Source organism: Sitophilus oryzae, unplaced genomic scaffold (genome assembly GCF_002938485.1).
Source record: "Sitophilus oryzae breed Bouriz unplaced genomic scaffold, Soryzae_2.0 scaffold_358_pilon_pilon, whole genome shotgun sequence".
Classification (NCBI taxonomy): domain Eukaryota; kingdom Metazoa; phylum Arthropoda; class Insecta; order Coleoptera; family Curculionidae; genus Sitophilus; species Sitophilus oryzae.
This window is the reverse complement of record NW_022146927.1, coordinates 187,455-309,350: the sequence shown is the minus strand read 5'-3', so window position 1 is coordinate 309,350 and position 121,896 is coordinate 187,455. Positions and strand designations below refer to the sequence as shown.

The window sequence follows — 121,896 nt, the reverse complement described above, 5'->3', positions numbered from 1 at the left end:
CGTAATAATGTTAGTACGTAAAATCACATAGAAAAAAAAATTTCGACATTTTTTAACAATCCAGCAACATCGAACGAGAATAAAATTCAAAACCTCCACACGACCGAAAGTGACCAATCACGATCGAGTATTTTTGGCTCTTCGACCCATAAAATAATTAACTAGAAAGAAGTGTCAACTCTGTGTTAAATCGTGGAAACACGATACGCCACCGAAAGCCTTCGTTGTCGTCTGGAGAACTAGCTTTCCAATTGACAGGTTGACATGATGGCTTAATTTTCATTTCCGTTTCCGGTTATTCAATGGCGGGCCCTCTTTCTGTTCAAATGTATTTTGTATTTTTCTTTTCATAAATAAAACCAAAAATAATTTATTCACATATATTTATTTGAAATATGGAACAACGTGACTAAATAAATATAAAAATATAGAGGATTGTATTGTTTCAATACCAATTAGTTAATTATATGCACTTTTAACGTAAATTAGTTAAGGTATAAGCATGACTTACAGTAATTTGTAAATAAACACACGCATTCGCAAACTTCAAGGACAGAAAACGGACACAGGAACATGAAAACGGGAGCCTTATACAAAAACCTGAAAACAGAAAAACAATTTTTTTATACAAAAATTAACAATGTAAAAATATCAATAGGTATAAAATATAAATAAACTGTTTAAAAAAAGCGTCCATTATTCCCAAAGAACCTGGCTTATAAATCAAAAAGATGCAAAAAGAGACTTTTAGTCGGATAACATAATCAGATTATCAGTCCGATTTATTGCTTTATTGACAATAAATCGCACATACTGGAGATAACTAATGTTGGCTATAGTTAAAAATGATCTTACCTTGCTGTAAATTGTTTCCATTTTCAAAAAAATCGCCGATCAAAGAGATTATAACACCATTTTCTTGCATCTAAAAAATGTAAAAACAGTGTTTATTTACTACCTATTTTTGATATACATGGGACATACCTACTACTGCAGAAACGTCATTTTCTCCAGGATTCTTCATGTAATTTATATTTTATATACTTTATTACCTTTATATTTATAAATTTCAGCCGAAATATTAAATTGAACTTCCAAAACGAAACTAAACGGAATGAATTAAAATGGCGTCGAATATTTTCGAATTTGTTCTAGAACAAATCTGAAGTTGTCTCTGAAACTGAAATCTGTCAATTCTAAACTGTGAAGTTAGACAATAGTTAGACAAAAACAATGCTGTCCTTGTCTAGGCGGCCATACTTGTCGTGAGGAGAATGACAGGAATGACACTAATGACTGTTTCCAATTTTCCTATTTCACTGTCACCCCCCTGCTTCGACCCCCCATTTTAATTTTTTTTAATAAACATGGCTGGTTTTTATTAAAATTTCAGTAGAATATGCTTCTTAAATTAATTAAATGATTTGTCTTTATTTGTATTTATTCCCCCAGTATAAAATACCATACAAAACTTATTTTACATTGAAATTATCTGGTACGCACATAATTAGATGAACTATAAAATCATGCATTTCTTTAATATTTTAATAAATTATTAAGAAACAAGTGTTTTTATTCAATAAATATCCCTTAGTTTAATAGGAAACTAATTCTATATAGTTAAATAGTAAGAAATATGAGATAAATTATATAAAAAATAACTTCATAAGTCTTTAAGTTGACTCAACGTTGACAGCTCTTACCGGATGTACGGTACTGTCCAACTTTTGGCGCCAGAATTTTCAAATTTGAAATTTAATTAAGCAGAAAAATCCTTTATTTATTAACAAGTCCCATACACTGGTCCCATAATATTTCTCCTTACCTCTATCAAAGAGTAGATAATTATCTCCTCTTTGCCTCTACACTCCATAATTACGAGTTACGAGCTTGTTACGAGCTATCTCTATATCTCTGGTTCCGAGGCAATTTAATTTAATAACCCTGTGGTGTGGCATAACATAAAAAATGACAAAGGACAGAACGACGAACGACAGAACAATGACAAATGACAGTTGACTAGTTGGTTGGGTGTTTGAAAGTTTGGTTAGTTGAATTTGCGTAAATTAATTTATCAGAAAATAATAAATCTACACATTATATATGCCTTAACATATTCAAAATCAACACAGCCCAACTGGAAATGGCGACAGAAATACTAAAGTCCTTCAATCACCTCCAAAATGAATTGGAGGAAGCGAGAAGTAGCTTAAAAGGTGTCGATGAAAACATTAAACGTCTGATCGGCAGGGATCCCAGCGAAATTCCACCTCGACCCGGTTTAAAAAGACAGTTAAGCGATAAACCTTTTCATCCCGCATCAAAGTTGCCTCGTAGGGCGATAGAAAATGAGGAAATTTTGGGGAAGCGTCGTAACCCAAACTCTGTTTTTAAAAGACTCTCGGAGAAAGTATACGACGAACCTCCAAAAATACAACCAAGAGGAGGACTTATTAGCAAAGTAATCCCTGCCCCAAAAGAGGTTCCAAGCAGGCAAGATGCTTTGGATAAACAAAGCAAAGATGAAAAGTTTAAAGCAAGAAATCGTAGAATGTTTGGTGCTCTTCTAGGCACTTTACAGAAGTTTCAACAGGAGGAAACGAAATTAAAGAAAAAAGTATTTATATAATGCATTAACTGTTGTTATCAACCACTAATTTACTACTATTTTAGGAAGAAAAAAGGAGTCAAATAGAGAAAAAAATTGAAGAACATGAAATGCAAGAGAAGGCAGAAATCAAGAAAGAAAGGCAAGAGCTTTTTTTAAACAGAAAGAAAAAACAGCAAGAAATTAAAATGATTGAGCTTAAAATGTTGCGAATGAAGGAATACACATTATGGGAAGACTCTCAGAAACCCAGAAAGCATTTTATTACTACTAAAACAAAACCTCACATACATTATTTGCCAAGAAGAATGAACGATAAGTCAAAGGAATTACTGGAAAAATCTAGGAAAGAAGTTGAAGGTAAAAAACTAATTTTATTTCTGTTTACTTATTGATTTATTTGTGGTTGTATTGTAGAGCATATTGAGAACAAACGGAAAGCAGTATTCGATGAACTAAATCACATTGAGGAACGTATGAAAAAGAACTTTGAAAGTAAAACTCATACTAAAGAACCAAAAGAAGAACTAAGTGATACCCGACATGATCGCCGTGATAGTGATAATGAATCTGATGATGATATAGACATGAAAATGGATGACAGAGAGGAAGAGAAAGATGAAACAGAACCAACAGAGGAATTGAAGCAAAAGGAATCAAACCAGATTGTTTCAAATGAAGATCAGAGTAAGCCTGAAGAATCCAGTACTGTTGCAGCAGATTCTGAAGAAAAAGAAGGACACAGCATTGAGACACATCAAGAACAAAATGGTAATGAATCAGAAGAAAAACATATTAATATGGAAGTGGAGATAGAAAATATACAGGATGACAATAAAAAAGAAAACTCGGAAAAGGATGTTGAGAGTGAACAGAATAATGTTCATGATAGTGAAAGTGCAAATGTTGACATTAATCAAGTAGAAGAAAGCACAAGTGTGGAAATTGACAGACAAGAAGTTACTGAACAAAGTGAAAATACCAGTATTTGATTTAAACAAAAACAAAACTGTATAGAACCTAGAAATTAGTTTTAGCAACTACTCACTATTCCAAAATGAGTTTTTTAAGATAAAAACTGTCAAAATTCAAAATTGATCTATGAAACATCTAGTTTTCGTAAGGTATGATATTTATTTTGAAGACTTTATACCTGTACAAAATATTGTATAAATAAGAAAGTTTTAAGTAAAATTGTATTTCTGTATAAGTGTTTTTAGAAAAGCCAGAGGTTTGAAGGACTTTGGCTTTGTGAAAGATTTTTTATTACTGACCACGGAAAGACCTTTTCTAATAACTATCATCTAATTTCTAATTGAATAACAGTCATAAATGAAAAGGGTATAGTAAAAAAAAATGTTTTATTGAACATGAAAATCACAGTCTTAAATATAAACATCTTGGCAATTTGTTATTTTATTTACACGGCGCTTTTTGCTGCTGTTAGTACCTTTCTGGAAAGCCTCATTAAGCCAGAAACGGGGTCCCTACCGAAGTACTTAACTTGCAATTCTTGACCGACTTCTAGTCCTAACGCTGAAGGATGTGCAACCTTAAAAAAAAGGATAAAATCTGCTGGCGTTCCTATAATATTGATATAAGAAAAATACGGGGATAGCCTGAAAAGTATCCAATCTCATAACAGACAAGGCAACCTTTATACAATAAAACTGCGCATCTTTTGAAGAACACACGATAAGATTTAAGACATTTCCGATGCTTATCACAAACAAGGACTGTATATTCTAAAGGACTGTTCGATCGCGTTAAATCGCCGCTGTCGTAGTCGCCGTGGAATGCTACGTCACGCGCTGACCAGCGCCCACAGTGCGGCGGATGGTTATTCTAGCGGGACAAAATCTCAAGAGCAATGTTTGGGACTTAAAAATCTAAGAACGTAGCAAATGGTCTAATATATAGCAACTATATAGTTAAATTTATTTATTTATTAACAACTTAATTTATTAATAAATAAATACAAGATAATAAAATTATTCGTACATGACACACAAACACCGTATTGTGAACTATTGCCAAATACATAAAATTTTGATATCAAAAAACTCTTTAGCAGTTTTTTTAAATTAATTTGTAATCTTGTGACACCCTCTATAATTTATTTTAAAAAAATATATTTTATTTTGAAAATAATAAATAAGATAGATATTTTAATTTTAACACAAGGTAATTGTAAATTCATATATAGTAAGTATCTAAGACAATTTTTTAAACTCAGTGCCTTTTGATGGAGTTGTTTTGTTTTTATACTATCCGATTGAAATGAAACTTTTTGGGCATTCACCTGTTAAGCTTGAACTCCCTGTGACTGTGACTACCTGTGTTGGTAACTATTGGTAACTCTAAAGATCTACATCATTTAATATATCGATATTTGAAAAAAAAGTGAAAGTTTGATATCTGCAGAACAAAGGCACGAAGGATTTTAACAAATAATATACGTACAGTAGAAAAGTACATACCTTTGGCAAATCTTCAACATAATTTGGCTTTCTAATAAAATGTATAAGCACTTGTAAATATTTTGTTTTCGTATGATATCTGCCTTGCTGAGCAGAAAACGACCAAATTTGGTTGATAAAAATGTATCGAAATACAAAGAATATTCATGCATTTTTGTATCAATTGGAATGTCTACTATTTATTCTTATCAGTACACATTTTGGCTTATTTCTAACCAAACGCTTTTGTCCCGCTAAATTTATCTTCCAACGCACTGTGCGCTCGTCCGTCAAATGCAAAAATAACTGTCACTGTCTAAAATCTTTAGCGCCAACTTCAACTCGGTTAGTAGATGACGTAAAAAAACTGACAGTGCAGGAAGATAGGAATCGAACTATACTTATCTCTATAGTATCCTTGGTTTTGTGATGCTTATTTGTTGTTTGACAGACAAGTGTCAAATTTATTTTCTTGCTTTAAATAAAAAGATTAAGGAAGTTTTTTAAGATAATTTTTTAAGCATATCAAGAATTTCGATAAAACTCGTAATATTTGTGTTTAGTTTAAAACAAGATATAAAAATAAGATTTCAAATATTAAGAGACTCAAAAGATTTTTCCCAAAACTTTAGTTCTTACTTTTCTTTGATCTAGCTGAGAATTATGGAGTAAGGCGGGTGGCATTCCTGGGTACAGCGTGACCATAACACCAATATCCCTAACCTAAAAAACAAATTATATTATTAAAATACAGTTAGTACAGCTAGAGTCTTATTCTCTACTTCAACAATTGTCGCCTTATAGACGCCCCCAAACTCTAGGTCTGGAACCCTCTCTGTAGTCAGTAGCTTTTGAATTATTTCTTTGGCTTCGTCCATCGCGCTTTGGTTGGGAGCGAAAATCTGAAAGGTCGTATCCTCGACTTGGGATACCTAAAAAGGGAAAATCTCTAATCTAATAACCATAATTTCAACATGAAGTGGACAAGAAAAACTTCGGCGTTTTATTAGGGTTCTCAAATTTTCGACATTTTTAATAAAAGAAAATGTGAATTTTGAGAGGTAAATCAAGTAAAATCCGCAATTATGTTTAGATAAGCAAAAACTGTACAGGGTGGTCGAAATTAATCTGTTTTAACAGAGAAAACATATTTCCTGACTAGATAGAGCAAAACCGACATAGATGTCATGGGCTCAATTTCTGAGATACGTTTAATGGCGTAAACCGCTTGTTGATATTTTCACTGCCAACAGAGATACGGGGTCTTTTTGAATTTTTTACCATTTTGAAAATTGCCCATAACTTTTTTATTTCGCGGAATAATAAAATTCTGTAAAAACGTTCTTAAGGCCCCTTTTTAAGCACAATCCAGTGACGTACTCAGTTTTTTTCTATGCTTGTTCTGTTTGTCAGAAATAATAACAAATATAATTTTTTAAATGGAAATCGTAGTTGGCTATGAACTTAAAAAAATGCTGGCGTTTAACCCTTTCCAACGATATAAGTTATGGGTATCTATTTCTAAGAATAAGGGAAATATGAGGGTTTTTATCTTTATGTCAAAGCGGGCTGTGATTTTATTTTAAATTGACCTATTTGCTTAATACACAGGCACACAGTGGGGTATTTGACACTGATAGTTGATCGAAATTTGTTTATGTAGACCTTATATAAATTATTGCTATTTTCAATTAAAGAGGAAATAATATGAACAAAATAAAGGATAATTCGTCGATTCTAAAAATAGAAAGAAAAATCACTGTTCCAGTGTTTCCACGGCCAGTGCCAGTAGTAATATCGCAACTACTACTACTAATGCTACGACTGATCCGCGAGCAATGCCCATACCACTAAAGTCGCTACTAATGCCAAATTGTGCTATACTGCTAATGTCACTAATGCGATCGCTTTGTACACAACAATGCCATCGCGGTTTACACCTCGCATTAGTATATCACTGATTGGCAAATTAGAGAAACCAAGAATGTTTTTCTCATTTTATCAGCAAAGTCGCAAAAATTCGCAGTATTTTATTTTACTGTATGAAAGCCCAATGTTTACTAAGTAAAACGTATATAGACAATATGCTGAATTCTTCGAAATGCGCAACTAAATCTCTAAGTATAATAAAAATGTCACAAATTTAATCAAATTTTCTGAACGCCTAACTTTTAGTTGCAAAAAAAATCGTTGGTATAGAGAATATCAAAATAAATAATACGTTTTTGTAGAATACATACCTGCAGCTTGCTGAGCCATTTTCAATCAAAACTATAACATAAACGTAAAAAGAGCACAAGAACAACAACAATTTATAATTTTAAACATAAAATTTAGCCATTTACCTCTTATCTGTGAGAAGTAACAACTTTGACGTTTCGTTGAAACAAATGAATGCAACTAAACACACCCATAGCAACGCCATTCATGGCAGAGATGATTTAACTTATCATTTATCTTTTTTTGGGAAATCTTAAACACATTTGCTTTTTCGAATTTCGATCACCTTTTTCATGCTAATACCCCACCGTGAGGCGGTTTACGACATTAAATGTGTCTCAGAAATCGAGCCCATGATATCTATGTCGGTTTTGCTATATCTAGTCAGGAAATAAGTTTTCTCTGTTAAAACAGACCATTAAGAGTGACAAAAATTGACTGATTTTGATAAACGAATCTAGAATCCTTACCTGTACACCAGTTTCGGCAAACAGCTTTTTCAAATTGATACCTCCCAGTCCCAGAAGCTTCGCCCTTTTGTGAGGCTCCACATCGAGTTTTTCCGTTACTGGCCAGTTGTCCTTCTTCGTGGATCTGGGTTTTTTTATACAGTCGTTCATTATTTGCAGTATTTTCCCCTTGGCATCGGAGGCTTTCTGTAACGATTCCATCACTATTTTCAGTGGCAGACCGGCAATTTTGATGTCGGCCTGTATGGCTGTGATACCTTTTTTGGTTCCAGCAACTAAAAAAAAATGTTTATAAAGTAAAAAAATTGTGTGTGGACTATGTGCGTATACCGGGTGGTCCGAATTGTATTCCGGAAACTTCGGCAGCATATTCTGCAGATAAAAATAAGTAAAAAAGTTCGTATAAATCAATGTCCTAAATTGCTTAGTTTCGGAAATACAGGGTGTAGAAGTTTCATTTTTATTTCAATTTTTTCCAAATAATTTATGAAATAACGTCAATATTTGGATGAAAATTGGTGTCTGGAAGTTTTTTGACATGAAAAATTTGATTCTGGTGTCAATATGACTCCTAGTGGTAGAGGGCGCCACCTATATGTATTTTAACTGTTTTGAAGCGTAATAACTTTTTGTCCGTACCTGTATAAAACTACCGAGTGAAAAAATATATATCTCTGTAACTTTTTACGTAAAAAACATCTCTTTCTAAAAATCGCTACGAGCAACCGTTTTTAAAATATTTAGAATGGAAATAGACAATACATGTCATTATTGACGTAAAATAAACACGTTCAGTAGATAGTTATTTCACTGAAATAATAAAATTGGGAAATTTTTATTTTTTTAAATTAATCATAAATTTTTGTACAAAAAATGATGATAAAACAGTTTCTGTTGAACTTTTGGCACAAAAACATTTCAAATTTATGATTTCAGTCTAATAACTACATATTTAGTTAAAGGCCTGTTTACACTACGTGCAATACGGTGCAATGGCAATTTTAGTTGCCCGAACGCATGCGCACCTCACACTTTTCGATCAGCTGATGCAATTTTCATTGCATTGCATGGAATTAATAATTTGATTGCACGTAGCATGCAATTTTTGCTTCTACCAACCAAAAAAATCAAATTTATAATTAAATAATATAGTTTCTGTTTTACAATTCATGTTATAGGTACAAATAATAATAAATTAAGATACAAACTCAAACTACAAAATCTAAAAACCTTTAATAAGACATACACAACGATACCTCGAAGATAAAATAAAAAAATAAATGAAACAGTTGTTATATTCATTTTATTTAGGTTGGCACAATAGATTCTCAAAATTATGGCATGTATTTTATTGCACCTTATGTAAACGGTAAATTGCGCGTGCAACCGTATTGCATGCCATTTTTAAAAATGCATCCAATTGCATCTAGTGTAAACACCGTTTAACGCATGTTTAATTTATTTCAATGACGACAGGTATTGATAATTTCGATTCCAAATATCTCGAAACCATTACTCGTAGCGATTTTCACCAAGAGACCTTTTTCACGTAAAAAATGTCGTAAATGTATATTTTTTTACTCAGTAGTTTTATACAGGTACGGACGAAAAGTTATGACTCTTCAAACTAGTTAAAACACATGTAAGTGGCGCCCCCTACTATTAGGAGTCATATTGACATCAAAATCAAATTTCTCATGTCAAAAAACTCCCAGACACCTATTTTCGTCCAGATATTGTCGTTACTTCAGCAATTATTTGGAAAAAATCGAAATAAAAATGAAACTTCTGCACCCTGTATCTCCGAAACTAAGCATTTTAGCACGTACATTTATACGAACTTTTTTACTTATTTTTATCTGTAGAATATGCTGCCGAAGTTTCCGGAATACAGTTCGGACCACTCTGTATACATATAAGTCAATATACAAGGACTAATCAATAAAATATTAAAATATTGAAAAAAATAGAAATTATCGTAGAGCCAGAAAAGATTGACTGTGAGAGACTGACATTGAGAAATGTAAAACTAAACAACTTTTTCAAAAAAATATTATTAAACATTTTAATAAATAAAGTCACTTTTCAACATTTTTACTAAAAAACGTCAAATTTCAGAGATAAATCAAGTCTCGCAACTATGATAGCATACTTAAATTTTGATTTTAGACAAGCAAAAACTAACTGTAAAATATGTAAAAGTCAATATACAGAGACTAATCAAAATAGTCCAAATATTGACAAAAAATAGAAATTACCGTATAGCGAAGAAAATCTTGAAATATCGATAAAAAACAAAAATTGTAAAATAACAAAAATTAATGGGCAAATAAAAAACGTAAAACTAATCAACTTCTTCAAATATGTTTAACATTTTTTTAATATATATAAGCACTTTTCCGTCAAATTTAACAGAAGTCTTATCTCGCTATGATGTGAGTATACAACAAAGACCGTGGTGCAAAAAAATATGGACTATGGTTATTAAAAGAACAATTTTCAAATAAACTTACTTTTAAAGTCCATATCCCCCAAATAATCTTCAATACCCAATAAATCAGTGAGTATTCTATAGTCACTAATGTTATCGCTGTCATCGTATTGGGTGATTAAACCGATAGCAACGCCCGCAGCGGCCGTATTTACAGGTACCCCAGCGTCCATCAGTGCCAAACTTCCCCCACAAACACTAGCCATCGAACTAGACCCTAACAAATTAATCAGAGGCATTTAAACAGTTTAATAAAATCACTAAATTACCATTAGACTCTAGCACTTCCGATGTCAATCTGATTGTAAAAGGAAAATCGCTTGGAATGATTGGATTTAGTCCTTTTTCGGCCAAGGCCCCATGACCCATTTCTCTGCGGCCTATCGGGCCTATACGGCCCGTTTCCTTCGTGGCAAACGGAGGAAATTCGTAGTGAAGAAAGAAATTCTTTTCTTTAATACCCCTTAAACATCAATAAGTACAAGGTGACGCCTCTCATACGGTGCGGAGAGTGTTTGTACCGAAATGAAATTTTGTGAGCATATATCGGGTGCGTTTCAAAAGGTGTGGCTTACCCCTATATAAAAGAGTAACTTGCTTTAAAAAATGACTAATGTTCAATATTAATTTTGTCTCACCCTGTATAACTTTTCGGGTCAAGTATGGGTGAAGTTTTAAATGTCAAAAATGTAACATTTCAGTCATATATTTCTCTAATAAAACTCACTTTATTTTTTCCTAGAATCTGAAAATCAATTAATGATATGGTTCAATTTTTTTGGAAACACCCTGTAGAACTTTATATATTTTTAAAAAATGCTTTAAATTAATCTACATATGCTAACAAAATCTCATTTCAATACAAACTGTAGTTCTCTTTGAAGCCTCTGCATTTTATTAGAGGCGTCACTCTGTATACAGTATTGGCCAAAAGTGAATGAACCAATACCAATAATTGCGAAGAAAATCAGATTTCAGGTGTTAAATATCAAAATTATTTTATGTACCTTTGTATGTTAAAAGGTTAATACATTCTCACCAAAATACTACAAACAAATAAAAATTCTTCTGTTAGTCTTATGAGTTATAGGTAAGAATTGGCAAATGTTACTTTTTTGTCTTGGACAAAAGTAGATGAACCAAATATTTTTAAAAATCGTTAATTTCATTTGTTCTGCTTTTATGAACAATTGCGATTTAAAAACGTTCGAGCTCTTGTGATATATCATGCCACGTGGAATTAACTTGTCTGCAGATCTTAAGTTGCGAGTAGTGAATGCTTTTAAGGATGGTCTGAAGCAATCGGAAATCGCTAAGCAATTACGCCTTGGAAAATCAGCGGTACATTATATTTTAAAGAGATATAATGAGAGAGGAGATGTCTCTATAAAAAGAAAACCAGGACGGCCTAAAAAAGTTAGTTCCAATGTGATAAAAGCCATAAAACGAATTTCTTCACAAGGTCCATTTTGCCGTCAACGAAGGTAAAAGCAAAACTTAAAGAAATGGGCTATCCACCAGTGAGTACAAGGACTATCCGACGTAAATTAGTTAACCAGAAGTTGTTTTCCCGAAGACCCGCCAAGAACTGGACTGTGGCACAATGGAAAAAAGTTTGTTTTAGCGATGAATCAAAGTTTAATTTGATGTCATCAGATGGAATTCAACATGTAAGAAGACCTCCCAACACACAATTGCTACCAAAGTATACGCGACCCACTGTAAAACATGGTGGGGGCTCAGTCATGGTATGGGGCTGTTTTTCTGGGTATGGGATGGGCCCTCTCCATAAAATTGAGGGCATAATGGATCGGTTTGGCTACAGAGACATTTTACAAAACCTTTTAGTGCCTTATTTGGACGAAAAAATGCCAGTTGTACACTACTTCCAACATGATAACGACCCGAAACATGCCTCACAATTGGTTAAAAGGTTTTTGGAAGATGAAATGGTGACTGTTCTCAAATGGCCATCGCAATCCCCAGACCTGAATCCAATAGAAAATTTATGAGAAATTTTGGATCAACACATTAGGACCAAATTCTACAAAAATAAGCAAGAATTATTTGCTTTGGAAGAGTCTTAGAAAAATATCGAAAGTCTTAGAAAAAAGTCTTATAAAATATATAATTATTTTTCAATAATTGAAAATCTTCTGGGATCTATGCCTAAACGATGTCTGAAAGTAATTAAGAATAAGGATTATTACACTAAGTACTAGTAAATTATAAGTTAATTTTTTATTTTTTGTTAACATAAGATTTTTTTTTATTAAATATATATTTTGTTCATCTATTTTGTCCAATGGTTTTTTCAATTTAAATTTTTTGCCACCTTATTAAAGCAAATTTTAAAAAAACAATGCTATTCATTTTTATAGCACTGACACTAGATTTCAAGTAAATATAGCGCAAATTTTAATTTAAACATATTAGGAAAAATCCATTATTTTAACAAAGTTCATCCACTTATGGCCAATACTGTAGGTACTTAAAAAAATATAGATTAGGTTATAACATACCCTGTTACTATACTTAATGGATCCAACTTCATGGCACTTTCATGTGAATCTAATGTAACTGTACAGAAAACTTGTGTCTGGCCCCTTTGAAACATAGCTGATCCGTGTAGAGGTTTGTACATATCAACTTGACAAGAAATATCTCTAAGTTGGTCCAAGTCTCTGCCGTCACATCTCAAGTCTTTTTCGAAAACCAAATTTCTAAATATCTGCTTTACTAATTTGTTATAACCATCACTCACAATATTTCCATCACTGTCTGGAAACGTTAACCGAATTTGTTCGAGAACATTAGTCCTAACCTCACTCAGCGCGACGTCACGAGCTATTTTATCCAACGAATAGTTTTGTAGAATTTCCCTAAGACGCATTTGGCTTAAAGTCCTCAAAGCCTCACTGATTTCCTCATTAAGCTTGGGTGCCAATTCCAGCACCCTCTTGGGCTTACCAGTTTGTTTTTGTAGGTTTTCTATATCATTTATAATATGCTGGGCTTCTTTGCTACCGACCTTAATAGCTTTTTGTAGGTCTTGGAGAAGAATGTTGTTGGCATTGCCTTCTAACATAACTATCAAGTTCTTTTTTGTTGATGATATTACTAAATTTAAACTAGATGATTGCAATTCTTTTCTGGTAGGGTTTATAAGTACCTCTTCATTGATCAGACCAACTCTCACAGCACCTACAGGTCCGTTCCAGGGAATGTCACTTAAGGCTAGAGCGGCCGAAGCAGCGTTAATAGAAATTATATCTGGGTTATTCACACCATCAACAGCTAACATGTTACATACTACCTACAAGAAATATACTGCACATTTTATAATATAAAAAATATGAAATTACAATCTTAAATACCTGTGTGTCAAAATTGTAGTTTGAGGGAAACAACGGTCGTAAGCTCCTGTCAATTAATCTAGATGTTAATATTTCCCTTTCTGTAGGTCCTAGCTCTCTTCTAAAGAAATTCGTGGGTATGCGACCGGCAGCGGCTGATTTTTGTCGATAATCTACTACTAGGGGTAAGAAATTGCTCGAGCTGGGTTTGGTTTTTGAAACCACAGTTACCATGACCGAGGTGTCTCCTAACGTGCCTACCGCACATCCGTCAGCCAGCCTGGCGTACTGCCCGGTGGATAAAGTCAAGTTACGTCTAAAAACAATCGTATTTTACGTTAATTCTATCCTGTAAACTTTTTGCTAGATCTGGATAACCTAAAAATGTAAATACTTTACCCATTTGAAAAATTCGTTGTTATTTCATGTGAACTTGTACTATGGGTGTGAAAATGATTTCTTTCCAGTTTCCATAAATAAAACAGTCTTCTAAATCTCCTATTTACACGAAAAAATAACATTTTTTCTAAAAAATATGAACATAACCTAAAAAATGTGAACTCTTTTTTTTTATGGCTTTGATGGCTTTTAATCATTTTATTCTATGTCACTCTGTGGCCTGCCTAGTAACCAGGCTAGATGTGATAGAATATCGTATAAATATGAGAATATTACCAGTAGATAATTTATACCGATGATATAAATATGATTTCTCCTTATCTGTTTTTGACCATTCAAAGTAAAAAAATGTATTTTTTGCGTAAGTTAATCAAGGAATCAATGTAAGCAAACTAATTACAAAAATAACAAATCCAACTAATTTAATTAAAAAAAAATTAGAAAAATTTAGCCGTTTATTAATTATATTAACTGTTAAATTTTTGGGGTACTAATTAGTAGACAATTTTTCAAAGATTATTTATTATTTTTAACGTTGTATACCTATTTATCTATCATAGATCATATCGTTTATTATGTATATATGTAAATCAGATGTAAATTATTATATAATCTTGTTGTGGACAAAACTATATTTATAACACAAAAGTGTACAAAAGTAATCAATTAAAATTATGACGAAGATATTTTTCTTGAATTTTATTTAAATATATTTAAAAGAGGGTAAATAAATCTTGCGCGTCTTAAAATAACCGAATAAGGTCTTTAACTATAGTATTCATAAGGGCTAAATTAGATTTTCAGATTTTAAATCATTTTGTTAGGATTCTACGTATTGCTGGTTGTATAATCAGTGCCGGCTCTATCGGAGATCTCGAAAAATAGAAATAAAACAAAATAAAAGAGACACAGTTATAAATACAAAATATGATAAATATTATCAGGAAATCTTTATTTTGTTTACATTGTTTAAATAAAGACTTATTATTTTTCTATAGAGAAGCTTTAAAATTTTATATGTTAAAAATCCACCCAAAGCCAGACACATTGAAACCACCAATATAACGTCTAGCAATAAATATTCGTATAGGGGCATGTCTGCTGCTAAACTTTTTAAGTGCTCTGTTCCATTATGCCTGATGACGTATTCTGACCAATAAACGGCTTTATCCAGACTGCTCATCGGTTCATCTTCAGCGATAAATTTAAGTTTCTGGATCTTCTGAGTGTATCTAAAAATAAAACATTTTTTTATAAAAAATATTTTTATTTTTAATATGTATTCATATGACCTTTTTAAATAGGAAGAATCACGGTCAATCTCTAGACGACATATACTAAAAATTGACATAACACTTGTCAAAATATTAACAATTATAGAAAGATTAAAAAAGGATAGAACGTTTCCAGGCACACAAATCTATTTCCAATAAAATATTTTTGCTCGAATTTTAAACTAAATCATTTAAAAATCATTTTTACACAACATAAAATAAATTACAACCTTCTAAGATCAACTCTGGCGGTAAGCCCCTTTAAAAAAATAAAGAGTACGGATGTCTAGGGCTTGACATCGCCAAAATTATCATTGATAGTCATGCATTTTCGATAGTATGGTCAGTATGGTGCTATTACCAAACAAATAGCTTCATAACTTTTCTCTATATACCTGTTCAATAAAAGTAAACTGTTATAAATTTAAATAAAGTCCATGAACGAATGTCGATTTTGAAAATAGCTATACTGCTCTAAAAGCTACTGTACAGTCTGTCACTAGAAAATTGCCATGGCGACGCCAGCCATCTTGATTGTCATTTTATTGAAAAATCGCTTTTTATTCAAAATCTGAGCCAGATAAGTATAAGGAGACCCTAATATAATTTGAAAGAGCTTTTAAATCTGCTGCGACTTATTTTAAAAATACAGAGGGTTGCATTTGAAATAACGAAGTTTTTATGATAAAAAAATCGGCGTCAGCGATGGCTACGAAATGAAAATCGCTCTCATTTTATATATAAAATTATATGACAGTACTTGTCAATGTGTTCAGTGCAATAAGATAATGTATTTAGTCTTTGAATAAGAAGACTAAGGAAGGAGCATATCAAAAATCTTAGGTCCACCGCGATGGGCCTCAAATATGGCCGACTTAAATTCCGGTTTATCAGTGCCGTTCTAATTTTATTTAAAAAATGTAAAACTATGATGTAGGGTAGACTCAATAATTTTTTTTTTATTTTACGTTGTGAATAAATGTTGGTAGTTTTTAAAATTGTTATAAAAATATAAAATTCTAATAAAAATAGATAAGTTATAATAATTATTTATAACCATAAACATTCGATACGCTACTGAAGCAGGTAAGTCAAATTGGCGTATCTAAATTGTTTGACATCTAATCTTTGACAAGTAGTAAATAAAAGCAAAAATGCAAGAAAAAATATAAAATTAGTTAATTTAAGTTAATTTCATAAATGATCGGTTTAATACACGTATGTATATTATATAGTCACTTACTAGCGAAAAGTTGTTCAATTATTTCACTCGATTTTTGCCGAGATCTACCGCACGCTACACAACCAACTATTTTAGAGTCCTTTTCGATAAATCGCGATAGTGTCACTGTTAATTTAAGTTCTGCCACAATTCCCATCTAGATTTACTACCTTTATACAACTATCAGTAGTAGAATAAATAATAAATAACATAAAATAAGCTCCGCAAAGACTGACAAATCCACAAAATTTCAAATCAAATTCAAATGTGTCAAATGAATCGTCAAACAGAACTGTCAAGGATCCCCACTTTAGAGTCCTTTTTCCGTCCACCATGCATGAATACATGGATAGCATTATGCTCCTTCTTAGTCTTCTTATTCAAAGTATTTAGTCAAAATTAATACTACCGTATGACGATTGATGATATTCCCCATATAATTTACAATATGATACAAAGATGTAGCTGATCGTGTATGTCAAATGTCTTACTTTTGATTCTCAGCCACTTCGATAATGGCATGTTTCAAACTGTCTTTGGTCATGGCCAGAGGTTCAATTTCAATGGCAATGCCCAGGCTTTCTAGAATTTTCACATTCCTATGCTGTTCAGATATAAAAGGCAATCCCACCATAGGTTTCCCTCTCAATATTGCTTCTTCAGAAGACTGCAGACCTCCTTGGAAGACAAATGCTTTTATGTTTGGATGTGCTAAATATAAAAAATGGTTTTATTAAAACATTACGAATGTTTAAGGCAAAACTAACCCAATAGGTCTTGTTGAGGAAACCATTTTCTGGTGATTACGTTTTTTCCCAAACTCGATATGTTTTTACCCTCCCACTTCCACAGCACTGTGTACGGTAGTTCTGAAATAGCTCCTATAATGGCTTTTTGCAAATGCGCGGGTAAATGTGCACTTTTCACGTTGGATCCTAAGCTTAGGTAAATTGCGCCTTGGGTAGAGTTGTCCAGTATTATTGCTAAATCCTATTACAAAAAGAAAAAAAAAAAATAAACTTGATTTTATTAATAAAAAAAATTGCAACATGAATTGCCTGTCACCCCCAGACTTATTTTCGAATATTTCAGTATTCAAACTATTTAAAAACGTAAGTCAGAGAATTCAAGATGTCTTGTTTTTCAAATTAATATTTTTTTAGAAAATATGCGATAATTATTGTTTTGAGTAGTTTATATGCAATAAATTAATTTATTTTAATAATTATTAATTATTACTTTAATAAAAAAGCTCATCTTATTTAAATAGAGATGCAAAAATAATCGAAAGTAGTATTTTTAAAATATTTAAATACTTTACTCGGAAAAGCATGCGAATAGTTCTCCCGCGCTCATGGTCACTGCTGAATAATTTTTGTGTTTAGAGGATGTTTGGTCATTACAATCTGTCTGACTGATTAAATATAACTTTATAATAGCTGCCTTAATAACATGTAAAAATCAAACATGTAAAAATAAGTAAAGTTCATTTATTTTTTGTCGAGCTTTGATAGAGTCTATCTTTATGAAAGATCCACTTTTTGATTTGCTATCGTCTGATAAAAGTTCAGGTCCATGGAAAGTGTCTGATACTTTTGATACTATTTCGGAGCAGGGGCGCATATACGGGAGGGATAATGGGGGTAATTACCCCTCCCAGAAAGAAATTTATTTATTTTAACTATTACTTTCGAAAATCGACAACTATGAACCCTTCCCGGACACAAACGGTACATTGTGAGACAGGAAATTGTAGAGAGAAACAAACCCTATAACATAGGATACAACATTTTAATGAACAGTGCTTTCCATAAAATCAATAAAATGAATAATATAAGAAATAATATACATGTACTGCTTTCTTTCGAAAATCGACAACTATGAAACTATGATCCCTTCCCCGACACAAACGGTACATTGTGAGACAGGAAATTGTAGAGAGAAACAAGCCCTATAACATAGGATACAACATTTTAATGAACAGTGCTTTCCATAAAATCAAAAAAATGAATAATATACGAAATAATATACATGTACTGATTTCTTTCGAAAATCGACAACTATGAAACTATGATCCATTCCCGGACACAAACGGTACATTGTGAGACAGGAAATTGTAGAGAGAAACGAGCCCTATAACGTAGGATACAACATTTTAATGAACAGTTCTTTCCATAAAATCAATAAAATGAAAACTATACGAAATAATATACATGTACTGACTTCTTTCGAAAATCGACAACGATCAAACTATGATCCCTTCCCGGACACAAACGGTACATTGTGAGACAGGAAATTGTAGAGAAAAACAAACCCTATAACATAGGATACAACATTTTAATGAACAGTGCTTTCCATAAAATCAATAAAATGAATAATATACGAAATAATATACATGTACTGACTTCTTTCGAAAATCGACAACTATGAAACTATGATCCATTCCCGGACACAAACGGTACATTGTGAGACAGGAAATTGTAGAGAGAAACGAGCCCTATAACGTAGGATACAATATTTTAATGAACAGTTCTTTCCATAAAATCAATAAAATGAAAACTATACGAAATAATATACATGTACTGACTTCTTTCGAAAATCGACAACGATTAAACTATGATCCCTTCCCGGACACAAACGGTACATAATGAGACAGGAAATTGTAGAGAGAAACGAGCCCTATAACATAGGATACAACATTTTAATGAACAGTTCTTTCCATAAAATCAATAAAATGAAAAATATACGAAATAATATACATGTACTGATTTCTTTCGAAAATCGACAACAATGAAACTATGATCCATTCCCGGACACAAACGGTACATTGTGAGAGAGGAAATTGTAGAGAGAAACAAGCGCTATAACATAGAATACAACATTTTAATGAACAGTGCTTTCCATAAAATCAATAAAATGAATAATATACGAAATAATATACATGTACTGATTTCTTTCGAAAATCGACAACTATGAAACTATGATCCCTTCCCGGACACAAACGGTACATTGTGAGACAGGAAATGGTAGAGAGAAACAATCCCTATACAATTACCGCTCCCAGAAAGAAATTAATTAATAAGATAAAATTTGGTATAAAATAAAATTGTTACAAAAAAGTTAATAATACAAATTAAAACAGAATATCCAAACCAATCCAAGTAGATTTTTTCCACAGTTACAATACCTTCCAGCAAAAATTTAATTCAAATTTAGTACTTTTTTAAATTTTCACACTACCCCCTCAGGCTCAATCTCTAGATGCGCCACTGCTTCGGAGTGATATTCTACAATATTTATACAAAAATCAGCCATACACAAATTTATGTTAAGTAACTCTTATTTTGAGTTTTCTTTCTCACTCTGTATCTGCCAAGGTGTGACAGGGCGAACTCCCCAAACATGCCGGTATTAAAAGCACATGAGAGAACTACTGAAAGCCTAAGGTTTCATTCTTGTGAAAATAAGTTATGTCAGATCGCTCTGGGGTCGTGGATTAATATAAAATAAATAATAACACACGCAAGAAGTTATAACAAACTAGCATAGCAAACTAGTGTGTTATGAATTCCCTATCATATTTTTTATGTTTTTTAATGTTAAGGTAGGAAATATCTTCCAAAGAAAAATCCCCACCCGTTCTATATCTATTGCCTATCTAGACATAAACCTACCTTTGGCAATGGTTTGGGCTGCTTCACGTGCATGAAAGGAATCGGTATAGTCTGCGGCGTCAAGGGTCTGTTAGGATGAAAAAAAGGATTGACACTGATCATGAGCATGCTGGGCTTCCCGAAATCGTGAAACGACTTGAAATGTTTCCCAAAATACTTCGTCACAACCTGATTGACAGCGGGCTTGGCTATAAAATTCTCTAACAATTTGAACCAAATGGTATTGAAAGTGTATCTGATCTTCTTCCATATGGATAACTTCTCGCTGTAATCCATTAGACAGTCAGTGTACAAAGCTGGATGAATCGGGTTTCCTAAACTGGAATGAGTACTCATAGTGGTGTCCACACTCAAAATTCCTATCACTGGAGCATTGAATCTTTTTCCAAAAGAGTATAGTAAGGGCTGGTCCTCAACTATAACCAAATCAAAGTGCTCTTTAGGATTGTCCACTAGTTTTTTTACTTCTTCATTCACCATGACCTCTTCAAACAAGGATATTCCGTAAGCAAACATTGTAGTAATAAATTCCATGTATTTATCGGTTTGTAGTTTGGTCAGAACCGCGACGGGTCGATACAGGTAACTGATGTCGATTTCTGTTAGGTTTGTTAACGAAGAATCGTTCAAGGGGTTTGTGGTGATCACAACCACTTCATGACCTCTTCTTGATAGTTCCTTATACAAAGGTGCGTACACAACGTGATGGCTGTAAGAAGGGATGTTAAAAACACCGAGAATTCTTGCGCCGGAAGTCAAGCTTGAAGCCAGAAGGAGTATAATCCAGAACAACATGTCTACGGTGGACGTTCTTGATGATGTTCTATCCCGAGGTCTTAACCAGTAACACCGTCACATTGAACTGAAAAAAATACGCGGTGTTCCTGTATTTAAAAACGTTTTTAGATATCCTTAATCGTCGGTTAATTTATGAATGTACTTGTGTTTTTAGGGATTTCTTTCTAGTTGATTCGGCGACTTTGTATAACAATGGGTTAAAGATATCTTTGATTATCATAGAATAAATAGTATGATTTAGCTAGTAGTTTGGGTGTATGTATAATTGGGTATTTTGAATATAAAACTTACGTCATAATATACAGTTCATACCTACCAAATAAACTTTAAGTCACGTGATTAAGCTTGACCGGCACAGCGAAGCCCACCTTTATATATTTTCTTTTATAAAGGGCCATTACTACCGCTTCCTTGTTCGTTGCAGTGAGTTTTTTACGGCTATTAAACTATCTTGTACTACTTGGATTTTAGGATAGATGCCCATTGACAGCAAAAAATGGGGCAAAGTTGCGTATTGAGATGTTCACCAAGATGAAATCAAAAAAGTTTTAAAAATTTCAAGGATTGCTGAGTTTTAAAAATTTCAAGGAATGCTGAGTTGTACTCAGGAGAGCGAGTTCTTTCAAAATCTGAAATAAAAAATGCAGGTCCGTATGTAAAAAAAATAAGTTGGTCTCTGTATCTCGCAAATTATCAGCTAATTTGAAAATCTAAAAATACTCTCAGATAGCCCTAATAAAGTGGCTGTGAGAATCTGTAATTAGTTTTTTGATTTTCTAAAAAGTAACGACAGGAAAAAATAAAATTGATTTTCAAAAAAATCAGTTTTTTCCAAAAAACTCAGCAGTCCCTGAAATTTTTAAAAGTTTTTTGATGGTATCTTGGGGAACAGCCCAAGGCGCAACTTTGTCCCAATTTAACCATCTTCGTATCTATTACGGTTACCGAGATACCAATGCTCGTACCTCGAATTTGTAGCACCCTGTATATGATATATCGACCACACTTTTTCGAAGTACCCTGTACACATAAAAAATAAACTTAAATTGTGTATCTTAACCTTCTCTGAAGCTTTTTGTTATTTAAAACTTTTTTCATATTTACCAACATATAAAATAATGAACTTGACTTTCTCGTTGACTCACCCTGTATATAATTATTAAAATACCAACTATGGATTGTATCAAAAATATGTATAACTTTTTATGTAGGTGTCTGTTGAGAAATAAATGAATAATATTTCCAAAAGAATAGTTCATTTTAGGAATTGCTTAATCTTTTTGTTTGTCTACAAAAAATTAGAAAATTTTAAATTAAATTTAACAAAAGTTTGCAAATTTTTATGCTTTAACACTGAACTTTAAACTTTTTAAAATAATGTTAGAAAGAATTGTTATGTTATACAGAGTATTCATGCAACTAGTTCCTGCATGGTTCATAAAAATATGATCTAATTAAGATACAAATCGAAATGTTTAAAGTTGAGGTTATTACCTCTGAATACTGATTAAATAAGATTTTTTTATAGCAGTCGTTATGGCTAGTTTTGATTTATTAGGGAAAATAACATTTTCTGTAGCATTGTAACCAATAGCAATAGGCATTAACTACCAATAGCAAGATATTAAATCTATACTAATACATAAAATCCTTAAGTGACTGACATACTGATTAATCACGATCCTGCTCAAACCACTCAACATAAGAAGCTCAATTTTGGCATACAGGTTGATTCTAGGGTGTAGAGGTTCGATAAGAAGGGATTTTTCGAAATTCCGGTTCCAAGAGGGTGAAACCACCTCTCAAATATTTCAATATTTTTTATTTAAAAAACGGTCAAGTTTCCGATAAAACGCTTAAACACGTATATTTCATTTTGTTTTTTACATATTTTAAGATTTTTTAAAAATGTATACAGGGTATTTCGAAAAATCTGGTCATTGATTAATTACGATCCTGCTTAAAGCGCTTGACGTAAAAAGCTGATTTTTGGAAAACAGATTGACTTTAGGGTGTAGAGGTTCGATAAAAAGGGATTTTTCGAAATTCGAATTCTAAGGGGGTGAAACTATCCCTCAAATATTAAAATATTTTTTATTCAAAAACCGGTGAGTTTTTCGGAAAAACTCTTAAACACGTATATTTTATTTTGTTGTTTTACATATTTTAAGATTTTTTATAAATTTATACAGGGTGTTTCATAAAATATGACCATTGAGTAATCACGATTCTGCTTAAACTGCTTGACGTTTAAAGCTGATTTTTGGCAAACGGATTGACTGTGGGGTGTAGAGGTTCGATAAGGAGGGGTTTCTCGAATCTCAAATTCCAAGAGGGTGAAAACGCCCCTCAAATATTACAATATTTGTTATTTAAAAAACGGTGAGTCTTTCGGGAAAACGCTTGGACAAGCATAATTTATTTGGTTTTTTTACATATTTTGAAATTTTTTAAAAAATCATACAGGGTATTCCAAAAAGTTGGGTAATTTCTTAACCACGATTCTGCTTAAACTGCTTGACGTAAAAAGCTTATTTTTGGCAAACGGATTTTTCGAAAGTCAAATTCCAACGAGATGAAACTACCCCTCAAATATTACCAAGTTATATAATAATATCGCCATATTGTTTTTTTCTCATGCTTACATAAATGTGAGAAAATTTTATCCAGTTTGTATGTTAATGGAAATTCTTGCTTTGCTTTATCATCACCATTACAAATGATTAATTCGACGCGTACGAAGTCGCTGGTACACGCTAGTTCATAACTAAAAATATGAATGGCATTAATTATGTCACATGGAGTTTGAAGACAGATATAGTATGTTCAGCCAACAAATATATGGCAGTGTTGAATTGTCTATTACTTAATTCAAAGGTAGATTGAGGTTTCTGTAATTTTTTGACCATTTCATGTATTCTTCCAATCGAGATATTTATATGAATATGAAAGATAATGATTCGGCAATACACTAATATACATTTCGAAGCTTTTTTAGACAACGCAACAAAATTGGACTTTGTCTCATCACGATTTTGATAAAACAAATTTGTATATTATATTGGATTTGTATTTTATTAAATTTACATAGGAAGTAAAAACATTTCGTCTAGACATAATGAGGAAGACCTTGACAGAGCTTCAATAAAAATCGTACCTTTGGATGGAATTATTAGACACGATATTGACGAATGAAAATAAAGCCTATAAACATGATTCTTAAGGTAATATTTCGGTTTTATATACAGGATGGTCCGAGAATTGATTGATTGTCCCTGATTGGTTATCAGAGAAACGCCCCCTAGCGGACATTTTTCGAACTTGAAAATAATTTCCAGCGATTTGTCTTGGTCGATTTACTTATTAGAATTGTTTTCCCAAAGTTATACGATAAGTAGTTCCTGAGATACAGCCGGCGTCCATTCTTATAGTTGGCCACCCGGTACAGGGTGTCCTATTTTGGTTGAAATCATACGGTATCACCGTTATTCGTGAAAGATAGAAGAGTGCAGAACGAAAATTTTCATAGCCCTCTTCGTTTCTGAGCTACAGGGTCTTTTCGAAAATTTTGCAATTTGGAACAGCCCCCGTATCTCCGTTATTATGGATGATATCAAGAAGGTGAAAACTGATTCTTGTAGATTCTTTTACGTAGAATACAGTGGCGTAGTCCGTTTTTCTACGGAAAAAATATTTTTGAAAATATGAACTAAAGTTACAGTTGAGGGTTGGAACGAAAACTAAAATAGTGGGACAAGTTTTTGTACAGATTTGGTAAATTAAGGAAACCATAACTTTAACCCGCCATAACTCCCCGACTAAGAGGTCAACTCAAGAAATATCTCACATCGGGGAGCTCTGGGATGTCCTTTATCCATCTATATAAAAAACTTGATGAATTAATTTTTTTGTTTTTTAGGCTAATGTCCCGCATTTTCCGATTTCGTTACACTGTGCGGCACCCAGGTTTCGCTTCCATATAACATGGTGGGGATTATTATTGCCCGGTACACTGCAAGTTTCGTTTTTGTGCTGAAATCATGATTTTAGAAAAAGTTTGGTGTCCTCTAGGAAAAACGAACTATTTTCCCTGATATACAGGGTTTCGTTGGAAATTATGTCCAATGAACTTATTTTGATTCCCAAATTAAGTAGTAGTTCTATGTTCACGGATTATTGGAACACCCTGTATATTCTCTTATTGGAGCAACTATACTAACTCTGAGCGTCAAAATAAAGAAATATAAAGACCTATTACAATTTATATTTAGTTCCTGTTCCTACTAAACTATAATAAAAACAATAGTAAGCGCTTTTTCACTTCGTATTCAAAATATTTGTTAAGTTCGTTTTCGCAAAACCCATTGAAAAATAGACCATTAATTAAGATTACGTCAACAGGGTTCTTACCCTGTCAGAAACTCATCACCGCTGTTATCAAGCCTCCTTTAAATTATGTAAATATGAGAAATATTACCAAAAGTTGGTTAGCAAAAAATGTCGCTTTAATCTTTTGCAAATACCTGTTTTCATTATCATGACCATGACAACATTAATATTTTTTTAACTAGAATATTATGCGAATATTGTGATATCTAATTCAACGATGCGTGACTATATAAAATACTTTTGTATTTTAACTATTCATTGCAGCTTACTCATACTCATATACTGTAATCATCGGCGAAGCTTTCATTGATGCGGGTAATGCATCGCATCACTTCAAAATATTGTAATACGTTTTTATTTAAAAAAGTCACTGAGATCTCCTATAATAAATTAAAATTCTCAGTAAATGTATTCAAAATATTCAAATAATTAAATTCAATTATTTAATATGATGATAAAGCAAAGCAAAGCAAGAATTTCCATTAACATACAAACTGGATAAAATTTTCTCACATTTATGTCAGCATGAGGAAAAACAATATGGCGATAGTCGATATTATTATATAACTTGGTAATATTTGAGGGGTAGTTTCATCTCGTTGGAATTTGACTTTCGAAAAATCCGTTTGCCAAAAATAAGCTTTTACGTCAAGCAGTTTAAGCAGAATCGTGGTTAAGAAATTACCTAACTTTTTGGAACACCCTGAATGATTTTTTTAAAAAATTCAAAATATGTAAAAAAAACAAATAAATTATGCTTGTCCCAGCGTTTTCCCGAAAGACTAACCGTTTTTTAAATAACAAATATGTAATTTGAATTTAAAACTTTAGTTTTCTGTGAGCTTGCAGCTCTGCTTGGGAGTAGTACTTCAGTTAATATGTATTAGATATGCGATTTTGGATGTTATTGTCGATGTTGACATATTTACTTCAACACTATCTCAACCTTGTCAATGTAAAACAGTAGATAAATACCAAAACGAATACCCATGGTCAAGGATTATAAACATAATTGTTCTGCGAATGTTAGAAACGTATTAATAGGTACATACATATTTTCGGAAAAAAGATAAGTTCAGAGAAGCACAATACGGCGTATTAAAACAGTTATAAATTCGTAAATGTCAGAAAGACTTAATCTTAGAAACGCATGAAAAAAAAAACTTAGGAAAACATACAGGGTGGTCCAGTATATTGGAGGTTTCGTTTGATCTCTTTTATTTTACTTACAATATACAGGTGCTATGATAGAGCCTATAATATGTATATTACACTTTATTTTGTTAATACATACTCACCGACATGAAAAAAATACCTTAACAGTATTATTTGCTTATTAAAGGGATGACTCAAATCAAATACCTACATAATTTTCTTTTACAATATATCCTTTAAACAAAGCGATTTAAATGAATAGAAAATTTAATCCCTTTTATATAATTTGTAGTCTACAACACATGAATATCTGCGTTGATAGAGATATTCGTCAATAGAGTACTGATATTCTACTACATATTAAAAAAACGGCGTCAGAGTGGCATTGAAATGACAATCGATGATAACTTAGTTATAATAATATGTACAGGGTGGGTCAAATTCGACGCTTTTAAATGGAAACACCCTGTTCAATAGCAGATAGACGAAAACTAATATCGGTGTCTGGAGCTCAATTTTCATCAAAAACATGATAGTGAAAACCGCACATCAATATTTGTTACCGTTTAGGAGTTACAGGGTGTTTTTCAAAAATGTGCATTTTTAACAAATCGCTGTAACTTTTTTGCTATGGAAAATTTTGTATTTCTATGAAAACATTTCCAAAGCACCTTTTTACGTAGAATTTAATGGTAGAAGTACATTTTTTTTAAATTAATAATTTAAGAGTTATCAACAGAAAAATTGATTTTTTATTTGAGACACCCTCTATATTTTTAATTAACTGAAAAGAATTTAAAATTACCTTTCCAAAAATATAGCACACTTGATATTTTGTTATATTCCCCTTCGAAATACAGAATTTTTAACAGTTCGCCACTTTTAACTAGTAGGCTTTGGACCCCTTCTTGATGATATGCCCTTAATGGAACTCGAAAATATATTTTTCCAGCAAGAAGAGGCACCGCTTCAGAACGCTGAAGTTATCAGCAAATTTTTGCAGCCAATTTCAAGAATAATTTAATAGCTAACCAAGATCCCAGCCGTTGGCCGTCGAGGCCACCTGACTTAGTGCCCATGGATCTAATCCTATGGGTACATTTGCGGAAGAATAAAGGTTCCTTATTCTTCCGTATAATCTAGACAAGAATTAAAAATACTTAGCAGTTATGAGAGGGTATCTTTCCCCCTACAGACTTAATGAATTCCGCGAGAAATGTCCAGAAACGGCCCCGGTGCGGCCCCGTCTGTCCATAACAGAAGATGGTCGATATAACAGAAGACGGTTCAACACCTGCAGCAAAATCTCATGTCTTGGTTTGCTATTTATTTTTATTGTTATCAGATATAGTTTAAATGTGTTGATGTTGGTTAAATATATTTTAAGTTGTTATAAAATTCTGCATCTCTCATAGCAAATATTATTTTCGTTTTAATTGATGCTCACAGCTAGATTTTTTTTGCATTACAGCCGGTGCCATTCAAAGCCTACTTATTTAAAGCGGGCGAATTTCTGTATATTCTATCTCTCGAAGAGGAATCGAGCAAAATATCAAGTGTATTATATTTTTGGAAAGGCAATTTTAAATTCTTTTCAATAAATTAAAGATATACAGGGTGTCTCATATAAAAAATCAAATTTTCTGTTGATAATTCTTAAATTATTAATTTTAAAGAAATTATACTTAAACCATTAAATTCTACGTAAAAAGGTGCTTTGAAAATGTTTTCATAAAAATACAAAATTTTCGATAGTAAAAAAGTTACAGCATATTTTTGAAAAACACCCCGTAACTCCGAAACGGTAACAGATATTGATGTGCGGTTTTCGCCATCATGTTTTTCACAAAAATTGAGCTCCAGACACCGATATTAGTTTTTATCTATCTCCTATAGAAAATTAATAAAAAAATAATTTTGATAAAAAAATTAATAAAATTAGTAAAGATAGGAGGATGTGTGCGGTTTGCACACATCCTCCTATGTTTACTAATAACGGAGATACTGTATGATCTCAACTCAAATGGGACACCCTGTATAAAATAGATTTTCATTGAATCATTAGAGTGTATAGAAACAAATTGCGTATTGCAAAAAATTGCATTATAATACTTATTTTATTTAAAATAAGGTACAATTATACTGTAATACAAATTAGTAACATGGAAATAAATATTTATGATGATATATTATAAACAAATTAATCAGGAACAACATATGTGATAGAAGTTATTTCTATATCTTCATTAGTTGTGTTCCTTCTATATTTTTTGGCAGGTGTCGCACCACACTCAGTATTATTGCTGTGTTTAGGTGCATAATTCGATTGATTTAATGTTTCAAGGAAAGCAGTAGATACTGGAACCACTGGAAACCTATTTGACTGACATACAGTATTTTGTGGTAAACTAACATTATGATTTAAATGTTCTGTGGCACTACGACTTGAAGTAGATGGTACAGAATTAACAGATTTGCTTGAACTTAAGCTATTGTCTTCTGAGTCAGACAATATCACCACTCCTTCTGCTTCCGATGCGTCCATGATCTCAAATGTCATTGTGTCACTGATAGAGTTTTGTAAAGTCATTTTTTCACTGTTGTGGGAGTTGTAAAATGATAGCTCTTGGAATAAATCTCTCAACAAATGATATTTTGTTGTGAAATTTAAATTTGTTTGTGTAAGCCTGATCAATTTTTGTTTTACAGAACTATGGTTTAGACATTCTTAAAAAAATATATACAGAAGAGAAACAAAACAAGCATGCAAAAAACTTACCTGCACTTTTATAATAAACTTCTATCATATCAGTAACTCCTAGTTTTGGAGTACATACAATACTCCAAAAGATCCCGAATTTAATTTGAGTTGTTATGTCGCAATATACTATGATAATGCCACCATCTTTATTTTGCTGTATGGTCACAAAATTGTTTTTCTTTAGAATTATATCACAGATCAAACGCCGTGCTTCGATGTTTCTAGAAAACTGTATTAATACTTCGAACATCAACTTCAAATTTCTTCTTCGCTTAAGGTAATTACAACAGTATTCTAGTTCTTTTTTGGAGGTCCAGTTTTGGGGTTCTATGTCAAGTTTAAGCACTTCCATTTTGTCGTCCTGTAAGATTATAAGTTTAAAACGTAAAAGAAAGCAAAAATATAATTATTTACATATTGAAAAACCAATAGTTTCACTGTATATTTAACATTATATGTTATAAAATGAAACATATACGAAAGAGACTGCTTTTCTCCAAACACAGACTGTGAATGACTTTGTTGATATCTTGATATATCAAAATTTAAAAAAGTTAATTCATTTTTCCTATCGGTGAGTTGGACATCGAATTTTTGTAAAGCTTCCAAGACGATTTCTTGTAAATTTTCTTTTTTCATACAGTCGTCTTTGAAACGTGACGGCTCTGCTATCTCTTTCCTTTCTTTATTCATGATAAACTTATTTCTTTTTTACCTATATTACAAAAAATTGGAATATAAACTCGATCATAAACTATTTTTTCTTATAATCATCTTATAATAGAATTTGATTAACAGCTGATTTTGATTATTTGATTTAATAGTTCAAATAAACACGTATTGTTATGGTTACATCTGATAAAAAGAAGATTAGTTTAATAATTCTCTTCTTTAGCAAATAATATGGGCGAGTATCACTAAGGCCTTGCCTGCCAATCCAGATTAAGATTTTTTAAATCATATGCTATAATCATATGTTACGCGTAAAAGTCCTTTGCTAAAGCCATTTATTTTAAAAGAAATGAGGCAAACTTCAGTTTTTTAATCTACAACTTAACACATTAACCTGAAAAATTTGACGTAAAATTAATAAATATTTTTATCATTTAATCAGTGAATAATATTTTTATTTTAGTCTTCTTAGCAAAATAATAATTAAGTTCTAAAATTGTAAATAAATATGGATTTACAAACAAATCCTTATAGAAAAATGATTGCAATGACAGTTTCTAGCATTTTAAAGGAGGCTAATTTTGATACAACAGAAAAAGAAGTCCTAGGAACGCTTACAGAAATGCTTCAAGCATGTAAATATATACATAACAATCATACAGTATCTTAACTTTGCTTACTACTTTCGTTTTTAGTTATATGTGAAATAGGGCTGTTGACTAAGAACTATTGTGAACTTTCTGGCAGATCTGAACCTCTTATTGCTGATGTTATTTTAGGATTTGTTGATATGGGTTAGACATAATTTTTATATGTTTATCATTTATTAATAATTATGAATTTTCAGGTTTCGATTTTAGTTCTCTTGAAGCTTATGTAAAATCAGGGAAACATACTATTTTACCAGCTTTACAGCCCCAACAGCCTCAAAAACAACTTAATATGCTCTCAGCGGGAAAAAAACAAACACTGCCTAGTCATATTCCTGCACATTTTCCACAGTTTCCCGATCCACATGCATATGTTCGAACACCTGTAAGTTATTTTCTAATAATTTTATAAAAAGTCTTTTATTAAACATTTCTTATTTAGACTCACAAACAACCGATAATTGACTATGAATCGGTTAGAGAAAAAGCTGCTGCTCAGAAAAAAGATGTTGAAAAGGCTTTGACAAAGTTTCTTGCCAAGACAAGTGCCACTCATAACCTTTTTGATACTGAAGAAGGGAATATTTTTCCATGTATGTTGACATTAATTATTCATTTTCAAATTGCTTTTATATCTAATTTATTTTAGTAATTGCTCTTAAGCCACCGTATCCACCATATTTGAGCGCATTGTTGCCTCAGGATCAAATATTTGATCCAGAAGATTTGGATTCTGATCCGAAGTCTTTAATTATGCAACAACAGAAAGAACATAAAGAGGCACAGAATGCAAGGGAAGAAAAACTAGAGGAACCTATGGAAGAAGATGAACAGCCACTAAATGACACAATAAAGTCTGAAGATAATGCACAGAGTAATGCATTTATTGATAATCCGTATTTAGCCGCTACAAAGATGCCTTCTAAAGATATCATAGATGTGTGTTAATGTTTAATAATAGATTTAAAAACATATTTATATTTTTTTTGATAAATAAACCTACCCCCTAGTTGTATATATATTTTTGGTTTACAAGCAATAAAGTTCCAGATTTTGAAAAAATGTGTAATTTGTAATATTTTAAGATTATTTATGCGCGATTACACAAATTATAAAACGCACAGAATTAATGTACATACCATTACTGGATCTGTGTCTGCGAAAATGCAGACACTATATTGGAGTATTATTAATTTACTACAAAGTACAAAACATAATATTTAAATAAAACAATATATTTTATAGATACTTTTCAGGGAGAATCATAGGAGAATCCGCGCCATTTATTTTATATTTCTCTATGGTTCACGCGTCCACGCTGACTACTGACCATAGACAAACTAACAAAAGCTTTTGTTAGTTTATCTATGCTACCAGAGAAGTAAATTATAAATAGAAATATGACTTGACAATTTAAGCCTAACAAATAAAAGAGAAGAACAGATGCTGACTTCGGAAGCCTGCACCGATTGCACTTAAAACGTCAAAGATGTCAATAGCCAATAAATTTCCTATCATTTCCTATTAGTTTAAATGAGTTATCAAAAATTGGTGAATTATTTTTACAATGACTTAAAGAAAAACAATATAATGCTTGCGCAAACCTAAATTAAAACGTAACAGTGCTAGACGCAAGTGTACTTCGAGTTTTCGTTGCAAACTCGTTGGTTAAACGAGTTCTTCATCCTGCCCAATACACACATAATTTCCGCTGGTACCATTTGATTAAAGAGAAACATTCTCCGGTAGAATTATGTAATTAAATCAACGATGTTACAATCGTGTCCTGATTATCACGAATATGTGTTTGGACGGTCGAAGTAATTTGTAATAGTTGGGTGTTGAGGCCAGTACGATACATATCAGAATTAACAATTTAAGATCAATTTTTGAAGAATTATGATGAGTTATAATATCAAATGGATTATTCCCACTTTAAGAGCACCCTCCAGCTTGTGGAAGTGGGCCAGTACAATTACCATGGTTGCTGTAGGACTGTTTAGTAAAATATTAATAAGTAAGTACGTTTTCTTTAATATAATATATAAGAGAGATTTGCAAATATTATTTATAGTTTTCAATTGTCTTTATATACTCCTTTATACAACTACAATGTTTATATTACAACTACAACATTACAGATAGTTGTAGTTGTAATATAAACATTGTGTAAGTAGTCATTGCGGCATTTGAACAGACTGTTTGACAGTTTACTGCTCGCATCACACCTTTTCTGTTTTACTATTTCTTTTGCTGTTTTTGCTATCTGTTTTACTGTATCTATGCTGTCAGCTTTAAACCTCTATAAAGAGAGAGCCAAAACATTAAAATAGGTAGCAAAAATGGCGAAAGAGTAAAAACAGTGAAACAGAAAACAGACCGCAAAATCAGTAAAAGTCTGCTGCCTGTCTAAAGTTGTAGGTAATTTAAAGGCAGTGGGGAAGTTCAATATACAACAGTTTTATCTTACTTTACTTAAGTTTAAATATACTAATTTTATTCTTTTGAATATAAATTTTATGTTTAAAATTATTAATTTTCTGTTTCAATTTTCAATTGCATTTCTAATCACAAAGATGGTAAGTACAATTCCTAAAATTTAGATTTGTTCACCATAGCTATCATTTTAAGGAGGCTTAAGTGCTTTACATTAAAAAATTAACTACATTCAACGCTAAATATGGTTTAATTATCACAATCAGACATTTTTGTACAAAGGCACACTTGATTTCATCTGTTACGTATTGTAAACTTTTTTAGAATGTAGCTAGGCAAAAAGTAGTGTTACACAATTTGGAAATTTCCTATTTCATAAATTGTTACTCAGTTTTTTTAAACTAATAAATAAAATGATGCTATTTTTTATTTTTCTACTTTTCAGAATTGTTGAATAAGTCAAAAATACACAATAGACATATCATATCAAATTTACTGGAAAAAAGGGATAAATCTAGACCTCTGGTTACTGTTTCCAATCACCATTCGTGCTTTGATGATCCAGGGATATGGGGTATGTATGTGAAAAAATAGGAAACTTAAAATTTCTACATATAAAAATTATTACTCTTGTATCTAAATAGGTACATAAAATATTGTAAGTGTATTTTAATCAATTCTAACAGGTTATCAACATTTTAATTTAGAACAATGAAAACTATAAAAAGTGAATTTATTTAGCTCTGATAAATGGGTAAATTTTTTATTAGTCCTGATTAACAGAAATGATAATACAAATTTTGTAGCCTGTTAATATTCGATGGAGTAATTTAAAGCTATTAAAAAATGTTATTTGTATAATAGGAGTTTTATTTTTATTAAGAAATGTATTTAGTTTTTAACAAGAAACACTTTAGATTTTTTTATAATAAATGTAGATACGTCTAATAGTTCATCAAGTTTTTTTGTTTGTTTTACTTAAACACATCATTTATCTTGAGTTAATTAATTATGCTTTTCTGTCATTATTTTTTTTTCAATATGGATATTTATCGTCCATTTTATTTTTGATTAATTATATATTTTTATTTATCTTATTTTTTAAATACTTTTGAACAATTAAGATTATTTTTTTTTCTATCATGAGTTTATTGCCTACATACAACAGTATTTTAGGAATTTTTATTTTTTAAGTATTTTATGTTTTCTTTGTTTAAGCATGTTGCAAAATCTGATATTTTATCAATTATAGTCGTTTTAATTGAGTATATACAGGGTGTCCCAGGCTAAGCGTGCATTAAAAGTTTCTAGAGAACTACAATATCTAGATCGGACATTTTTTGCACATCATTGTTTTACAATGAGATCTATTGATTAAAAATATTTTCAATATGGCAGCACTTCCAGGAAGTTGACAGCAACTTTCGTATTTTAAATGTTTTGTTTTATTACATACTTAAATTCTCTGTAAAATTTTATGAATTTTGATATTAAACGCTCTATATCTAACATGAACCGTTTTTGAGAAAAAAAAATATTTAAAATTTTTGGACGAAAAAAACTGCTTGCCAAAAATATGTGTATAGTCTAAACGTCAAATTTAGTGATTACCACAGCCACTGTGCCATAAAGAGAAGACATCGTGGCTATCTATTTCAAAAATTAAATTGTTTGAATGTCATATAATAATGACTGCAGCTGTCATGGAATTGAGAGATTAAAAAAGTATCATAAATAATTTTTTTCAAATGGCAACCCACTTTTTTTATTCCACTAGTGAAAAGGCTTTTCAATTCGCTACTTTTTGACTATACATGTTCCTATACCTAAAATAAATCGTTTTTAAGTTATTTAAGATTTAGTTTTAAAGCATATATTTTTCTTGATTTTAACAAGTAACCTATGACTTTAAACGTCAAGTGATGTAGAACAATAGATCTGGCCATGTCATATTGTGACACTTTGTTCAAAAAGCAGTATGTTATCGATCATCCAGCAAGCCAACTTTGCGTTTTTTTTTTCAGGGTTGATACAGTACATTATTAAGAAAAAAAAACTCAAAATTTAAGTGAGGATGCAGTCAATAATCACCACATAGGCTAATAAAACTACTTTTTTCAAATTTGTCAAGCTTTCGAGAATTTTATTCCCATCATCAGGACAGTTTGACTGAGTCAATTAGCAAAAAAACATCCTCTGCACAAAAAGGCCTTAAAAACTAGCCTCGTATGACATTGGAATACAAGGACATTTCCTTTATAAAATATTAAAATATATATCCAACGACATTACTTTTCTTTTAAACACAAACAAAAAAAAATCTTTTTGCTAATTGACTCAGTCAAACTGTCCTGATGATGGGAATAAAATTCTCGAAAGCTTGACAAATTTGAAAAAAGTAGTTTTATTAGCTTATGTGGTGATTATTGACTGCATCCTCACTTAAATTTTGAGTTTTTTTTTTCTTAACTTAGTCAGTCACGACTGACCTGCTATTTTTGTACATTATTAATATAATTAATAATATGAACTATTATAAATCACTACGGAGCGAAAATACGAGATATATTTTTATAAATACACTTTTTAAACTTTTAAGCAACAGTATTTACAATATAGGAAATTCAAATAGTTTGTTTTCTGACAGATGGAAATAAATTGTCTGACTTTTTGACACTTAATGAAAAAGGAAGCTAGATAAAATGAAGAAAAATATACGTTTTCAAACTAAATCTTAAATAACTTAAAAACGATTAATTTTTGGTATAGGAACATGTATAGTTAAAAAGTAACGAATTGTAAAACCTTTTCACTAGGGAAATAAAAAAAGTAGGTTCCATTTGAAAAAAATGTTTTATGATAACTTTTTAATCACTCAATTCCATGACAGCTACCGCCATTATCATACGACCTTTGAATAATTTAATTTTTGAAATAGATAGCTACATGTCTTCTCTTTATGTGACAGTAGCTCTAGCAATCACTAAATTTGACTTTTAGGCTATACAAAATTTTTTGAGAGGTAGTTTTTTTCGTCCAAAAATTTTAAATATTTTTTTTCTTAAAAACGGTTAATGTTTGATAAGAGTGTTTAACATCAATATTCATAGAATTTTACAGAGAATGTAAGAATGTAATAAAAAATAGGGGCGGCTATTTAAAATAAGAAAGTTGTAGCCAACTTCCGGTATTTCCGGAAGTGCCGCCATATTGAAAATATTTTTAATCGATATATCTCGTTGTGAAACAGTAATGTGCAAAAAATCTCCGATCTAGATATTGTGGTTCTCTATAAACTTCTAATGCACGCTCAACCTGGAACACCCTGTATACTATATTACTTATAAATTAAATTGTGTTATTCAGATATCCTGATGGATGACATTGGCACACCCTGTATAGATGGAATATTAAAACCATTTAACGCTGGTTTTTTTCGTTTTTTAGGTACGCTCGGTTTAAAACACCTGCTGAGACCATCGAAAATGCGCTGGTCATTGGCGGCCCACGACATTTGTTTCACCCGCGCCCAGCATTCCTACTTTTTCAGTTTGGGCAAGTGCGTCCCTGTAGTACGCGGCGCGGGGGTGTACCAAGATGCCGTCGATTTCATGATAGAAAAATTGGGCAAAGGTGATTGGGTTCATATATTTCCGGAAGGTAAGTGCCTATTGTGTGGTGTAGATTATTTTGTATTAGTAAAATCACAGATCATACAGATTATAAACTTTGTTTTCTCTTTATAGTTTTTCGTGGTTCCAATTTTCGGAATCGGGTACTAGTTAGGTGACTCGTTTGCGCACATAGCACGCCCACTTATGGCCTCTAAAATTGTGCACAGCGCCTGAACGGCCCAGTTATTAGAGAGATGTCGGAAAACCGAATAGCGTCATGCAGTATTTACGCGTACCTTATCATGGTTACGATATGCGCGAGTCAATTTTTAACGCAACACCCGCTTATAACGTTACCGCCTGACGTAATTTGCGGATCAATTAGACCAAGCGCTATTTCTAAATAACGTTTAAAAATTGCTTAAATGGGCATGTGCGGGTAGATTTGACAACCGGGGCCGGCCGGCGAGCGGCGAGATCTTTTATTTTAGGTTATGTTTGAATTGTTTTGAATTATTACTTTACTTTTATTAGGTAATTTGATATTTAAGTAGCTGGGATTAGTTTTAATTAAATAAATATGGCCCAAAATATAGATTCCACCTCTTCCAATATTAAAGAACCTATAAAGAGGCTTAGGTTTACAGCAGATGACGACTTAGCCCTTCTAAGAGAATTTGTTGCTTGTTGCCCTAAACCCACTGGCAGACGTTGAACAATGAAGCACTGGAAATAAGCACTTTAGCCCTTTTGTTTTAAAATACCTAGTAAAAAAAAGCTAGGTTAAGTTTAAATAGCGGACGCGACGCGAACAGAATTCTTTCCGATCCGATAACTATAAATGAAGAGAGTTAATACCACCTCACGTAAAGGAAATAACACCTGGCCTTATTAACGTCCATGCACGCTATTCGGTTTAGCGATATCTCTCTATTACGCTGTTTATTGTTATTTTACGCGAGTTTATTTTTGCGCACAGGAAATTTTACTCGTTTGCACATCGTCATAAAAAACAATTTTCGTACCACGAATTAGGGATAATATTTTTATCTGTATACATATAGTACACCTAATCTGTGGTAAAATCTTTCCTAGATATTAGAGAACAACGGCATACGGTCGAGTCGGCCGCTGCTGGCACGTATACGTAGACGTAGAGAATCTTTTACGTGTATAAAAAATAAAAAATATAAGAAATGCGCATGCGTACGTAAACGTTTACGTGTTTGTAGGCTGACTCGACCGTATGCCGTTGTTCTCTATTTACAGTAGAGATGTGGAAAAGAGTCACGAGCTCCGCTAACGGTTTTGCTCTATGATTTATGGTTTGGAATCAATAAACTTGTCTAGAATTCTAAGTAGAATCTTAAGATGCAATAAACTACAGGGTAGTCGATTTAAAAAAAATTGGTCAAGTGCGAGTCGGACTCGCGCACGAAGGGTTCCGTACCATTCATTATCTATACAAAATTAGACACTGTATTATTATAAATATTTTTATATATATATATATAATTTTAAAAAAATGAAGAAACACATTACTAAAAATTGTATTAATCAATAATAAATATGTAAAAAGTAAAAATAAACATGTAAAAATTAAAAAAAAAAGGATTAAAAAAAAGTCGCCTTGACTAGGATTCGAACCTGCCTTACTACGGCTCCAACGTCATAGCAGCGTAAAGTCCTAAGGCTTTAACCACGTGGCCACCGAGGACTTGAAAGATTCTATGTAAAATTCTTACTTAAAAGATAATGTTTAGCGAAAGTAATTTTTTATTTATAAACATTTATTTAATTCTGTTTTTAGTATTTGTTCTTATAACGGCAACATAGATACATTATCTGTAAAAATTTCAAATGCCTAGCTATAAAGGTTCATAAGATAGAGCTTTGTGACAGACGGACGGACAACGAAGTTTTAGTAATAATAATATATACAGGGTGTTTCAAAACATATGCGAAAAACTTCAGGGGGTGATTCCTTGTTCAAAATAAAGGGTAGTTTGCTTCATAAACGTTGGGTCAAAAGTCAACCATTAGGGAGATATCGCGGTACAAAGATGGCGGAAAAATAATGTTTTTATTTTTTATCTTGAAAACGATAAGAGATAGACTAACAAAATTTTATGGAAGCATTACTGTTATGAAAACACACTTTCTGATAATTTTTTCATTTTTTTAAAATGAGTGGAAGGGGTTGAAATAAACTACCCCTATCATTCTTGTTAACGAAATTTAAAGAAAAATCTTATCAAACACATGCAAAAAAATTAATTTGGATAGTTTAGTTTGTTTAGAAACTTTTTCATCTCTTGTATTTTTTTGATAAAACTCACCGATTTGAAATTAAAAAATAAAATGTAAAGCATTACATGCCAGGACAAAAAACATTTTCTGATAAAGAATCTAGTGGGCTGCTGTAATTTTTTTAGGAAAACATCTAGTCGGCCGCTGTTACTTTTAAGGATGTTCCTAATATTATTTTATTTGACATTACTCTACTGCAATACGTTATTATCTAGATGATTATTATTATCGTTATTATCACTAGATTCTTAATCTAAAAATGTTTTTTGTCCTGACATGTAATGCTTTACATTTTATTTTTTAATTTCAAATCGGTGAGTTTTATCAAAGAAACTTTCCGCCATTTTTGTACCGCGATATCTCCCTAATGGTTGACTTTTGACCCAACGTTTATAAAGCAAACTACCCTTTATTTTGAACAAGGAATCACCCCCTAAAGTTTTTCGCATTTGTTTTGAAACACCCTGTATATCCCATCGTGCGTGAAGAAAGCTTTGATTAATCCTGTGTAATGATAAAGATTTTTTTTACATAACCGCTGTAGACATTACAATGAACGCTGAGAATAGTTGGAGTCGTTGGACAATGTTTTTTTTGTCTTTTCCAGGTAAAGTGAACATGACCAAGGAATATATTAGGTTAAAATGGGGCGTTGGCAGGATGATATTCGAGTCGCCCATCCCGCCCATCGTGGTTCCGATCTGGCACGTGGGAATGGACGACGTGCTACCGAACGAACCGCCCTACGTTTTGAGGTTATGGAAGAATCTAACTTTCAATTACGGCGAACCCATAGACACAACGGATATGGTAAGTAAATAAGGAATAATACTATAGAATTATATATCATTTGATAAGACTATAAAAACGTTGATCTAATAACAATTTGACGTTTATACTATTACGCGAAATGCAACTTTTTTCCAAAGCCTACCATGACTTCACTGAATCATCTTTCTAGTTCACTATTATTAATATCTTAATTATTAGATATTAATACATCTGGTATTATGGTATTCAGGTATTTCGTTGATTTTAAAATAAACTAACTGTTTCTATCTTATTTTTTTGTTTGAATGGGCCTAATCAAGAGGGCTACTGATACTGTATTGTAAAAATAAGGTAATTAAGGGTTTATTTTTTGGTATTTATTATAATTTTGCTAATATCTTCGGTTTGAAAGAAGAGATCAACTTTTTAACCCTTTATCGTATTTAATTTTTTTGAAAAAACGCGCTATGTTTGTTAAATTGTAAGAAAGCGCCCCCTAGAGTCTACGTTCACAACCTTATTATTATTATTTTTGTGGTATAATATAGAGTAAGGAACGCTCTTTTAAACGAGCACTCGTTTGTTGGATTCTGATCATCCAGTCCGGAGTTATTAACATTTAAATCAAGATAGATCTAACCTTCCCCCACTACTTTATTTTAGCAGATAGGGGAAAATGGTTCTAACAAAAAAAATCCAAAATTTACTGAAAATTATAAAGCTATTATTTATAGTACCTATTATCTAGGCAAAATTCTGTAAAAAATCTATTTTCTTATTTCCCATAGCTGTTGCGCCACCTAGCGGCCGTTTTACAAACTTGAAACTAATTTCCAGCAATTTCTTATAGCCCCTTTAGTTATAAATATTTTTTTCCGTAAGCCCTACGGCTCATACTTTCCGAGATACAGCCGAGAGCTGTTCTTAGTGGGACACCCGGTACAGCGTAATAGACTTTTAAAATGCTACTTTTATTCACGTAGGTTATAACATCTAAACGGAAAACTTTGTTTCCTTGTTAAAGGTGAGAGCTCTGAAAGCGCAGAACGCGTCGGACGAAGAGGCGAGGAAACACATAACGGATTTTCTCCAAGAAAGACTGCAAGAACTGAAAATAGAAACGGAAGCGTTGCACGCGCAGCACTTCAAGCTGAAATCTTGATAATCGTTTGGTAGGTTTTAAAAGAGAACGGTGTGACTGAATTTACTTTACTATTAGCTCTGTGTAACACGGCCCTGCTTTGTTCAAAAGAAGCTATAATATAATCTGTAAGATCTGGCTAATAAATTATTCTGGACTTTAAAAGTTAAAATGTTATAGCATATAGTTAAAAATACAATATTTTTTTATTAACATATATAAAAGCTTATCTGTATAGTTATTTTTTGGATAAATATATTATATTATTCCAAAATAATAAAAAAAATCAAACAACCAAGTATTATAGACTGATACTAATATTAAGATGAATTATTAAGACCTGTATATGACGTTTGCTTAACCATAGATTATAAAACTAAACAGCAATTTTTATAAGATTTAAAAACAAGTTACTAAACTAGTGGATGGAGGGGTGACCGTCGTGCTTTTGTTCCATGGCAAGAGTTTAAAAATCTACCCAGTGAGCATTTTATTCCTTTAAGGGTGTTCTAGGTGACGTCGTTGTTACGTTACCAAGCCCTTCTTTTGCCTGATAAAAATGAATAAAACTACACTCACCGGCAAAAAAAACTGGTCCCAATTTCAAAGTTGGATTTCTCGCGAACCGCTCATTAGATTTTGATGATTTTTTTTCAATTGTAAATTAATTCCTTCTTAACGGATGCTACGTCAGCAATTTTTATTCCGAATTTATTTTGAGCATATACACGGCACAACAATAAGACGAAGTTTTTTGCCCGAACTTTGTAACACCCTGTAGGGTGCAGCAGGTGTAGTAGCTATTGCGAAATCAAATCACATTGAAGCCTCATCTTTGTGAGCATTTTGTTTTTTTAATCACGACATTATCTCTGTTTGTATTGGTGATACGCTGCTTTAAACGAACGCATCGAAAAAAGCTTTAAAAACAAATCAAACATCAGAACGTAGGCAAGTTTAATTTGAAAACTAACTAAAACATGAAAATTAAAAAGAATGGTAAAGAAATTTTAAGGGACTAATATCTAGTGTCCACTCGCCGACCGATTCCAGGCATCCTGGACTGTTGTTCAAAATATACCCAGTACCCAGGGTATTGGAGACATAACGTTGACTTCGCCCACTCTCAATTAAAGCCACAATACAAGCAACATCCGTTACAGATAATGGCATTTTTTAATTTGACAGTCGTTGTGGTCATATTGCAAATACTCATAAATCCGTTTTCGCCTATGTCGCCTTGATTATTTACACATAAATTTTTCCGAGACGTTCGTTTTAAAACAGCATATCTCCAATACAAAAAGAGATAATGTGGCGATTAAAAAAACGAAATGCTCACAAAAGATGAAGCTACAATGTGATGTAATTTAGCAATAGCTACTACCTCTGCTGCACCCTACAGGGTGTTACAAAGTTCGGGCAAAAAACATCGTCTTATTGTTGTGCCCTGTATATGCTCAAAATAAATTCGGAATAAAAATTGCTGACGTAGCATCCGTTAAGAAGGAATTAATTTACAATTTAAAAAAAAAATATCAAAATCTAATGAGTGGTTCACGAGAAATCCAACTTTGAAATTGGGTCTAATTTTTGGTGGTCGGTTTTTTTTGCCGGCGAGTTTATATTAAAAAATTCTCTATTAAAATTACTAGATATTTGAAAAATTATTATTAAATGAAGTCTAAATAAAATTTAAATGAGTTAAAAAAAATAAATAATTAAATGAAGAGAAAGTCTGAAATAAATTTAATAGTATGTACGCAAATATAAAAAAAATATTAGAAATTTCTGTCAAACTAATACAAGTCTGATATTTTAAAATAAGTTTAGAAGATACATGGATTATACACGGTGGGCCGAACTGTATTCCAGAAACTTCGGCAGCATATTCTGCAGATAAAAATAAGTAAAAAAGTTTGTATAAATGTATGCCCTAAAATGCTGAGTTTCGGAGATACATGTTTTGTAGAAGTATCAGTTATATTTCGAATTTATACAAGTACGAACGAAAAGTTATTACTCTGCAAAACAGTTAAAACACATGTAGGTGATGCCCCCTACAAACAGGAGTCATACTGACCTCAAAATCAAATTTCTTATGTCAAAAAACTCCCAGACACCAATTTTCATCTAAATATTGACGTTACTTCAGAAATTATTTGGGAAAAAAATCGAAATAAAAATAAAACTTCTACACCATGTATCTTCGAAGCTAAGCATTTTAGGACATACATTTATACGAACTTTTTTACTTATTTTTATCTGCAGAATATGCTGCCGAAGTTTCCGGAATACAGTTCGGACCACCCTATATTTTATACTTTATATAACTTTATGTATTGCTACCAATGAAAAAAGAAAAAAGAAAATGTGTCTCATACATTATTCTGTTATGTAAAATTCAATTTTTCTTATATAATTCTTGTTTTAATAATATATCTATCTTTTCTATATACATTATAAAACTATTTTATTCTTAAATTGCCCATACTTGTACAGTTCTTGGATTTAAAATTACCAGTAGTTAAGAAAATGAGTGTCGTGTATTATTCTGTTATGATCAATTTAATTTTAGAAATACAACCACAGTTTTAGCAACAATGATATAAGTCGTTTAACAAATGTTTATGCTAATATACATAAAAATACTTCTTTTGTGCAAACAGGGCTGGAGAATTACTAAAATGAGATTATCCTAATACGCTTTTTAAGTTTACTGGAAAGTTTACTACCCATAATGCAATCTTCTCGCTAATAATACAAACAAATATAAAATAAATATGCAAGATAACAAATAAATATATAATTTAAGGCATTCCCACTATTTCATTAAATGACTAAAAAACGTTTTCCTTATATATTTTAAGTTCTAGATAATAACAGTGATTGTTTTTATTGTCTTCCGCCAGTTTACCCTGTGCATTATTCATTATATTGTTACAGGATTTTTAAGTATTGTTAATTAAATGAAAAAACAACCCTACTTATCTCAAGTCCTGTTCTTATAACTACGTTATATCAGTTCAGAACCAATGAGAGATAAGTTTTTAAATTTATTGAATTTTATTAAGGAATAAATTATTTGGAATGAGGTCAAACAAGAGCCTAAAAATTCCGACTTCACTTATGAGCATTTAACGGGATAGGCAATTATTACATTATAGTACTAGAGCTAGCAAAGTCGGAAAAACAAGTATTTTAAGACGTCTGGCTCTTTGATATATCTTTTACTATGCTCTCTAGAACAGCATGCGGCCCGTCTGGCTGCTGGTAAACGTTGCGTCCCCTACTGCGCATTGAAAGAAGATCCTATATTTTTATTTGGTCTTTTAAATACTAGTATTAAATATAAATCGAACATGTCTCCATAGCGCAGTGCGTAGAGTTTTTGACCTGACCCGGATACGAATCATTGGTTCGTGGTCGGAAACTCTACGCACTGCGCTGTGGAGACATGTTCGGTTTATATTCAATACTGGAATTTATAGGATTAAATTAATAAAAAATATAGGGTCTTCTTCCGATGCGCAGTAGTGAACGCAACGGGTATCGGCAGCCAGACCCGCATGCTGTTCCAAAGAGCATAGTAAAAGATATATCAAAGAGACCGTTTACACTCTGAGTTTTTCAAAATCTTTTATTTAAGGCAGTAAAATCTGCATCAAATTTACATTACATTGCACTATTAAATATAGAAATGTTAAAAAAGAAACAGCAAGTAAAAAACTAATAAAGAAATAACCTAATATAGAACAGTATTTCAAAAACACTACTACAATAATTAAAAACTCCTTGCAGGAAATCCTTATAACGTAGTTATGAGAACAAGGCTTATTTTCTAGACTATTTTAATTCGTGACCTTCTCTTCTTATTGCTTATTAGGCCTTAGCTGCCTCAAATATCGATAGAGTGGACATTTTCAAAGGAGTTCGACTGGTGCAGATTGTTAAATTTTTTCGAAAAACAATGCAAGTTAGCGGTGGAATTTACCTGTAATTTTAGTTATTATTTATGAAAAATAATCTGGAAAAATTAAACGATTTGTACTGGTTTGATCGACGACGGTATGATTTGTAAGAGAAACTAGTCAAGAGTGAAAAAAAATATGTATTATATAATAAATTGCCATTTGCAGCATTGTTAGAGGTATATAAAATGTGAAAGTACGTAGATTTTGTACATAGAAAATTAATTAAATATAATTAAATCAAATATATATGGTGTGTTGCTTGTGGAAAGTGCATTAGAATATTTTTATCAATATATTAATTAGTATAATAGTGATCGAAAAAAAACGGCGTCAACGATTGCTATGAAATGAAGATCGCTGTCATTTTATATTTAAAATTATATGGGAAATGTCATCCATGTTCATTTCTAAGCCAACCGGACGTCGTTTTTTTTCGGTCATTTGGTATATTCTTTTATTAGGAGTAAAAGTGACACTTTTTGTGGCGATGCTATACGTTTGACATTACAGGCTAGGCACAAAAAGTCATTTTTACTTTGACTAGAACATGCTATTTTTTTAAACGTTACAAATAATTTTTTAAACAATTTCAAACGTTCTAAATAGTATAAAAAGATTTAAAAGTAATAATTATACATTGAAAAATTATGGTTACACTCGTTGAATTAGACATTTTGGTCGCGGTCATCAGGGCGTTAAAATTGATTATCAATCACGTCCCTAAAATTAATACTTTTGTGACGTTTTAAAAAAACGGTGTTTTTAAAAAAACTTAAAGCTCTCTAATATATCTCAGGTTTATACTGTAGGACGTAGAAATAACATATGTGATTTAATGAACAAATGAAAATTACCAGTTTTGTATTAAGATAATTATAAAAATTACCGTCTCGATTTTTCGAAAGTGTCACATTATGTAAAGGTCATATTAAATGTTTTTTGTTTTTATATTTTAACATTTATATGACCGTAAGAAATGGAAATTATAAGGTTTTTTAATATCCTTGAAAATGCTATATAAAATGGTTCTTTGTTTTTATATTTACTAAAATAGCATTGGTAGATACCGTATGATAAAAAAAATGGCGTTATAGACGGCTGGGGAATGGCAGTCGATGATAATTTTGGCGAGGTCGATCTCTAGACATCATGTACTAAAAAAATATTCTTGGCACATAGTAATCAATGCGCGAAACTGTTAAAAAACAAATGTAACTTTAGTGCACGTCCACACGCAACTATTCCACTTATTAGTCTCCAGAAAAAACTTCCATTGGTTGTGGTAAATAAATTTGAAAAAAAGTTATATTGTTGATTAGTTTTAAGTGAAATTGTTATTATTTTAAAGAAAAAAATTCCAATCAATTTGTAATAATTTTACAATTGATGTTATTGTATATAATTTTAATTATATTTGTTTTTGTATCCTGAAACCTGTATGTTTAATTGAAATGCTTGTTTTTGTCCCTTTGTAAAAACATGTTTTTTCTTTGTTAATGGTAGTGAAATAAACGAATTGTTTTTAATATGACTATAGTTTTATTTACAATATTTATTTAATTGATCTAACACGGCTTGGTAGTTGATAGCTGTTTCTCCTTCAGACCTAAAATATTGAAAAATGATCCATAAAGGTACAGACACACATGTCCGCTCCGCGTCCGTGCCGGGGCACATCCGTATGTCGCATCGGCCGTCACTTGGAGAACAAAAAGTTGAGACAGGATTGCTTAGTCCCAAGGTTTTCAAACGTACGAAATTCCTCGAACAACCACAAAACATCCCCCTGTCATGTTAAGAAATGAAAGTAAATAATAAAGCGCCTCTCGTGTTTGTTCGCACTCTAAAAATTTCAATTAATACCTGTATATATTTTTAATATATACAGGGTGGCGCACCTCATTCGCCTCGGTTGATTATACGAAAACGAAAAGATATAGAAACGAAATATTTTTTTCGGAAGGCAATGTGCACAATTTAAAATTATTTTGAAATGTACAGGGTGTTTCAGAACTAAGATCCATACCAAAGTTGTATTTTTTCTTATGGAACACCCTGTATTTTATTTCATTTTTGGATTCTTGGGCCCAAAAAAATATATTTATTATAAGGGTTAAATATGTTTAAAATCTTTGGTTTTTAAGATATTTAAAAATATTTGAAAATGCATGCTACAATAGAATAGATTATTAACACCCTGTACATTGAATTAATTCTTGTGCTGATTTGTAAGCCAGAGAAATAAACTTTACTAAAAAATTTAATTGCATTGTTTAATGTATACAGGGGTATCAAAAATTGCTGGTCTGTTTTAAATATTTACTTTTATGTAGGAAATTTTTTTACAGCGAAATATGATATTTTTACCTGTCTGTGTGGGAGGAAAAATTGTACGTTTGGCAAACTAAAATTAATTCCGTCTGGTATATGCCTCGTCTCGATGATGTGCCACGTTTATGTTGTTTTTTCGGACGATGGTAGACACACGGTTATGCCTCGGCACGGATTTGTGTGTCCGGACTTTTATAAGAATTTGCGAAAAAGCGTTAAGCTCCGTCTACACATAATGTTTTAGCTGTTCAGTCAAAACGTAACAAGTAAAACCTTTTGTGTAGACGAAAAAACGGTCCGTTTTACATAAACTGAATTAAGACGGAAGATTGATCTAGAGAACGGAATGAATCATTCGGTTTTTTTTATCAAAACGACCGTTTTGCCTACACTGAAAAAAAAAAATAAGTAAATTTACCAAAAATAATATGGATATATTATTACAGCATACTTAATAAGCGACTTTTCAAAGTAATATTTTTGCATAGTTTCACAAAATAATGTAATTTTACAAAATTTTAGAGATATTTAATGATTACCAAACGATACTATTTTTACAATTAGCTTTGAGTGCTTACGAATGAAATTTAGGTCATAAATAAAATATTGTATACATAATACAAATCTTCTAGTGTATACGCTAGTTTTTAATCCGTCTTACCTAACAGGTAAAACGTTACGTGTATTCGTGTATATGGCTTTAGATAATACGGTCGTGTAACAGCGCTTTCAGATGGAGCGGAGCGTCCGCGCTGTTTTTGCGCTGCTTGTTTTTTCAAGATAGCCACCAGACGAAATCATCCGGACGGAGCATACGCGATCCATGTGAAATTGTTCATTTAAACTCATGGAACTCGCGGACGCTCCGCTCCATCTGAAAGCGCTGTAAAAGTTATTGGTGTTATATAAATTCGACTCGACTTATTACCATTGGGATCTCAGAAACAGTAGTAAATACAGAGTGGCTCAACAAACTTACATGTCAATAAGTACAAGGATTACCCGTTAAAATAGTTGAACCTATCTGTTCATTCATCGTTTCCATAAATATGGCGGAAAATATTTATACTAAAATTAATATATGTAGTGGTAGGGGTAGTTTTCACCTTTCCCGTACTTTTTCTTGATTTTTGTAAAAGTCAAATGTTAACGCACTTAGCAAAATATACCGTGCTGGCAACTGTTACTCTTGGATCGGTATTTACATGTGTGGAAGTAAATCGTTTCTCTTATTACACATTCTGAACCGTCCTAGAACTGTGATGCGTATGCGCAGAAGGAAATATGAAGACATTATTTCATTTGCGCATGCGCTGCAGAGTTCTAGGACGGTTCAGAATCGGTAATAACAAGAACCCGAACAAAGCTTGGGTCGACCGGTCACTACGACAAATCTGCTATATCCCCTTCCACGTCTCTCAATGTGCATTGTTTCTCGATTCATTTCATACGTTTGGCAACGTGTTTGCTGTTCTCTCTTTGTTCAGTACATTATAAACGCATACTCTTCTTATACATAAGGAAATCTCGACCCAAGACTAACCTTTGCCAGCCCTTGGTATAGACACCAAAAATCTCATTAAAATCGGAATAACGGTTCTTAAGGTATCTGAAAAAATGTATTTACTTTTAAAAAGTTTGATGCCCTCTAACAGACAAATGAAGTACTTTCGTATAGAGGTAAATTGTGTCCAATGAACTTATGTTGATTCCAAAAATACGTAGTAAGTAGTTCCATGATACAAAGAATACAAGGTATGATATTGCGCAGGTTGGTCACTACGTCACTGGTGATAAACGGCACCATTGGTTGGCAAACTCCGCGCGCCAATTTCAAATTGTCATACAGATGACACAATAAATGAGAAAATAATTTTTCTCGACGATTTGACATAACTTTTGGAGTTATGTCCTAATTCTTCCGTATTTTAGGTCTTTTTTTATTAGTGGCAATTGAACAATATGGATATTTTCTTGTATGACGCATGACGTCACAGGTGGTATGCGCAAACTTAACGAAATTGGAGCCGCTATCGATTATACCTTGTTTTCTTTGTACCATGAAGTAGTTCTATGTCCACGGAATATTGGGAACAGGGTGTCCCAAGAAATGGGACGACACAGTTGGTCTTACAGGTGGCTGTTTCCGACACAAGACAGGCCCTTATTAGAAAAAAGGATGAAACCAAAAAAGCGTCTTTGAGTAATATATTCCGGTTTTTCCGCCATATTTCCGGAAACGACACAGATAAATTTAAACACTTAACGGATTATTATTGGGCTCATTGACACGCAACTTGGCCCCAATTTGAGCCGCCATTTTTTACCTTTTCCGAGACCCTAATGATGAGAGTCGCATTTGAAACGCCCGGTATATTTTTGTTACTTACACCAAAGAAGAATCCTGTGAAGCTACGTCAACAGTTTCGATAGTCTTAACTTGAGGAACGTTCAAAATAAATTTATCATTTCTTATAACGTTAGGAACATTCTGATTTGACAACGCCCCAAACCTATTCACGTAGTTACTCTCACGTATTTTCACTTGCTTGGGCTCAGGTCTAGCATAATTCTCTATATTTTTAGCCGATTCCTCATTAACCTGCACCGACGAGGTTTTGCTGTTATTTTTCACCAAATAATCGTTAGACAACAACAAATTTTCGGCCAAGTTCACACCAGAAACACTCGAACTGGCATCGACGAGCAAGTGATGGTACTTATTGTCGTTATCGTCTTTTTGTGGAGTGAGGTCGTAGTCAGAATTCAACAATTTCGAGTCGATAAATTGTCTGTAAGTCCTTCTAGTGAGTTCTAGAATATTCTCGATCGAATTTTCGTCATCTAGTGAGTGTAGGTTAAAGTCAAACGCAAATCCAGCGTCACCTATAGGATCAATGACAGGAACTCCTTCGTGGTGGCTGGAGTCCATGGTAAAAGTCCTGTGACTAGCGTTACTAGCCTCTGACTGAACACTACTTCTTCTCTGTGTGTTTTCATTACTTCCTTTATTAAAAATAACCAAAGGTGGCTGTGTATCAAGCAGAGCTTTCAGAATATATACTGGGCCTTTTATCATAACAAAATCTTCATCTTTGAAATTACCTTTCAGAATTATCTGTATAGATGTTTCTTCTTGGTTTGACTCCGTTGGTATTTCTGGTAAAGTCGGACATTGTACTAAGGACGGACTTAGAGAAATGCTTTTTAATGAAGAATTTTGATCAGGAACATTGGAAGAGCGCCCAGATAAAAGTATTTCTTTTTCTGAGTCTTTGCATAAGTTTACGTTTAAATATAAACAGTTTACAGAGTGCTCATCGTTAATATCATCATTTTCAGGCTTTTTATCATTTTTTTCTATGATGATGGCACTATCTTTTTTTGAAGTGTGACTTTCGATACTTTGTACAGTCACTGAAACCACAGATTCTGGTTTATTTGAACTAGTCCTTCCCGTATCACAGATTTCTTTTTGTGTTGAATTTGAAATTGTTTTTGCAATTGGTGGTTTGGGTTCTTCAGGTAATTCTATGATTTCGTCTTCCACTGGTTTGAATTCAACCACAACAGTTTTGGAGGTTTCCAGTTTTGGTGTGGATGTTATGTTACTTAAGTTTTCCAAAAATTCTGTTCCGTTTTCTGGAATAATTGTAATGTTGCTGTCCTTTGATGGAGCCGTTTGGTTTTCCTGGGTTATTGTGACGTTACTTTCTCTAGATGGAGTTTCTAGTTTTGGAAAATGGGTGCTTGAAACATTTTCAATCTCTAAATCTGAAATATCAAATAAGTATGAAACTTTCCAATTAGTTTGAATAGGGAGTCCCAAATTTGATGGTGAATACTGGGATCTTGGAAACCATGAAAAATACGAAGAAGGTCAAATTAAGGTATAAAGTACTTTGTAAAGAAAAAATAATAACAAATAAAATAGAGAAAAAAATAATAGAAAACTTCTCAAATCACCCTGGTAGTATTATAATAAGCCAATACGTACTTTCTGCAATCACCTCGTTAGAATTTAACTTTTCCACAAACGCATCGAAATCTAGTAACGGTGTTATTTCAAAATCTCGACAGTTCTTCGATTCGTCTTTCGTGTGAGGCGAATCTACAGTACTAGTCGAAGGTACGGGTTCAGTACATTCACTCACCCTACCTAAATATCATGATAATTACATTTAAATTACAATTTTGTTAGAATAATTGAGTAAAAAGACTAAGGAAGGAGTATATCAACAACAGTATAGTTTAAAGTTCTCTCGAAATTCTAAATTCAAAAATTTATCATTCTTTTTGAAGGGAAATCCCACATAATAATGTTCTTCAAAATTCAGCTACTAAAATGGGCTCTTTCACAAAAAATAAAATGTCCAATTCAAGGACAAAATCTGAAATAGAAGTCTATTTTCAGTAATTTATCCAAAAAAAAATAGTTCCATGATATTGAATAATTTTTTTATAGGCCCTCAAAATTGCTTTAATTTGAAATAATTTTAAAGCGCCAATTGATGACGTATGAAAAATACGCCCAATCACATTGCAGAACCGTGCTCGTGCGCCAGCCAACAACTGGCAACATTGCGATTTGATTTGACCAGCACCACCTCAACTCAAGGCCAATCAACATGATAGGGGCAAGGCAAATATGGCGGCGAAGGCAGCGTATTATTAAATTGTTTACCTTTAACCTGAAAATCCGGTAGTGGTTTCTCGTTCCGATTGCGTACCAGAAATAATTAATTATCTCTAGTTTGTTGTGCTTCTGCAACACGTTTGTTTAGTTCTTAGTGTTCAGTGTATGGTGTGATCAGAAAATTGTGATAAAATAACAGTGTAATAAAAATCCAAACCAGACATTCCACATAGGGAACTTCAAACTTTTGTGCTTGTCGTACTCCTCTATTATTAATTATTTTAAGAGAAGAAGAAGTATTTATCAAGAGATTACACCTAAATGAGTAAAAAGCCTTCGCCGCCAGTCTGCATAGTACTTTATAATGGTTACTTACAATAATCAAAAGATAGGTATTAAAGGGTTGGTATTAACATTGTATTGTAGCATGCCTTTACATGCTCTGTTCCAAATTATCATGGGAATTATAGAGGGGGTCCCAAGGTTTCTGCTTTTATATTCCCCAAAAATGACAAGCTTCGTAAAAAATGGTTGACAGCTATTAAAAGAGATAATTTCACTCTAGTAATTCTCGGGTAAGAAGTGCATTAAATATGCCTCAAAAAGGCCAAAGGCCCCAAAGCCTCTGTTACCCTAGTGAGGATGTAGTTATGGCTACTGCTTACACTTACCTCACTATAAGTAAAATATTGGAAGAAGAATCAAGCTTTTTACATCAAAAAGATTACAGAAAGATATTGACAACATTGACATTTGAAAATATAAATGGCCTGGATGTAAGTCTTTTTTTAGGTCACAATTGCCCCTCACATACGTCAGAATTTATTATTAAATCCATCTTGTTCAGAATATCAAGAGAATATCCAATATTTTATTGAAGAACTATGCAAAAAAAAGTAATGACGTCTTTACCACAAAGACAATGCCCTATGTAAAGAGAAAGAGCAAAGAAAACTAAGCTAAGCGTAAGTTTTACTTACGAACCCCCAAAAAGGTAATTAGTTTTTTTTCTATATAAAATCTTGAAACACATATTAAATTTTTTATTTATCCTTACCTATTATAGTTTAAATTTATTCCCATTTGTGTAATGCTGCAAAACATAGAAAAAATATTCCAAATTTTTTGACCCAAGCCAGTGTAGTTTATAATTCCAAGAGCATTTACCAAGGCTTTTACTAAGACAAGTAACTTCCTATACTGTCCATAATAGTATATATTTATCAAACGTTCAGTAAATTCTAAACTATGGTAGGTAAGTGTTTGCAATTGAATATTTAGTTTATATTGCTATTTTCTGTCATACATTTCTGGTTATTTCTTTTTCCGATGATTTTGAACACCCTATATATGCTACCTCAAGTTTGAATATTTTAACACTACCTATTTTCTGAGAAAGCAGACCGTTTTATAAAAAGTAACTAACTGATGTTTTCGTAAAAGTAATAATACAAAACATTCCATACTTATGTGGAGAACTTTAGACTTCCTGTATATTAAAAAATTAGTGAAATATTACGTAATCTAACCCGACATTTGTATAATAAGCACTTCTATCTCCGCCATATTGGAAAAGGTTGAATGGCCTTGTGTGGAGGTGGTGGTGGGTCAGCATGGTGGCCCGGCCGCTGCCGTGTTGCCGCTTTTCAACATGCCAGGTGTGACGTATTAAAAATAAGTGCGGATTTTTATTCTGGGCTTTTTTGTTTTTATTTATTTTCTTAAGAACGACTTCAAATTTTTCAAAAGTGAGATAGCAGAACATTCTAGAATTAATTGCTTTATTCAATTATGCTAATTCCAAAATATAGTGAAAGAGCCCATTGGAAATATCAAAGAACGCTGAATGCAATCATAAAAATGACCAAAATCACGTTGTCAAAGTAATATTTCACTCCTTTTTTAGTCATTCAAAGAATAGAATTATATCATTAAATTTACTTACTCAAGCTTAATTTTTCGAGCACTTTCAACAGACTAGGACTGACAGCAATATTATTTTCTGCGTCATTTTCTTGTAAAGGCCCATCTCCTCCCATAAATTGGTTTCCCAAGGAGTGGATTTTGTGAAGCGAAGAACTTCTCAACATCGAACATTCGTCGCAGTTCCTAAACGCTTGGTTGTTTAAGTAAAGCGCGTGAGGTTTGCTTGTGTTTAAATCGGCTTCGGTTTTCGGGGGTAGCTCATATTCTGGACAAGTTAAGTTCAGCTCTTTGCACAGGTTGGAGATATGAAAGCGCATTTTTTGCTGAAGGCCAGAGAAATATATCAGTTGAGAGTGATAAATATTCAAGTGTAAAAGGCTCAGATAAATAATGTAAATAGAGAAACTTTACTGTACCGGGTAGCCAACTAAGAATGGACGCCGGCTGTATCTCAGAAACTGCTTATCGTACAACTTTGGGGAAAGTTTAATTTTTTTAGTTATGTCAAAATATCAAAACGTTTAAGTTCAGTTTTCATGCATGCGAATTTCGGGCGTTATCTTAAAAAATTGACGTCATAAAAAATTTAAACGTAATCATCCATCCATATAATTTTTACCAATTTCTTGGTTAATTATACGTAGGTAGTTCTCAGATTAAAATGTCCGAAAGTCGGACAATCAATAATTTTATTAAAATTTCTAGGAATTTTGTGCCGCCATATTGCTTTTAACAGAAAACGGCCGAATTTTGTATGGCCGAAAACTAGGGGTTTATTTCATGTACGGTCATTACAGGCTATTAGTTATTAATCCAACTTAGTCCTTGATTTCACTGTTTTCGTGTTTTACCTGTTTTTTGTGTTATTTGTAATTTATTATTATATTATAACATTTTTGTCGTTTGGATCACCTTTCATATAGCACCGAAGCCGAAGGTGCGAATCTTAACAATATGCACTACTGGTCCACATAATGGTGCAAGTAGTTCGGCACCAAGACCGTTGGTCCGTAAATGTTTACGCAGGAATTCTAGGATAGCGAATGATTGGACCTTTTTAATTGTCTGAATGAAATGAACTGTCCATAATTTCTAAGAAATAAATTTCCAATTTTGTTAGGGGATCCATCATATCAGCATATATAGCAATAACAGCATGAATGCAGTTGGTGCAGTTGTGCCGCTCATTTTGCTATGAATGTGTGGGGCTTCTTGGATACCACTTACTTTAATAGATAGAGACGCTGGAGCGGCATATTTCCATGGCCAGCTAGGTCATCGGATTCAATATGCCTGGGTTTTAATTTATGGAGTCGAATCAAGAACGAACATGGATAAATAACAATTAAATGGTATTAAAATGAAATTTAAATATATGTTTTGATGTTTTGATATATTGACGTAACCAAGTTTTGTTTTCTAGCCTACTACTATAATTTTTAGACTATTATAATCCTAAGCGGAAGCCTAACATGATTTGTTCTCTTAATATCTCCGGTTAGAAAGAAGATAGAAAGTTGCGGTTTGCGCTAATATTTTGGAAATTTTGTGCTCTATTATTTAAGGGTGCAAATAGAAATATAGCCTCCTATTTAATTTTTGTATGCAAAAGTGCAATATCTGTTATGATGTCAAACAGCGCCCTCTAGCTACCATGAGAAAAATTATGGAAACAAAATTTATACTGGAAATCATTAAGGAAGAAAAGCTCTTTTAAACGAGCCCTAGTTTGTTTAAATCGGGTAACCCAAACCACAGAGTTATCCTTATTTTAATAAAAGCAAATTTAAACTTCCCCCACCACTTTATTTTATGAGATAGAGCAAAATACTCTATATCAAAAAAATTACAAATTTCTTGATGATTACAATAGTAATATTTAAAATACCTGTTCACCTGCATATTTTTGAGAAAAACCCTGTTTTCTGATTGGCTATCAGAGAAACGCCCTCTAGCGGACATTTTTCGAACTTGAAAATAATTTCCAGCGATTTCTGTTAGTCGATTTACTTATTAGAATTTTTTTCCCAAAGTTATACGATAATTAGTTTCTGAGATACAGCCGGCGTCCATTCTTAGTTGGCCATCCGGTACAAAACGAAGGTAGCCAAGATACACAAACTAGATGTAAACAAAATGCTAGGTTGTCAATTATTTAAGAAAAAAGTTTTTTAATGAAACGTGTGTGGGGGTGATTTTTATGAAGAGCTTGAAACTAGAGAAAAGGATTATATTACGACTGTTGTCAAATCAAATCGTCATACACTAACGTTTTGTTTATAGTTTGCTTGTATATATTGGGTCAAAATAAATCAATGTACACTTTTATATTTTTTCAGTTAAAAAAACGAGACTTGGTATGTTAGTATATGACATAAATTAGGATTGATTGACGTATTCAATTGTTTTCGGTCGCTTCCTGTTTCACCGGAAATGACTACAACTTTTGATTTTTAAATGTTAATTTTTAATTTTTAATTATTTCTACTTTATTCGATTGAAAATAATATTCTGAATAGAATGACATATCATATGTCAACCTTTTGACATTTTCGAATATGGTTAATTTGAAATTACAACATGCGGTTGATAACAAAAATTTGACTCGAAATACCAAGTGTGTGGTGTCAAATTATTTGTAAAAAAATGCTTTTTCCAAATATGCTAACGAGCCACCCTCGTTCCATTTGAAAAATTTGAGATATTAAAAATACGATTTGGCATCTTTTAACTGACCAGGACAAAACACTAAACACTAAAAACGATAAGACGATCAAATCTATTTTTCCAAGGGTCCTTGATTAAAAATTAATGTTTATAAGATTGAAATTTAAAATACGATTTTTTTTACAGCGAAAATGTCAGAAGTTGACATATGATATGTCATTCTATTCAGAATTCAATGTCGTTTTCTATCGAATAAAGTAAAAAAATACCTAGGGTGCTATTTAAAAATGAAAAGTTGTAGTAATTTCCGGTGAAACAGGAAGTGACCAAAAACAATTGAATACGTCAATCAATCCTAATTTATGTCATATACTAACATACCAAATCTCGTTTTTTTTATCTGAAAAAATAAAAAAGTTATAGGGGGTGAGCCACTTTTGAGACGCACCCGGTATAGTTAGTCTTTTGTATGTGTCTATAATAAAGTATTTTTCATAATTCTCAATATTATGCACAGAAGAAAATTATTTGTTTTATTTTTTACTCGATTTTGAACCAAAATTCCAAAAAAAATATTTGTATTGAACTATGAAATACCCTGTGTAGTTTTAGTTATTTATACGTACCAGGTCTAATCTTTGTTTATTGGCCTCTATATGGAGTCTGAATACTTGCTTGATATCGTTGTTTGAGTAAAAATCGTTTACTATAATATCCTCAGTGATTCTGAGGAGAAACAGTAAGTACTGGTGATCTTCGGTACTGAAATAGATATCCAAAACAATTACATTACATTATTATTAAATTTATTTTTCCTAAACACTTTATATTCTCTTTTTATTAAAAAAAAAATCAAAATATACCTGGTTTTCAAAAAACTTCTGCTAGATATTGCTTCTACGTCTTTTTTATCGTCCATTTTTGGATTGTGAACTTTCTGATGAACCTCCTTTTCGCTACAGTCAAGTTCTTCTTGTTTTTCTGTAATATTTTCAATTTCCGTATCATTACTTTTCGTGCTAGATAACGAAACACGCTTTTTATGTCTTATCCTAAACATTTTCTCATTTCTTCTTGAAGAACCTGCCGAGAATGATCTAGTAGGTAACTAAAAATAATCAGAAAATAAAATTTACATAATTTTCTTAATGGAACCTGAGTTTTTACTGTTTCGTTGGGAGTTACAGTAGGATTTCGTCTCGTAATAGGCCTGGAATTAGAGGCTTGACCTCTCAGATATCCCTCACTTTTGGTTTCTGAACTGAGACAATTGTGTCTCCTTACCTCGCCTCTACTTTTTGGCGTTTGAACAGGAATATTATACACTTTTCTAGCAAGAAAATAATAATTAACCAAAGGAAAGCTATATTAAACTGAAATACGTACCTCAAATGTTCGTTTGTAGCTCCTTTTGTACGTTTGTCCCAGTAATGCATGGCCATGGGTGATTTCAGCAAGCTCTGAGGAACAGAAGTATCAACAACGCTTTTAACATTTTTCAGCATTTTATAATGATTTCTCATGTGAAAATAAACATTTATATCGTTGAAATATGTTAGAGTCATCTTTACTAATAAATTTAATGTGAAATATTGAAACAGAAACAGCAAAAAGGGAAAAAAAGTTCAATCACAACAAACGCAGATTAGGTTGCGCACTTTTTAAATATTTTATTCAAATCTATAAAATCTTATGAACATTAATAGTGCTTGTTGTTTTACTTACCTTTTTTTTAGTTAAAAAATTCCAGAACGTATTGTAAACATTAAACTTTTGAATGAAGGATTTTCAAAATTGAATTTTAAATTTTTTTGATAGGTGCCAAAATTTCTTCTTCTTTTCTATATTCTAATATTTAACCTAATAAACTCAAAAGAAGAAGAATGGGGCCGTATAGTCCAGGCAGCTAAAGGCCGTTAAACTGAAGGAAAAAAAAAGAAGAAGAAGTCAAGTTCTGTGCTAAACTTCACTCCAATAGCTTTCAAATCTTTTATTTGAATTTTTAGTCGTTTGAAGTTTGAATTATTTTTATTTTCAATATTTTTTCCAGTTGTGATTAATAATCTTCTGTAATTAAGTAACTTTTTAGTATTTACATTACATAAACAAATTTAAAAATAAAACTATGCTGTTTATAACTTATAACACCTTTATTTTGTTAAGAAAATTACTAACAATAAGTAAATGCTCACAATGAACTTCATCATATATTACTTTAACTTATATAAAATTGGAATGAAGGCACAATATAAAAGGTTAAAAAAAGAAAATATAACTATAAAATTTACAGTATAAATAAATATAACTTGCGGGTTCCTGCCGATCTTAAAGGATAATAATTGTAATAATTTTATATAGGTTTTAAAATGAGAAATTTAGCCTGACATCACTAATTTCACAAATTCTTCATAATTTACGTTACCTTGTGAATCTTCTTGTCCTTGAAGAAGTTCACCAACCTACAAATAGAGTTATACTGTTCATGAACTTATATTAATTAAAAAAAACAACTCACTTCATCATCAGTCAATTTTTCACCCAGCGTTGTTAACAAATGACGAAGTTCTGCAGCACTGATGAAGCCATTGCCATCCTTATCAAAGTGACGAAGACCTTCAATGAAATCTTCTGCAGTATCTGCTGCCCTTGTTTTGGAAATTTGCTACAAAAGTTTATTTTTATCAATCTCAAGTGGTTTCTGATAACTATTAATCATAAATCTATTTATATTACCTGGTAGATGGGTAAAAACACTTCGAAAGACACTCTCTCATCAGGTTTATATTGATGTGTGTATTTCTTCACGTCTGATTCAGTTGGATTTTGTCCAAGAGCCCTAAGAGCATCTCCAATTTGAGCCACGTGAATCTTGCCATCACCTCTGTTGTCAAATAAGTAGAATGCTTCTTGAAACTCTATAAAATAATGTAAAGATCTTATTAGTCACATAGGAATGCAGAAAGGTATAATAGAGTCCACCTTCGACAGTTGTTAAGCTTAATTTTGAAGGAGGCTCATACAGATACATTTTTGATAAGGGTATTGGTGAAATACTAACTGTATTTTACAAGAGAACATCTGTCTCGATCTCCCCAAGCGGCCTGGTAATTGAGAAATCGCGCCTTATTTGGTATAAACCAGAAAATAAAATGATTCACTTTAAAAGGAATAACATTCACGTACTGCGTTCTCACTTTCTTGATCAGTTTAACTTAATCAAAAAGCGTTTAAAATTAGTTAAAGCCAAAAACAAATAACTAAATAATGTGCGAATCGGTGTGATTAACAAACTAATTAGATTTTTTCCGTAAAATACAGTCAGGATGTCTCCAAAAAATATAAATTTTAGGATCAAAATTCAAGCGAGATGGAACGATAAGGTAAGGTAAGGCGGGGCAACATAGCCTAGATTTTTTCAACTTACCGGCCATCTGATCCTCTGTGTAGTTCGCCTGCAAAACACAATAAAAATATAGAATTACCTGAATGTTTTCTCAAAGTTTCTTGATAAAATTGTGCAGTTTTTTAAGAAATATCCTTACCATTTTGCTTTGACGTTGATAACAAAACAACGGATGAGAGAGACGGTTAACGAAATGTAAAATGAAATGACGTCAGGCTGTAGGCATCATGTAGGCATCTGTAGGTATTTACGGTTGCGGGAAATTCGAATCTACGAATAGGAGAGTTTGTTTAATAACGGATTTTCTAAAAAACGGGTGATAGATTGAACAAGATATCCGGATGACGTCAGAATGTACGAGATTCTAACGTCTATAAAGTAATAAGAACGTTAAAAATGGTGTTTTGTACATTGAACTTTAACCTTTTTTGTTGGACATACGCGAACGAGGCGTTTTTGAGGAATGCGAACTGGTTAATAAATAGACCTTCGTTTTTTTTCTGTATTCAAGCAATTTTATCCACCTCACCCACTGGTTACTCTGGTTAGTACAAGGATAAGTGACCTATTAAGATAAATACATATTTAAATATGAAAATTCTTTAGTTTTTTATCGTTTTATTTGACTGTAAGATCACTAAAATACCATTTTATAATACAGGGTCCGGCAATAGTGCGTCTTGCATCTGTTGTAGCTCCTAGAATAAAAAAAAAAACCTGTATACTTAAGTTTACTAGTAGCTAATAGGTATTAAAAAACCCATTACAAAAGTATCACAGTTTCATCAGAATGACATCATTAAATGAAACTGAACATATCGAAATTAATTAAATCAAATTGTTTAAGTGCATGTATATTATGTTCAGAAGTCAATAACTCGGAAACGGTTGGTTTGAGGTAGGTACATTGTGTGTATTCCAATTTTTGCTGAGCATTGAAGGAAACATTTGCAATAATATACAGGGGGTTATATTTAAAAAAATGAAACTTTGATGTGCCACGACTTTATGACGGACCCTGTATACTTAAATTTATTACTCGTTAATTGATATTTAAAAATCCTATACAGGGTGTTTCAAAACAAATGCGAAAAACTTCAGGGGGTGATTCCTTGTTCAAAATAAAGGGTAGTTTGCTTCATAAACGTTGGGTCAAAAGTCAACCATTAGGGAGATATTGCGGTACAAAGATGGCGGAAAAATAATGTTTTTATTTTTTATCTTGAAAACGAAAAGAGATAGACTAATAAAATTTTATGGAAGCATTACTGTTATGAAAACACCTTTCTGGTAATTTTTTCACTTTTTTAAAATGAGTGGAAGGGGTTGAAATAAACTACCCCTATCATTCTTGTTAACGAAATTTAAAGAAAAATCTTATCAAACACATGCAAAAAAATTAATTTGGATAGTTTAGTTTCTTTAGAAACTTTTTTATCTCTTGTATTTTTTTGATAAAACTCACCGATTTGAAATTAAAAAATAAAATGTAAAGCATTACATGTCAGGACAAAAAACATTTTCTGATAAAGTATCTAGTGGGCTGCTGTAATTTTTTTAGGAAAAAATCTAGTCGGCCGCTGTTACTTTTTAGGATATTCCTAATATTATTTTATTTGACCATTACTCTACTGCAATACGTTATTATCTAGATGATTATTATTATCGTTATTAATGTTATTATCACTAGATTCTTAATCTAAAAATGTTTTTTGTCCTGACATGTAATGCTTTACATTTTATTTTTTAATTTCCAATCGGTGAGTTTTATCAAAAAAACACAAGAGGTAAAAAAGTTTCTAAACCAACTAAACTATCCAAATTAAAGCATTTGCATGTGTTTGATAAGATTTTTCTTTAAATTTCGTTAACAAGAATGATAGAGGTAGTTTATTTCAACCCCTTCCACTCATTTTAAAAAAGTAAAAAAAATACCTGAAAGTGTGTTTTCATAACAGTAATGCTTCCATAAAATTTCATTAGTTTATCTCTTTTCGTTTTAAAGATAAAAAATAAAAACATTATTTTTCCGCCATCTTTGTACCGCGATATCTCCCTAATGGTTGACTTTTGACCCAACGTTTATAAAGCAAACTACCCTTTATTTTGAACAAGGAATCATCCCCTAAAGTTTTTCGCATTTGTTTTGAAACAACCTGTATAACTTTTGTATACAGGGTTGTTCACCACATACGACACGGAGTATTGTAGCTAAACGATGAGATTTTTACAAATTATAAGTTTTGGGTTCGTTGAAAGACTATTAGAGCTACAATATAAAAATATGTTTACAAGATACAGAGTGTCCCAAAAATAAGTAAAAAATATTAAGTTGTATTTTTTTAAATGGAATACCCAGTATATTATTCTATTTTTGGATTCTACGATTGAAATAAAGGTAAATTTGATTAAGGTTTATCATACTTAAACCTTACCGTTTTTGAAATATTTTCAATTTTATGAAATTGCAGTAAAAATTTTAAGGCTTGATTTCTCCAAGGGTATCAAAGTTTTTAATACTCAATATTTACTGAAGATTATTTATTGATCAGATATTGTGTTGCAATAATACAAATTTTACTACCTTATACAGAGTGTCCAAAAATTTATATTAAATAATTACTAGATTTAAACGGGAATAACTTGTTTAATTTAAATGGAACACCCTGTATGTTTTACGTGAATCATATGCAAAATTTAATTGTCTATCAAATTTTATTATACCATTTTTTACCTATCTTTTCAAGTTTTCCTAGAAAATGCATTTTCTTATAATTTAGACCTCATTTATCACTATACCCATGGAATATTGACATTTCAGATTTTTTTAAAGCAACATATTGTACAAAATGTACAGGTGGTAAATATTGCAAGCCCATTGGTATACAAAAAAAAACTATTTAAATCTTTGTAAAAGAGTATACCAATTAAATATACCACCATTATTTCTGACCAAAAATTAGTTAATTACATACTTCTAAATTGTTTTAATTAATAAAGTGTTCTAAATAAATGTGGATTTGGCTCAGAAATCAATATAATAATAAGTTGTGAAAATGAACGTCTCTGTTCTTATAAGGAAGCATTCGTCAAGAGATGAAATAAAATTTATAAGGTGTTACTTTTTACCACACTGTCTAATACACACATAAAATTAATTTTTTGAGTATTTGGAGCAATTATTATTAATCAACGTAAACAGTCAATTAATGTAGTTTGAATACTGGGATCATATTAATTGGTCCTCTTTAACAAAAAATATTTAAACATTTTTTTTATTTTTTAATGAAATAAGCGAACTCTATCGACAATATTAGTATCTGTACTCTGTGAAAATTTGTTACATATTTAAAAATGATCTAAAATGTCAATATTCCATGGATATAGTGATAATGAGGTCTAAATTATAAGAAAATGCATTTTCTACGAAAACTTGAAGAGATGGGTAAAAAATGGTATAATACAATTTGATTGACAATTACATTGTGCATCTGATTCACGTAAAATATATAGGGTGTTCTATTTAAATTGAACAAGTTATTGCCGTTTAAAGCTAGTAATTATTTACTATAAATTTTTGGACACATATGTATGAGGTAGTAAAATTTTTATTATTGCAATTTTCAATAAATATTTAGTATTAAAAACTTAGATACCCTTGGAGAAATGAAGCCTTAAAATTTTTACTGCAATTTCATAAAATCGAAAATATTTCAAAAACGGTAAGGTTTGAGTGTGATAAACCTTAATCAAATTTACCTTTATTTTAATCGTAGAATCTAAAAATAGAATAATATACAGGGAGTTCAATTTAAAAAAATACAACTATAATATTTTTTACTTATTTGGGACACTCTGTATCTTGTAAACATATTTTTAAATTGTAGCTTTAATAGTCCTTCAACGAACCCTAAACTTACAATTTGTAAAAATCTAATCGTTTAGCTACAATACCCCGTGTCGTATGTGGTGAACAACCCTGTATTTTTACCTAATAATCGACCGTTTCCATACTAACTGCAACCCTGTATGTATAATTATGTATAATTATATGGGAAATGTAATCGATCGTCATTTCCAAGTCAACTGGACGCTGTTTTCTTTTTCGACCATACGGTACAATACAAAATCAGTCGTTTCAATATGTCGTCGGAAATCGGACTCCACCTTTATGTCTGTTCTTCCTGTCAATTGTATTCGTTCTATTTCCTCTTTCCCACTGTCTCCCAGTCTCTCGCAAACACGCTCTCCTTGGATATTTTTAAACGCGTTATTGTAACCGATACCGGAAACATCCTGTCTATGAGATTTTTACCGAAAAGGAAACCCGCCATTATCGACTATTTTCTTCTGGGTGAAAACTGGCCGAATGTCACATTCTCGGCCAGTATGAAATATCAAGGTAGCGAGACCGTGACTCGCTGAATTCGTTATACACGCCCGCGATACAGTTCTAAGTTCTAGTTCTCCACCTTAGCGGCGATTTTTTCAGGGCGTTGCCATCTTTGTTGTTCCATTTTCCGTTTTATCGCCGTTATTATTGTTTTTTTTTCTAAGAAATGCTGTCTGTAGAATAAAAAGGTTCTTTTTCCCACGGCGACAACTAGACTACCTACTGTCTTTTTTGACAGATTAGCTTAGATTTTATGCTGGATGTGGGTGGCTAAAGGCCTGTTACACCGACCCAAGCAGCATTTGGACGTCGGGACAACGTTGTGTCTCGCGACCAAACGTCGGGACGCAACGTCGGCACTCTGCCAACCCTAGTCTGCACTAGTTTGGAGAATAATTTTTGGGTCGAAACGACGTTGGATACCGACGTTAGCTAGAAGCCTAATTTAGTACAAACTGCAACGTTGTTTAAAATCCTAATTCACAGAAATACAAAACTAATATGGCGTCTAAGTCGCGTTTTATCCTAAATTGGGATAATTATAGTAAAAATATTATTTTTATGATTTAGTTTGAGACATATGTCAGATGGCAGTGAAGGAAAACAAAACAAAAGTATTTAAGTGTGGAGGATGTTTGAAGATCATAATTATTGAAACACTTTAATCGACTCTGTAACTCGTTACCCAAGGCAAAAAAGTTAAACGCAAACAACTTTATTGATAAATGTATTGTTCTACTTTGAAAAATACTAATGGGCCTTAAAATTAAAGAAGTTTTAAAAATTTTCTTTTTTTTTTAGTAAAATGAGAATAATTTATTCGTGTTTTTAGGGTCAAATATGTTAAGTTAATGTATTCAAAAAGCAGGAATTGCTATTTTAGGAACGAAACATTTTCTTATTTAACAACATGGCGGCTTTCACTTTGTTGTTTTGGAGATTAAGATGGAGTAGTTCGAGTAGTCGCATACTGGACTAATAAAGTCGCAGTTCGGCCTTAACAGGTAGTATACTAGTCGCAAGATTGCCTAATATAGTCATCCTAGAGTCTAGCTTGTGCCGCCCTCTATAATCTAAATAAACGATCGAGTGGATAAACTATCGGTAATATATGTCGATGTATATTTATATTTAGTTTTATATGTACCTTTCTTATGTCCCATTTTAATTAAGTTTTTTTTTATAAAAACAAAAACAGCACTGAACTGTCTGACTGAACAGAACAATGAAGTGAAAATTTAAGATTTAAGGTTATGGTTCAATACAGTTGCAAAAAGGTAGTGGCTCGACGTCCTACCAACGTAAGAATAAGGAAATCTAAACAACGTTGGAATTAGTAAAACAGACGACGTTTGCATAACGTTGGCATAGGTCCTGAAAGTGATGTCGGAAAACTCTTTATTGCCCAACATTGTAACTACGTTGTCCGAATCACCTAAAGAGCACTTAAGCATAAAAAGGTTACAAGACAACGTTTATTCGACGTCGCAGAAGCTTCTACTTTGCTGTAGTACTAGTCCAACGTCGGCACAACGTTATAAAAACGTTTAAATTTATTTTAATACCTAAGGTAGGGAGCTAACTATTTTTTGTAACTAATCCAACGTTGTGTTTAGTAAACATGTGGTCGCAAGTCGTGAAAATGCTACTTGGGGACTTTCCAAACAGGCTCCCTAAACCAAAGCAAGAACAGGTATATGAGTATCTGGACCAATGACTAAAGAATCCAAGGACATGACTAAGGAATCCAAGGACACCCGAGACCAAATTTTGTTACCATGACTCCAAACAGTGCCGTGGCAATATGTTTTTCTTAATTTAGCTGCTTGAAAGGATATTTATATTTTTGATTAATGTTTTGACTACGCCTATGGTGTAGGCGGTGGTATCATACAAATTTTTTTAGTGAATTTACATAATAATAGTCTAAGAACTGGCTACATAAAAAAACCTTATCATCGTTACATGGCTAATTTTTCTTATGAAGTCTCCTTATGTGTAGCCATTACGAAATAGTCATGTCTGCCAGCGCGATCCCGGGGCTTACAGCGGGGGCGGCCAATCGAAAGGGTGAACTTTTTACACTAAAAATATTATAAGGTACACGAGTTATAATTGCGAAAATAGCTTTTATTTATTATTAAGGAACGGAAAAAATTGTTTTTGTAGCTAAAATGCCGACAGACAACGCGAAAGAGGCATGAAATTTTGGAAAAAAAGATTTGTGGAATGTCATGTTTATTTATTTTAAAAGCCGTATGCAAAAGGGCAGACAAAAAGATCGTGGCTAAATCAGCGGCAGACAGTTATCAAAAGTGCGATATTACTCTAGCGCTTTCAGGGAACTCTACCCGCCCTGATAATCGTGCATTTTTTTAAATTTACCTTTATATTATAGAAAACTTTGTAGAACTGCGTGTTCACCGCAAATTTACCTACGGTATAATTTTTTAATCTACCATGCTTACGGCTTTACTCTATGTTCCGACACTAAAAGAATGGATGCAAATACAGAAAAAAAACCGGTGACTCACAAAATTATTTAAGAATAAATCTTTCTAAAAATGTCTTTTTAAATTTTCAAACTTGAACGGGTATTTTGGACTCATTTGAAAAACGGTAAAGAGAAAATATATTTCTTTTGTCGAGATACCAGCCCTAAACATAATTGCACTTATCCAAGACTCACCCTGTATAGTAATATCGCGCTTTTGATAACTTTCTACCGCTGATTGAGCCACGATTTTTTTTGTCTGTCCCTTTTGCATACAGCTTTTTAAATAAATAAATATTCCACCAATCGGCATGCATGTATGCGATTAGTTTTTTTTTGTCAAAATTTCATGCCTCTTTCGCGTTGTCTGCCGGCATTTTAGCCACGAGAAAAATGTCTGCCAACAATTTTCCACGTTTCTTAATAATAAATAAAAGCTATTTGGCAATTATAACTCGTGTACCTTATAATACTTTTAATGTCAAAATTTCACCCTTTCGATTGGCCTCCACAGCCGCGCGATCCGCCCCGGGATCGCGCTGGCAGACATGGTTATTTCATAATGGCTATACAAAAGGATACTTCACAAGAAAAATTAGCCATGTAACGATGATAAGGTTTTTTATGTAGCCAGCTCTCTATCTATAATGAATAAAAATTAGGTACCATCGTATAGATTATTTTTTGCTCTATCTAATACGATAAAAATTCAAAACGGCGGCCGTGAGAAAACAAAAACTTGACTGTCGTTCTGCGAAATCTAGAAGGCTTAGAAATTTTCTGAAAACGGCATTTGATTGGCAGAGGTCAAAAATATAAAACTACCAACTTACGTTGCAATAGATACAATAGTTCTGAAGATATTGTCATTTAAAATAAACGTATTATTTTCATTTTTTTGACATAAATCCGAAACTAATCACGATACCGGGGTTTTCTTCATAGGCGTTTGTCAAACTTCTAATTACGCAACTTTTGTCCCATCGTAGTTTCTGAGATGCCAAAGTTGAGCATCGAAATTGTAACCACCCTGTATACAGAAAAATTATAGAAAAACATTTTTTTTAAAAATGATGTGAAGTGAGAATCATTTCAACAATTCGTGAAGAATCAAGCTCTACATTTCGAAAAAAAATATCGAGAGAAAATTTATGTTAAACTTATTACGTTGTTTTTATTTTGTTATATGGATATTTTGCATTGAGGTTTACTATCTCAACAGCTGTTTATTGCCGAATTAAAATTTCACCGAGATTGAATCGAAGGCCGACAGATTGACACACGGAGGTCGTCTAAGGAATTTTTATATCATTATTTTATAATTAAAAAATTCCCCTCGCACGTAACGGTCTCGAACCAAGCCCATCCTCAGTCTAGCTAGAAAGTCCAGAAGGATCAAATCGGGAGAGTGTGGAGGTCAATTGAAAAAAGTTAGACGATTTCTAGATGTTTTTGAATTAGTATTTTTATTAATATATATTTTAGTAATCTAACATTATGCAGTGATATTTGGAGGCAGATGCCGAATTCGGCCTATGTCCGAAATAATTAGACATATGGGGATTTGTCCATACTAAACTTGCCAGATGCGTGCGACTTTGTGGTTATAAATAGTCTTTATATAACTTCTTTTGCGGAGGGGGTTAATCTTTTTTTGGTATAATATAACAACAAAAGATTAACACCCTCCGTACAGAAGTTGAAACCAATGCAATCAAAACTCTTCCGCGTAACTTTGTGGATATAGGTAGGTAGGTATATTTAATTATAATCGCCATATGTCTAATTATTTCGGACATAGGTCAAATTCGGTATCTGTCTCCAACATGTACAGGGTGGACCATTTTGGTTGTTTCTATAGGGTATCTAGGAAACCGTGAGAAATATTCAAATTTTGATACTGCAGTCTCGGGTTCTTTTTTTGAAAAAATTACAATGGCGCAAACGGATCGTGGCTATCTTGATCGGTTTCGAAGCTACAGGGGGATTCTCAAATTTTGTACTTTTCGAAGATGTTCGATAGTTTATTTATTTCAGCAACCACGGAAAAATTAATTATACTTTTTAAAGGCACTTTTCTGTGTAGAATGCAGTGGCGTAGTCAGACTTTTTTCGAAAAAAATGTTTTTTGAGATATTAACTATACTTATGTTTTTTAAATAGAACCCCCTGTATATTTCTAAATTTTCTTATTCAGCTTGGAATTTATCTTATTCAGCTTCTCGAAAATATATAATCTATCACAAGAGTGTTATATATTTTCGAGAAGCCCATGCTAAGCTGAATAAGAAAATTTAAAAATATACATAATTAAAATTAAAAAAAAACACAATTATTATAGTTAATATCTCAAGAATGATATTGAATGTATAATTCATTTTTCCGTGATTGGCTGAAATAAACAAATTATCGAACATCTTCAAAAAGTACAAAATTTGAGAATCCCCCTATAGCTTCGAAACCGATCAAGATAGCCACGATCCGTTTGCGTCATTGTAATTTTTTCAAAAAAAGAACCCGAGACTGCAGTATCAAAATTTGAATATTTCTCACGGTTTCCTAGATACCCTATAGAAACAACCAAAATGGTCCACCCTGTACACTAATGGAAAGCTAGAAACATTAGCTAACTTTTTCTTGAAGTAACTATACACTGAAAAAAATATAGTAACTGTAAAAATATAGCAATATTGATACATTTTTTACAAGAAAATATTGATACATTTTTTACAGGAAAATATTGGGTCTTTTTAATAAGAAACTTTTTTTTTTGTAAAAATAAAATATTTTTACAAGTTTCTGTACACTTTTGTACACTTTAAAAAAAGTAATTTTGCAAAACAGTTTATTAGTATTAAATGATTATTACTAAACGATATTATTTTCACATTTTTTTCAGTGTACAGAAAATACTTGAATCGAAATAAAAACGAAAAATATAGAGAACAAATGACCACAATAATGACACATAGCATTTCAGATCATTCGGACTCTTAAATGGGACATTGGGTATACATATTAAGAAAATTTAATAAAAACTAAAAATAAATTTGTAACAAAGCTACATTGTAGGTGGGTCGGTATGTATGCAAAAAATTCAACACGGAATATTTAAAAAATCAGACAAAGGAAAAAAATCAAATAACCCATTCGTTATTAAAGTAAAAGTATTTCTGATATGGTTACATATATATGTATGAATTAATAAATAATAGTAATAAAAAATATTCTATATTATTCAACAGTAAACTTGCTGGTTAGTTCCTCATAACGCGTAGTGTACAGATATTGGTTCAAGGTCAATCAATTAGTTGTTCGGCTTTATTGGTTTCATTTTCTCTTGAGTTTCTTGTGACAATTAAATTTTTATTTGATTTATCTATCAAATCGTTTAATACTACAAAAAATCATACATTTTATTGAGGCTTGGAGGAGTTGGACAATATAGAATTAATGCAACATAACTGTCCAACAATTAATACAGTCAGTCTGTATAACGATTGGTGACAATTCCGTCTGTCATTTTCGGACAGCTTTCAAAATTTTTTCAAGAAATTCCAAATTTTAAAAAAAAAATCCGCAAGAAAAACTCATAGACGTTTTCCTGACGCCGAAGTATATATGAGGGAAATTAAAATAACTTTGGTTGCACATTATAATACGACCACCAGCAAACTCCATAAGACGACACATAGTGTCATTGATGAAATTGTGCAACGAAAGTTGTTTTAATTTCCCCCGTATATAGCGTTTGACGTCTTGGGAGTAACAAGGTACAGCTTGCCATACTAGAGCCGTTCGGTATACAAGGAAGGTAATGTGGCTAGCACTACGCTTCAACCGCCTATTATTACCTCAGGATTGTGAATCCCAAGTACTCATTTAAGGCCGAGTCGACCTAGGTACCCAAACTATTTTTATTTTAATAAAAGTTTCCATAAAAGATTCCAATTCTTCTTCTTAGAGATTTCAATGGGGTTAGAATATTTGGACAAAAATTTGATATTGTCTGGAATAAGAAGTATGACATTCTGGAAGAACTATTAAAGAATGGAATTTTAGTTTATAATATTACTAGCGTGTACCAGCGACTTCGTTCAATTAATCATTTGTAATGCTGATGATAAAGCAAAGCAAAAAATTTCATTAACATACAAACTGGATAAAAAATTTTCACATTTATGTCAGCATGAGAAAAAACAATATGGCGATATTATTATATAACTTGGTAATATTTGAGGGGTAGTTTCATCTCGTTGGAATTTGACTTTCGAAAAATCCGTTTGCCAAAAATAAGCTTTTTACGTCAAGCAGTTTAAGCAGAATCGTGGTTAAGAAATTACCTAACTTTTTGGAATACCCTGTATGATTTTTTAAAAAATTTCAAAATATGTAAAAAAACCAAATAAATTATGCTTGTCCAAGCGTTTTCCCGAAAGACTAACCGTTTTTTAAATAACAAATATTGTAATATTTGAGGGGCGTTTTCACCCTCTTGGAATTTAAAATTCGAGAAACCCCTTCTTATCGAACCTCTACACCCCACAGTCAGTCCGTTTGCCAAAAATCAGCTTTAAACGTCAAGCAGTTTAAGCAGAATCGTGATTACTCAATGGTCATATTTTATGAAACACCCTGTATAAATTTATAAAAAATCTTAAAATATGTAAAACAACAAAATAAAATATACGTGTTTAAGCGTTTTTTCGGAAACTTGACCGTTTTTGAAATAAAAAATATTGTAATATTTGAGGGGTGGTTTCAACCTCTTGGAACTGGAATTTCGAAAAATCTCTTCTTATCGAACCTCTACACCCTAGAATCAACCTGTATGTTGAGCTTCTTACGTTGAGTGGTTTGAGCAGGATCGTGATTAATCAGTATCAGTCACTTAAGGATTTTATATATTAGTATAGATTGAATTCGCGGGAAAAATATACTTAAAATAAATGCTAAAATTTGCAATTTCAGCTCTTTATTGTATAGTTAAAATAATTCAAGAGAAAGTAAAAAACAAGTTATTCTGCATACTATGTATTCATTGACTTTGGCGTATTATTATAATTGTACTAGATTTTGCGACCCAATAATACCACACCAATGTCACCCAGGAGAGCTGAATTACTGAAATATATACACATACTGAAACAGAATAATTTACAGACATTCTTAACACAGATCTAGTTTAATTTTAATTCATTAAAAACTGAATTATACAGGGTGTTTAAAAAACGTGTGCCATCTCTCCTGAATTAAAAAATAAGATTTTGCTTCGTTTTCTAGCTACAGGGGGTTAAAGTTTTTTTTTTCGATTTTCAATTATTTTAATATATTACTTCCGTTGTTATGTTATAATGTTTATTTTGTTTTGATAACCTTGTTGGAAGGTAATATAATAATGCACCCACTATCAAAAAGTGGTAAGTATAGTGGAAACAAGTTTACGTCTAAGGATTTAACTTTATTTTTTGTATGTGGCACATTCATTTTTTCTTGTGCAAAATAATTTCGTTCTGTCAGTAAGATTGATATGTTTACGTTTCTTTACCTCTTCGTTCTTTATCAAATTGCCTTCACTGGCAAATGAAATATACAGTGTCATATCATTATCATATACCTATTTATGTATACGTATATTTCATATAGTTATGTTGTTATGTATAAATAGCAATTTGAAATATCTTTGAGGCAAGAAATTAAGATTTAATGAACAAATGAAATATACAGTGTCATTGTGCCATATGTATTACTACTCATTTACTACTGTAGATATTTTTTACGTAAAAAATCACAGAGATGTCACAGATATTTTTTCACTCGGTAGTTTTATACAGGTACGGACAAAAAGTTATTACGCTTCAAAACAGTTAAAACACACGTAGGTGGCGCCCTCTACTAATAGGAGTCATATTGACATTAAAATCAAATTTCTCATGTCAAAAAACTCCCAGACACCAATTTTCATCCAACTATTGACGTTATTTCAGAAATTATTTAGAAAACATCGAAATAAAAATAAAACTTCTACACCCTGTATCTCTGAAACTAAGCATTTTAGAATTTATCTGCAGAATATACTGCCGAAGTTTCCGGAATACAGTTTGGACCACCCTGTATACTACTTTCTGATTTTCAGGAAGATCTCAAATAGTAGATCTCTATAGTTGAATGTATTTGGGGGGGGGGACTTTATAACAGAATTTTTCTCACAAGAGAGAAATGCCTCTCTTCTTTCTGGAATCTCTCTTTCAAGAGCTTTCTGGAAATTAAAAGACTGGGTTTTCTACCATCATGACTTGAGTACAAAAACGAAACTTACAGTGTACCGAGCAATAATAATCACCACAATGTTATAGGAAGCAGTGGCGTAGCTACCTAGGGGCTAGGCGCGGCAGTGCCTCGGGGCCCTAAAGCTCAGGGGGCCCTCGAATGCTTACCAGAAATCTCGATCGAACTGAACTTTTGGAAATTTCTCCCATTTTCAAAATAAATATGACAGGTTGCAACCCCACTTTAATCATGACAACTCAGTGGAGAGAAATTCAAAAGTTATGCCTAGGTAATTCCCCTAAATTCTTTCTGTAGGTTGGCAGTGTTGTCAATTTGACGGATAGTGATATGTGCGTTTTATGCAATGACTAAAGAATCCAAGGACAAATAACACCCGAGAGCAAATTGTGACGATGTCATCAAACAGTGCCGTGGCACATATTTTTCTTAATCTAGCTGTTTGAAGCAATATTTCTATTTTTTGATAATTGTTTTGACTACGCCTATGGTGTATCATCCTAATTAATTACGAAAAAACGTATTAAAATGTTAACAAAAGCTTTTTTTAGTCATTGGTTTTATGTGCAGTGTATTGAACACCACTTTTTTTTAGGGATTGGGCCCAAAATCGGTATTTTGTAAATATCTCGAAAACTAATAATATAATAATTAATTTTAATTATTGAAAATGTGTACTTGTTTTCACACCACCCAGGAGGTAAAGTATATGGTGCGTTTATTTTAACGTGGTCTCCCCGGAGGCCTATTCCACTAGATAAATTAAAAACTTTAACTTATCTGCACAAGACCGACGGACCTGGCTCATTGATGTAAAGTCGATCGCATCTGCTGTGCTGGGCTTATCAGGGTGGTCTCTCAATTCGTCCAACTCTTCATCTTCAGCCGCCAGAGGGATATCTACAGGCAAGTCCAACTCCTCTTCATCGGATTCGTCGAGTGACACTTCAGTGACGTTGTCACAGGATTTCCCATTGCAGTATGCACAAATCATTGAACATTTTAATCCAGCTTTTCTGCATCCGCAGGCTTTACCACAGTTGTTGGTTTTGCATTTACAGGATAAAAATGCAAATAGGGATTTTGGAGCTGGATCTGTCAACGTTGTGACTGGAGTAATGCCTGTTTTTGTTTTCTTCCAACCCCATTCTTCGGCATCTTTGGTACAACCAGACCAATGCTGAACCTGGTGGTAAGTTCGCAATGAATGCTGTCCAGCACGACAATTAATTATTATTATATTAAACGAATTAATGATACGCCACTGTTTTATGACAAAATTGAAGAAACTAAACTAAAACTAGTTTTAGTGAAATCGACATTTGATTTCGGAAAATCGACTATACATATGTATATCAGGCTTTACGCAAAATTGTAAAATTTCCAGGGATTTTGTGCCTAAACGGTTGACTTTCGCGAAAATTTTCATAGAACCTTTTTTATATGAAATTTTATTCTCTTTAATTTTTCTCTCTTCAAATTTTTACGAAAAACGTATAGTTTTCGAGATATTTACAAAATACCGATTTAGGGCGCCATCTTGGCAAGATGGCGGCGCCGGCGACAAGTCTGGAAATGTGCATTTTATGGATTTTAGTAAGGGACCCCAAAACCTATAAACCTGCAAAGTTTCAAAAATTCCGGACTTTTTTCCAAGCAGGCCTCTTTTTTGATCCCCAATGACTGAACTAATTCTACATTGGTGGAGATCCGCCTTTAATATGTGAATATTCTTTTTAAAATCTAGATTTTTAATATTAAAGGGATATACTTTTAAAAGAACATTTTACGATGAACCTTGCTTCGAGGATAATACGGTTACCTACTGTTGGTTCAAACATTATATTATCAGTTTTAATATCTTTGTTTGTGAACCAACGCCTTTGCATTGTCGTGAATCAGTGTTGTTTTTGAATTCGTTAAATAGAGTAAATCGGATTTTATAGGTGGGTATTGCGTCACGACGTCGCCGAGTTTTGCAAGAAAATTCTTTTATAAGCCCAACTAGCAACCTTCTTTTTTTATGATTACTGTTATTTACGAATTTAATGGAAGCTTTTCACCATGTTGCAACTTCATTTTTGGTAATCGTTTTGATTGCTTACACGTCGCAGTACAGTATAAACGAGTTTAAATGAAAAAAAGAAGATACGAATACAGAGTAGGGTTGTTATAGTACAGGATTATTACGCTCATCGTCATTTTAATTAAAACTTAATTTTTACGTATATTTATGAATAGGGGAATACGTTTTTGACAGGGTGTCAATCAAAAAGCTGCCGCAAATAGAGGTTGACACGGTTCAAAGTTTTCACAACCCTAACAGAGTTTTCACAAAAATAATACGATCTGTCGGACATCTGTAGCTCCTACAATAAAAAATCTTAGGAATTATGGAAATATTTTAACTTCTACAGGGTGGCTAAAAATAGTGTGAGTGGATCGGGATGATTCTTTTAAACGGAACATCCTGTATATTATTGCATATAAGTGATCACAAGCTTCCTTCGTATATTAGATATAATCTTTGTATAAAGATATTATTAAATATGTTTTGATCGTTTCAGAAATATTAATAAATGAATAAAACAAATATTTTTTTCAACCTCTAGGTAGGTATATATATACTACTAGCGTGTACCAGCGACTTCGTTCGCGTCGAATTAATCATTTGTAATGGTGATGATAAAGCAAAGCAAGAATTTCCATTAACATACCAACTGGATAACATTTTCTCACATTTATGTCAACATGAGAAAAAACAATATGGCGATATTATTATATAACTTGGTAATATTTGAGGGGTAGTTTCATCTCGTTGGAATTTGAGTTTCGAAAAATCCGTTTGTCAAAAATAAGGTTTATACGTCAAGCAGTTTAAGCAGAATCGTGGTTAAGAAATTACTCAACTTTTTGGAACACCCTGTATGATTTTATTTTATTTGTATGAAAAATTTCAAAAAATGTAAAAAAAAACAAATAAATTATGCTTGTTCAAGCGTTTTCCCAAAAGACTAACCGTTTTTAAAATAACAAATATTGTAATATTTGAGAGGCGTTTTCACCCTCTTGGAATTTGAGATTCGAGAAACCTCTCCTTATCGAACCTCTACACCCCACAGTCAATCCGTTTGCCAAAAATCAGCTTTAAACGTCAGGCAGTTTAAGCAGAATCGTGATTACTCAATGGTCATATTTTATGAAACACCCTGTATAAATTTATAAAAAATCTTAAAATATGTAAAACAACAAAATAAATTATACGTATTTAAGAGTTTTTCCGAAAAACTCACCGGTTTTTAAATAAAAAATATTTTAATATTTGACGGATAGTTTCACCCCCTTAGAATTCGAGTTTCGAAAAATCCCTTCTTATCGAAACTTTACACCCTAGAATCAACCTGTATGCCAAAATTGAGCTTCTTACGTTGAGTGGTTTGAGCAGGATCGTGATTAATCAGTATGTCAGTCACTTAAGGATTTTATACAGGGTTGTTCACCACATATGACACGGAGTATTGTAGCTAAACGATGAGATTTTTACAAATTGTAAGTTTTGGGTTCGATGAAGGACTATTAGAGGTACAATTTAAAAATAATTTTACAAGATACAAAGTGTCCCAAATAAGTAAAAAATATCAAAGTTGTATTTTTTTAAATGGAACACCCTGTATATTATTTCATTTTTAGTTTCTACCATTAAAATAAAGGTAAATTTGTTTAAGGTTTATTATACTTAAACCTTACCGTTTTTGAAATATTTTCAATTTTGCGAAATTGCAGTAAAAATTTTAAGGCTTCATTTCTCCAAGGGTATCAAAGTTTTTAATACTAAATATTTACTGAAGTTTATTTATTGATCAGTTATTTTGTTGCAATAATAAAAATAATACTAGGTACCTTATACAGAGTGCCTAAAAATTTATTTTAAATAATGATTAGCTTCAAACGGCAATGACTTGTTTAATTTAAACGGAACACCTTGTATATTTTACGAGAATCAGATACACAATTTAATTGTCTATCAAATTATGTTATACCATTTTTTACCTATCTCTTTAAGTTTCCGTAGAAAATGCATTTTCTTGTAATTTAGAACTTATTTATCAATATACCCATGGAATATTGACATTTTAGATTATTTTTAAAGATGTACCAAATTTTTAATGAGTACAGATACTAATAGTGTCGATATAATTTGTTTATTTTATTAAAAAATAAAAAAACTGTTAAAATATTTGTTAAAGGGGACCAATTAATATGATTCCAGTATTCAGACTACATTAACTGACTGTTTGCGTTGATTAATAATAATTGCTCCAAATACTAAAAAACTGAATTTTGTATGGGTATTAGACAGTGTGATAAAAAGAAACACCTTAAAAATGATATTTCATTTTTTAATAAATATTTATTTATAACAACAGAGACTTTAATTTTGATAACTTATTATTATATTGATTTCTGACTCAAATCCACATTTATTTAGAATAATTTATTAACGAACACAATTAAGTATGTAATTAATTAGTATATGGGCGGAAATAATGGTGTTATATTTAATTAATGGTATACTCTTTTAGTAATATTATCGTTTTGCTAAAAACGATAATATTACTAGCCTGTACATTTGTTGCTTTAAAAAGAATCTAAAATGTCAATATTCCATAGGTATATTGATAAATAGGGTCTAAATTATAAGAAAATGCATTTTCTACGAAAACTTGATTAAAATGGTATAATACAATTTGATAGACAATTAAATTGTGCATCTGATTCTCCTAAAATATACAGGGCGTTCCATTTAAATTAAAGAAGTTATTGGCGTTTAAAGCTAGAAATTATTTAAAATAAATTTTTAGACACTCTGTATAAGGTAGTATTATTTTTATTATTGCAACACAATAACTGATCAATAAATAAACTTCAGTAAATATTTAGTATTAAAAACTTTGATACCCTTGGAGAAATGAAGCCTTAAAATTTTTACTGCAATTTCCTAAAATTGAAAATATTTCAAAAACGGTAAGGTTTAAGTATAATAAACCTTAATCAAATTTACCTTTATTTTAATCGTAGAAACTAAAAATGTAATAATATACACGGTGTTCCATTTAAAAAAATACAACTTTGATATTTTTTACTTATTTGGGACACTCTGTATCTTGTCAAATTATTTTTAAATTGTACCTCTAATAGTCCTTCATCGAACCCAAAACTTGAAATTTGTAAAAATATAGTCGTTTAGCTACAATACTCCGTGTCGTATGTGGTGAACAACCCTGTATATTAGTATGGATTAGTAGGTATAGATATTGTAGTTGGTCAGTCTGTACTTACTTTGCTATAAATATCGTAATCTTAAACCATACAGGGTCTTGAAAATTCTCCGCCAAACTTTCAAAAAATATAAAATATGTTTTCTGGAACACCCTGTTATTATTTCTTTGTTAGATGGAGAATGAAAAAATGAGCATGTTGTGCATTTAAAACATTTTAGAATTTTTTAAAGGATTTTAGAAGCTAATACAACAACTGTGTGTCATATGTGTACAAATATCTAAAAAGACGGAGGTTTCAAATCTCAGTCAATTTGTAATTGAGTTTGTTTGATGGAAATCCGCTTTTATTGCAGTTATTCTTCCACTATAAAACGCATGATTATATCAGGAAGTTTATTATTGTTCTTTGTTTTAAAATATGTGGCTTTACTCATAATATTGCAAGTAACAATTCAAGAACATCAGATTATACATATGTAGAAATCACGGTCGACCTCAGAGTGACAAAAATACAGTTCCAGCACGAGCATTGGAGATTTGCAAATGCTAGACCAAGATCAATATTCTCTTGGTATGGTCTTGCAGCTAATAAGTAGGCTTGGTCTTGGTTTTGCAGGGTCTAGTTTTGATCTTTTTCCATGACTCTTGCTTGTTGTGTAAGACAAAGACTAAGATCTCAGTAGTGTACATGGGACACAGAATATATTCTAAAGAAAATTATATATCTTTCTTGTTACTCTGCAGGGTCGACAATATAGTAAATGTTATTAATTGTGAAATAAAAGGTCGATAAAATAAGCACTTTAGAATAGTTTTTACATACCAATTTTCTCCTTTTATTTATATTATATGTAAATAATATTTAAATAAATTATTAGGTAAGCCGTAATAAAGTAATATTAAAATTGATCTGGATAATATTTTAATATTTATTATGGCGGACTGGGTGTATGAATATGTTAATGATAATTTAAATGAGTGGTGGAAAATAATATGCACACATGAATATATCATTATTTGGACATTATGCAGTTGATATGTAGATTTGAGAATGTGGTTTTGACATTCAATATATGATATACTAGTAGAAATCTTCAGTCAACTGGACTGGACCAGCAAAGGATTAAAAATGGATGGAGAATATCTTAACAATCTAAGTTTCGCTGATGACATAGTTCTAATTGACAAGGTCCTGATGAACTACAAATACAAATTAACGAACTAAATACAGCCAGCAATAAAGTAGGTCTCAAAATGAATTCAGCAAAATCTAAAGTTATGTACAGGGTGAGTCAACTATAGAGTAAAGTCTCTTTTCTCATTTGTTTCGAGGTTTACAAAAAAAATTTAAATATAAAAGTTATAGGGAAGGTTAAGATACACGTTTTAAAATTATTATAGAGTATACAGGGTGCTTCAAAAAAGTGTGGCGGATATAACATATGTTTTTTTTAAATGGAATATCCCATTTTTTATTTTATTTCTAGATTCTGCGTAAAATTCCATAACTTTTTTATATATAATGTAATATACCTAAAATTAATAGTTTTTGTAATATTTAAATTTGTTTAAACAAATGTTAAATTGCAGTGTGGTAAAAATTGTCAGTGGTACCATTGTTTCTGAAGTTGGAATACCAAAATTTGGTATGAGAGTTTTATAGAGATGAAAAAACAGATATATGTAAAGATGTTTTAGTTAAATGTTACAGGTTGTTCAAAATATATTTATGAATTTCAAATAATTCAAATTAAAAAGTCCCATTTACTGTGAAAATAATATAATATAATATAATATAATATGAAAATGTTTTTAGATACTTAATCTACATCTATTCTCATAGTACTTAGAGTAAAATACCCGAAACTATTAGAGACAGAGTTTACCAAAAATGCTTTTTAAAACTACTAGTGGGTAAATGAATTTCTAGATATATTACAAATTTTTTGGGAACTTTAGTTTCGGAGATATAAATTTAATCGGACCTTTTTAAAAAAATTAATTTTATTTTTCAGAAACTATTAGAGACAGAGTTTACCAAAAATGCTTTTTATAACTACTAGCGGGTAAATGAATTTGTAGATATATTACGAATTTTCTTGGAACTTTAGTTTCGGAGATATACATTTAATCGGACATTTTTAAAAAAATTAATTTTATTTTTCAGAAACTATTAGAGACAGAGTTTACCAAAAATGCTTTTTATAACTACTAGCGGGTAAATGAATTTGTAAATATATTACGAATATTCTTGGAACTTTAGTTTCGGAGATATACATTTAATCAGACATTTTTAAAAAAAATAATTTTATTTTTTCAGAAACTATTAGAGACAGAGTTTACCAAAAATGCTTTTTATAACTACTAGCGGGTAAATGAATTTGTAGATATATTACGAATATTCTTGGAACTTTAGTTTCGGAGATATACATTTAATCAGACATTTTTAAAAAAAATAATTTTATTTTTCAGAAACTATTAGAGACAGAGTTTACCAAAAATGCTTTTTATAACTACTAGCGGGTAAATGAATTTCTAGATATATTACGAATTTTCTTGGAACTTTAGTTTCGGAGATATACATTTAATCAGACATTTTTAAAAAAAATAATTTTATTTTTCAGAAACTATTAGAGACAGAGTTTACCAAAAATGCTTTTTATAACTACTAGCGGGTAAATGAATTTCTAGATATATTACGAATTTTCTTGGAACTTTAGTTTCGGAGATATACATTTAATCGGACGTTTTTAAAAAAATTAATTTTATTTTTCAGAAACTATTAGAGAGAGAGTTTACCAAAAATGCTTTTTATAACTACTAGCGGGTAAATGAATTTGTAGATATATTACGAATTTTCTTGGAACTTTAGTTTCGGAGATATACATTTAATCGGACGTTTTTAAAAAAATTAATTTTATTTTTCAGAAACTATTAGAGACAGAGTTTACCAAAAATGCTTTTTATAACTACTAGCGGGTAAATGAATTTGTAGATATATTACGAATTTTCTTGGAACTTTAGTTTCGGAGATATACATTTAATCGGACCTTTTTAAAAAAATTAATTTTATTTTTCAGAGTTTACCAAAAATGCTTTTTATAACTATTAGCGGGTAATTGAATTTGTAGATATATTACGAATTTTCTTGGAACTTTAGTTTCGGAGATATACATTTAATCGGACCTTTTTAAAAAAATTAATTTTATTTTTCAGAGTTTACCAAAAATGCTTTTTATAACTATTAGCGGGTAATTGAATTTGTAGATATATTACGAATTTTCTTGGAACTTTAGTTTCGGAGATATACATTTAATCGGACCTTTTTAAAAAAATTAATTTTATTTTTCAGAAACTATTAGAGACAGAGTTTACCAAAAATGATTTTTATAACTACTAGCGGGTAAATGAATTTGTAGATATATTACGAATTTTCTTGGAACTTTAGTTTCGGAGATATACATTTAATCCGACCTTTTTAAAAAAATTAATTTTATTTTTCAGAAACTATTAGAGACAGAGTTTACCAAAAATGATTTTTATAACTACTAGCGGGTAAATGAATTTGTAGATATATTACGAATTTTCTTGGAACTTTAGTTTCGGAGATATACATTTAATCCGACCTTTTTAAAAAAATTAATTTTATTTTTCAGAAACTATTAGAGACAGAGTTTACCAAAAATGATTTTTATAACTATTAGCGGGTAATTGAATTTGTAGATATATTACGAATTTTTTTGAAACTTTAGTTTCGGAGATATACATTTAATCGGACCTTTTTAAAAAAATTAATTTTATTTTTCAGAAACTATTAGAGACAGAGTTTACCAAAAATGATTTTTATAACTACTAGCGGGTAAATGAATTTGTAGATATATTACGAATTTTCTTGGAACTTTAGTTTCGGAGATATACATTTAATCGGACGTTTTTAAAAAAATTAATTTTATTTTTCAGAAACTATTAAAGACAGAGTTTACCAAAAATGCTTTTTAAAACTACTAGTGGGTAAATGAATTTCTAGATATATTACGAATTTTTTTGGAACTTTAGTTTCGGAGATATAAATTTAATCGGACCTTTTTAAAAAAATTAATTTTATTTTTCAGAAACTATTAGAGACAGAGTTTACCAAAAATGCTTTTTATAACTACTAGCGGGTAAGTGAATTTGTAGATATATTACGAATTTTCTTGGAACTTTAGTTTCGGAGATATACATTTAATCGGACCTTTTTAAAAAAATTAATTTTATTTTTCAGAAACTATTAGAGTCAGAGTTTACCAAAAATGCTTTTTATAACTACTAGCGGGTAAATGAATTTGTAGATATATTACGAATTTTCTTGGAACTTTAGTTTCGGAGATATAAATTTAATCGGACCTTTTTAAAAAAATTAATTTTATTTTTCAGAAACTATTAGAGACAGAGTTTACCAAAAATGCTTTTTATAACTACTAGCGGGTAAATGAATTTGTAGATATATTACGAATTTTCTTGGAACTTTAGTTTCGGAGATATACATTTAATGGGACCTTTTTAAAAAAATTAATTTTATTTTTCAGAAACTATTAAAGACAGAGTTTACCAAAAATGCTTTTTAAAACTACTAGTGGGTAAATGAATTTCTAGATATATTACGAATTTTTTTGGAACTTTAGTTTCGGAGATATAAATTTAATCGGACCTTTTTAAAAAAATTAATTTTATTTTTCAGAAACTATTAGAGACAGAGTTTACCAAAAATGCTTTTTATAACTACTAGCGGGTAAGTGAATTTGTAGATATATTACGAATTTTCTTGGAACTTTAGTTTCGGAGATATACATTTAATCGGACCTTTTTAAAAAAATTAATTTTATTTTTCAGAAACTATTAGAGTCAGAGTTTACCAAAAATGCTTTTTATAACTACTAGCGGGTAAATGAATTTGTAGATATATTACGAATTTTTTTGGAACTTTCGTTTCCGAGATATAAATTTAATCGGACCTTTTTAAAAAAATTAATTTTATTTTTCAGAAACTATTAGAGACAGAGTTTACCAAAAATGCTTTTTATAACTACTAGCGGGTACTGTCTCTAACAAGTAGCGGTCTGTCTCTAATTAGTCTTACATCACCTTAGTAAGATACCATATTTGGAAATGGTCGAATGAGCTGAGAATGATGATGATATCTCAAAATGTGGATTCACAAAAAATTATTTTTTTATCTAATAAAAACGAAAAAAAAATCCAATTTAAATATCTACCTGCATATAAATTACATCAACTTTCAAACGATATACAAGATATTCCTTAAACCTGGCGAATGAAATTTTAGCTTATTTGGGTTCAGCGTTGAAATAAAATACTTAAAATATATACAGGGTTATTTACGTTATGCGACGCGGAGTATAACCAGTTAATATACCATTTAGCTCCATATGGTTAAATTCTTAGACATTGCCTGTGTTAAAATACAATTATTTTTAGAAGATACTGAGTGTCTCAGTTAAGTAAATACCTTCTGTATCTATTTATACATTTTTAGATTTTAAAGATTCATTCTAAACCTCGAAATTAGGGGAATAAATGAGTGATTTCAATTAGCGTAGAAGTTTGTTCCTCTAATCTATACTAATATATAAAATCCTTAAGTGACTGACATACTGATTAATCACGATCCTGCTCAAACCACTCAACGTAAGAAGCTCAATTTTGGCATACAGGTTGATTCTAGGGTGTAGTGGTTCGATAAGAAGGGATTTTTCGAAATTCCAGTTCCAAGAGGGTGAAACCACCCCTCAAATATTACAATATTTTTTATTAAAAAAACGGTCAAGTTTTCGAAAAAACGCTTAAACACGTATATTTTATTTTGTTTGTTACATATTTTAAGATTTTTTAAAAATGTATACAGGGTGTTTCGAAAAATCTGGTCATTGATTAATCACGATCCTGCTTAAAGCGCTTGACGTAAAAAGCTGATTTTTGGAAAACAGATTGACTTTAGGCTATAGAGGTTCGATAAGAAGGGATTTTTTGAAACTCGAATTCTAAGGGGGTGAAACTATCCCTCAAATATTAAAATAATATTTATTTAAAAACCGGTGAGTTTTTCGGAAAAACTCTTAAACACGTATATTTTATTTTGTTGTTTTACATATTTTAAGATTTTTTATAAATGTATACAGGGTGTTTCATAAAATATGGCCATTGAATAATCACTGTTCTGCTTAAACTGCTTGACGTTTAAAGCTGATTTTTGGCAAACGAATTGACTGTGGGGTGTAGAGGTTCGATAAGGAGGGGTTTCTCGAATCTCAAATTCCAAGAGGGTGAAAACGCCCCTCAAATATTACAATATTTGTTATTTAAAAAACGGTTAGTCTTTCGGGAAAACGCTTGGACAAGCATAATTTATTTGGTTTTTTTACATATTTTGAATTTGTTGAAAAAATCTTACAGGGTGTTCCAAAAAGTTGGGTAATTTCTTAACCACGATTCTGCTTAAACTGCTTGACGTAAAAAGCCTCTTTTTGGCAAACGGATTTTTCGAAAGTCAAATTCCAACGAGATGAAACAACCCCTCAAATATTACCAAGTTATATAATAATATCGCCATATTGTTTTTTCTCATCCTGACATAAATGTGAGAAAATTTTATCCAGTTAGATTCTCTCGCTAGATTATCCAGATTAATTCGACGCGAACGAAGTCGCTGGTACACGCTAGTTTTAATAAGCATTCAGAGCGTGAAAATTAGGGATAGTAGTTGTCAATTAGCAGAAAGAGTTAACAAATTTTTAATTTTTGCCAATAATTATACTTCAAAATTTGCGAGGATGTTATTTTGTTTATTGTTTTATAAGCTAATTATTAGGCTTTCTCTATGGATACAACTTACTATAAGTGTAATTGAAACCACTAAGTTATTCCATCAATTTTGAGGTTCAGTCTGAACTGTTAATTTTGAGAGTCAGACTGAAATAAAACAACTTTAAATTTCTTCTAACTTATTCAAGGCGTGTAACCAGAAATTAATTCTAAATAATTACTAATAATTATAGATGAAAAACTTTTATAACTTGAATGGAACACCGTGTATATTCTCCGAGAATTAGCTGCAAAACTCTTAGACAAAACAGAATGATCTATCAAACTGTATTATACCGTTAATTGAAATTCAAATTCAAATCTTTTTGATAAATTTGAATACTGATTTACGATTATTTTCCCGACATACCATTTTAAGGAATTTTGGCATTTAATTTTTTTTTTTAAAACCAATAGCAAAATATAAAAAAAATCGTGGCTCACTTCTATAACTATTTTATTTTTTCAGATTAAGAAACGAGATTTAGTATATGACCTAAATTAGGATTGATTGACGTATTCAAATGTTTTTGGTCACTTCCTGTTTCATCGGAAATGGCTGCAACTTTTGATTTTTAAACGGCACCGTCGGTATATTTTTACTGAAAATATGACCACAGATTATACAGATTATAATCTTTGTTTTTTCTTTATTGTTTTTCGTGGTTCCAATTTTCGGAATCGGGCGCTAGTTAGGTAACTAGTTTGCGCACATAGCACGCCCACTTATTAGAGACCTGCACGGGCCGGTTTTTTGTAGCCCGGCCCGGCCCGGCCCGAGAAGAGAAGTAGGTTTTGTAAGCCCGGCCCGGTTTGTGGAAAGTTAAAATTTAAACTAGTCCGGCCCGGCCCGAACCATTAAAATAAAATGATCAAAATAAAATTACAAAAATCCTTTCAATTACAATTATTCCCGACAATAATTATTATATTATTATTATTGTCGGGAATCGACAAATTAGTTCTTTGTCGATTCCCGACAATCTATCAATTTCACATAAACATAGCCTAAAAATACCTGTTATAATACAGGGTGTCTCAAAGACATGGACAGAAGCAAAGTTGTGTTTATTTAAAGTGCGGAACCGGCCCGGCCCGAGGCCCGACCCCTATTGACAGTGCAAAACCGGCCCGGGCCTGGGGCCCGTTCGGGCTACCCGGCCCGTGCAGATCTCTACCACTTATGGCCTTTAAAATTGTGCATAGCGCCTGACCGGCACAGTTATTAGAGAGATATCGGAAAACCGAATAGCGCCATCCAGTATTTACGCGTACCTTATCATGGTTACGATATGCGCGAGTGAATTTTTAACGCAACACCCGCTAATAACATTATCGCCTGACGTGATTTGCGGATCAATTACACCAAGCGCTCTTTCTAAATAACCTCTGATAACGTTTAAAAATTGCTTCAATGGGCATGTGCGGGTATTTGACAACCGGAGCCGGCCGGTGAGATCTTTTATTTTAGGTTATGTTTGAATTGCTTTGAATTATTGCTTTAGTTTTAATAGGTAATTTGATATTTAAGTAGCTGGGATTAGTTTTAATTAAATAAATATGGCCCAAAATATGGATTCCACCTCTTCCAAAACTAAAGAACCTATAAAGAGTCTTAGGTTTACAGCAGATGACGACTTAGCCCTTCTAAGAGAATTTGTTGCTTGTTGCCCTAAACCCACTGGCAGACGTTGAACAATAAAGCACTGGAAATAAGCACTTTAGCCCTTTAGTTTTAAAATACCTAGTAAACAAAACAATTTCAAAGTTTTAAATTCAAAGTTAGGTTAAGTTTAAATAGCGGACGTTATACGCGAACAGAATTCTTTCCGATCCGATAACTATAAATGAGGAGAGTTAATACCACCTCACGTAAAGGAAATAACACCTGGCCTTATTAACGTCCATGCACGCTATTCGGTTTAGCGATATCTCTCTATTACGCTGTTTATTGTTATTTTACGCGAGTTTATTTTTGCGTACAGGAAATTTTACTCGTTTGCACATCGTCATAAAAACAATTTTCGTACCACGAATTAGGGACAAGATTTTTATCTGTATACTTATAGGATACCTAATCTGTGGTACTACTTAGTATATAATAATGATAATTTAACAACTCACCCGTTAATAGGTCCAAATTTTGAAGAAACATACATTTAAACATCATTTTTAATAAAAAAAATACTTAACGAAAACCGTACTAGAGCGGTACCCGAAAGATAGGTACCGCCCTGTATCGCGGGGTACTGAACCGAGGCTGACTTGGTCTCATTCGTCGCCCCTTTTAGAGAAGGTACTGCAATTTTTACATTGAATTTTGACTGAAGTTCAGGGCTACGGGTACCACTTGTCGGTGGTACTATCGGCGGGCGTGGTTCCACTATAAATAATCAGGTGAATTTTGGGACAGTCAGTCATTTGCATTTGTCCAGCAAAAACAGATACAACATGTTCGTAAAACTGGTAAGTACCTAGCAAAACAAGGAAAAACATACAATCTATATAATAATTATTTTTGTGTTTAATCGACAAAATTTTGAAAAAAAAATATACAGGGTGGTCCGAACTGTATTCCGGAAACTTCGGTAGCATATTCTGCAGATAAAAATAAGTAAAAAAGTTCGTATAAATGTATGTCCTAAAATGCTTAGTTTCGGAGATACAGGGTGTAGAAGTTTCATTTTTATTTCGATTTTTTCTAAATTATTTCTGCAGTAACGTCAATATTTGGATGAAATTTGGTGTCTGGGAGTTTTTTGACATGAGAAATTTGATTTTGATATCAATATGATTCCTACTGGTAGAGGGCGCCACCTACATGTGTTTTAACTGTTTTGAAACGTAATAACTTTTTGTCCGTACCTGTATAAAACTACCGAGGAAAAAAATATACATCTCTGTTATTTTTTACGTAAAAAATATCTCTTTGTAAAAATCGCTACGAGCAAACGTTCTCGAGATATTTAGAATTGAAATTTGACGAAAAATAAACACTTCAAGTAGATAGTTTTTTTACATAATAAATTTGGGAAATTTCTATTTTTTTAAATTAATCATAAATTTTTCTGCAAAAATATGATGATAAAACAGTTTCTGTTGAACTTTTGGCACAAAAACTTTCAAATTTATGATCTCAGTCTAATAACTACCGTATGATCGAATAAAAACGGCGTCAGCGATGGCTATGAAATGACGATCGATGACATCAGTGACGACAGGTATTGATAATTTCGATTCCAAATATCTCGAAAACCAATACTCATAGCGATTTTTTCCAAGAGATATTTTTTACGTAAAAAACGTCGTAAATATATATTTTTTTAATCAGTAGTTTTATACAGGTACGGACGAAAAGTTATTACTTTCAAACCAGTTAAAAAATATGTAGGTGGCGCCCTCTACTAGGAGGAGTCATATTGACATCAAAATCAAATTTCTCATATCAAAAAACTTCCAGACACCAATTTTCATCCAAATATTGACGTTACTGCAGAAATTATTTCGAAAAAATCGAAATAAAAATGAAATTTCTACACCCTGTATCTCCGAAACTAAGCATTTTAGGACATAACTTTTTTTCTTATTTTTATCTGCAGAATATGCTGCCGAAGTTTCCGGAATACAGTTCGGACCACCCTGTATATTGTGGTTCTCGTGGACCGATTTCGACGATTTTTCAAGCTATTTATAGTCAAATTATTGAAAGTTCCCGTCTGTCAATTATACGAGGGAAGACAAAATGTTGATATTTTAGTGAACATTTGAAACACTCTGTGGAATATATTAACAAAGCAAAGAATTTAAAAATAATTTTAGTGTCTAGGTACGTTTTTTCTCGATAATTTGTTTATTGACTCATCTCAAAAGCTTTATTGCTTTAAATTACTAGATCTAGATGATCAAAATAATTAAAAAAAATATTTTGATTTTTAATTAATTTCGCAAAGATAAACACAGAACATATATTACAATTAAACAAAAAAAAAATAAAACGAAAAAATAAAATGTAGGTACTAGAAAACGGCTTAAAACAGCAGTAATATGAGTAAAAATAAAGAATATAAAAGACTGATTACTCATTAATAATATGTTAGCTTTTGTGAAACACTCTGTTTATATTTCTGACGAGAGTTGACATTAAATTATTAATTGATCAAAAAATTCTCTAATATGGAAATATAGATCATTAGTCTGAGGTCATGCATTTAAAATGAGGTTTATGTAATATAATTATAATTTTAATAATGATATGCTTGTGTTTCCTATAGCGCTTTCTATTGTGGGAAGTTCATTTGGTGTTCCTACTTTTGTTAAACATTTTTACATTTCAATTCATATATTTTTAATGTTTTTGGTTGTTACAAATATAGCGTTTTTGTTTGATGAATTTGTCAAAAAAGTAAGAAACTATAGAGGTGTTGGTCTTTAACCAACTTTAAAGTTTTTTTAGTTCTTAACATAAGTAGCCAGAAAAAATAGGTATATTATTGATTACAAAAATTAAATTTTATGTAGACGTTCTGTTAAAATGACAATTAAGTTAAACATCAAAATTAACAATTACTACTTTATAACAATGACTTAATAAGGTAAAACCAAAAAGCTTCAAATTTTCTGTATGATTGTTTTTTAATTTGTTTTTAATTTTTACTAATGTTATGTTTTATTTTATGTTATGTTCTTTAAAATTGTATTAAAAGGCCTCTTTTATCTTTTTTTTCTCTTAATTTACTTTTAGTAAGACTTCCATACATTTTTTTATTAAAATCGGTATTTCCCAAGACACTGCTTTAATGATGTTCTACTTTACAGTGATGATAATAATTTTTAAATAACCATTAACAACATTTAGTGTTAATTAACTCGATAAAATTATTACTAGTAATAAAAATTTTGACGTAAAATTAATAAAAGTTATCTGCGAAAACTTTTCTTTTACGGAGATGCTTATTAATATTCTGAGGTCACCGTTGGATAAATAATCTTTTTAATCTCAAAGCAGTTTTTATAATATTTACATAATGTGGTAGTAATGGTCTGCTCAGTACGTTTAATACACATAAAGAATTGTGCTGTTTAAGCCACTTAAACTAAAGTAAATCTTCTTATTGAATACAACATAAAAGAGTTTTATTAATTTGTGTTGTACAACCTGATAAATTTTAACATTCCATCAAATTTCTTATTATAAAAGTTATGTGCATATTTCTTAATCATTACTAAATGTATATGGGGTGGGTGCATCGTGAACATTTAGATTGGAAAGCCCGTCAAAATATATAATTATTTTGGATCGCCACACAGTAGAACGATCGTATGTTTGATGCTGGACATAACGCTTAAAATCGTATTAAAACTTTTAATACAAATTTCTTCAAATACATATTTAGAAGGCCATAATTTAATCAACTAAAATCGAATTTTATTGAAAAATCCACCCAAAGCTATATATTATGGTATACAATATATGCGTTTCTTGTTAAAGATATTAAATATGTGGGAAGTTTACAGAGCAAATTATGGATTAAATAAATGACTTAATTCGTGTGCCCCATACAAAAGTTTTAAGCCCATATTTTAACGAATAATTTAAAAGAAATTTTGAAACACTTGGGTGTTTATTTAACTCTCTTCTCCGTGAAAATATACATTTTTCAGCGAAATTTATTATAGTTTGCATCTTTCTTTCGTAATTATCAAAAAGTCCCACCGAGATATTATTTGTTGGTGGGTATGACTTCTCTATTTTATGCTAAACTTATGAATACAAAGTTTCATTGCAGCCGCTTGCAGCAAAGATGGCCATGGAAAATTTTGTTTAAAATTTAATTTTTTGTGATACACTATACAATAATTAAGGAATTATTGTTTTATTTAAATAAATAATTTTTTGGCGAATAAAAGTTTGGCGACATAATTCCGGAAAAAGTCGAACCGATCTGAAATTATCAAAAGCTTTGGGTCGCGACCGTTGCAAGAATAACGCCAAATAGTGTTTACATTGTCCTTATGGGATTATGGGCACTTTCCAATCTAAACTTGTTTCATTTATCTATGGCTGTCTACACTACTACTATTACCACAGATTTATCCTATAAGTATACAGATAAAAATCTTGTCCCTAATTCCTGGTACGAAAATTGTTTTTTATGACGATGAGCAAACGAGTAAATTTTCTTGTGCGCAAAAATAAACTCCCGTTTAAACAGCGTAATAACTGGGCCGGTCACAAGGTCGGTCAAGCGCTGTGCACAATTTTAGAGGCCATAAGTGGGCGTGCTATGTGCGCAAACTAGTCACCTAACTAGTGCGCGACTCCGAAAATTGGAACCACGAAAAACAATGCTTTTGACGATAAGTTTATAATCTCTATAATCTGTGCTACTACGAACGGTATAGTATAGTCTATAAAATGAATAACTTTGAATTTTGACTGTTATTTTTTACCAACATGGCAAATATAAAATCCCTCTGTCAAAAAAGTTACTGATATTCTTAAAATTGAGTGCCCAGAACGAATCAGATAGGTAACTCTTTTTACTTTCGTGAAATAGAAAAGGAAAATAATAAAACAAGTGACAGTTCTTCCTCTTCTTGCAAAGATCAACACGAAATGTCATAATTGTCAAAAGTAAAATGTCATCAGCTTTTGACATTTCTAAATATCAGACCAATGCCGTCTCTAATAGAACAGCCTCGGAGCGAGATTTATGACGTCACGCTAGTTAGATACTACGGATTAATAAATATGTTGTAGAATAATATGTATATTTTTTTTGGTTAAAAAAATGTTTCAGCTAACATTATAGCCTGTATATTATGTATAATAATTTATGTATATACAGGTATTAACTGTATATTATGTACTAGTTGAAGCCTGGCGCATCCGCCACGACATCAGAAAAAAGTACTTATTATTTTTTTTAATTAAATGAAAAACAAAAAATCCGGCGACGACAGTTTTTAGAAGAGCCAATTAGCTATCTTTTAGTAAAAAAGCAACTTTCTAGAGCAAGTCGTTACTTCTGTAGAGACGACACAGATAAACATTAGCATTATATATATGTAGATATTTCATGTAAACTATGTCATTTTTAAAACACAAACTAAAAATAGGAGGAATAATTATGTTTTCCATGTATTCTACAACATATTTATTAATCCGTAGTATCTAACTAGCGTCACGTAATAAATCTCGCTCCGTGGCTGTTCTATTAGAGACGGCATTGCGTCAGCATGGCAGCAAGTTGCTAACCAAATACGTTTAAATAAAATATACGACGGCCTCCCCATAAGAGCATTGAGAGGATTTACGTCCCAGTATTGAAGGAGGACAGAAAATCGAGTCGAATGGTTTCAAGACATAGGTTCATCCTTGTTTAGTCAAACCTCCTACAAACCAAGGATAGACTTATGTAGGAAATGCATTGAAATTCTATAGCCATCCTTCAATATCGGGACAGGAATTTAAGCGGTACCCTCCGTATACTTTATTTTAAACGTATTTGTTGCTAACCTAATAAAATTAACACTAGAAAAGCCCGCGGGAATTGTCAAATTCAAAGTTATTCGTTTCACAGACTATACCTACGCTTAGTGTCCCTTAAATGTATTTTTGTAATTTAAAACTGATTCGAATGGAGGCAAAAGCCTAACGTTTAGAAAATATAATTTCACATTGACAAAATTATAGGATGACAACTTAAGGCACGTTAGTACCTGTTCAGTTTTAATTTAAAAATAGATGCAGTTCTTCTCAAATTACTTAAAATCGGCTTGTCCAAAATCGTTCAAATTTGGCGTGTGTATTCAGCATACGTAGACCTTTAACAAACCTAGTTACGTTTTAAGGTGCGTATTTCATTATCCGAACGAACGAACGAACGAACGAATGTTCGCTAGTGGTATGGACGGGGACCGTACGATAGAACCGCACGAGATGACCGGAGGCATTTGTTGGCGAACGCCTTTGATGTACCGACTCGAAACGGATGGTCGAGCGAACGAACGCACGAACGGCCGCATGCGTTCGGTCCCCGTCTAAATATACCGCACTTTCATTCGTTCGTTCGTTCGGATAATGAATACGCACCTTTAGCTGTAAAATTAATAGGAGACTCAATTTTTGAACCGTTCAAAATTTGAATGGAATTTTCTGTTTCCAACGACGATGCACCACTCGGTATATCATAAATAACTATTTATTTTTAATAAAAAGTTATTTATTTTAACAATTTGAACAATGAAAAATCGCAGGTTAAAAATCTATAGGATGAGCAACTTAAGACTCATGACGATGACGTACTAAATTTTATTTTAAGTAAGCGGTTGACTATTCTATGTGATTAAATATTTTGGTGCCACCCAGTATACTATAAAAAATACAATGATTTTTGAAATAGACTCTTTTACACATCGTTACTAAAACGTTGCAAAACATATTACCAATACATATTCTTCCAGTTCCTGAAAATAATTATTATTCTATCCTATTGTGTTCTTCATGCAGATTTGATGTGCGTGTTTCTCACTACAAGATTCTTATCATTCTTAATTGTCTTTATCTTACAGTACCGATAGCCGTATTTATTTTTATTACACCCTATTCTTTATTGATATTATGAAACTGAATTAGATTTAATCCGATTGAGAGAGAGAGAGAGATAGAAAAATGGCTAGAAAACTGTAAAATGAACAGGACTGGATTTAAAACCAATAATGTAAGATGTTTTTCAATTTTCAATTTTTTTATTGCTTTTTTTGTAAAAAGTTTGCGGATCTTTCTGCCTAACATTAGGAACTACCGTATGATCGAATAAAAACGGCGTCAGCGATGGCTCTGAAATGAAGATCGCTGTCATTCTATATGTAAATTTATATGGGAAATGTCATCGATTGTCATTTCCCAGCCAACTGGACGCCGTTTTTTTTTCGATCATACGGTATTACAATTCTTGTTGGAACGCAAAAGTTATCGTTCGCTAATGGATTGTCTCTTTGTTGGAACGCATCTTCTCTACTGCGCATAAGTGTAACCGTACCGAGAACGGTTCTCTGCTATCTTGGAACAAACCTATTATTTCGACATTACCGTTTAGATTATTAATACATACAATGGTTATAAATATCGCCCACCCGATCGCCTCATATTTGGGCCGCATTTTTGAAAAGTTCAACCTGGCTTTTATCTGTTTTTACCAACAAAAGACAATGACGCCGATAACGCCTTCTGCGATATTAGTTAACAGCAACTAATGGCTGTAGTAAACTTTATTTCTCTATTTGTTATTCACAAATTCACTTTTCGGAATTGCTATTCGTCACTGGGATCTCGGAAATTAGAAGAGATACGAGGTCGTTTAAATAGAGGCAAGTTGCGCAACTTGATGCTGATCTAAATGCCTCCATAAAAGTTCAAACATCCTCAATATTTCCGAAGATTTTTTACTGTTTTTTTTGTTTTAATTTGAATAGATATAGCAAAATAAATTTCATATATTCATTGATACTTTTTTTCGTTTTACAAGATGGTGTTATCAGATTTTCAAACTTTCAGCTGCCATCATCATCTTTCTTTTTGTAAATACGATCTTGTTTTCTTATATTACGGATTTCAAGAGATTCTAAGGGTATAAACATGACATTTCTCGCGAATTTTGAACTTTTTCTACTAATTGGAAATGTCTACCACTAATTTTGACGTTTTGAATACCACTGAAATTAAAGGAACAAACTTCTACGCTAACTAAAACTACTAATTTACTCCACTAATTGCGAGGTTCTGAATGAAGCTTAAAACTTTAACTTTTGCCACTAATTTTACTTATTTTTTCAGACCGTCCTTTCCTGCGTCTTGGGTGTTGCCCTTTGCCAATACCAACAGCCCTACAATGGTCCATTGGCCGGTGGCCAGCCAGCAGCCCTCTACCCAGCCGGAGTGAACCCACAATCTTGCCCCAACTACCCCGATTGCACCAACCCCCTCGTCGCCATCAGTCAAAATGCCGCTCCTCAATACCAACAGCCACAACAACCTCAATACCAACAGCCTCAACAACCCCAATACCAACAGGTAAGGTGACTTTGATGAAGCCAATTTTAATAAAAAGAAATGAATTATACTATAAGAAAAATAAAGAATTAAGCATAATTAAAGCACGCTTAATAATATGCAAAGCCTAATCAAATTTCATCTACAAAAATATGACAAAACTTCCTATAAACATCGGGAAATGCAAGTTAAATCTTTAAAGAATAGAATATTATTTTATTAGGAGTAAAAATTATACATTTTGTGGCGATTGTTTCGTTTGATATTACAGATAATGCACAAAAAGTCATTTTTACTCCCAATAGAACATGCATTTTTTTCAACGTCACAAATAATTTTTTTAAACAATTTCAAATCTTGCAAATAATATAAAAAAATTTAAAAACAACACTTTGTATGGTAAGTAATTATATATCAAGAAACTATGGTTACACTCGTTGAATTTGACACTTTATGTCAGTTTAATCTCTGGCTTAATAATATATTCTCTTTTATGCCTAGGCGTTAAAATGCCTTTTTTATATTGTCAATATTTTTTATTATTGTTAATCACGTCGCAAAAATTAATACTTTTGTGATGTTTGAAAAAATATTTTTCAAAAACATCCTTTATTTTTAAAACTACGTATTGCTAGAGTTTCTAAATTTTTGCTGAGAAATCTCTCTCTGAAATTTGGTCGTGCATTTATTGAACACCCCCTATTTATACAGGGTGAGTCTTAAATAAGTTCAAATATTTTAGGGATAGTTGGGTTAGTATATTTCGACTCCAGAAACACGATTATGTTTTTTTTTTGGCATTTTTTTGAAAAATTTTTGGATTTTTTTTTTAATTTTTAGTTAAAAAGCATAATATCTTGATAATATGGAAACATATAAATTTACAAGTAAAAAAACCCAGAAAAAATTTAGTAGTTCTCAACATTTAAGCAAAAAATCATTTTTTTCTAATCTTCAAAGTTAATAACTCGGTTATTTTGGACTTTTTGAAAAACGGTAAAGAGAAAATATGTTTCTTTTATCGAGATCTACCCAGCCCTGAAAATGTTTGCACTTATTTAAGACCCACTCTGTATATTTTAGAGATTTCAAAAGAAAATTCAATTTTTCTGAAGTACCTCAAAATGTGTCTTTTTTATTATAAATATACAGTACTTAAAAAAATAAGTGCACCAACCGTAATAGAACAGCTACCGTCCGCTAGATGAAAATAATCTATTAATTCGATTTTTTATTATATTTTACAGTACCAACAGCCCCAAGCTGCCCCAGTAACCCCTGCCCCCGTCTCCCAGTACAACCCCGTCTACGCCCAACAGTACGCCCCTGCTTCCCGCAGCCAGTACGCCCCTGACGTCCAACAACGTCTGGACAGAGGAGAATACATCGGAGACGGAGACTACCACGGTGAAGGTTTGGCCGAAGCTCTTGCTCCAGGATTCGCCGCCAACGCACCAGCTGCTCCCCAGTACGCTCCTGCCCCCCAATACCAACCTCAGGCTTACCAAGCTGCCCCCGCTTACCCCCAGGCTGCCCCAGCTGGACCCCAGCCCGCTCAGATCCCTGCCGGAGTTAACGCTCAAGCCTGTCCCAACTATCCTTTCTGTCACTAAGTTTTCCAACCCACGCCAATGGATTCCTAACAGCGGGTTTTAGACCTTAAAAATTAAATTTTACATGAAAATTATTCGGAATCCAATTATTCTTGACCTCCTTGAAGACTGTTCAGCTGACAACATGTTGTTATCCATCCAAAGTGACTCTTATTTAGTGATTTGTCATGTTAAATGCGCTTGATGTGTAATTAATTTTGCGTTCGTGTATATATGGTATTTTTTAGTTGTATAAAATCATGTAATTTAGTGCTTTTTTTGTAATTTTATACAAGAAAAAATATACAGGTATTTATATTATGGATGGCATTTTATTTTACTATGGCATTTTATATCTATACTAGCGTGTACCACTTGTACCAGCGACTTAGTTCGCGTCGAATTAATCATTTGTAATGGTGATGATAAAGCAAAGCAAGAATTTCCATTAACATACAAACTGGATAAAATTTTCTCACATTTATGTCAGCATGAGAAAAAACAATATGGCGATATTATTATATAACTTGGTAATATTTGAGGGGTAGTTTCATCTGGTTGGAATTTGACTTTCGAAAAATCCGTTTGCCAAAAATAAGCTTTTTACGTCAAGCAGTTTAAGCAGAATCGTAGTTAAGAAATTACCCAGCTTTTTGGAACACCCTGTATGATTTTTTAAAAATTTTCAAAATATGTAAAAAAAACAAATAAATTATGCTTGTCCAAGCGTTTTTCCGAAAGACTAACCGTTTTTTAAATAACAAATATTGGAATATTCGAGGGGCGTTTTCACCCTCTTGGAATTTGAGATTCGAGAAACCCCTCCTTATCGAACCTCTACACCCCACAGTCAATCCGTTTGCCAAAAATCAGCTTTAAACGTCAAGCAGTTTAAGCAGAATCGTGATTATTCAATGGTCATATTTTATGAAACACCCTGTATAAATTTATAAAAAATCTTAAAATATGTAAAACAACAAAATAAAATATAGGTGTTTAAGCGTTTTTTCGGAAACTTGACCGTTTTTTAAATAAAAAATATTGTAATATTTGATGGGTGGTTTCACCCTCTTGGAACTGGAATTTCGAAAAATCCCTTCTTATCGAACTTCTACACCTTAGAATCAACCTGTATGCAAAAAATTGAGCTTCTTACGTTGAGTGGTTTGAGCAGGATCGTGATTAATCAGTATGTCAGTCACTTAAGGATTTTATATATTAGTATAGATTGACACAAAATTATTACTAGAAAGGGATACTATACTCCACTCAGGGTGCATCCACACTTCCTTCCCATCCACACGGCGTATCGGCGTAACGGCGTAACCACCTTGAATCGATTTCCAGTAATTCTTTTGGCTGACATTTTTGACAGATAACATTTTTGACAGATGAATTTTTCAGCCAATAGAATTACTGGAAATCTATTCAAGATCGTTACGCCGATACGCCGTTTTTAAGATAGTGTGGATGCACCCTCAGATGCAAAAAAAACGCAACGGAAAAATTTGATCAAATTTAAAGTGTTATATTTTTGTTTTTGTTATTTTTAGCCCTATTCTCATGATTTTTTTAGCAACCTTACTGATTTTACTATTTCTTTTTTATATGATATATTTAATAGTCCTAATAACGTCATATAGTGAGACTAATAAATGGAAAAATATCTAGATATGTTATTAATTGGTAAATATATAAAATAGAATCATGTAGGACGTAAACCATGGACAGCTACACAATATCGATGATCGCCATACACACCTTTCTTAGAATTTTTCGATACAGATCAAATATCAAGGCTGTGGTCTCAAAGAAAGGACGCTCGTTATACGAAAAATAAAAACTAATGCGAATCCGGCCTAAAACAAATCGATCTAATTAAAATTAAATTAACATATCAATTAAACCCAATTAAATTAATATATCAAGTTTTTGGTTTAAGGAAATGAAGTATTTTGGTTGGGGTTCATAAAAATGTCAGCATTCCCTGATGATTACATATTATTAATAGACTCACATACCCAAAAAACGGGTAGGTATCTTAAAATTTTGATGTATTTTAAAGTTTAAAACAGCGGCTACACTAGGGGAACCGAAGGCAAAACGGACCCTGCAGGCAAAACGGAGCGCCTGTATATTTCTCCTATTAATGACGACATCTATGGGAGAATTCATAAATTAATTTCTTATTCGGTTAGATCCCGCGGACATTTAGTCATTTCCCGGTGAAGTGCACAGGTGCCCTTTTGTCAAGGTAAGTAGTTTTTTTCTATCGTTGATCTAAAATTTGATATTTTTCTGTGTGCTGCATTTTTGTTTAAATAACATACAAAAATGTTGTAGTGCTTACCTGAAATAGCAATATATTGGCTTTTTAAAATTAGTTTACCGGATTGTTTACGTGTAACATAACCCCAAAGTTTTAATAACATTTTGTGCTTGCTGAAAAGGCAAAACGGACCGGGCAAAACGGACCAGCTGTACCGTTTTGCCTTCTATGGTCCATTGTGCCTTCTAGATTGTGCCTTGTGATTGCCTTATTAGAAAAACCGGTGGCGAGTGGTGGGAGGTTATATGGTCTCTTGTTTTACTTTTACTGAAAATCTGCTTTTGTTTGTTGTCGGCTAATACCGAAACCAATGCCACTAAAGTCGATCCTCAGCCAAGTTGTTCTCGGACTGGTAATTTAATTCAATCAATAGACTCCTTAAATAAAAATGGCTTTTTGGTATCACCTGAATAATTTTGCCCGTACCACGGACAAAACAAATTAAGAGAACTACACGGAAGAGAGGTAAAACCACAATTATTACTTCGTCGCCATACCAAAAAGAGCTGGAAACCGCACAAGTTAATGCAAATCAAGTTAAAAGGAAAGTTACTTTTGGTGATTCTGCTGGGGTGAAGAATAAAAAGAAAGTAAGAAAGGATGCAAAGAAGGAAGTAGCAAAAGAAGTATCGGAGTCAAAACGTCACGTACAGATATCATCTGATGAGGACAAAGATGCGCAGTGTTTGTACTGCCAATATTTTTATTCTGAATCTACAGAAAGTTGGATTCGGTGTTCAGTTTGTGAATTATGGGCACACTATTCATGCGCTGGTATAGACAGTACTGACATTGAAACTGATTTTGTGTGCGAAAACTGTCAGTAATATTTATTGTTCTGTTTATTTATTTTTAAATGTTTAATTCGCCTATAACCCTTTATTTTGTTATTATATAATATATTTTTCACCTTGGTCCATTTTGCCTGCTACAATGTACCATTTTGCCTTCTAGTGCAGGCAAAACGGCCCATTACAGTTGTTTTTTGTTATTGTTTTTTTTAACTAGTCTTAGTTATTTTTTTTGCCGTGTGTTTATTTTTTATAAACTGTAAAACTTAGAGTTACAATTATGTTTTTTCCCACGAATAAAGATTTATATTTGACAAATTTATTTTCCATTTTCCTTAAAGGTGCCATTTTGCCTTCGGTTCCCCTATCTCAGAAATATTTCTGGAAATAGTACTTGTGTTATAAAAATTAGTTCCCACGTTTCCTGAAATTGATCGAGACCCGCCGTGATTGGTTATTTGTTTTTTATTGTTAACCCAGATTAACAATAATACCACAGATTAGGTATACTATATGTATACAGATAAAAATCTTATCCCTAATTCTTGGTACGAAAATTGTTTTTTATGACGATGAACAAACGAGTAAAATTTCCTGTGCGCAAAAACTAACTCGCGTAAAATAACAATAAACAGCGTAATAGAGAGATATCGGTAAACGAAATAGCGTGCATGGACGTTAATAACGCCAGGTGTTATTTCCTCTACGTGAGTTGGTATTAACTCTCTCTCATTTATAGTTATCGCATAGGAAAGAATTCTGTTCGCGTCGCGTCCGCCATTTAAACTTAACCTAACTTTGAATTTAAAACTCTCTTAGAAGGGCTAAGTCGTCATCTGCTGTAAACCTAAGCCTCTTTATAGGTTCTTTAATATTGGAAGAGGTGGAATCCATATTTTGGGCCATATTTATTTAATTAAAACTAATCCCAGCTACTTAAATATCAAATTACCTAATAAAACTAACTTAATAATTCAAAACAATTAAAAAAAAATCCCCCCTCGCTCTCCTCATGAGTAGTAAACTGAACAAGCGGCACTCAAAAGTTTTTCAATATTTTCTGGAAAATGTTAAGAAAAATATAAAATTTTCAACATTTTTTTTTCGCAAAAAAAACCTCATGGGCCTGTTTCTAAGAAGAGGCTTTTTTTCATATACTACAAGTTAAAATACTGGCACTTGTTTCTGTGACACCCTGTATCCCTGAAAATGAATAGGTAAAAAATGTTAGTTACTTTTTTGAGTATATTCTTGTCACAGATCTATAAACTGAAACACAAATTATCATTCGTGTTAATCTGTTAAAATATTCATATTTTATTTATTAAGAACATGAATTGGCAAATAAGTTTTCAAGTAAAACCTTCGTTACTTAACAGTAACGATACTCGGTGGTTCAGAAACAATTCCGTTGTTAAAATTATGGGCGTAATATTGCTATTTTATATTGTTTAAATGATATTAATACGATTTTTTATTGAACGATTGCGACCTTGCGGCTCTGTACGTAGTACGTTACGTTTGGTGTTCGTAAAGTGAAAGAGAGCCATGTTTTTGTAAGAAAAAAGTCGTTTTCATTCGAATAGGATACGGTTATACAGGGTGGGCACTCTGGGAATATTCATTATATTTGTTATTTTTATCCCATACGACCGAAAAAAAACGGCGTCAAAGACGGCTGGGGAATGACAATCGATGATAATTTTGGCGCGGTCAAGCTCTAGACGGCATTAGTTGGCCGGTAATCTTCATTATTATCACAGGGCTATATAACCTTTATATAAATGATTATGTAATAGAAAAAATTCAGATTTTACATTTTACTAAAATATTATCTAAATAAGCGCCTTTCTACAAGAACGCCACTGAATCACAGTTGGTCAATTGAGAGTTGCCTACCGGTCGAAAGTCGTTTCAAAACTTAAATGGATTATTTAAGTCAAATTTCTTGCAAATTTGGCACTGGCGCACCATATTTTATTGTTCTTGAACAGAAAAAGTAAATAAAATAAACACTTAAGGACTACAAACTAAGAAAATGCGTTAATACAGCCGGGGACATTGCGGCAACAAAGCTTTAGTGCACACGTGCGACGCGTACCTACTACAAGAAAATAAATGAATGAATAAGCGACCTCGCGTCTAATTAGTGTTGCCATATTGTAAAGAACTTATTCTTTTTAAATAGTATCCGACTTATAATTTAGTAGTATAAGGACTAGTTAATACATCCATGGAATATTAAAACCTACTTTATTAAAATGTAGTATTAATATATCAATATAAATATGTGTATAATAAGAAAAAAAATATTGATGATGTTATGGACGTGACAACATAGGCTGGAGAAGGAAGACTCGGTCGTCTGGGGTCAAGTCTATGAACTCACCTGGGGTTCAAATATACCACGCCTAAAAATATTTGCACTTATTTATAGACTCACCCTGTATACAGGGTGTCCCAGAAATAAGTGCAAGTATTTTAACTGGTAGTATATATATAGTTCAACCCCAGAAACGCGCCTATGAGGTTTTTTCGCGAAAAAAAAATTTTGAAAATTCGAAACTTTTTGAAAATTTTTTTAGTTTTTTGTTAAGAAACATAATTTCTTGATAATATGGAAACATAGGTATTGGATTAAATTTACAATAAAGAAAATTCAGAAAAGTTCCAGTGGTTCTCAAAATCTTAGCAAAAAATCAATTTTTTTGGAAATTTTCAAAGTAAAATAAATCCGTTATTTTGGACTTATTTGAAAAACGATAAAGAGAAAATATGTTTCTTGTATCCTGATCTACCACCCCTTAACATACTTGCACTTGTTTATGGGACAACCTGTATAGGCGTTTTTCTTTTTTTGTTCACTCAGTATATATTAATTTATTTATATCACGATCGGAATTTCTTAAGTTAATTCTTCTCTCACACACAAAAACATGTTTCTTAATTTTTAACTCTCTAATTTTAAAAATGCGTGTAAAACGATTGCATACAATTCTTTTCACAATATCTACACTCTGTAGTATGTACTTTTTTTAAACACAAATTAATATCAGTCATTTTATCAAAAAGCTTGTATTATGTTTTAAATGAAAATATAGTCATTATCTCGTACTATAAATAACTCACTTTCATTAAAGCATCCGTAAATCATAAATGAACGAGTTGTTCCATATTTGGTGTTGAGACGAGGTTTATTTCCTTCATCATCAATCAGTAAAGAACGATCTTTTGTATGTATTCAAACATCATAATTATCCATAAAAAAATGATTAAATTTCGTTCTTTTAATGTAATAAGAGGTTAAAAATATACCTTGATTATTAACACCAACAGAAAGCATTTTTAAAAGTATCATTAACAATATTTTTTTTCGGTAATGGAATTTTAAGTATTTTTAATATTAATATATTTATTTTTAATATTAATATACAAAGATGTACCGTGACAAAGAAAGACCGTAAAAAATAGAGTGACGTTTTGATTCAATCGTTGAATAGAGACGTTTTGATTCAAGTATTTTCTCTACATTTCAATCCTTTTGTAGAAAAGGCAAAAAGCAAAAAAAAACTCAACGAAGAAATTTTCGGCCAAATTTAAAGTGTGTCATATTATGCTGCGTTGGATACTCTACCGGGTGCGTCTCAAAAGTGGCTCACCCCCTATAACTTTTTTATTTTTTCAGATAAAAAAACGAGATTTGGTATGTTAATATATGACATAAATTAGGATTGATTGACGTATTCAATTGTTTTTGGTCACTTCCTGTTTCACCGGAAACGAATACAACTTTTGATTTTTAAATGGCACCCTCGGTATTTTTTTACTTTATTCAACAGAAAATGACATTCTGAATAGAATGACATATCATATGTCAACTTTTGACATTCTCGCTTAGTAAAAAATCGTATTTTAAAATTCAATCTAGAGTGCCATGGCTATGTTAAAAACACTAATTCTTAATCAAGGAGCTTTGGAAAAATAGATTTGATCCTCTAATGTTTTTAGTGTTTTGATCTGGCCAATAAAAAATGCCCAAATCGTATTTTTAATCATATCTCAATTTTTTTAAATGGAACGAGGGGGCTCATTAGCATATTTGAAAAAAGCATATTTTTAAACATAATTTGATACCACACACTTGGTATTTCGAGTCAAATTTTCATTACGAACCGCAAGTTATAATTTCAAAAAAAACATATTCGAAAATGTCAAAAGTTGACATATGATATGTCATTCTATTCAGAATGTCGTTTTCTATCGAATAAAGTAAAAAAATACCGAGGGTGCCATTTAAAAATCAAAAGTTTTAGTCATTTCCGGTGAAACAGGAAGTGACCAAAAACAATTGAATATGTCAATTAATCCTAATTTATGTCATATACTAACATACCAAATCTCGTTTTTTTACCTGAAAAAATAAAAAAGTTATAGGGGTGAGCCACTTTTGAGATGCACCCGGTATACTAAATTTAAAAGAAAAACGTTAAAAACTAACGATACAGTTGTAGTTTTAATAAACATTAATAACGATAACAGAACTAACGATATTAAAGAAAACATCTGTAATACTCAAGTATACAAACACAAAAAAATTGTAAAAAATACCTGAATACCACAGATAATACTTTGTATTGCCTCCCTTAGCTGCTATAACTGCCTGTATACGTCCGTTCATCCTTTCATTGAGGCTGCATATACATATATTACGTTATGCTGTCCCATTTTTCTTTAAGAACCCAGCGAAGTTCATTTAATTAAGTAATAATGATTATTCTGAGTTCAATAAATCAGAGATCAATAAAATCGGTCCAGTAATTATTGAGTTATAAATGTTAACCCCCGTTATTATTAATTAACCCGATTTTGTTTTATTTATTTACAAATACAGGGTAAGTTTTAAATCAGTGCAAATATTTTCAGGGCTAAAGAAACATATTTTCTGTTTACTCTCTTTGAAAAAAGTCCAAAATAACTGGGTTTCTGCTGTTTTTTTTGTAAATTTAATCTACTAGATACCTCTTTTGTTATAATATCAAGATATTATGTTTTATAACTAAAAATTAACAAAAAAACCCAAACATTTTTCGAAAAATACTAAATTTTCATTTTTTTATATACACCTAAAAAAATATACCACCCTAAAAATATTTGTACCTTATTTAAGATCAAATCTTAATCTCATCACACCTTTTTATGATATAGTCTATAGTTTTTTTTATGATCAGTCCATTTTACAAATTCCAATCTCACTTTTTTCTGTAGACATGTTTTTAGATTTGACCTTATCAAACTCTTAATAATTGTACTTTAATTGAACCACTGTACCATTTGATTGACATAATATTAATGATCTCGAGAGTGTGTAAATTTCCTGGTTCAATTATGTTTACCATTTAAATTAAGTTTACTTTGAATATAACTTAATTTGTAACGATATTAAGAATTTTTTTAAGGAAGTTTGATGGTGATAAACAATAATTAACGATGGTTGTGTATTTAGGAAGAATTAAAAATATTTTATTATACAGAGTGAGTCTGATATACAAAGTGCAAATATTTTCAGGGCTGGTAGATGTCGATAAAAGAAACATATCGTCGGCTTTATGACGAAAAGGCGTATCTCGATTTTTGGCGATTTTGAGATATCAACGTCATGACATGCCCAATGGGTCATATTTTAACATAGCGAATTTGCGCATCTCAATATTGTACCTTTTTCATTTTATATTCGTTTAAAAATTTGTCCCATCTCAAATATTACAATTCTTCGTTATGACGAAGAGACGTCATAATGTTGAGATAGGGCTCTTTGTTATATCAATTGTTATTCTAATTGTTATACTACAAGAAATATGGAATTTGAGATAGGTCCTTTTGTTTTGAGTTATAAAAATGCATGCGAGAGAAAATCACACCATTCATTCTGCCTAATTATTTTCTGATTGTTGCTTGGGACAAAATAAAACTTCTATCATGGCAGCAGCTTTCTTTAACAGTGTGATTTTGAGTCTGCTTTTTTGCCAAAAACCATTGTTAGAATGAGCTAGACTCTGCACAGAGCTGTATTGGGTATCCAAAAGATTGTCCGAGAATAAATGGCCGAAGGAAAATTGATCGAAAGCAACGAAAACGAAAATTGCCCCCCCCCAAATGGTTAATTTCCCGAAATCATAATTTCCCTAAGAACATTTTAGCAAACCAGAAACTTGCCCGAAAAATAAAATAATTTTCAATTCATTATCACTGTCAGGCTATTGGCATTGTCATCCCTGCCAATTTTTGGAAAATTTTTTTCATTGTGCCGATCATCATCCAGCATAAACATGTAGAATGGAAGTCGAATTTGTTATTATTGAATAGAAAAAAACAGAAACTGTTACTCCACAGTTATTTCTATCAAAAAGGCACGAATGAAGAAACATGTTTTGTTTTTGTTTAATTTGGTTTTTTACTAAATGGTCCGTGTGTATGCTCTGTACTAATGCCCTCAATTAACTAAATAATTACTAAAAATATATTAGTTAAAAAATACATTTTTGTATAAAAAACAATATTATTAAAATAAGCTAGATAAGAGTATTTTAATTTATTATTGTCTTTGCTTATGGAATGAAAATTGTCTTTGTTTTCAGTTGATCTAATCCAACGCGAATAAAAGTATTTAAAAATATTTATTTCTGATTTTTTGGTTATTTTCAATTTTTTTCTTGTATGTATGTATTTTTATTTTTATATTTATTTATTTTTTTTTCCTTATTAAAAACACTTTACCATCATTTTTAAATTTATTTTACATGGGCGTACGTATACAATTCGTTCGGAAATAAATTTATTATTATTATAACAAAAAGGCCTATCTCTATTAAACAACTAAAAATAAATTATTTATTAGAATTTACGCTCAATTTATCTTCAGAACGTTTCCTGAATGTCTCCGTTTAAGTGATAATACAAAAACAGTAATTTTCTTTAAATTGCTCTCCTGAAAAGTAGCAAAAATCCAGATACGCCTTTTCGTCATAAAGCCGACGATATTTTCTCTTTACCATTTTTCAGATAAGTCCAAAATAACCGAGTTATTTAGGTAAGTTTGAAAATTAAAAAAAAAATGATTTTTTTTGAAAAAATTTTGAGAGCCACCGGATTTTTTCTGTATTTGCATCCCTTTTAGTGCCGTAACTATGGAGTAAAGCCGTAACTATGATAATATCAGAGATTATGAAATTATACCGTGGGAAAATTTGCGGTGAACAGGCAGTTCTAAAAAGTTTTCGAAAAATATACAGGGAAATTTAAAAGAAAGTGAACTATTTTCAACATCTTTTTTTGCGAAAAAACCTCATAGACTTATGTAAGTTAATGATATTAAATTTTTTTAAAGGTTGCTATTAGATTTGGATCAAGGCAGATTAATAAAATTGCGTTTATCTCATCAAGGAGGCCAAAATCGACAAAATATCAAGAAGCAACTTTTAATCGGCATTAAATTGCTTACACTGTTTCGCTAACAAGAGAAAAAAAAATCAGTGGGGTACAAGCTTTTTTTAGAAAAATATTCCAGTGATAACCTATATGCACGTCTCTGGTGAATATGTCGACACTGTTTTAGCTTTAAAATATGTATCTAGCATTTATAATAACTTTTACCCTCAAAATTTCATTCGAAACGCTAAAAGTACTTGGAAGAAAATTATAATAAATCGAAAAAATATTAAGCCTTTAACACCCTGTAGCTACAAAACGAAAGCGATGGTTGATGCATTTTTTCACTGACATAATTAAAACAGGCACTATTCCACAGTCACTAAAAAGCGCTAAAATCATTGCCATCTTAAAGCCTTGTAAGCCTAACGACGAGCCACAAAGTTATCGCCCAATCGCACTGCTGAGCACAATCTACAAGCTTCTGGAGAGACTAATCTACAACAGAGTAAGCCCAAAGATAATAGAGAGTATACCGATTGAACAGGCTGGCTTACGTCCTGGACGTAGCTGCGTGGATCAGGTTCTGTCCCTAACAACTTACATCGAAGCAGGATTTCCACGCCAAGAAAAAACATCAGTTGCTTTTATTGACTTGACCGCGGCGTACGATACAGTTTGGAGACAGGGACTGATCTGTAAGCTAGCTAAAGAAATCCCCTGCCAAAGGACCGTCAGCCTGGTCGACGATATGCTCCGAAATAGACTCTTTCAGGTAAAACTGGGAGAGAAAGAAAGCAAAAAGATGAAACTTAATAACGGATTGCCACAAGATTCTGTCTTAGCTCCATTGCTGTTTAATTTATATATCGCTGATATGCCTGCTACTTCAGCTAGAAAATTTGGGTATGCGGATGATTGGACGATAGCCTAATCAAGACATAAAAACCTCGAGGAGACAGAGGCTGTTCTTGCGGAAGACCTGTATTCCCTGGGAAACTACTTCCGCCAGTGGAGGTTGCAACCGAGCGCGGTAAAGACGGAAGTTAGTTGTTTCCATCTTAATAATAAATTAGCAAACCAAGAACTTAAAATAAGGTTTGAAGGTAACTGGCTGTTCCACAACAACACCCCAAGATATTTAGGCATTACACTAGATATGACATTGTCCTTTAAGAAGCACCTCACACAAACTGCATCTAAGCTCAACACTCGGAATAATATCCTCCATAAATTATGCGGCACCACGTGGGGGTCATCCGCGAGTACCTTGCGCTCCTCTGCTGGGCTTGGTTTACTCTACTGCTGAGTACTGTGCCCCGGTGTGGCTCAATAGTTCTCACACAGGAAAGGTGGACGTCCAATTGATCAACACAATGCGTATTATATCAGGAACAATAAAATCAACTCCCACCCAATGGCTTCCTATTCTAAGTAATATTCCTCCACCACATATACGCAGGCAGTATGCACTTTTTAGAGAATACACTAAAATTACTAACATGCCGCAATTGCTGATACATTTGGATGTCCATGACCTGGATAGGAACAGACTTCGTTCAAGACGTCCAACATTAACAACTGCAAGCAGCTTACACCGGGACGGTTTTAAATTAACGGAGTCATGGATTAGGGAATGGGAATCAGAGTTACCAGACCACGCCGGGAATATGCCGGCTATAACTCAGAACCCTTTAGGCTTTGACATGCCACGTAAAACATGGTCTGCGTTAAACCGGATCAGGACAAATCATGGGAGGTGTGCCGATTCCATGTTTAAATGGGGAAAGTCAGCTTCCCCAGAATGCGACTGCAACACCGGCAGACAAACTATCCGGCACATAGTAGAAGCATGCCCGGTAAGATCCTATTCCGGTCCCTTTGATGATCTCCTGGAAGCTACAGACAGTGCAGTCATCCGTAATTTAGATGTTTGTTTGTAATACTTGTTATATGTATATTCGTTTGTACATTTTAGACTCTTGTCAGACTATTATTATTGTTTACACACATACTTGTTTCCTGCTCTTTACTTCTACAGTGATTGTAATTCCATGTTTTGTTGTGATGTTTATCCATACGATAGATAGATAGCTACAAAACAAAGCAGAATCGGACCTATGTTGATATGAAAAATAAATCTTATTTTTAAAAAAGGAATCTTCTTACACATGTTTTTTGAAACACCCTGTATAGACTAATAGTGGAGATACCGTGTGATTTCAACCAAAATGGGACACCCTGTATCATGGAGACCAAATCCATTGATACAGAAGACAGGAAGTGACACCAAAAAATAAGTTTTCCGTTTATTAAGATTAATGATGCAATTAAACGCCCCTAGCTCACTAAACATGGCGCCTCACCCATATCGGTGCTGATCTAATTTCATACAAAACCACCGCATAATGGGTGTCTCGGTACATAAAAAAATCTCTTCAAATCGTCTCTCGCTACTAAGTTCACGGTCTTCTTTCTTCTGATGGTTCATATCGCGGGTGGTAAGGGTATATATGGAACGGTACCATTTTGGAGTACCATCATTCGCTCTTAGTACCACCGTAGTAACGCGAATACGTTGCATAAATTAAGATGTTGGTTAAATTTTTGGTAAGTGTGTGATGTGAGTGAATTTGAGTGGTATACGTATATTTATGGTAATTTGTGAGGTATTTCGTTTATACGTATGATTATATACGTACCGCTTGAGGGCATGGTATTACATAAAATGGTAATACCTTGGCGTACAAACGAGATAGCAAAGTTAAAGATATATATCTCAAAATATAAAAGTTAAATATTGAAATTGGTAAGTGATGTTACAGTCAATATTTATGAAACGTTTACTTCAAAAGATTCAGTGTTTGGTTTGGTTTCGTACATTTTCTTTCAAAAAAAAAATGTTTTTGGAAGTGTTAAAACACCATTACTTGTTTAAAACTTGTTTTAAATATAAATGTTTGAAATTGTTTAAAACGATGGTTTAAACATGATGGTGTGTGGTTGTTTTTTCTTCAATAAAAACTAGAAAAAAACTTTTGAAATATTTAATAGTAACTATTATAGTTTAAAACGGAGTTTCAAATAAGGGTTTTAAACAAGGTACTTCTTTTGGAGCTAAAATAAAATTTAAAATAATAAACATTCTTTTTGTTCATACCAACTCTTAGAATTGCCTTATATCTATCAACCATAGTAGATAAAATAGTACTTTAACGGCAAGGGTAGATTAAATGATACTTTAACAGCGAGGATAGGTTAAAAACTTTATTTCTTCTCGCACGTTTTTTATTGCTTCCATTTTTGAAAATTTTTGTATTCTTTTTAGGTTGGATATGGCGTTTGTCGCCTCACCCTGAATATCTGTTGGTAATTTACTTATTTCGTTTTGAGCCATTTCTGGCTCCAAATCAATCAGCAATCGACACGAAAGAGAATTAAAAAATATTGACTCAAAACTGACAACTAAAAATAAATGTGAAAATCCGAAAAAATCTCCCGAAATTAATTCACTAGCGATTTTATCTATGAAGTGATATATAAAATTTTTCGGAAATTTTGAAAAAAAAAATTAAAACTTTCAACAACTCTAGATAACTAGATAAAAATATAGTCTATTGTTTTATTGGGAGTAAAAATGATACTTTCTGTGGAGAGATTCGAGGTTCTACTAATTACAGTTGAGGGTTGGAATTTTGGTGTTATCAGCAGATGATTAACACTAAAGCAAAATGAATAAAGCTTTAATAATTACTATTTTAGATATTAGTTAGAGAAACGCGCTTCCAGGGTAAAAGTATAGTGTTCTGGTGTATTCTGGTGAGTTAGTGTTTTATTTTACTTTTTGCGAGGCAATACGTAAGTCATTTTTACTCCGAGAAGTAGATGTTTCGTTTTTTCAAACGTCACAAATAATTTTTTTAACATTTCAAACTTTCATTTGTAAATAATATAAACAGATATAAAAGTGTGTAATACTTTGCAAGTAATTATATATCGAGGAACTATGGTTACACTCATTGAATTTTGACACTTTCTGTCAGTTTAAAGGCGTAAAAGTACTTTACACTTATGCCTAATCGTTAAACTGACTTTTTTATATAGTCAATCACGTTGCAAAAATTCATACTTTTTGAAGTTTGAAAAAATAACTTTTTTTCAAAACTTTTTGGTAATCGCCATTAGCGTAACTGGCAATTTATCCTGGGGTGGGCTAGGAGGGGGCCTGGGGTTGAGCCCAGGGGGGGCCTAGGGCTTTTGTTTTTTTAGAAATGAAAAATAATTTAAAAAAAAACCATTTTTGAATAAAACGTTTACATGAATTTCTCTATCAATAACTCTCATAGACTTGCTTATCAAACCGTGTTCCCGTAGATTACTTAAATATCTACAAATTTTCTAAAAAAATAAAAATTAACATATTTTTTGAACACAACAAAATAATATTAAGTAAACAAAACTAGAAAACGTCATTTTTACTGCATCACAAGCAAATAAAAATTAATACGTAGCCAAGAGTCATAATTCATGATTTCTCTGGGGGGTGAAAAGCAGGACCTGGGGGGGGCTTTACCCCCGGGCACCCCTGTAGTTGCGCCAATGGTAATCGCTCTGTTTAAATGTTATATTTCAAGACAATTTATTAAAAAAGAAATATTCTTTTATTTTAGAATTAAAATGTATTCTATTGCTACTTTTATTGTTCACTATTAAATTACTATATTATTTTTTATTAACTTATTTGCGCGTTCTTTGGCACTTTGTATAGCATTTCACTTTTTAGATTGCATAAATGCTAGCCCTTATATAAGTCAGAACAGACGCACTTGCACAGTAATATGTAATTACGGTTTTCATAACATACGTTTGTTATGCTAAGTGGTCAGATTTGTTCGGAAACACGTAATTGAACGCTTTACTACCATTCTACCCAATCAAACACTTTCACTTATAGCGTATTTCTATTATTTTTCGTAAAGGTACCATAAAATGTTCAGGGAACCCAGAGACATAAGTAAACTTGGAGGTGTTTTAATGATACTTTTTGGTATAATCATTAATTTTAGTTTGTAGATGTAGATTGTTAGGTTCGGTTAGAAAATTTTTCACCGCGACTTTATAGATCTATCGTGTCCAAAGACATTATAAAGATAGACCGGACATCTCATTCATAAATACTCGTTGGAAGTGTATCAAACATTCCAATGTGTCAAACAAGGACAGAAGAGACAGAGAAGTCTAAAATTTCCGACCCCGGCAACTAGGCGCATTTGGATTGTTCTAATGGCTAGTGGCGTATCGTTTTTTGGAAGGAATTTAATTAGTAAAGTAAAAGTAAAGTAATTAGTAAAATTTTTACTCCATATTAATATACTACATTAACACTTTTTCGTCAGATGAGTTTTGTTATAAGGTCTAATATAATAATATAATTAATATCCCATATATACTTAAGTTGAAACGTTAGTAGGTAGTTTTCGAAAATCGCTCCAACGTCGATTTTCAATTTAAACTTTCAGTTACTTCTATATAAACTTTCAGTTACTTTTGAATATTTACAGGGTGACTCAAGTTTCTGCAACAGTTCTATATTAGGTTTGTGGTTGGTGACTTTTCTGTCAATTTTTTTTTTCAGAATATGGAGGCAATGGTAAAGCACATTTTAGACATTTTTGTAAACATAGGTGGCCGGAACATATTTTCAAACTAAAGTTGTAGATTTACCATTAAATTTCCATTCCAGAAATACCTAGGATTGCCACCTGTCCTTTTTTGAAAAGGACAGTCCTTTTGACTTTTTTTGACTTAAAAAGTAATTTTTATTTACGTATTTTGCTTGAGAAAATTACCTAGAGCAAACAGAAATATTCTTTTCGTCCAAATTTAATTAGAGATGTTATAAAACTTATAAATAATTTTTTCTTGTTTAGAATAGGCAACATTATTTAGAACTTCCCGTTTAATCTCAAATGATAGTTTAGGTTTTAGTTTTACCTTTTTTGATCTTAAAAAGAACTTTTCAAAATTAGTAATTAGTAACGATTTAGTTAGTTCGCAATCGATAGCTTCCTGTGAAGTACTGTGTAATAGTTGTTTAATCTTGTATTATTAATAACTTCCTATACCTAAAATGAATATTTAATGAGAAAATTGTGTTTTTTTTGAAAATATAAGACAAGATTTGACTTTGGGTCTTCTTCTTGTATTATGATGGCTCTGATACGAGGCAATTGCCTTTTAGTCTCTCAATAGAAGGCATTTATCATTAAAAGTATCAAATCTGTGTGCTACAGTATGGGATTTCTGTCGCATAATATTGAATATTACGTTTATTTACAAACCCATTACTTTTAAAGGTAGCTTCATCAGACAATCAAATTTTAGAAAAATGTCTGAATCTTCATGAACTGTATTAAGCATATGTATTGTGGTTTGAATCACCCTGTATGTTGACAAACATATTTTGAAAATGTGCGACAAACCAAAAACGTAATAGGTAAAAGGCTTTTTTGGAGGCCTGGGTCACTCTGTATATAGGTATGTATAAAACTAGTAGCCTAAAAATTATTTACACTTCGTCCCATTCTAAAAAAAAAGGTACACCGTACAAATAACTCTAGGAAGAGGTATTTGTACGGTTGTAAAAAATTGTTTAAACCAGGCCGAAGGGGCAGATATAATAATGCAATAAAATGTAGAAAAGGGCGGGTAAACACCTACGTATTTGTTGAGCAAAATTCCTTTAGAATATCGTATATAATGACCAAAATATGACGCAATTTTAAGAAAAAAATATCACTTTCTGGCTTATAATAAAGTTTCAAATGCAACGTTTATATTCAAATTTGTTATGATCTACAACAGTTAAGTAGTAATTGAGTCGAATTATAATTCAATTACCGGCTACTACGTTCCTGTTTTAATAGCTCAAAATTCAACAAATATAATTAGAAATTATTTTAATTGTGAGAGGCTCCCTTGTGGGACGCCTATGTACGGCGATTACGGCGCAGCGGAAACAATACCTACCTGTGAAAAGACAAATTCAGGTAATTTGAGCTTATTTTTCCACACATTTGACACTGTCGTACCATATTAAAAATCGCAGATTCAAAAGTACGTTAAACAAAAGCAAAAACTACTGAAAAACACTGAAAAGTTCACTTCGGACTTGATTCCGACTTCAAACACACCGTAAGCTAAACGTAGTACGCTATAACGGACCAAGGGCCGTCGCGAGGGGTGGTGCGACGGACGGCTCATTTCCATTCTGGAAGACTAGCAGCGACGTTGCCAATAGTTCTAGACGTTTCAGCACATTAAACAATAAACATGTCCTTTAATAGTAACGCATATATCCTCTGGTTAATCACGCATGCATCTTTAAAAATAAACTATTAATTTAATTAAGAAATTGAGATTTATTGATATCCGGTGAAGGTTTTAAAGTCACCTTTTCTACAAATCAAACTAAGCAGATAGGGGCAAATTTGAGATGTGGCAATGTCGCCTTCTCTATCTCAGTTGGTTTTTACAGTACGTAGTCAACCTCCGATTGTTTGATCGGGTTAAAATGCACAATGTGATATCTGTTCTTCCTAAATCTATGATCGTGTCCCTGTTTCTTCAGTTATAACTCCTTATACAGTTTCAAAACTTTAGCCAGTATCTGATACGTTTTTACAGATCTTTGTTCTCCATCTCCGATATCAGTCGTACCAAAGTTTATAACACAAATGGTTGTTGTCTCGGCGAACTCATTGATGAGGTATTCTGGTGTTTGGTTTGGTTGCTACGAAACTTTCTACGAATTCGAAAATTTCCACGAAAACTTAATGGGGATTAACCCCAACTAGCATTTATACGTAACTATACGTAACTGCTACTATCAAAGCCACTACAAAGTGGGCGATGACCATCGGCGGCTACGTCGTATATACGTAGCTGCTAAGTAACTGCGACCAAAATGGGGAAAGATTTCGAGTAGCCGGGTAGTGTCTTAGGTAGTTTTTGCCACTAAAAGAGTTACTATGATGTGTTACTATAGTAGTAGAATACTAAAAAGTAGCCTACTGGTGAATGCGACTTATCTGTTACGAAGCTGCCTAGTCGCGGGGCCGTGGCAGCCAAGTGTTATCCACCGACATGCGACATGTGGACCTTTCGTTAAACTGTTGAACTTTATTCGCAGCGACCTCTTCATGCAATTTCACATTTCATAAAAATAAATGTCATGATGGAAAATAATAATTATGGAAGCCATTATTATTTTTTCGTTAGTTGTTATTTACCGTGCGTCTCTTTACCATTTTTCAAATAAGTCCGAAATAACCGGTATATTTTACTTCGAACATTAAAAAAAATATATTTTTTGGTTAAATTTTGAGAATCACTGTATCTTTTCTGAGTTTTCTTTCTTGTAAATTTAATCTACTACCTATGTCGCTATATTATTCCAAGTTTTTTTTAAATTCCAAATTTTCAGTCTTTTTTCTCGAAAAAAAAAACTCGTAACCGTGTTTCTGGGGTCGAACTATACTATCCCCAAATATATTTGCACTTTAATTAACTTTTAAGACTCACCCTGTATAACTTTATATACGAATGAAGTGCATAGGTGCATTTAAAATGGATCTCATAACGGGATTATGTAACGGGTAGGTAATAAATAACGAACTTTTCAGTAGTTTTTCAGTTGTATTAACAATCCTGCGAATAGTACGCGGCGCTCTCACGATTGTTGTCGATCGGTTACCTCATTCGGTACGAGAAAATAGAAAGTTTGCAGTGACCTTTCGCCACATTGACTTTTAATAAATTTCTATTAAAAACAAAAATCGCTATACTTACTTTAAGAAGGATTTAATTAAATTTGAACAAAAAATAACTATTAAAAGATACAAATTAGATTAGTTTTTTTGTGGTTATAAATTATAACGCACTCATTAAAATTTAAATATATTTGAAAGTTCAATATATTTTGATCTAGTGGGCCGATTTTAATAATTTTTAAGCAATTTTTAGTTAAATTATTTGTCTGAAATTAACTCTTTTGAAATTTAAAGTTAACATTATTTCTCATATTTGCTTACACCTATTTGTTTCAATTGAAAAGTTAAATATGGTTTATTTTTCAGGTTCTACTTTGCTCTTCTACAACAGTGGTACTCTCCCAATACCAACCTCAACCCGTCCAACAACTCCCAGCTCAGTACCCCGCAGGAATCGATCCGAAATCATGCCCGAACTACCCTGAATGCTCCAATCCCCTGGTAGGAGTCCAAACAGTCAAATCTGCACAACAGTACGCTCAGCCTCAGCCTCAAGCTCAATACCAACCTCAAGAGTACAGAGCTCAACCTCAGTACCAACCCCAGTACACTGCACAGCCCCAATATCGGCAACAGCCTTTGGCTTATCAAGCTCAGTACCAGCAGCCTCAGTATCAGCAAGCTGCTCAGCCCGCCCAGCAAGAACAGAGTCAGTATTCTCCTGATGTGCAGCAGAAGTTGGATCGTGGTGAATACATTGGTGATGGTGACTACCATGGAGAAGGGTTGGCTGAATCATTAGCACCAGAATATGCTGGTATGTAGTATTACACACGTTTATACCTATTATACCAAATAAACTTTAAAACAAACGGAATAATTATTTTTTCGGACCTCATTGTTTGATATCTAAGCAGTTGATTTAGAAAGATCAGATGTTTCGACTTTCCTTAAGCTTCATTCAGAACCTCCCAATTAGTGAAATAAATTAGTGGTTTCAATTACACTTTATACTTTAGTATACGATCATTCACAATGTCTAAAAACCACTATTAAAAGCTTTGAATAAGAAGACTAAGGAAGGAGCGTATCAAAAATCTTAGGTCCACCGCGATAGGCCTCAAATATGGCCGACTTAAATTCCGGTTTATCAGTGCCGTTCTAATTTTATTTAAAAAATGTAAAACTATGATGTAGGGTAGACGTGGGGTAGACTCAATATTTTTTTATTTATTTTACGTTGTGAATAAATGTTGGTACTTACTAAAATTGTTATAAAAATAAAAAATTCTAATAAAAATATATAAGTTATAATAATTATTTATAACCATAAACATCCGATACGCTACTGAAGGAGGTAAGTCAAATTGACGTATCTAAATTCTTTGACATCTAATCTTTGACAAGTAGTAAATAAAAGCAAAAATGCAAGAAAAAATATATAATTAGTTAATTTAAGTGAATTTCATAAATGATCGGTTTACTACACGTATGTATATTATATAGTCACTTACTAGCGAAAAGTTGTTCCATTATTTCACTCGATTTTTGCCGCGATCTACCGCACGCTACACAACTATTTTAGAATCTTTTTCGATAAATCGCGATAGTGTCACTGTTAATTTAAGTTCTGCCACAATTTCCATCTAGATTTACTACCTTTATACAACTATCAGTAGTAGAATAAATAATAAATAACATCAAATAAGCTCCGTAAAGACTGACAAATCCACAAAATTTCAAATCAAATTCAAATGTGTCAAATGAATCGTCAAACAGAACTGTCAAGGATCCCTACCCTAGAGTCCTTTTTCCGCCCACCATGCATGAATACATGGATAGCATTATGCTCCTTCCTTAGTCTTCTTATTCAAAGCATGGTACAAATGCTTTAACCTATAAACCAAATTTCAGCTTTCAATACGCCGAATTTATGATTTAACCAATGCTTATTTAAGATCATGTATTTGTCAATTTTACACAAGTTTTATTTTTTATCTCGAAAACTATTAGAGATTGGTACAGGTTAGGTTGTAGTAGATAGAAAAATCATTTTCCTCTCACCTACTTACAAGATCGCCATAGCGATTCACTCTCACTTCAAAACTTGGTAAAAGCCGACCCAAGACCCTTTTCTTAAAATAAAGACAGGTATTGCAAGACAATGGAAATCCGAAGTTCTTTTGAAGATATTAATCAACAAATATATTAAACATTGTTAAATCGGATATAGCTAAGAACTGTCTCAGCTTTAACGTGTGTTGCCGTTTACTAAAACCAAGTTTATGTATGCTCTTCCAGGTCCTCAGCAACAATCAGCTGCCCCAGTCCAACAAGCGGCAGCCCCTCAATACTACCAAGCTCAACCGGCCCCTGTAGCCTACGCTCCACAGCCTCAGCAATACTCTCTCCAATACGCTCCAAGTAACGCCCAAAGTGTTCAAACCCCTGCGTTTGTAGCCGCATCCCAATATGCCCAAGCCAGGTCTTACAGCCCTTCACAGAACGCTTTGAGTATTCGGTCTCTCCCGAGTCAGTCTGCTCAAATTCCAGCTGGTTTGGACCCCAACGCTTGTCCAAATTACCCTTTTTGCCATTAGTGAGGATGTTAGATGGAAGTTTTTTGTATTTATTCTTAATTTATGTAAAGTGTATTATAAACTGTGAGCAATATATTCGAAAATAAATGTCTGAAAGAAATATATAATTTATTTACTTTATTTAAATGTTTTAGAAAATCATACTCGCCTCTAAATCGTATCTCTTTAATATCTATACTAATATCTGTGCTAATATATAAAATCCTTATTACAGTTGAGGGTTGGAACCTTTGGTGTTACACAGCAAAATAAAATTACACTAAATCACCACAATACACCAAACTCTTTTACTTTTACACTGGACGTGCCTTTCGCTAACCATGTTAGCATCATCAGCAGATGATTATAAACTCAATTAAACAGTAGTTTATAATCATCTGCTGATGATGCTAACATGGTTAGCGAAACGCGCGTCCAGTGTAAAAGTAAAAGTGTTTTGGTGTATTGTGGTGATTTAGTGTAATTTTATTTTGCTAAAATCCTTAAGTGACTGACATACTGATTAATCACGATCCTGCTCAAACCACTCAACGTAAGAAGCTCAATTTTGGCATACAGGTTGATTCTAGGGTGTAGAGGTTCGATAAGAAGGGATTTTTCGAAATTCCAGTTCCAAGAGGGTGAAACCACCCCTCAAATATTACAATATTTTTTATTTAAAAAACGGTCAAGTTTCCAAAAAAACGCTTAAACGCGTATATTTTATTTTGTGCTTTTACATATTTTAAGATTTTTTAAAAATGTATACAGGGTGTTTCGAAAAATCTGGTCATTGATTAATCACGATCCTGCTTAAAGTGCTTGACATAATCCCTCAAATATTAAAATATTTTTTATTTAAAAAACTTATATTTTATTTTGCTGTTCTACATATTTTAAGTTTTTTTTATAAATTTATACAGGGTGTTTCATAAAATAAGACCATTGAGTAATCACGATTCTGCTTAAACTGTTTGACGTTTAAAGCTGATGTTTGGCAAACGGATTGATTGTGGGGTGTAGAGGTTCGACAAGGAGGGGTTTTTCGAATCTCAAAAAAAAAACTTTAAACTAAATTCTCCTAGAATCTGATAAGCAATTAATATATAGGATGTTCCATTACAAAAAACCAACTTCGATGTGTAACATTTTTTGGGGACACCGTGTGGAACTCTCTATATTTTTAAAAAATCCTCTAAATTCACCTACATATACTCACAAAATTTCATTTCAATACAAACTGTCTTTCTCCTTGGAGCCTCCGCGTCGTATGAGAGGCGCCACCCTGTATAGTTATCATGTTTATCATCTTTTGCTACCAATCAGTCGAAAACTAAATAGGTGATGCTTATAAAAATTGTGTAAAATATGTCCATCCTGTATGAAAAGAGAGCAAAATAAAGTGAGAATTATTACTTAAACACACCCCGCAATCTAGATATCCGCAAGAGCATGACCGTAGGTAGGCCTATGGCGCATTGTTCTCAAGGTCAAGGCGCATTAACAGCGACACGAAAATATTCCTTCCATTGGAAAAATCTAATCTGGGCAGAGTTGATGGAAAAGACCTTAGAGTATTTAACACGTAGATACGCCTTGCTTAGTCATTTTGAAGCCCACTAAAACTGCGATGATTATGAACATCGTGTTATGAGAGAGAATTAATAGTTATTTATCTATCAGGGGAATTACGAGCCCTAACAACTACATGTTCGGGCAAACAAAAATTTATTAAAATTTTTATTTTCATTAACTGAATTATTTATATATATATATATATATATATATATATATATATATATATAAATTCGGGTCAGAACGTTCTACGACGTTGTCCGATGCCTAACTTCCACCCTGTGCGACTTTCCCATCGATCTTCGGTCAGATTTTTCTCGCTCATCGACCTTCTTATTCCTTCCATCCATGTTTTCTTGGGACGTCCTCTCTTTTGTTTACCAGGTGGTATGACAATTTGACCCGAAATACCAAGTATGAGGTACCAAATTATTCCTAAAAAAATGCTTTTTTCAAATATGCTAATGAGCCACCCTCGTTCCATTTGAAAAAACCGAGATATGATTAAAAATACGATTTGAGCATTATCTAACTTGCCAGGACAAGACAGGAAAAATATTAGACGATCAAATATATTTTTCCAAGGCTCCTTGATTAAAAATTAGTGTTTTTAACACAGCCATGACACTCTAGATTGAAATTTAAAATATAATTTTTTTAAGCGAGAATCTCAAAAGTTGAAAATATTGCAATGAATCTCCTTGTAGTACAAATAATGAGAAGATTAGGTGGAAACATGGACGTAACAATTATATTTTTCTAGGGAGGTAGTACTAATAAACAGAAAACATCATAAACATTAACGTTTCTTTTCTTAAATTCGAATGAGTGGCAACCTCTAATCAGTTATACAGAAGGATTTGTTAACATTTCAGCTCTACCTCATTATTTTCTTCCGATCCGACAGTGGTTAAACGAGAGATTTCCGGGTACATAGATTGGCAGAAGGGGACCAACTGAATGACTTCCAAGATCATCGGATTTAACACCCTTAGATTTCTTTCTTTGGGGACATCTTAAATCCATTATTTATAGAACACAGAGCCTACTGATATTGATGATCTTAAAAGGCGAATTACAGCAAAATGCCGGTCAATTCCCGGTGAAGTTTTCCGAAATGTTAGGGAGGAGTTTGAAAACACACTTTATTATTAAAAATTAACTTATTTTTTGAACACGACAAAATAATATTAACTAAACAAAACTAAAAAACGTCATTTTTACTGCATCACAAGCAAATAAAAATTAATACGTAGCCAAGAGTCATAATTAAGGATTTCTCTGAGGGGTGCCCAGCAGTACGGGGGGGGGCGGCACCCCCGGGCACCGCTGTAGTTACGTCAATGCTTCTAATATTTTGTACTATAAGGAGATCCATTGCAATAATTTTTGTGTAAACACTAGACTGAAAACCAAAATCTCAATGCAGGCTTGTTTAATGGGCTCTTTCACTATATTTTGGAATTAGCGTAATTGAATAAAGCAATTAATTCTAGAATTTTCTGCTATCTCACTTTCGAAAAATTTGAAGTCGTTCTTAAGAAAATAAATAAAAACAAAAAAGCCCAGAATAAAAATCCGTACTTTATTTTTAATACGTCACACCTGGCATGTTGAAAAGCGGCAACACGGCCGGGCCACCATGCTGACCCACC

The 121,896-nt window shown here is 32.1% G+C and overlaps 10 protein-coding genes across 13 annotated transcripts; 5 read left to right on the top strand and 5 right to left on the bottom strand.

Moving 5' to 3' along the window:
• Positions 1 to 1,992: 1,992 nt before the first annotated feature.
• On the top strand, positions 1,993 to 3,956 carry LOC115884971 (pinin). The gene is made up of 3 exons (XM_030903698.1): positions 1,993 to 2,617; positions 2,674 to 2,968; positions 3,026 to 3,956. The coding sequence occupies exons 1-3, from the start codon at positions 2,144 to 2,146 to the stop codon at positions 3,598 to 3,600; spliced, it is 1,344 nt and encodes a 447-aa protein (XP_030759558.1). The 5' UTR covers positions 1,993 to 2,143; the 3' UTR covers positions 3,601 to 3,956.
• On the bottom strand, positions 3,956 to 14,314 carry LOC115884969 (polyribonucleotide nucleotidyltransferase 1, mitochondrial). Of its 3 annotated transcripts, XM_030903694.1 has the most exons (10): positions 14,216 to 14,314; positions 14,004 to 14,150; positions 13,626 to 13,920; positions 12,771 to 13,564; positions 10,518 to 10,711; positions 10,271 to 10,465; positions 7,758 to 8,032; positions 5,850 to 5,999; positions 5,707 to 5,790; positions 3,956 to 4,160 (listed from the first exon to the last, which is right to left on the bottom strand). In XM_030903694.1, the coding sequence occupies exons 2-10, from the start codon at positions 14,123 to 14,125 to the stop codon at positions 4,029 to 4,031; spliced, it is 2,241 nt and encodes a 746-aa protein (XP_030759554.1). In that variant the 5' UTR covers positions 14,126 to 14,150; positions 14,216 to 14,314; the 3' UTR covers positions 3,956 to 4,028. The 3 variants fall into 3 exon arrangements, with proteins under 3 accessions (XP_030759554.1, XP_030759555.1, XP_030759553.1); XM_030903695.1 differs by lacking the exon at positions 14,216 to 14,314 and having other exon boundaries at positions 12,771 to 13,578; positions 14,004 to 14,190; XM_030903693.1 differs by lacking the exon at positions 14,216 to 14,314 and having other exon boundaries at positions 14,004 to 14,190.
• A 197-nt stretch (positions 14,315 to 14,511) lies between these two features.
• LOC115884970 (UDP-glucuronosyltransferase 2B15-like) lies at positions 14,512 to 21,526 on the bottom strand. The gene is made up of 4 exons (XM_030903696.1): positions 20,174 to 21,526; positions 17,267 to 17,489; positions 16,991 to 17,210; positions 14,512 to 15,235 (listed from the first exon to the last, which is right to left on the bottom strand). The coding sequence occupies exons 1-4, from the start codon at positions 20,966 to 20,968 to the stop codon at positions 14,944 to 14,946; spliced, it is 1,530 nt and encodes a 509-aa protein (XP_030759556.1). The 5' UTR covers positions 20,969 to 21,526; the 3' UTR covers positions 14,512 to 14,943.
• A 7,080-nt stretch (positions 21,527 to 28,606) lies between these two features.
• On the bottom strand, positions 28,607 to 30,107 carry LOC115884938. The gene is made up of 3 exons (XM_030903659.1): positions 29,691 to 30,107; positions 29,295 to 29,637; positions 28,607 to 29,242 (listed from the first exon to the last, which is right to left on the bottom strand). Exons 1-3 carry the CDS (start codon positions 29,967 to 29,969, stop codon positions 28,716 to 28,718), a joined length of 1,149 nt encoding a protein of 382 aa, XP_030759519.1. The 5' UTR covers positions 29,970 to 30,107; the 3' UTR covers positions 28,607 to 28,715.
• Positions 30,108 to 30,350: 243 nt separating this feature from the next.
• On the top strand, positions 30,351 to 31,613 carry LOC115884855 (transcription initiation factor TFIID subunit 8-like). Its single transcript, XM_030903564.1, has 5 exons — positions 30,351 to 30,583; positions 30,644 to 30,742; positions 30,796 to 30,983; positions 31,041 to 31,191; positions 31,248 to 31,613. Exons 1-5 carry the CDS (start codon positions 30,457 to 30,459, stop codon positions 31,544 to 31,546), a joined length of 864 nt encoding a protein of 287 aa, XP_030759424.1. The 5' UTR covers positions 30,351 to 30,456; the 3' UTR covers positions 31,547 to 31,613.
• A 475-nt stretch (positions 31,614 to 32,088) lies between these two features.
• Positions 32,089 to 41,521, top strand: LOC115884929 (tafazzin homolog). The gene is made up of 5 exons (XM_030903650.1): positions 32,089 to 32,615; positions 33,480 to 33,608; positions 36,482 to 36,694; positions 39,566 to 39,768; positions 40,754 to 41,521. Exons 1-5 carry the CDS (start codon positions 32,498 to 32,500, stop codon positions 40,889 to 40,891), a joined length of 801 nt encoding a protein of 266 aa, XP_030759510.1. The 5' UTR covers positions 32,089 to 32,497; the 3' UTR covers positions 40,892 to 41,521.
• A 4,844-nt stretch (positions 41,522 to 46,365) lies between these two features.
• On the bottom strand, positions 46,366 to 58,223 carry LOC115884907. Its single transcript, XM_030903629.1, has 9 exons — positions 58,130 to 58,223; positions 57,791 to 57,864; positions 57,572 to 57,734; positions 57,268 to 57,512; positions 57,031 to 57,166; positions 53,757 to 54,060; positions 51,173 to 51,334; positions 49,566 to 50,949; positions 46,366 to 46,450 (listed from the first exon to the last, which is right to left on the bottom strand). The coding sequence occupies exons 2-9, from the start codon at positions 57,844 to 57,846 to the stop codon at positions 46,384 to 46,386; spliced, it is 2,517 nt and encodes an 838-aa protein (XP_030759489.1). The 5' UTR covers positions 57,847 to 57,864; positions 58,130 to 58,223; the 3' UTR covers positions 46,366 to 46,383.
• Positions 58,224 to 58,535: 312 nt separating this feature from the next.
• On the bottom strand, positions 58,536 to 60,249 carry LOC115884891 (myosin-2 essential light chain). Of its 2 annotated transcripts, XM_030903606.1 has the most exons (6): positions 60,231 to 60,249; positions 59,947 to 60,077; positions 59,829 to 59,856; positions 59,138 to 59,319; positions 58,920 to 59,066; positions 58,536 to 58,863 (listed from the first exon to the last, which is right to left on the bottom strand). In XM_030903606.1, the coding sequence occupies exons 2-6, from the start codon at positions 59,947 to 59,949 to the stop codon at positions 58,780 to 58,782; spliced, it is 444 nt and encodes a 147-aa protein (XP_030759466.1). In that variant the 5' UTR covers positions 59,950 to 60,077; positions 60,231 to 60,249; the 3' UTR covers positions 58,536 to 58,779. The 2 variants fall into 2 exon arrangements, with proteins under 2 accessions (XP_030759466.1, XP_030759465.1); XM_030903605.1 differs by lacking the exons at positions 59,829 to 59,856; positions 59,947 to 60,077; positions 60,231 to 60,249 and adding an exon at positions 59,384 to 59,655 and having other exon boundaries at positions 58,586 to 58,863.
• A 27,250-nt stretch (positions 60,250 to 87,499) lies between these two features.
• On the top strand, positions 87,500 to 97,092 carry LOC115884890 (DNA translocase FtsK-like). The gene is made up of 3 exons (XM_030903604.1): positions 87,500 to 87,591; positions 94,964 to 95,200; positions 96,427 to 97,092. The coding sequence occupies exons 1-3, from the start codon at positions 87,577 to 87,579 to the stop codon at positions 96,790 to 96,792; spliced, it is 618 nt and encodes a 205-aa protein (XP_030759464.1). The 5' UTR covers positions 87,500 to 87,576; the 3' UTR covers positions 96,793 to 97,092.
• A 12,708-nt stretch (positions 97,093 to 109,800) lies between these two features.
• On the top strand, positions 109,801 to 118,781 carry LOC115884954 (DNA translocase FtsK-like). The gene is made up of 3 exons (XM_030903673.1): positions 109,801 to 109,926; positions 116,454 to 116,904; positions 118,389 to 118,781. Exons 1-3 carry the CDS (start codon positions 109,909 to 109,911, stop codon positions 118,685 to 118,687), a joined length of 768 nt encoding a protein of 255 aa, XP_030759533.1. The 5' UTR covers positions 109,801 to 109,908; the 3' UTR covers positions 118,688 to 118,781.
• The last annotated feature ends 3,115 nt before the right edge of the window (positions 118,782 to 121,896 follow it).

Coding starts and splice junctions, on each gene's coding strand:
- LOC115884971 (XM_030903698.1), top strand. CDS start 2,144: ATGGCGACAGAAATACTAAAGTCCTTCAATCACCTCCAAAATGAATTG. Junction 2,618..2,673: donor AAACGAAATTAAAGAAAAAA/GTATTTATATAA, acceptor CTACTATTTTAG/GAAGAAAAAAGGAGTCAAAT. Junction 2,969..3,025: donor ATCTAGGAAAGAAGTTGAAG/GTAAAAAACTAA, acceptor GTTGTATTGTAG/AGCATATTGAGAACAAACGG.
- LOC115884969 (XM_030903694.1), bottom strand. CDS start 14,125: ATGTTATTTTTTCGTGTAAATAGGAGATTTAGAAGACTGTTTTATTTA. Junction 10,712..12,770: donor CCATTAAGTATAGTAACAGG/GTATGTTATAAC, acceptor TTGATGTTTAAG/GGGTATTAAAGAAAAGAATT. Junction 4,161..5,706: donor CTCAGCTAGATCAAAGAAAA/GTAAGAACTAAA, acceptor CTTTTTTTTAAG/GTTGCACATCCTTCAGCGTT.
- LOC115884970 (XM_030903696.1), bottom strand. CDS start 20,968: ATGTTGTTCTGGATTATACTCCTTCTGGCTTCAAGCTTGACTTCCGGC. Junction 17,211..17,266: donor TCCTCAACAAGACCTATTGG/GTTAGTTTTGCC, acceptor TTTTATATTTAG/CACATCCAAACATAAAAGCA. Junction 15,236..16,990: donor GAAGTGGCTGAGAATCAAAA/GTAAGACATTTG, acceptor TTTTATTTTTAG/ATACACTCAGAAGATCCAGA.
- LOC115884938 (XM_030903659.1), bottom strand. CDS start 29,969: ATGAATAAAGAAAGGAAAGAGATAGCAGAGCCGTCACGTTTCAAAGAC. Junction 29,638..29,690: donor AACTATTGGTTTTTCAATAT/GTAAATAATTAT, acceptor ATAATCTTACAG/GACGACAAAATGGAAGTGCT. Junction 29,243..29,294: donor AGTTTATTATAAAAGTGCAG/GTAAGTTTTTTG, acceptor TATTTTTTTAAG/AATGTCTAAACCATAGTTCT.
- LOC115884855 (XM_030903564.1), top strand. CDS start 30,457: ATGGATTTACAAACAAATCCTTATAGAAAAATGATTGCAATGACAGTT. Junction 30,584..30,643: donor TACAGAAATGCTTCAAGCAT/GTAAATATATAC, acceptor TTTCGTTTTTAG/TTATATGTGAAATAGGGCTG. Junction 30,743..30,795: donor TTTAGGATTTGTTGATATGG/GTTAGACATAAT, acceptor ATGAATTTTCAG/GTTTCGATTTTAGTTCTCTT.
- LOC115884929 (XM_030903650.1), top strand. CDS start 32,498: ATGATGAGTTATAATATCAAATGGATTATTCCCACTTTAAGAGCACCC. Junction 36,695..39,565: donor GGTTCATATATTTCCGGAAG/GTAAGTGCCTAT, acceptor TGTCTTTTCCAG/GTAAAGTGAACATGACCAAG. Junction 39,769..40,753: donor CCATAGACACAACGGATATG/GTAAGTAAATAA, acceptor TCCTTGTTAAAG/GTGAGAGCTCTGAAAGCGCA.
- LOC115884907 (XM_030903629.1), bottom strand. CDS start 57,846: ATGGCCATGCATTACTGGGACAAACGTACAAAAGGAGCTACAAACGAA. Junction 50,950..51,172: donor TAACGAGGTGATTGCAGAAA/GTACGTATTGGC, acceptor TTGATATTTCAG/ATTTAGAGATTGAAAATGTT. Junction 46,451..49,565: donor TCACAGGATTCTTCTTTGGT/GTAAGTAACAAA, acceptor TCAATATTTTAG/GTCTGAAGGAGAAACAGCTA.
- LOC115884891 (XM_030903605.1), bottom strand. CDS start 59,432: ATGTATCTGTATGAGCCTCCTTCAAAATTAAGCTTAACAACTGTCGAA. Junction 59,320..59,383: donor AAGCTTAACAACTGTCGAAG/GTGGACTCTATT, acceptor ATTATTTTATAG/AGTTTCAAGAAGCATTCTAC. Junction 59,067..59,137: donor TGTTTTTACCCATCTACCAG/GTAATATAAATA, acceptor AAACTTTTGTAG/CAAATTTCCAAAACAAGGGC.
- LOC115884890 (XM_030903604.1), top strand. Junction 95,201..96,426: donor AACAACCCCAATACCAACAG/GTAAGGTGACTT, acceptor TATATTTTACAG/TACCAACAGCCCCAAGCTGC.
- LOC115884954 (XM_030903673.1), top strand. Junction 116,905..118,388: donor ATTAGCACCAGAATATGCTG/GTATGTAGTATT, acceptor ATGCTCTTCCAG/GTCCTCAGCAACAATCAGCT.